Raw genomic sequence first — 105,149 nt, 5'->3', positions numbered from 1 at the left:
AATGTAATCGCTGAGAAGTGGCTTAGCTTTATTCAAGCCTAGATAGTGCGTGAACCATCCAGATGACTTTTGTTATGAATACGGTGAAATTACTTTTAAGGCTCAAAGGTGGAAAATTACTCCCTTTTTCAGACATAAGCTTTTTTTTGACTGCCTGTTGGGTGGCCAAGATAAAGGATGGGCTCCCCATGGGTTGTGAGGCACCATTGTAGGGCTTCTTACTGGTTGGACTAAGGGAAAACATCATAAGGAATTTGCCATTCCCATGATTTGGCGGATCCTTCTTCAGACTGTTATTTTTGTTGAAAAAATGAAACGAATTACAATATAAGTCAAAACACACAGTAAAATATCCAGACAACTTTGAATCAGCGATACTAATGTTCCCTCACTCTGAAAATGTACAAGAGCCGGAACCAATGGAGTATGTTAATCTTAGCGAAGATTCAGAAAATAATCAAGAACGTGATAAGGAAGGATTCGGAAACTCGGAGGACCCAAATTTTGGAGCGAGTACATCTGATGGACCTCATTTTATAGCACAAGAGAATTTAAATGATCAATTGCACGGTTTAAATTTTATCAAAAAAGTTGGGTGAAATATAAGGACAACGATTGGTCCTAAGATTGGTTGGAAATTGCTGGATCCACATAAGAAACTTTTAATGTCTCGATCTCGCCATGACGAATTAGAATTGATTTTATCTCTAGAAAACCATTTGATTTTTGCAATGATGTTCTCTCCGTTATGGATACTCTTAATTTTGTATTCAACACAGATGATTACGTTTGTTCATTTACTCCTCCTAGGTTATATTAAAGACTAATCTCTTACATAATGGCAATGAGCTCCCATTGATACTGTTAACTCATTAAACTGAAATGAAAGAATGTTACGAGAGTGAGCAGTTAATTTTAGAAAAAAATCACTACCAAAAATATAAATGGAAAATTTGAGGCCACTTAAAAGTAATTGCAATTTGACTAGGCTTACAGCTTGGTTATACAAAATGTTGTTGCTTCATCTGCGAGTGGGATATAAGAGAAAGAAAAGAATTATTACTTGAAAGAAAAATTGTCCGGAACACAAAGAACTCGTTTCTGGATCCAAAAATTTCCTTTGTCAGCCTTTGGTCGATCCAAAAAATATTCTTTTACCACCTCTGCATATGAAATAAGGACTTTTTCAATTTTGTGAAAGCAATGGACAAAAATAGTGCTGATTTTTCTTATTTGGAACAAAAAGTCCTTCAATAAAGTGAGGCAAAGTTCAAAGAAGGAATTTGTATTGGGCCACAGATTAGGGAAGCGCTGAAGGATTAGGAATTTCAACAGCAACTGAAGTCAACGGAAAAAAGCGCGTGGAACGCATTCAGAAATGTATCTGGACATTCTTTAGGAAATATCATGGCTGAAAATTATCATGATATGGTGGCTAATATAATTAATTGTACCAAAAATGAGCTGCAATATGATTAAAAAAATATATTTTCTCGACTCACACCTTGCCTTTTTCCACCAAAACTCAGCGCTGTTAGAGATGAACACAGTGAGCGTTTCAACCAAGACGTTTTACATTTGGAAAAATAGTACCTAGGAAATTTCAGCAAGATCTTAGCATATTACTGATGGATACTTAATAGGGACTTACCAGATGCTAAATATTCGAGAAAATCCTATGAAAGTGCCATTTTTTCACATTTTTTAAAAATCACGATTTATTTGCTTAAATATCCTTGAACCCTTATTTAATTCGGTTGTACTAAAGAAACTAGACGTGATAGAAAACATCTGAGCCCAGATTTGGAATCAGGACGAAGAGCACCTCTATGATGACCCAGCAAAATTTCTACGGCAGAAAAAAAAAGTTTTTGTTGACTAGTGAATTTTATTGCGAGTGCCAGTGTAGATGCGAAGAAGGAACGGAAAGTAGGGTTAGAGGGATGTAGCGGGCAAAAGGTAGGCACAATTCCTAAGGATATCGAATGCGCCAACACTCTAGAGAGGAGTACGAAATACGTTCAAACCTCGGTCTGAGGCAGGCAAATTCACTGCTACGACCTTGGTGGCTGAAAAAAGACCGTATTTGAATTTCCCTCGTCTCATTCCAAGGATTATATACCGTTAGAAAGGGAATCCATTCTCCTGCGAAGCGATGGTGGCGGCGCAAACTCTGTTAGGATACTTTTTTCCCCCATAGTACATTCCAAGGTTCTAATTTAATATTAAATATAGAGATCAGGAAAAGGAAATTTTAAAAAGATCCAAAATAATGCACAAACATAAAAAAATGGATGCAGAGAGTAAATCATCAAATAAAATATTTTTACAGCGTGAATAAATCCGTAAAAGTCGTAAGGGATACTTAGTAAACTCTATTATCGATTGATTGTGATATTCATTGGAAATTCTTGCCTCTCCCAGGTGTCTCGATGGATGTCGACAAGTCTTGAAGGAGCGAGACTTCTCGAATCCCGTCGAGACTCTCAACCCAGGCTAGACTATCGCCGCGCCAAGAATATCGTCCCGACAATGCCGAGAAATGAAAGTCTCGTCCAGACCGTCGAACCGAGACTCTCGCACAGCACTACTCTTACGCCAAAAGTGTTCTTGCAAAACTTGGAAGGAGGTTTGCCGTTCCTCTAATGTGTACGAATATATCTACAGAGAATTCTCGAATCGGCCCCTTAGTGTGCTGTGTCACCCACCCTGCATTTCAGCGGGTTTCCTAGAGTCGACAATCGTAACGCTGACGACAGAGCAACCCGAATTCCATGGCAAAATATATTGTAATCAGTACTGCTATTCGAAATTTACATGCATGGTGATATGATTGTTCGATTTCATTTATTATCAATAACGTTTCTCGTGAGATTAAATACTTCATGTAAAATATTGGGAATAAATGGATCACTCTGATCTCATTGCCGCGCTGTGGATATTTTTTTGAATCCGAATAAAAAGTGACCAATTTACCAGCAGAAATTAAGCGTCTACGAGACGGACTAGGGACTCCGCTATGTGATCGATTCCCTTGGCGTTTTCCTTTCGCGTGGACTGTGGCAACAATCAACACATTAAGGTGGCGATGGCTGATGCAGAAACAGCTAGAAATTCTCTTTTATTCAATTAATTATTTATCCATTTATCAATCTACTGGGGCTTGAAATCCGTTAGGCCGGCTGAAGTGCGTGGTAGCCCGGGCGACGTAACTAGCTGGTCGAGCGAAAGCCAAAACAGCAAAAAATTTGTTTTCCGATTTTATAAATTTAATGTTTTGTATATAACTTTCTGATTACTCTTTTTAACGAAAAAAGTACACTATAATTTATGAAAAAAGGTGATGATTTACATACTTTTGAAAAACTCGAAAACTCACTATTTCAAAGTTTTTTTTTTTAATTCTCGAGGGAGGCTCCCGTGACTTTTTTTGGAAGACATTCTATTCCAAACAGGCAACACAACAGCAGTTTTCCAGGGTAAATATTTTGCCTTGAGCCTTCTCTGTCGATAAATAATTATAAACTTACAGACATTTAGTATTATAAGTTTAATAGCGAAACGGAGTGAGAAAATATTTCTAGTTCCAATTTTTCATGTGGAAGTAATATTTATTTTTCATCACCTGTGAAGGAATGTATAATGTATGGGAGAGACGTTTATAGCTATCATTTCAAAGATATCTTTTCCTCTCAACCCTTGAGGTGACGTCACGCTCGTTAGCCCACAGCGAACGGAGTGTTGTCCGAAGTCTTGAGGAAATAATTTCCCGAGGCGCTGCAAGAAAGAAAAAGGCGGCATCTAATTTCATGTTGCGTAATTTGCAATTTTTTTGCTCACATTTATAGCCATAACCCCATTGTAAATGATTAAATGTACAACTTCCACTATTTCAACCATCACACCTTTTACCATGGCTGCAGTACCATCATCCCTTATGGATGGATCATCGGGATGGATATCTTTCTTTTCCACATAAATTAATACAGCCTCGGGTTATTCTGCATGGTGAAATAAATATACGATAACTTCTTCTATTCCACATGCCTTCATTAGGCACAACCTCGACCGGTTTCAACACTTTCACAGGATTATTTCCCCCTTCCCATGACTCGGAAGTATTGAAACTGGTGGAGGTTGTACCAAATGAAGCTGTGCGGAATAAAAAAATTTCAACATATTTATGAAAGTATGAGCACGTTCCGCTTGCGAGTTAGCTCACAAAAAATGAAGATATATTCTACATTAGTTCAATAAAAGTATTTAACCTAATCTCCTCCAATTCCTTTCAAATTGTGTATTTAGTGACTCATTATAGCAAAGAAAAGTGCCAATTGGTCGATGTCCAACTATCCGTAAAATTTAACCATCAAACGGCTGTAAAGAGAAAGATTTTAAGATCAACGGTAGAACTTTGTGGTTATAGCCATACTTGAGAACAACTGATTATAAGGCAAGGAACGGTTAAGTAGCGAAGCTGGAAATAATTTTTTTATAAGAGAGGAAATAATTCCCCGAGGGACCAAAGAATAGCTCGCAACACTGATTATCATCTTACCTTGCTACAAGCGGGGGAATTAACTTTGACGTGAATAGGAAAGTCCAAGGGAGCGGGAACTCACCTCGTTAGAGGCGGAATGCCGTGATCGTTATGAGCGATTTTTTACTGTATGTTTTACTATGCGTACTATTAAAAAGCAAATTACTAGCACAGGCAACTCGCACTCCACCCTAGCTCTCCTTGAAGCAAATTTCTGGCAGCGTTCCTAATTGAATAATGCTATAGTTCTATGTGGCTGATTTGTGTGACTTTTAGAACCCCAGGTAAATGATTCTCAGCTTTAATAATGAATATTTCATAACGAACTCATTCATTAAAAAAACATTTTGCTCTATATCCTATATATTATTTCTACTGTATAGACACCTTTTCTCAACTTAAACGCCATCAAACTCTACAAACGAAGTACCAAAATGCACAGAATTTATCAGAGGACATGCAACGGCATATTTTACTTCCTAAATATTGCTATTGTTTCCTAAAATTGGTTTTTAAAAATTAAAAAAATCGATTAAAAAAATAATCGATTCCGGCAAGATTGTGATCATCCTAAGAATACAGTTAACGCCGTCGGATCCCACCATGCCTTTTAATTTGACTCGCAGACAATTTCCCATTAAGGTTTCCTTTGCGATGACTATTAACAAGGCTCAGGGTTAGACTTTGCAAAGAGCTGACTTATTCCTGCCTGACACTGTATTCTTTCATGGCCAACTTTATGTAGCATTCTCTAGGGTAAGATCTTTTCAAATTATTTTTGTAAATATTAAGGAAAACGCTAAACAAGCATTAACAGAGGAAAGTGTAATTACTTCCAATGTTGTGTTTAAAGAGGTCCTCTTACCTCAATTTGTACATGAACATTCCAATTAAATTTGTACATAAGACCCTGCCTTTTTTTCTACATTTTAAAATTAGAAACGCGCCTATCCTTCTGTGGACCTGCATTGAAAAGAGCGGGGGAAGCCCGCTGGGAGCGGGCGCATCACGCTCGTACTCTTATTATATCAGAAGGGAGCATAAGTGGTGTCAATCATCAAAAAATGTTATTGTGGTTTGGGAAAATCATTTTTTTTATTGAAATGAGATAATGACTGATTTAATGATTGAGGCTTGCATGATTAAATCAGCGAAAGTCGCCTCCTAAGAGCAAATGAAGGTTTTGCTTAGAGCAATGAAATATATCCTTCAGCAACAATTCATTTCTGGCAAATAATGACCGAGTATTATGGAATTGGAATAGATACAATAAACGCTAATACGTACGGATTCAAATAGTGGTTCTTGAAAAATATTATCAGGGAAGAAAGAAAGACGAAGAAGGAAGAAGTATTTTACGCATTGATATCAATCGCATTCAAACACTTATTCTTTAATACCCCTGATCTGTGCTTATTTTGCGACGAAAATCTCTATGGCGAAGTATCAAGGGGCGAAACCTATCTATTGGCTTTCATTACGAGAGAAAACTCTTCCATTATATTACGTGAAAATTAAGTTTAAATTTTTAACATTTACTTCAAAATTTACATTATGTGTGTGAAGTTCAAGTATTCAGGGTCTTTTCCTTTCCTTGCCACAATTCTCAAATCGTTTCATCACTACTATTTGTAAACTTTTCCTTAGCTGCAGTCATTACCTTCATTACATACTTTTAAGTGTTTGGAATTTACCTCTAATCGCCACAGAAGTTATGGTTTTGGTAGCGGAGTGCAGAGCTCACCTCTGACTAAGCCGCAGTCGTTTTAAGTTCAAACATTCATTGACAGTTCCTTTTTCTTGGCCACGTCTCACTTCTTTACCTCTAATGCGCTCAACAAATAACAACACGTGAATGCTTCCCGTAATTGATTAGCACAATCTCTGTACTTATGTATGATGAATAACATGTACAGGGTGGGGAAAAACTGTGTCACGAAACTTTAATCCTGGATAGCTGATGCCAGTGAATTGAGACCCCAGCGGGGTCCTTAGTAGGTTGCAACGCACAGCGGGCGGGACCCAGTGATACTGATCGGCCTACGCACCCGGGGAGGGGAGTGGAATGGAAAGGAAAAAGGATGGAGGCGCCGCCACGTTAGGAGCCCGTCGACGCCTCCAGGGTAGGGATAGGAATGGAAGGGTGGGATAGGGAATACCCTCCCCGCTCTGAAAGCGACCTCCATTCGCTTTGACAGTGGATACGGGGGTCCCAGGGCGGGCCCCGCAAAGGTTACGCTCTCGAGGTCCGGGAACCAAGTCCGAGACTTATACGCTCGGCCTCTCGAGAGGGGGAGGACAGAGGAAGGAAAAAGGAATGGAGGCATCGCCGCGATGAGAGCCCGACGATACCTGCAGGGAAAGGACGGGGGAGGAAGGGCGGGGACGAGGAGTCCCGCACCGTCACAAAGGCGGGCGGGCCCTACTATCAGCGAAACCAAGCGATACGCTATTAATATTCTACCAATTCTAGTAGATTTTCCTATAAGGAAGAAAAATCTATCGATCGAATCGGTAGATCATTCGCTTTGACAATGAAAACGAAACCCTTGGGTCGGGTTCGCTGGATACACTCCTGAGGCGAGGACTATAAGCGATTAGCTTTTTTCCTCGCCCGCAGAAGGGGAAGGACAGAAAGGAACAAGTGAAGGAGGCGCCGCCGCGATAGGAGCCCGACGACGCCTCCAAGGAAAGGACGGGGAAGGAAGGACGGGACGAGGAATCCTGCACCGTCACAAAGGCGGGCAGGTCCTACTACTAACGAAACCAAGCAATACGCAATTAATATGCTACCAATTTTAGTAGATTTTCCTATAAGGAAGAAAAATCTATCGATCGAATCGGTAGATCATTCGCTTTGACAGTAGGAACAAAAATTATGAATAATGTTTACGTCGAAAACGCACAATTATTTAACTACAGAAACTTTGAGCCTAGCGATCCGATTGGCCGCAAGTTTTCCCAGTTGCCGGATGCCTTGTATGCATCGCACGCTTCTGCAGGCAAAGCATTCGAAGTCAGGAGTTGTCCACGGCATCCGGCAACAGGGCAAACTCACACCCAATTTGAGCGGTTGTGCCAAAGTTTCTGGAGTTTAAAAATGGTGCGTTTTCGACGCAAAATCATTCATAATTTTAGCTCCTGTTGGCATCAGCTAGTTAATTACCTTCGGTGCGTGTGCTGTCCCATTGGAATCTTGTGTCCCACAGGGCAGGAGCCCGTCTTGTAGTGGACGTATGTCGAGCACTTCTGCGCCAAGAAGCGATGCGAGTTGATGGACTCAGCGAAGAATTCCCAGGATCGACTGTGAGAGCACATGCCGGCCGTCACTGAGGAATAAGAGTGGACGGAAGTAAATATCAAGTACAAAAACAATAGAAAAACGCTTAAAATACAGCCAAAGAAGCACAAAAAAGTAAAAAAGAATAGATTTTAATCATTCGGAAATTTAAGCATTGGTGCAGGTTAAATCAAATGTATAAAATCTAATGTATAAAATTCTCGTGTCACGCTTGTTTGTTTCCAAACTCCTCCGAAACGGCGGCACCGATTCCTGTGGAATTTGGTGTGCATGTTCAGTAGGACTGAAATTATTTTGTAAACTATTTTTCATTCTTCTCCAGGGCCCATAAAGGACTGAGATGGGCCCTGAGTTATTTCCGTAAGAAATACATGTAAAATTCGTTTTTAATGACTTCAATTTAATTTAATGACTTTAATCGGGTGGTTTCCTATTATTTTTTATTGCCTAAATCGAAAGATTATTACTCATGGAGTACGTATTTCACGCTTTTAGATTTTTAAATGACGATATCTATTTTTCGCAATTAAATCAAAAGTGAAAAATTTCAAGCGCGCGAAACCGCGACGGGTAAGTATGAATGCCGGGAAAACTCCCGTGTGACGTCGATCTGGTTCCCGCTGCGGCAAGTGAGGTGACCTTGGGGCGAGGCTGTGAGCGCTGATACGACGCAGGATGCTAGCAGGTAGCAGAGTACCCTACTAGCAGGTAGTGCTTGGCTTAAATAAGGATTATTAATACCTTATCAAACGAAGAAAACATTCCGACCTTAGCCAGTTTTAATAGGTGGTTATTAAGATATGTTTCCCTGAGGTCTGTGCCTCATGCATGCGTTGGTAATCTCAGACGATGTAAAACTCCTATCTAGTCGTATAGAAACTAAGTCCCTGTGACGTCACGTGGAGTGGCATCGCATGGGCGCCAATCTGGCCTTTTTCAAATGAGGATAAAATTGACCATTGCCATTCGTCTAAACCGGTATTTCTAAAACCAAATAATTTGTATATTATGAATACGCTAATGGCGGGTAACGAATCGCAATCTGCCTTTCGTTTTCTTTGATGAAGGAAACTACCCTATTTAATTCCTTAATGGGGGTGTTGATGCATTGCCAAACGATTGATGTTAACAATACAGCCAATACAGTAAAAAAACTGAACCCCAAAATAATGGAAATTCACTTGATAACGGAAAACGCCCTCTTTTTACCTGACGCCATTTCTTTCATCGTCGTCATTGGTCCGGACGTAGAAATATAGTATTGTAATTATAAGATAATGTTCAATTATAAGAAAAAGTTCATCAATGCATCAGGCAATCCATCACAGCGTTATGAATTTTTGGTATAAATTTTCGCCATTTGCAAAGGCTGTTCTTTGACAAAAAGTTACAGCTTAAACCAATTTTATACGCTGTACGGTGCTTATCCAGTAATTATTTGAGGCCTTCAGGTGGGAAAAAATGGCAGATTTTTTAGGCCCAGCTAGGTTTCTGGGTTGTCCTTTGCGTCGATTCATCTTTGTGATGACTTTCGCCGGCATTTCAGCGCGCGTCTTCAGGTTTGAAATGTCGGATGCAAGTTTTTTGAAAGTCTCGTATTGGCTTAAGGCCCTTCAAACCTGAAGATGCCTGTTGTAAGGCCAGTGAAACGGTCATCACGAAGATGAATCGACGAGGGTGACAACCATGAGATCTACCTTCGTCAATTGGATAACTTCTCTCCTTACCCTTCCCTAATGGTGCAAATGATCTTAGATATCGGTCACCTCCTCCAAATACCATGCCATAGTAAGTGAAGTTTTTGTGAAAGGAGTTAAAGCCAAATTTATCCGGGTGTGAAGATAATACTACAACTGAAGCGAGAGTCGGTAATTTCTTCTCTAATTTGATTAAACGATCGCTAATAACGACTGGCATTAACCTCCTGGAACAGTGGCGTAGCCAGGATTTTGAAATAGGGAGATTTGCCGAAAAGTACTCCCTCGGAAAACTGTGGGAAATTTTTGATGCTTAAAAACGTCTTTTATACTACTTAAAAACAGTAATTTTGTACAAGGATTATTTAAATGAAGTAAAGACAGTGGTTTTAAAGGCTCAACGGGGGGTTGTGACCCGGAAACTCCTCCCCCTCCGTTGCTACCCCACTGATCCTTGTATCATCTACTCACCGAAGTCGTAAGAGCATCCAGGCTGCCGCATGTACCCTCCGTTCGGGTAGAAGTCCACATGCCCGACGGGGAAGACCATTCCGAGCCAGCCGCCGCAAGTGTGGATCACGTCAACGAAGTCGGCATCGCTCCTGTCAATGCGGTTCGAGGAGTCGAGCACTGTGAACAAGGGACCGGCTGGATCCAGACCTGCGAAAGGCGACGGTTCAGATGAAAAGATCAGTTAGAGCCGCATGTTATTCTAAAAAGGTGTTGTGCAAGCTAAGGGAGGTTTATTTGGTGCGAAGGCTTCCGCGGTGCGCTGGTAATGTAGGCTGAATTTTCCGACCTGAAGACGCCTGCTGGAATACAGGAGAAACTGTTGTCCCCAACGCAACCACGATGCGGTGAAACCCGGGAAATGCAGCCTAAATTAAGGGAGGTTTATATACCTCGCGAAAGTTAATGACATTGCACAGTAGAGCATGACTCGATTGATGGTTAATTCTTAAAAGAAGATTTACCTCCATGAATCTAGAAAAGATTAAATGGTGCACTCCAATGCTGAACCATAGGCGGTCAGTGACGCCGACATGTACAGCGTGGAGATTAGCAAAATGTTGTGGAGAGGTCTGCATGAGAATCGTTAACTTGAGCTAGTGAGCACGCATGGATATCCTCAGTTTCATAACGACGCGTGCAGACCAAAATTACTAACCTTGTAATCTTACTACCAGTACGGTGTACCAACTCTCAATTATTTTCACAATGCAATGCTTACCCTACCAATATTCAAAGTCAATGGCTGTCGCGGGAGAAAGGATAGGACCGGTGTGCTAAAGTTTACGATTCTTGCTGTCTATATGACCTAAGGCAACATGAAAGCATGCCATTTAGTATGGCCAGCATATACATCTACGTACTAATCCGCAAGCCGTCCCAAAAAGAGTGTGACTGAAGGTATCAGGACACCAGTTGGTAATAAAAAACGTTGCACGTCGGAGATAGCTGACAACTGAGTCCCACATAGCACTTATTAAAGTGTTTTATTCGAAAGGAAAACGAATACCTATTCGTTCGGCGATCTAATTTTTTTTTAAATTCTATCGTTCCTGCCAAATCCAGAAATATATTGAGGCTCTGAGTTGATGTCCTCCGTGTCACTATGATAGATATATGTTCTTAATGGTGCCTAGCAATATAAGCTTAGTACGTAGCCTTCAAGTATCTAGCAACTCCCATTAAATTCTCGTGAAAGCTGAGTAATTTCTCCGTGTCTCCTCTTAGCAATGTTTGACGAATCGCGCGGCTTTACATTTCATCAACTTTACGGAACAAGTTTTTCTGAACCCGATCCCATGTGCATGCTGGATATTCAAGGTCTGACGTGTGTGAAGTTGTACGTTCCTATGTTGCAGTTCCTAGCCGTGTTGAACATTTTTGTCTCGTCGGGGAGCGTGAAGCAGGTAGCCGTCAGATACATCCGACCCTCGGTTTTTAGAAACCAAAAAAAATCATCCTGTCACATAATCGTCTGGTGCATAATGCTGTAATCTTACACGTGAAATATAGAAAGGAAAATACTCAGATGGCCGTATAATTCTCCCACGGCTCGTCCACCTTGCAAGTCAAAATTGCAAGTGAGATGCTATGCGGAAAGGGAGAGAAATTCACCGCAGCGACCAAACACCAGCCTCTAAACCGGAAAGCCCAAATCTTACACACACACTCACTCACAACAAATATACAAAACAAGTTCCTTTGTGGGGCTGTAGGGACCTCCACTAAGGATTCTTGCTCCACAAAAAAAAAATCATTTGTCATTACACGTGAAATGTCATTTAAAATGTTTGAGACTGGCTGGCGATGCGTTCATCTTGATGGTGAGAAATTACAGGAAGTATTGTCGCTCGCTAATCGCTTTCCGGCTATTCTAACGACATGGGCACGTAGGTTGAGGTAAACAGGTGTAGAAACAGTGAATGCAAAAAGTATTCGGATATCCTTTGTTTCCAACCATTATTGCTTTTTTGGCTCCGTTGTACTTGTTTTTTTTTGGACTCAACGTGGATGTAGCACTATCATTCACAGCTTCGGCAATGGTTTACACGCTGAAAGAACGAGGAACTGGCACAAATTTGCTGGAAAATGAGTCCTATAGACGAATATGAAAGACTATCGCGCGCAAAATGTATTCGGGCACTCGATGCACGTCGATTTACCCACGTTTCTCGGAGCGAGCCGGTGTCAGCGCTGCCTAGCTGTGGGCTCACACCCTTCGTCTAGGCTATGGCGAGGCGAGGTGCATATTAGACAAAGCGGCGGCCAAATGTATAGACAGGTGTAGGACGAATGGCAACTGAGACGACTGAAGCTGAGCGACAGCTCATTATTAGACTCCATAATCAGTAAAATTCACTGAATCAAACAGGTGGACCTATCGGACGACCAAATTTAACTGTTGACGGCGTAGTAAATAAATTGGGGAAGACCTCTACTGTTCTACACAAGCCCCGAAGCGGACGTACACGGAAATTGATTGTCAATGAAAACCGATTCATTGTGAGGAATATCAAGATGGATCCTATAACCAGAGCTCCCAAGGTAAACTACAGAAGCGTGGTCTTATCTTATCTGTGAGTACCGTCCGGAATGAGTTGAAGCACAACGGATAACACGGCCGAGAAGCCAGAAGTAAGACGCGGATCAGCGTGGTCAATCGCAAGAAGCGATTAGATTTCGCACAGAACATCGATCTGAGCCTCTAAAGAGTGGGTAATGGAATTGCATAGTTTTTACTGACGAGAGCAAGTACAAAATATTCAACTCCGATGGCTGTCAAGTGGTCAGAATAGTACTGAGCTTGATCCCAAGAACTTGAAAGCAACGGTGAAACATGGGGCTGGTGCTGTGATGGTGTGGAAGTGCATTAGCTCGTCTGGAATGGGTAATTTGCCCACTGTGAAAGTATTTATGGACTAAAAGATGTACATTGAAATACTGAAGCAAATTTGCAAGTTAGAGGCTAGAAAATGGGATTGAGAAACAAATTTATATTTCAACGGGACAATGATCCCAAACAAACGGCAAAGAATATAAAGCTGTAGATTGTGTATAACACTCCCAAACAGATGAAAACCCCTTCACAATCCCCAGACCTCAAGCATAGAGTATCTGTAGAGTATCATTAAGACAAAAATAACGGAAAGGCATACATCAAATAAGAATGTCATCGAGACTGCTTGATGGAAGAATAGATCGAAATACCCTCTAGTGTCACATTCAATGCCTAATCGCCTTCAGGCAGTACTTACAGTCAAAGGGAATGCCTCAAAATATTAAGTATTGCGTACATTATGCCATGTGACTTAATATAACATAAAAATCCAGGTTTCAGAATGGTTATTATGCGACCCAGTTGAAGTTATTTATCTTTTTCGTTTTTGGTATCGAGAGTTAATTTTTTGTTGCTGTGCTGAACTGCATGCATGAATAAAGAGAGTCCATAGTACACACATTTTAATCTACAAACAAACGAACGACGCGGAAAAATGGAAGTTTTAGCTTTAAACAAGAGCTGTCCGAATACTTTTTTCTCTCACTGTATATTTAACTACTTTGCAAGCACTGGAGTAACAGCTTGATTTTATCAATTAATTGCCCATCAGTTCTTATCCAAAATTTAATTCCATTTAAAAAAAAGTAAGTATAGATGAAAATAGTGCGCATTACACCGTCGATTTCGTTGTATTTTCACTCTTGAGTCACTTCTGTGTTGAAAATAGTCGTCAGATATCATTTTCAGCTATAATCATACAAGTGAAATTTAACTTTCAATCAATATTTACCTGTGATGCGTCCGACTTTCCTCCCGACCATTGAGTAAAAGTGCTTTCCAGTGATTCCTACAACATGTGCGCCCAGGCTGTGGCCAATCAGGTGCATTTTAGATGGGTCCACTCCTCCCTCTCTCATCAAGAAAGTCGCGAAGTTAGCCACGAACTGGGCCACCTGCGAGAGTTGCATCCTGACGATGAAGTACAGCCAGTTCTGGGAGATGGCGGACCAGTCGATAGCGATCACGTTTCCCTCGTGGAAACCCAGGTACACTGGAGGACGAAAAGAGGTCGAGTTTAACCCATAGTTACGTGGAGGGGGTTATATCAACAACCCCTGGACTTGTCGCTTGGTTGCGATTTAGCTCCGTGACGCAGAACACTGATGTGGACCTAATCAATTGTTCTGCACACTTTCACTCATACACTTTGCCATTTTTGAGGGAATATTATTCCAAACTATAGGATATGAAATATTAAAACTAATCTGGTTACTACACTACCCCACTTGTGCTACAAATATGCAAACTGCAATTATTTTTTTTCGCTCAGTTGCCCATTCTTTTTGTTCTTTTGTTGGCAAAAAGCAAATAAGTTCATACCTTTCATCGAAATACGTATGTAAATTTCAAAAAGTACCTACCTGAACATGTAAAAAATACAAGCACTCCATACTTATTGAGTTCATTGGTCATGAAAGTGTGTCTCAAGGTAGGGAAGTACTATCCCAAGGACGACCAAAGCGTCGAACTATCCTATCCGGCGAGTTTTTTTCATGAAAATGGTACAAATGGCAACGCTGGATCATACAACGACGCTGGATCGTAATTCAGATCCTGATCATCTTGACAAAAAAATTCGATTTTGATACTTCCAAACTCGCCGGTTTAGATCCATGAAATAAGTAAGGCACATTGTTAATAATACTCAGGATTGCGCGGTTCAATACTTTCCGCCAAGGTCACAGAAGAAACTCTGGCAGCATAGAGGGAAAATATCGACGAAAAATCAAAATTTAGAAAATCTGAATGAGGATAATGGAATCCTTATATTTTTTTCAGTTGACCCCTTTTAGGCGATATAAATTTTCCAGCTACGTATCCAACTTTAGCGCCATTTTCATGAAAATACCGTGATTTTTACATTCTATACAATATTATTTTTTATAAAAGCTCAAAAAAGTAGTTCGTTTACGTGCTTAAATTTTGTTATATCAGTATTTTTCTGTTACTTTTACATGTACCACCACGACAGCCTCCATAAAAAACTCATTTTTAAAAGCAATTTCTATAAAGTATAGCTCAGAAAGTGTGTTTTTCGGCCGCCATTCAATTTAGTACACCTCAGGAAATTGGTAGATACAGAGGTATTTCAACAAATAGCGTAGTAAAAACTAATTAACAGGGATGATGTAACTGAAGAATAACTTTCAGCATCAAACTAACTGCTTTAAACTATAACTTTCATCAGTTACCTCTTTAGAGAAGTACATTTTGACTATAACAAGTTAATGTATTTATAACTTACTTGAACTTCAATTGGCAATTTTTTTAATGAATTTTCAATGTAGGTCTGCAGCTTTTATTTGAGTGAAGATCTTTAAAACTCACGCATTACTTTGTAAGCACTCTCTCTATCGAGACTTTTGTATCATCTGGTTAGCGGTAGACCTTAGGAAAATATTTTCTCAACCACCCGATTAAGCGAAATATAATCGGGTGTTTTCCCGGCGTAGGTGTTGGATGAAAAGTTCTCGGGCTTTCCACCGGGTAATAAAATCCTTCTCCGCCGACGTTTCGATGTCCATCAGGGGCATCATCCTCAGGGCAACTGAGTGACCTCAGGTTGATGCCCCTGATGGACATCGAAACGTCGGCGGTGAAGGATTTTATTACCCGGTGGAAAGCCCGAGAACTTTTCATCCACCCGATTAAGCGTCTGGCTCGATTGTGTGACGTTTATTACGTAAATTTGAAAGAGGTGCTAGATTTTATTATCAGAATACTGTACAATTCGCTTTTAACGAATTTCAGCGAACCATCGTTCTATTTTGCTACGAACGGGATTTAGTTATATCCATATAAATGGGCTTTGCCCTCTACATCACAGGATTGCCGGCTAATATTCTGTATATCGTCTTTAATTAAGCAAGAGTTCCGTCACATTTAACCATTGGCCTACCCTTTCCATCAAACTTTAATAAAAAAATATAAATATTTTAAATCTGCAGTAGAACTTAGTGGAGATTGCCACTCGTAAGAATAACTAATGATAAGGTAGGGAACGGTGAAGTAGCGAAGGTAGCCGTAACTTCTTTATGAAATAGGTAATAATTCGCCAAGGGACCAAAGATTAGTCGTAATAGCGGGGATATCGCATAATCCGAACACGTTACATGCGGGAAAATTAACGTAGTGCGATCATATGAAAGTCCAAGGTACCGTGAACTCACCTCGTAAAAATGCGGGATTTCGGCTCATGCGTGATCGTCATAAGCAAGCTTTACTGTACTTACTGTTTTTGATGCTCTGTACTGTTTCGGCTTGGCTGCTCTGCACGAATCCGTGAGTGACGAAGTACGTGTGGTGCGAAGCGTTGAAACGGGATCGTCTCAGCGAATCCACATCTCCCGACACAATCAACTCACCATCCAGGGGACCGTTCCTGCAACAATAGTCATTGTAACAAAATTTTTTAATTTAATTTAATTAATTTTTAATGGAAAAAATTTAAAATTCAAGGAAATGATGTAAATGAAAGACAGCTGGAAAAGAAGATAATGAATTAGATCGTTTCGACATAATTTGTACTTGTGGGCATGAAGATGGTTTTCGATAACATGGATTTGGTCGCCTTTCGGGTTGAGCAACAAGGATCTAATAAGCATTTGTGATTTTTATAGCGTAAATACGAACATGTCATCACAATTTTTGAGCTCAAGTCGTCCTTTGCATTTTTTCATTTGAATACTGCAGATCTTATAAACCAGCGCATTCTTTTATTATCACCCTGAACTTGAGACTTTTGAATCACTAGTTCACTGCCGGATCTTAGGATAAGATCGACTTCAAGAGGCTAGTCGTTTCTTGTTACATCATTTTTTAAAACGTATCATATTATTTCAAATTTTGTGGGAATAAATAGTAGACCATTGTTTGAATCGTGACTGAAAATTAATTATGAAAGCTTTTTCTTTGATGTATATTTTTAAAATTTGTGTTGCATGCAAACCTTGACCTTAGACGAAGTTTTCTCAAGATAATGGAGTTTTTTAAAATGAAAAGAATATGACCGGTCGAACGGAAGTCATGAGTGCTGAAGTGAAATAAGAATGTTTTTAAATACTCCAAAGGATGAAGTTCGCCATGAAAAAATATTTGGCTTATCCGGGATTCGAACCCGGAATCTCCGATTAACGCGACTTCCCGGATCGGGATATCCGGATTCGAATCTCGGCTAAGTCAAATATTTTTTCATTGCGAACTTCTCTATCTCTCCAACTCCAACGCAACTTCTCTATATCTCCAACCATAGACACCAAATGGGTCAGGTTATTTATGGAAGGCCGTGCCGGCATTGATAATATGGAAAGAATTGCCCCATTTCCATACTTAATCAGCAAAAACATTCTTAAAGCACTGCAGAAACAAGTGTCTTTGTACACAGTCAGGCGCCATGAAGTTCGCTTTGAAAAAATATTTGACTTATCTAGAATTCGAACCCGGAATCTCCGATTAACACGACTTCCCGAATCGGGATATCCGGATTCGAATCTCGGCCGAGTCAAATATTTTTTCATGGTGAACTTCATCCTTTGGTGTAAATAACTTTGCATCAGTGTGCGTGACTGTGTACAAAGACACTTGTTCCTGCATTGCTTTAAGAATGTTTTTGCTGATTAAGTATGGAAATGGGGCATTTCTTTCCTCATTATCAATGCCGGCACGGCCTTCCATAAATAACCTGACCAATTTGGTGTCTGTGGTTGGAGCGGTAGAGATAGAGAAGTTGCGTTGGAGTTGGAGAGATAGAGAAGTTGCGAATTTTGTGGAGGATATTGTGGGCAAGGGGAAGATAGCGGGGCAAGAACGAAAAGGGATATAGTTTCCTTATCCCATCTCTCTTAAAATTGGTTGGTGCCCAAGCAGCGGACGATATCCTTCGGATAAGTAAATGAAGTTGATGTATCCAAAATACGTTGTAATTTCACGATGAATAGTTTGAAAACGTTACAAAGATATCCAAGTTGCAATATCAATGACATTAAAACAATAGGGTAGTTTCCTTCATAAAATAAAACGAAAGGCATTGATTGCGATTCGTTACCCACCATTAGTGTATCCATAATATACTAATTATTTGGTTTTAGAAATCCCAGTTTAGACGAATGTTAATGGTCAATTATAACCTCAATTGACCAGATTGGCGCCCATGCGATGCCACTCCACGTGACGTCACAGGATCCGGGATGCTATACGAGTAGTCGGGAGTTTTTCATCGACTGAGATTACCAATGCATGCATGAGGCAGAGAGCTCAGGGACACATTGAAAATGGCTCCGAATTGGTGTGAATTTCACACCCCCAGAATACTTCATAACAGGGAAAAGTGCTGATTCCATTGCAGGCACGGTTGAGCTTATTTTGGAGAGTTTATTTTACTTCGTGTGAGTACTTTATTTGCATGAAGATTAGAAGTGATTTTTAGGCATAAGGTTTCAAATTAAAACTTAAGGCGTTCATTTCTGTGACCGAGAGTAAATCCCCATGGGCGATTTGCCTCCGAAGGGGATGTGTCTCGGACAATCGCCACAGAGTTTAAAAATTCGGGGAGGAGGGGGATTGAAGTTCCTAAAGCTACATTCCTGCACACAAGATTTAGGCAATAGGGTAGTTCCCTTCATCAAAGAAAACGAAAGGCATTGATTGCGATTCGTTACCCACCATTTAGTGTATTCATAATATACAAATTATTTGGTCTTGGGACCCCAGTTTAGGCGAATGGCAATGCTCAATTTTAACCGCATTTGAAAAAGGTCAGATTGGTGCCCATGCGATACCACTCCACGTGACGTCACAGGGACCTAGTTTCTATACGAGTAGGGAGGTGTTTTACATCGTCTGAGATTACCAATGGGGATTACCAACCACGAGGCACAGAGCTCAGGGAAACATCTCTTAGTAATCACCTATAAAAATTGCCTATGTTCGGTAAGTTTCCTTCGTTTGATAGGGTATTAATAATCCTTATTTAAGCCAAGCGCTTCCCTCCGACAGGGTACTCCGCTACCTGCTAACAGCCTGCATGGTAGTCTTGCACCAAGGTGGCCTCACACGGCGACAGACGGAACCAAAATGATGTCACACGGGGTTTTCCCAGCATTCATACTTGGCCGTCGCGTTTTCGCGCGCTTGAAATTTTTCACTTTTCATTTAATCGCGAAAAATCGATATCGTCATTTAAAACTCTCAAAGCGTGAAATACGTACTCCAGGAGTAATAATCTTTCTATTCAGGCACTAAAAAAATAATAGGAAACCACCCTATTGTTATTCCAAGCAGCATCCATAGATAGCATATGTTCTGTATAGAACTGAGGAGGGCACATGTTTTGTCTGCATGTCTGGGAATTACCAATAACCATAATAAGCACACACATTATCTGCTCATTAGATGCTGTAAAGATATCTGGGATATGTTGCAATATGGACCTCCGGACTATCGGACATCGCTGCAACGTCATTTGTCCGGCCCTTTGGATATTTCACAGATATCCATGCACCGTTAATGGGATTAAGATGGATATTACACGGATACCATATGTTAACGCCAAACATTTTGCCTGGATGTTGTAGGGATATTGATTGCTGCTTGGGTGGTATCTCTAACCACGTTTTCTTCCTGAGTGAAGATAAAGATCCCTCAACTTTGTGTCATTCAAGTGATTCATTTCCTTGGATGCGTGGTTTCCGCGATTTGGCAATTGATTCAGGCTGCAAATTTGTCGCGCAAATCCACGAACAGCATGACTGAGCAATGTGACTCCATGTAGAGCAAATGAAGGTCTAACTGGTTGACTTATGAGGCTATTGCGTCGTCATTTTGGGACTGACTGTGTCTTTGAATGACTCATTTTTAATAGCTGTAAACGGCTGGTGTCCTAACACCCCCTGCCACACGCCTTTTAGGCGGCTTGCGGGGTATTATGTAGATGTAGATGTAGATGTTGGCCGTTTGCAACTTTAAAGGCCGTTTTACACGGGGCACGGAATTGTGAAGGTTAGAACTGTATTAATTTCTACAATGGCGTGGAATTGCGCGAATGCATGAGCGAAATTACAACAGGGGCTATTTTGCCATCTCACGTCCACGCTTTCTCGCACGTGTTCTAGCGATTCACCGCTTCACACGACGCAATTTTGACTGCGGCTTCGTACACACGTCAGATTGTGCAAATACGTGCCCCGTGTAAAACGGCCTTTATGACAGCTAAAGGGACCAAATATGAAAAATAAAAATCTCTATGTCATAACCTCCTCCACTCTCTCATTGGTGCAATTCGACGGCTGGTTTGGATAGATAAGTATAAAGCCCATCCCAGTCGAAGATACTTGCATGCAAAGTAGGTTAAGAATGCCTATTCTTTACCCTGGGCCACCCTGCTCTTCGAGGATTCACGTATGAAGGTGTTCAAACGCTTAAAACGGGATTCGAACCCTGGGCTCTCCGAGCAGGAGCAATGCGTTCTATTCAATTGTATACCATACTCGCCACGTGTTGCTCAAACTTGGCTATGGACTTCATGGGCCAATTCGGATTCCTACTTTATGAACGCCGATGTTATCTCGCCAATGTCACCTACTTAGCAATAGTCTCTTACTTTGTGTACAGCTTGAAGAATACGTCGGACTGAAACACGGGCTCTTGGGTGGCGTTTCCGTAAATCTTCCCCGGCACGGGGTCTCCATTGTCATCGGGGAAATACATGATCTGCGGCAACTTTATCGAGGAATCATTAAAGTCAGCCATGTTCGCAAAGTCTTCAAACGATGGTAAGTTTGGCATAGATGGCATACTTGGCATGGAAGGCATTGTTGGCCTCGTTGGCATTGCTGGCATATTTGGCAGCCCAATCGGAATCCCTGAAAGATGAAATAGGAGAAGCAATCAGAATTTAGATAAAATGATTTATGCTTTGTTACTACCAATCTGCAGCTATGTTTCACACCGCCAGTCGCCTAAATATGCATGCTATGTGAGGTGATGGGACAGCAAGCGTCAAAAATCTAGAGAATCAATGGTGGATCTAGGTGTGGACCAAGGGGGAGGGGGGTAAGCTGAGAGTCTGGATGTTTCCTTCCATATGAAAGGGGGTTCGAGAATTTTGGAAATTTGGCATTTTCGAGGCTCAAAAACAGCTGTTTTTAGGCTGATTATTCGGCACAAAAATTTACAAATATGCTCCTTAAATGCTCCCTATGCACTTTAAAACTAATTTGTAATTCAATTCGTTACAGTTGGTAAATTTACCGGAAAATACGACTAAATATTTTTGTGCAAACAATAAGTGGTAGCCTCCAAAAATTCCGATTTTATCTGGTGTGTGTTTAAACCCAATGGGGAGCTATAGATTCACCACTGAAGAGAATAACAGTGAAATATTTCCATGTAAACGTAATTTCAGGTAAATTATCCATTGCATATGGTATTGATGAAGTAGTGTTCAAATGTGATTTTTGAACCCTCACACTTTTCTTTGCAACTCTAGTGATAAAATTAATTCCATTCCGAAAAGAAGTCAAATTATATTATTATTTGTTCATGAACTAACACTCAATGTTTTGAATTGTATTTATTAACAACTAGATGACCCGGAGAATTTCGTATCACCTTAGTATCTATCTGAAAATACCAAAATCAATTACAGTTAGTCCTTCTTGCCAAAATTTGAACGGCTAAACCAATTTGGCTACTTTTGGTTATAAAATATGTGTTAGCAATCATTTGATGTCCAATCTTTCAACCAAGTCACGGATTATCGAATCATTGTGTTACAGATAACTATCTCAAAAAATAAGTATCTACCCATTAATTTTTTTCGGTGAGTATAGTTTGTGGCCTCTCTTTTTTACATGTGGTTATTTAATAAACTTCTTTACAATTTAAATGAATATAATATCTTCATCTACATTGAAAACAATACATTTGCAATAGAGTTCATCAATTTAATGATTTCTTATAAACTATATTTTTCATTTCTGTCGGTGTTTAAATTTACAGATATGACGAAGTCAATTGACGCAACTGTCACATTTTTTACTGTTAGCCATTAAGGGTTTAGAATCATTTCCCATTCCAGAAACTAATGGATTTGATGGATCTGATAGTGGCTCCAAATGCGGAAATTTTACTTTCCCACCAGCATAACATAATCCATTAAATTCACCGCTGCATCGTAATGCCTTACAATATCGACAAATGCTTTTCATTTCCCCAACTGCTGCTGATTAATCGGATCAGTAATCAACAACCCGATCGTAGTTGAATTATACCAGTTCTAGGATCACAGGAGCACTGCGTTTTAACCGATAAATTTTATTGTGTCGTGCTCGCAATTGTTGTGTTTGATGATCACGAACTCTTTGCATTCTAAGCCTATGTTCTTCATTTTCAGTCACTCTATAATGCAATTCTGCCATACCAACAGGACTATTACTCTTATTATATGCCCCTCGCTGGTCATCAGGGGTAGCACGCAAGGAAACTCTTTTGTTTGAATGCGACGATCTAAGTTAGGTCGTCTTCTCCTTGGCACTGTAAATAAACGAGGAAAATAAAATTCTTGCGCACTTAGCGGTTGTGTTACTGTGTCAAGTTACGTAATCAAATAACTGTCTTAACATTAAATATACAAAGATAAAAAGGCTAATAACTAAATAAGGCGAAATAAAGTGAAGAAAGTTGTCGCACAGTATCTTTGTGAATAAATAATGTTATGTAAAGATTTCCACGGCTTAAGCATAGGATTTATTTTTTTCATAAACTTACGGAGAGATGTCAAACTACATTAACAATACTGACGGTCTACAAACGGTCTACGGACATACAAAAATGTGTGTTTCTATTTCTTCTCAATGGTATATATTTCAACTACATCTGACCGTTATCACTAATTTAAATGTGTAAAAGAAAACGGTCTGCAGGCATTAATACGGAACTTTACATGTATTTCTCAGGGAAATGAGTCAGGGCCCATTTCAAGGCATAATGGACCGTGCGACCTAATATTCTCTCCGTTTAAACCATTCTTGAACTTTCACAAATATTCACAACAAAAATTTGCCAAATCAGTCCAGCCGTTCTCGAATTTTATCGAGAATAACGCTCAGCAATTCATTTTTATTATACAGAAGATAGATAGGTCGATAGAGGAATATTGTATGTATAGATTTTCAAGAAAAATTACATAAAACTAGTGTTATTTCCTAACTTTAGGTATAGGAATAGTTTTACGCCCTCATTATCAGTTAATATTTTAGTTTATATTTCAATGTTTATGGATGCATAATTACGGAATGCTTAGGTCAAATGCTTAGTCGGAACCATTGTACACTATTCCCGTTCTGCCCCAATGCAGTGGAGTGCACTTATTTTCTAAGTATACCATTAACACTAGAATGCCGAAGGGTGTCATTTTGACACCCTACGCGAACATTTTTTTCATAGCTGGCCTTTAAAGGTTGTACAATGACATATTTCAAGACATTTTATCATTTTTAAGGCTCAATAAGGCGACTGTGTTAGGGATACCCCCCTCTCTTTTTTCCGGCCTAAAAAAATCAAATTTACCTTGAATGCCGGAGGGTGTCATTTTCACACCCAGTATATTTTATCATTTCTTCGTTCGGTTTTAGGTGCTTCGTGGGATGCAGCTTCGTTATTAGTAGCCAAATTAGTGTTTTAGAACAGTACACCTTCGTGATTGTTTATGTTTCACATAATTTCAATAAATATCAGCTGTTCATCATTTTTTCGAAAATTTATTAGCTCGTGAGATAAGCATATTCCGCTCTATTTGCGAATGATTTTCCTTGAAAGCAGCCAAATTTTACCGCGACGACACTTTTTTACTGCACTACACACGACGACGTACAAAAAAAATAAGCGTAAAAAGACTAGCGACTAAGAAAAAAATAATCTGCAACATAACACAGAACATTGGTGTCAAAATGGCACACTCCCGGCATTCTTGAGGTGTGCCCATTTCCCGGCATTCTAGTGTTAATCCCTTGAGCTAAAATGGCGAGTCTAACTCGTCATCAATTTCCGATGCTGAATCGCGCAATGTCGAGTATAGCTCGTCCTCACAATTTGGCCCTATTTAGGGGAAAATATTAATATTTAGAAAGTTTAACAATGAAAAAACATCCGTAACGTACATAAAGAACTCATATTTCATGAAATATGACGCATAGGAAGGAATAAAATGATTTATACGAGTAATGATAGCTGTGTTCTCAATTTATTTAACTAGATAGCTTACATTATGAATTATTAATTACTTTTCTATCGCTGTTCTCTGTTGATTACAAACTGAAAAATATCATTTCATTACCAACCATTCAATCAAAAAAGAACCACAGAAAAATAAATAGAGGGAAAGATCTCTATATTTAGAAAATTAATTGAAGTAAATGGGGTAAAAATAAAATTTAGATAGCTCCCCCCAGTAAATGAATGTGATAGCGCGGAATGGGTTGAATGTGATTCTAAGCAAAATGCGTCACATATTGGATAGATGCATAGCATGATTCCTCCTCGAAACAGCTGCGCTTTGCTCCAAGATAACGAAATTTCACGCGTGGATATCTCTCTTCCTTGTGGTTATCATCGCTTACGCATCCTGTTCCGCACTCGCCACGATTTTTAATAAACATATTTTTCATCATTATTTTTCTTATCTACTCCTTCGATTGCTAGAATGGCGGGATGCTATCCCCACAAAGTTAAGTGGCAGCTGAAGGTCGGGCATAGAAGTAGTTGATTGCAAAAAAATTGCAAACGTAAGAAAACGAGAGCTACGGCTTCTGCGCGTGCGATCAAAATAAAAATGGACAAACGGATCACGTGATCTCCAACCCCTCAAGTCCTCCTTATAAGTACGTGTGTGGAACAATCACCAATTTACTAATTCCGGCGATTTTTCTTTAAGGACACGATATAATTGTATTAAATAACATTTATGTCAATGACTCCAAAATATTCATGGATGGCAGTGAAAAAAAAGCACATTCCACCTCATCATGTGATTGTTTCGGATTAACTCTACAATAGACAATAAAAAATGAGAACCGGAGCTCAACAGCAATTTAGACTGCATTGTCGCTTTAAGGAGTTATAATAAAATTAACATATTAAAAATAAAATAAAAATAGCGTTTTTATGGCGAAGACAAAAGAATAAAATAAATTTTCTCTGAGCGTTATCCTGAGAGTCTCAAAATGAATTGCTTCAAATGCAACGAAAAACGTAGGGCGCATGCTCTACTATAACACTCAATTCATACGTATCTAACATTATTACATAATGAAACTACGAAATACAGTGAACTAGAGTTAAATACATTTTAAGTATACATAATAATAGGGTGGTTTCCTATTATTTTTTCATTGCCTATTTCGGAAGATTATTACTCCTGGAGTACGTATTCCACGCTTTTAGATTTTTAAATGACGATATCTATTTTTCGCGATTAAATGAAAAGTGAAAATTTCCAAGCGCGCGAAAACGCGACGGGTAAGGAAATCTCTCCGTGTGACGTATTTCTGGTTCCCCCTCCCGTCTTGTGAGGTGACCTTGATCGAGGCTCTGAGCGCTGATACGACGCAGGCTGCTAGAGGGTAGCTGAGTGCCTTGCTGGCTGGTAGAGCTTGGCTTAAAAAAGGTTTATTAATACCTTATTAAACGGGGAAAACTCCGACCTTAGCCAGTTTTAATAAGTGATTATTAAGACATGTTTCCCTGAGCTCTGCGCCTCATGCATGCATTGGTAATCTCAGACGATGCATAACTCCTATCTTCTCGTATAGAAACTAGGTCCCTGTGACGTCACGTGGAATGGCATCGCATGGGCGCCAATCCGGACTTTTTCAAATGCGGTTAAAATTGACCATTGCCATTCGTCTAAACCGGTATTTCTAAAACCAAATAATTGTAACATTATGAATACAGTAATGGTGGGTAACAAATCGCAATCAATGCCTTTCGGTTTATTTGATGAAGGAAACTACCCTATTGTCATCATGTTCGGCTCTCCCCAAGATATAATAAATATATTTTTATTACTATTCATCTTCTTCTAAGTAATCAACCCTTGGGTTGGTTTGCAGCAGTCATCCATCTCTGTCTGTCCTCCGCCAGCCTCTTCAGCTCCAGGTAGCTGTTGCAGCCCATGTCCTTCATTACTTGGGTAATATAGCTCAACCTCGGCCTTCCTCTGCCGCTCTTCCCCTCCACAGTGCCCTCTAAAACTGTTTTTACCAATCCATCATGTCTCAGTAAATGACTAACCCATTTATTTCTCCTTGCAGTTAAAATATTCCACAGGTCTGCTTTCAATCCCAGTCTGTCCAGTATTTCTTCATTCGTAACCCGGTCTACCCATGAAACTTTTAACATTCTACGGTAGCACCATAGTTCAAAAGCATCAATTCTTTTTTTTCTCTGCTGCTCCTATCGTCCAAGTTTCACTACCATAAAGCATTATGCTCCACACAAAAGTTTTGAGTAGATTCATCCTAATCTTGATACTCATGTTTTTTGAAACGTATATCTTTCTCTTCTTGTTGAAAGCTATTTTTGCCTATTGTATTCTACTGCTTATTTCCCTTTTGCTTCTGGCATCCGTGGTGATCTTGCTTCCTAAATACGTGAATTCTTCTACATTGTTCAGCTGTGTGTTATCCAAGGTTATATGTGCTGGTATTCCTGTTTTGCTTACTACGAGTGTCTTGGTTTTGGTCCTGCTTAACTTTAGATTGTATCTAGCCAGCGTGACTTCCATCTCCCTAAGCACTTCTTGTAGTTGGTCTTCACTTTCTGCCGAGACTGCTAAGTCGTCCGCAAAACATAGCTTATATATCCTCTGCCCATGGACCTTAATTCCTGCTTCCGGTAAGTTGCTCCCTGCCTCGTCCAGTGCTCTTTGTAGGTATAAGTTAAATAGCGCAGGTGACAATGAACATCCCTGTCTCACTCCTTTTATAATTTTGGCCTGCTGTTCATATTGTCCAAATCTCAGCACTGCAATTTCTTCTTTATAGAGACCCTAGATAATTCTTCTATCTTTGTAAGTTATCTTAGCTTCTTTCATTATGGTAAAGAGCTGCTTCCAATCAACACTATCAAAAGCTTTTTCAAGATCAACAAAAGCTATGTAGGTGTTCTTTTCTTTACTCAATCTTTTTTCTAGTATGATTCTAATGGCAAGTACTGCATCTCTAGTCCCTCGTCCTTTTCTAAATCCAAATTGGTCTTCGCTGAGGAGAGTTTCAACCTTATCTTCAATCCGGCTTAGTACAATGTTAGTCAGTATTTTAGAGGCATGTGTGACAAGGCTCAACGTGCGGTATTGTTCACATCTGTTGGCTGATGTTTTCTTTGGGATTGGTATCATTATACACTTTTGGTAGTCTGAGGGAATGTCACCTGTTTCGTAAATCTCACACACTAGTTGATATAGTGCATTATGTATTTCTTCTCCAGTCATCTTCAATAATTCTGCTGGTATGTCATATATGCCAGGTGCTTTATTATTCTTGAGTTTTGATAGTGCTTTGTCATATTCTCCCCTCAGTATGCTGTCTCCTTCTTCTTCTTGATTGACTTCACCTTCGTTCTCAATCACTGTGCTTGTACTAATTGTCATATATCCATCATATAACTCCTCGATGCATTGTTTCCACATTTTTCCCAATTCATCTTGTTCATAAATCATTTTGCCATTTTCGTTCCGTAGTCCATTGCTTCTAGTTTTATGATTTCCAAAGAATTGCTTCACTATTCCATAAGCCGAATCCATTTCATTACGTTTCATATGTTCTTCGACTTCTTGGCATTTTCCTTCCCACTATTCATAAGATACACATTTTCCTTATTTACTCCTGCGATAAGCCATTGCTAGCGTGATGAAATGCTATCCCCATAAAGTTAAGCGGCAGCTCAAGGGCGGGCATAGAAGTAGCTAATTGCATAAACGCCAGTGACGGCTTCTTGGCGTGCAATCAGAATTGAAACAGATCACATGCTTGATCTCCAAGCTCTCCACCTCGGACCTCTATCTGTCTGGAAAAATCACCTATTTCCAAATTCTGGCGAATATTTACATATTGCACTGTGACTCTAAAATTTCATTTCCAATAAATTCAAAAGTCATGCAAGAATGAGATAAAAAAACATTTTTATGTATTTTCTTCCTCGAAATATTTGCTCTCTCTCTCTATAATATACAAAACTGGGGGATTCAAGGCCACAGTTTTCCGACTACTTCTCAGCCACTGCGCTCTCGACCATAATAATTTGTCTTCCTTTTTCAAGCGAGTTTAGGACAGCATTGTCCTCTTTTACTTGCCCGGTCAAATTAGCCCAAAAAATAGGGGTCCCCTTGCATAAATTGCCAACAAGCTGAAAATTCTCATGAACCTCAAGGATACCACTCTAATGAAATCCTGAAAAGTCCCCATCGATCCCGTGTGTGCAAAATTTTTTATTCAAGGTCAAATGTAAAAAAAATGAGTTTTTTTGCATTTTTTGGCCAAACGGTTAGTTTTATGATAAAAATTGCTCAAATAAAAATTGTAGATCAGAAATTTATCTACAAAATTGTCATTTCTATTTTTTCTCTAAGATTTACCATATCTGAGAAAAAACCTTTTAAATAATAATTAATAATGTTACAATAATGCTCGGAGAACGCAACAATATAGTCAAGCATATTACGGAGAGTACAGCTCCAGCCTACATTCGAAAGTCTTTTTCTCAGAAACGGTAAATCTTAGAGAAAAATAGAAATGACAATTTCGTAGATAATTTTCTGATCTACAATTTTGATTTGAGCAATTTTTATCATAAAACTAACCGTTTGGCCAAAAAATGCAAAAAACTCATTTTTGTGACCTTTGACCTTGAATAAAATTTTTTGCACACACAGGATCGGTGGGGACTTTTCAGGATTTCATTAGAGTGGTATCCTTAAAGTTCATGCAAATTTTCAGCTTGTTGGCAATTTATGCAAGGGTCAATGTCTATTTTGACCGGGCTATACAGTTAACTTGATTGACAATCACAAACATCCATGCCCTGCATGGACCATATTTACACTGAGGCATAGACATTGAAGTTGGGTGCTTTCTTTTCAGGGAATATTTTCCTAAAATTAAAGTGGAACGCAATAAAAACGAAGAAATTGATTAATTAAGACGTGGAAAATATAAAATAGATCGACGAAATTGAAATTTTTTCCATTAACTTAATCTCGTTCAAATATTAAATCTCCGTGGAAAATCAACTGTTGTTTCGAGGGAGAATCTACGTATGAAAATTTCTGAACTTGAAAAAGAGATAAATGAGCTATTAGTAAATTCCCGTATAAAATTGTATAAAGTCAGAAGTCTTCACAATTAAATAGAAATAGTCAAAACCAGTCCCTTGATCAAATGTATACTTTAATACTTCCATTTAATATCCTCAGCCTGAAGCGAACATTCCACAATAACAAAATCTGTAGACCATAAAAACAAAGTAAATAGATAAAAATACTTTGTTTCCAGCTCAGTTCCTTTGCGAATTATTGGATATTGCTTCCTATGTATCGTGCTTAAATTTAGAAAAAAACTAAGTAATTGAAGAATTGTAAGGTATCATGCGTGTTTCTATTGGGATTTATATGTATCAACTATGTTTACTTCCTAAACATATAAACCTTGGAAACTGAAAATAATTTATTTTTCCTTTAATGACACAATATAACAGTATAAAATATAAATGACTCCAAAATGTTCATCGATGGCTGCGAAAAAAATACATGGCATTTTATTATGTCATTTTTTCAGATTTACTCCGCAATAAACGTTTTTAAAATCAAAATTAGAGCCAAACATCGTTTTTGACTATATTTTCGCTTTAAAGAGAATAAAACAAAAGAGTATACTATTTTGGTGCGGATATATGGACTCGGATTTTGAAAACAAAAAAGTGTGATGGTGTAGATTCACATTTGAGATTTTGAAATGGCGTTTTTTAGGAAGGCTAATCGACATTTTCTTTAATGGAAATTAAATAACAATAGGAAATTAAAGTTTCAAGTTTCTCCCGGCGAATTGCTAACGTAAACGGTTTTCGGGTTTCCGTCCGGGTTAGATTTCTCCATCTCCATCCTTGCTGACGTTTCGACGAATGACTTATTATCACCGACATCAGAAATGCAGCCACCAATATGAACCGACGCGACGGGAAGAAGCAAAAACGAATCCACCATTAGGAATTGACCTCACCTGTGAGAGACACTGTAAAGTTCCATGAATACGCGAGTTCATTCAAGCACAAGCTGTGCGCCTTCAAACTCCCACGCAGTTCGCTTGCAATACACGTATGGGATTACATTATAAACTTTTCGAAAGCTACAGACTTCCAAAATAAATATTATTTCAGTAACTCCGACCTCTTATTTGATTTCTATCGTTATTATTTTTGTATTACTGCTATGAATGTGTTTCATTTTTGTCCTTCTAGCCGCTAAAGAGGCGTCGGACATAACCAGAAGTAGCACTACGGGCTTTGGGAGCATGAGATGCATCTGCGAACTGACCTTGGTGGAAATCCGTGCAGACGTATGGAAATTCATAACGGATAGACGAGCAGACATTCTCTTGTTCGCTACCCGTCTACGAGACCGCTGAATCGAAACCCTGCCAGATTCTCATGAGGATTCACGTGTGAGTACGATTATGGAGGTCCGAGACTTAAGTACCCTGTACCTCAGCAGGGTGAGGGAACGGGATGGAAAGCAATGAAAGAAGAGCCGAAATCATAAGTCCTAATTCACCACTCGGGTAGTAGTTCGTTGTGTACGGCCCTTAATAGCTTCATATTTTGATAGAAGTAGGGATGAGTCGATTCCATTTTTTCAGTTTCGAATCTATTCCGATTATTTAAAATCGATTCCCGATTCTAGATTCCGATTTCATCGATTATTATTCATTAATACAGGCGGAGTGTTGATTTATTATTATAATTGCTGTCATTAAAGCTTATGAATTGAATGGAAAAAAATAACGAAGACAATTAGGTGGCGCACAAGCATATCTTTTTAAAAGCGAATTAGAATGATAGTTATACATCCTCATTTTTAGCAAAATAACGAACACTACAGACATAAGTACGCTACTATAGACATAAGTTGTTCATTCTCGTGTCAGCGGCCTCGGTGGCGATGGGGATCAGTCCTTTCCTGCCAAAGAAGAGGTAGCGAGTTCGAGTCCCGATTTGGAAGGAATATCCAGGGTGAGGTTGTGCGTGAAAGTTTAATTTCTTAAATTTTTTGAACACCCCGATGTAAACTAGCCAGTATGATCTGTATTCGGTGGCATGGGAATAAAATAAAAAATAAAATAAAAGATATCTTAATATTGTAAGTACAATACACAACGGCTCAGGTGTGTGGCGGCTTTCATGCCCCCAGCTAATAGTCTATTTGCAAAATATTTATCTTCCTGAAATCGATGGAATCGGAATCGAACGTAGGCGATCGATTCTCGATTCCATATCGGAGAATCGGCGGAATCGAAAATCGACATATGAAATCGACTCATCACCAAAAAGAACCTTGGTTCGATTACCGGTTCACGGGGATTTCTCCCCCTTGGCGATTAATGCGAATACCACCGCTGACATCATGGCAGGATTAAAATATTCCATACATTTTGCACCGTATCACGAAAATTTAAACGATGTCTACCGGAATCGATGGAATCTGAGTCGACTTTAGACGATCGATTCTCGATACCGTGCACGAGAGTCAGCTGAATCAAGGCCGTAGCCAGGGACGGGATCAAGGGGGATTGATCCCCCCCGAAACGAAAAATAAAATAGATATTACCTTCTTTATGCTCGCTTGGTGCTCACACGACGATCTTATACTGCGGCGCAGTGACATCTAGTAGTGAGTGGTGATAGTACATACGGTCGTGTTCGAATTGAATTAAGGAATTGTCGATAGGCTTAGAGATTCCAAATATTCACAAACTTCTAAAGATCTTCGCAACACTGCCTATTTCCACATGTACTCCTGAGAGGACTTTCTCTTCTCTAAAACGCCTCAAAACTTATTTAAGAAACTCTATGGGCCAAGAAAGACTAAGCGGTTTGGCTTTGATGTCAATCCACCGCAGAATTGACATCGACACCGAGGAGTTAATTAATTTGTTCACTACAAAGAAAGCTAGAAGGCTAAAGTTAATTTTATAATAATATATGTATTTTCCTTTAAGGGTTTATAATAAATGTGTATGTTTAACTGTATACGTTATTTTATTTATCTTATAAAAATAATTTTATGTTTGTCTACTATTCCATAAACCCCCCCCCCCCCCGAAAATAGTTTCTGGCTACGGCCTTGACCGGAATCGAGAATCGACATTTGGAATCGACTCATCCCTAAGATAGAGGCATATACTTCAGTAGAGAACCCTTACCGATTGCGGCGCTTGCCACAGCCACGAGGGAGGCGACGAAGTAACACTTCAATAGGAGAGCCATGTCTGAGCGTCCGTTGTCTGCAGGGTCGGCCGGAACACTGGGGGCGAACCGTGTTGGAGTGGGCTGCTTATTGGTTGCTGGCGATCGCTGGGGTCGTGACCTCGGCGGTACACGACGACCTTTAACCCGGCCGCAGATGAGGAAGGCGCGTGGCGGGTTAGAAGCATGCTGCCCAAGCGTTTAAACACTTCTATCTTATCCATAAGGTCGAGAAGAGAAAATTTATTGCTGCTATTCTGGATGGAATCGCACAGTGCTATTCGCCGATATTACACCAGAGGGTGTAATAGTATTGCGTATTACACCCCTGTTGCAATACGGTTTTCTGAACGGGCATAATCCATGTTTCAATTACACCGGAAGGCGTAATTCTCAAAATCTCTGTAGCGTCGGTGCAATTCAGTATTCTGATCGGCGAATCGCACTCAGTAGGGGTGGAATAATAATACACCGTCTCCCGAATCGGATTATTCGGCATTACACCCCGTAAAACGTGCGCATTGAGGTGTTGCATTGTTTTTCTGAGGTTAAATTATCCTAATCACGTATTGAAAAATGGAATAATAGCTAAAAATAAAATTACATCACTTTTTCAAATTAAATAATCGTAGCTTACGTGATAAATATTTAACTATGTAAGCGATTTGTGTAGCAATTAACTTTTGAGCTTAATATGTGGAGCTCAAGCTTCCTTCATCGATAGTACGTGAAAAACAATTAATGCCTAGAGTTACTACGAATAGAAAAAAATTTCCGCAATGCATTTATATTTACTATGCATAATTTTATTGCAATACTTGACGTGCGACGAAAACATCCTCATTGTGGGCTATCAGGCCAATTCTTGAATTTCTTCAAGCTTGTGTTAACCTACTGACTCGCCAAATAAAAACATAGCTTTTCATGAAAACGAATAATACCAGATATTTTGATCAGCCGTTCGTTTGCTTGATTGGTTAATATATAAATATGAATGCTCCGAGTCAAAATTCTTCTCTCAAAATTATTCGCTTCCTTCTACAGTTAAAACTGGAATTTTATTAAAGTATAACACGGGCAGTGGACTCGGATTGCTCTCTTGAAAACAAAGGATTACTCCGAACATTAATAAAGTTCCCGAACAAATATGATTCACCACAGACGTTTAATGCAATATCCATGAACAACATAATGCAGTATTGATCATGTGGACTTCATCATAAATTGTTGCCTCTGTAAGCAAAAAAGTTTTCCACACATTTATGGTCCAGTTTATCGGCAGTTTTTTTTATTCTCAAACCACGAATACAGCGAACAACCATGCCCTGGGCAGGGGAAATCTACCCAGGTGGGACTCGAACCCGCGACCTTCTGTTTCGCAGGCGAGGACGTTACCCCGCCACCGAGGCCGGCATAATTTGAGGGTCTATCAAAATTTACAGTGAGCATATTAAAAATCAGTTGATACGAAAACAATAATAAGAAGTGACACAACAGCACTTTCCATATTATGCACTAGTGTTAGATTCACTTGTTCACAGCCGTTCCATCCATCCTTAAATTCACCATCACCTCCCTCTGCTGGTTCCATATATGCAGCTGAAATATTGAGATTATTCCAACATAAAACATGACAGCACAGCTGTGACGTCGTGTCGTAACCTACTTCGTTTCCTAAACAAAGAATAAACACTGAAATTTAGGGAATCATATAAGATAAAGCTAGCATTAGAAACGAAAGCTTATAGTTTATCCAGTAAAGCTATTCCGTCACGAGCAATACAATAAAAGTTGATATATATCTAATTTGGCAAACAAAAAATAAACAGACTTCGAAGCCCAGCACAATTGCGAAAAACTTCAAATGCATTTAGCTTTCAATGATTACTTCGCATTGTATATACCTTGCGTAGGTAAAATGAACTGATACAGATAACATGTTCTTTATTTATTCCCAATAAATCATTATTATTACTACATTATGAAACAATGACCTAACCCAACTGTACGCAGCCATTGTGGAATCTATCCAAACCAGCAACAACAACAAAAAGCCGATTTCCTGAATGAGGTTATCAAAGCGTATTACATATATGTATCCAAGGTTTTAATAATTTTTAAAATGTAAATAGGGTAAAATAAATATTTACAAGTCAATATTCCGTAGAAAACAGAAATATGTATAAAATCTCCTCTCCCTCATTGATTACGAAAACTGTTCAGAAAGTTTTTCATACGGAAAGAGGCGGAACTTTCAAATAGCTCGCCTAGGAAATAGCACGGTAGTATTGCGAAGAAAATTATTTCACCCCTTCATTCAGAATACGGGGTCAGTGTAATTACCCGTGGAATAGCTTCCGCTATTTATTTATCCCCTATTTCAGAATAGCAGCCTATGTGGGGGAAATCCCTGAGCCATCACATTTGTCTTCCATACATTAAGGATGTCGATTTTGTTTTCGGTCAAGACTGAATCACACGATCATTTTTTCTCGTCCCCCTTATTGTCTATCCGAACACGGAAGGCGGGTTAGGCAACGCTCGAGAGCCCAACACAAAACGCGTACCCACCGACCGCCAAAAAATTGCCGGAGTCTGTCGACTGGTCTGGTTCTATAATGAGTCACGAATCGCTTCACTCTGAAAACTTCACTCTGAAAAATAGTGGCATGTAAATAAGCGTAATTTGAATTTTTTGTTACAGGTTAGATTTCTACGACTGATTTAATTAAAAAAGAGTAAAAACACGACGGAATTATATCAATCAGTTATGTAGCACTTGGCCGTAGCAAAAAAAAGTGTAATCATCTTTTTTTAAGGTGTCACACCAAGTGTTACAAAATTAATTGACGTAACTTCGTCGTGCTTGTAATATTTTTACATGAAATCAAAACTGTCATGACAAATAAAAATTACGCTTACTTTGATGTGACAATTTAACAGGGTGGAGTGCAATTCGTGACTCATTATAACGCATGCGGTCGACCAGACCCCGGCTATTGTTTGGCGGACGGCATGTATGCTGGCCCCTCGAGCGGTGCTTTAATCTCTCACCTGCCTTCCGTGTTTGGACAGACTATAGTGCTCACTCGAGCGATCGCTTTTCGGGAGCGGAAAAGCGACTACAATATTTTGAATCACATGGTCACATTTTTCCGTCACTCTTTACATCACTCCTTACCTCAATTTTCGCCGTTTCCACAGCCATGGCCCATTCAGGACCATCCCCACAGCTACTCGTTTATTTTTACAATGGATGTTACGATTGTATGACGAAAAGAGGAGAACGATGTCTTGTGTTTTTCTCACATGTTTTGGCATAAGATAACAAAACTTCAGAATTGAAACCTACTATCTATCAGCCCGGTAGTATTTTCTATAGCTATTACCCAGTTTTATGCATTCGTGGGCATGGGATTGGGCTATGCCCACGCAAATATTTTTGCCAAAGATGAGACGGCAGTGGAGAATGGGAACGAGCCAGATGAATTTCCTTTATATGGCCGCAAATAATATTTTACGATGGTTTACCGCATGCATTGAACATGATTTAATACGACAGCAAATATTACCAAAGAGTATGAACAATGTTCTTTAGTGTCTTTTGATTTAGATTTTAAATTCAAAATTTTGTCAAAGTTTCGGTACATTTATGTACGTTCATAAGTGCGTTATTTTGCTTTGAAGTGGATTTTTTATATTTTTCAATTTATTTTTCTTTATGGATATTGACCACTTTGTAGTAGAAATAATAAATATAAATAAAAAAATTAATTGCACCAAAGCCCTGATGAAGGTATATAACTTTACTATAACTTTGTCAAAAATTTGCACTTTTATTCTTCAAAACCTTCACCCCATTACACTTACCAACATTAAAAATAGAGGTAAAGGGAAAGGAAAAAATAAATTCATGAACAATATTGTACATAATGACATCAATTTATTTTATTTCAAAATAAATTAATCAGCAAGTTATAGTACGCTTGTCTCCCTAATATGTCTCCTATAAAGTCTACAAGAAAAATATTGAACTCATTGAAGCAGTCACACTATTTGGATGAAAGCTAGCTTTTTCACGAGAAATAGGCTATTAGCCAGCTCCAATACAAAATGCAACATAACTTTCGCCACCGGGAAAGAGAAATCATAAAAAAATGTTATGCTAAAATTGTCATTCTTGTTGAACTATGTTGTTGGCACTCGGATATTGTCACAGTTTTTAGTTACTTTTATTCTTTAATTGCCTTAGGCTTTAATTATTTCGTTAACCGTCTTCCGTAAAAACAGTGATTTGTGTCTTTCGTTTGATTCGACAAATCTTGCTTTACTTTTCGAATAACAAACTACGGCTGCATTAGAATTTAATAACAGAAGATAATTTTTAATTTTGCAGGACTGTTCAAATATAATCCAGCTACTTTGTCATTGAGAAATCGTGCAAAATTAAAGTAAACCTAAAATTCACCGTAAATTAGGTTTTCCTCCTCGTAACTGTTTCCGTCACATGACGGAATGGTTACACGGCTGGTAGATGCATCGGAGGTAAATTCTAAATGAGCCTTAGTGTTCGCACTCGCCAAAATGGCTTCGTTATTGGTAGATTTGTCGAATCCTTTTTCCTCCAGTTCAACTATTTCATGGCTCACATCTCGTTCAGGTGCTTTCTCAACGCATGCTTCCTTCGTGCCTGCGTCAACGGTGTCCACTCCTCGATTGTCTGCTGTCTGAGTGTCTGAGGATCCCAGGCTATGATTCTTGCATCTACATTTCTTGATAACCACGGCTATTACTGCTATGAGTAGAATTATCACACCACAGGCGATCCCAATGTCCTCTCCAGCTACGGGAAAAGGGACATAGTATAGTGATTTTGAGATTGAGTACCTGGGGTGGAAAACCTTTAGTATTTGTCTTAAATCAAATATGAAAATTTCACCTCTTTATTTTTTCATTTTATGTTTTAAATCTATATTGAGAAGATTATCTATATTGCTTGCTTTACATCATTTTTGAAATTTCTTAGAGTTCATTTTTTGTTTAAAATGCATGTTTTTGTGAATATAGGTCTACCAATATCTAGACCCAAAACTATAAATATGAACGCACAATGCGTTAACGAGCAAAAAATCAGGAAACGAGAATAAATGCTTGGAAAGTAACTAGATGTAATCGTCCTCGTAAGCCTTAAGTTTTAATGCAATAATTATGGATACATGTTTGTGGTGCATAGGGGAAGTAGGGGACATTAATTATGATGGAGTTAAACAGATAATTATAATTTAAAATATATTTAATTTTCAACATGTTCATATCGTATTTTTTGTTAACGCATAAACAACAATCATCTTAATTAGAGCAACAAACAGTTTTTTTGAATCTCGCATTCACATATTAAATATAATCTATCAGGGGCATTTTTAATATTAGAAGTAGTCACATAACGGCTTTCTGGGGTTAACGTCCTTCATTATATTCGCGTTGGTTGGAATATTTGGATGGGCTATTATTGCACCAAATTTATCCTCTAAGTATTTTCTTTTGAAAATATTTCTTACCTCGGGAGTACTGGGACGTGACCGCCTCTTGTGTCGATTCTTCTGTCGTCGGATGACAGTAAAAAAATATATATTCATTAAATTTTATTTCAAGAATTATGGCTATTTTTGTGTTACCTTTGGTAAGTAAGGAACAATAATTAGGATGAATTTTAAAATGATAATAATAGTATTTAATTTTTAACATGTTCATATCATATTTTTGGAAACGCATAAGCAACAATATTTATTAGAGCAACAAACAGTTTTTTTTGAATCTCGCATTCACAAGTTAAATATAAAATCTATCAGGGGGATTTTTAGTGCTAGAAGTAGTCACATAACTGCTTTAGAGGTCAACGGCCTACATTATATTCTCGTTAGTTTGAGTATACGGGTGGACTAACATTGTACCAAATCTCTTTTTTATGTATTTTGTTTTGAAAATATTTCTTACCTCGGGTGGACTGGGACGTGACTGCCTCTTGCGTCGATTCTTTAGTTGATATCGTCGGTTGAAAACCATGAATCCCTTCTACATTCTCCCCATTGGTATTTGGTGAAGATTTATTCCCAGAAAGATCTAGTGTACAAGCAAGTTTCAGGAAAGAGACACATGGTTACATCAAATGCATGATCATTAATTACTTAAAAGCCAAAAAAGGTGATACGCTAAGATGAATCTACGCGATGGACTTCGGTGAAAGATAACGAACGAAAAATGTATAAAAGATTTTTCGCAATACTATTGCAAATAATGCCACTGCTGGTTAAATTCAGGTTGATTTAGAGACTCTACATAGGTAGTTCGTTCCCGTGCATGTCTTTAGAAAACTCGACATGAAATACCCCAAGATTTTCTAAACATATTGCATGCAGGATTATTTACTTCAGTGATTCCATTGATTCCCACTGGTGGCGCTCTAGTGGCACTCTAGTCGCAAAGGTGCTGGTCAATACAAGTAATACCCCGAGATAGATGCGCTAGGCATTTATTTCGGATTTAATCGTTTGATTTAGATATGTTCGTAGATAGCTGGAATTGGCTTAATTTTTAGAAATAAATGATTACCTAATTTCGCCGCTCAGAGTGCCTTCCAGGGCTGGATATGCATACTACCCACTATAGAGCCAGAATTTACGGCGAACGGCGGGAATCAATGGAGTCACGGAAGAGGAGAATAGTGGGGCCTTACGTAGCAAAAGCCTTTATCAGTGCTTCCTTACCTCCTGATGCTGGGATCACAAATATCTTTTCAATCAGCCAGTGCGATGGACTGATGCTCATATTTATCTCCGACCGCTCTGTGAGAGGCGACGGGAGACTATAGATGACGCGAAGTGCCTCACCTTCCTTCGGCTCAAGTACCTTATGAATGGAAAGCCTATCCTCGCCCAGCTTCATGTCTGCGAAAGAGATTGCAAAATGCAAGGCAAGTGTTTTACATAACCATTGTCCCCTACGCTGAAAATACTTCAAAGTATATTTTTTATTCTAGCTAAATGTTTCATGCTGTTGGACAACGCCACATTGTAGCACAACGCCACATTGTAACACGATGCCACTAAACACAAAATAGAAACTATTGAATCTAAATATGCTATTATAATGGATGAGTTGAATATACCACTGAACGGTCACGTCTTGGTCACGCTATCAGCCTTTAACAAATGAAAACGTCAAGCGCAATTCATAAGTGAATATTGTAGACGTAGTTAGGCTGAAGCAAGTGAAATGGCCGCAGCGAGAGCGAGCATCGAAGGGATATAGAGATGGAAAGTTTCAGCCATATTTAGCCCATAAAATGGATTCCAGAAATGATGGTGATTTAAAAAGTTAGTAACAGCATGCGAATATATATTTTAAGAATTAAATTTTTTACGCTTAATTTTTTATGCCTCGCAACTTTCAAGAAAAGCTACTATTGGGATCTTTTGGAGAAAATAAAATTCTTAGCCCACAGACGTATCAGTGTTCAGTGATTCCATTTTTTATTTAATAGTTATGTCACAGTGTAAATTTATGAATTCAATTATATCTCATGTTTTTATTCATAACGAGTATTTGATGGGTGTTTATTTATAATTGCAACTTATTTAAATGGACTTTTTGCTGTAGGACCATAGTAGAATTGTTTGTAATAGGTTTCATTGTCATACACATATATCCGGGGTCATAAAACTACATCATTTCTATGACAGAATATTGATGGCTATTGAATTATTACTATATGTTGTAATTAGTCTGAAAGGTAGGAAAATATTTTCTTATCATCAGCATTTAATATTCACATTCCTCTAAAAAGATAATTAATGACAGAGTAACCTTTCATCACACAGATGTTGACGATCCATTTACGATATGTGATTTTTGTTTTTGAAGCGTGACATATCTGAGATCATGCGATGTGAATATTCTCGAACGAGTGTTAATTTGAGCAAGGGGTAACGCATCCTTATATAATGAAGAATGTGACTTAATGTGCTGTCGAAAAATGGTCGTGTTATACAACAATTGCCATGAGAAAAACTTCCCCTGGACCGGGAATCGAACCACGGACCTTTGGCTTTCCGGGCCACTGCGCAGACCACTACGCTATCCCGGATCTTTAATGCTCATGGCAATTATACCGAGGCTCATGGCACTAGGTGTTAGTCCCTCAATGGTCGTGTTAGTTGACAAAACTGTATGAATTTTGGGATCAAGAGCACATGCCTTAAGTATGTTCTCCACCAAATGGAACATTGATGAAGAATTGGCCATGCGAAATATAGTTCTATTTCGTCTTTGCGGCTTTCGTCACTCGATTTTACCAAATTATGCTGCTATAAAGTACCAATGGGGAATTTGTATGGGTCGTCGATTTCTATAAAAAAAACATTCTGAACGGGAAAAACGGATAAATTAGCTCGCAAAACTACCTAAAGTTTCGCCATTCATCATCAAAATAACTAAAAAAATTGACTTTAAAATCGAACAAACTTTCTCACGGCCGACCACTGCGCGAAGACACCCGAGCTCTATCGAAGCGAAGCGTGATGTCACAGGTGCCTAAACTGCTGTCGGGCGTCGGGAAACGCACTGAGCACATAGTGTAAACATTGTTTTGATGGAAGATTTAGCCGATCATCGTCAGTTGTTTATGTGCCGTTATTCTTGGGCAAGTTTTTTTATTGCTATTGTGCCAAAGTTATTACTTGGGATATTAAAAATGCGACACCGCAATGATTAAATACAAGCCCTTTCACTATGTTTCAGATATCAGAAAATGGATGATAGCGTTGCCGCTCGTTCGAGCAGTACACCTGAAATTGATGCCGCTACTCATTTAGAATTAGTTATGAAAAAATATTGCTATACGTCAGCGGAACATCGAGACGTAAAAGAAACTTACAACATCGGAGGATAAGATCGTAAGCTTACGAGCCGTGCTGTTGAATTTGGCAGCGCCGCATTAGCGTAGAAGGTATTTCTATCCGTGCTGTAGTGGTCCGATTCTCTTCCCGCTGAAAATCCATCACGAATACTTATCTGGAGAGCATTAATCATAGTTAAAAGCTCTTAACTCCTGTGAAACACAGATAATTTGTTGATCTGCATTCTTTTCATGCAAAAAACGGGGTTTGGAAAGCTAATGCCAATTCAGGGAGCACAAGAAAAGCACTTTCTATAATAATGAAAAATAACTTTCAGGCAGAATTCTATGGAAATTAATGGACAGTCATAGAAACAAAGTCTTATTGTTATAAGACATGTGAACTGTGAATGAGTTTCACCATTTCATTGGTTTCACGAATATGAATTTATAGCAAAACAGTCTCCACACAATTCACATGCGATATCGCGAATGGGTTCCGCTGCCAACACACTGCCAACACTAGCTACAACGCAGTTCAACAATATAGGTAATTCCACAAACGATATGCTAGCACACACCATAAAAATGAAGTGGGAAACAAGAAAATACAATTATCAAACACTGGAAGTCACTACCATTCTTATATCATCACGTAAAACTTACAATCACAGAGTTCGTTGTGATGAAAACTACTATTTATTCACCGTTTCAAAGCCTTAAATTAGCATACGCATGTGGCACAGGTCGCTTTTCTCACTAATATTCGTTGATAAACTAGAAAAAAAAACTTCACACACATTTTGATCTTGATAGCTTAATCGTGAAATGTTATTCTACGGTGAACAATGGAGGTGAATACGCTACTGATGATTTTTCAATTGCTGTCACACATTTATCGAAAGCGTAATCGCCCCTTTTAAATTCAACCACGATTGAAAATTGATAATTACCACTCTTAGCCGATATTTTTCAACATTGCCAAACTCTGTGCATTGCAGCCACTGGTACAGTGATTATTATCAGTAGATAAACGGGAGTTATTACGTTGAAAATAACACTATTTTGGTACAAAAGATGTCCTTAGAAATCTCCAAGTAGCGAGCAAAAGTTGCATTGACTGGAATTCACCTTATAATACAAGCACACGCAGTCCTTAACGACGAATTTACTGGTACCTACGAGCAATGGATGAAGTTATTGTATATAAAAGCATAGTTGACACTAGAAAACATAAAAATTGTTCTTATTACATAAATGATTGAGGTGCCGTCGATAAAATCAACTTAAAATTAATATATCCCCCTCCAACGGCAGTGGCTTAGACTCATGCAAAGATTTTATTAAGGCATTTAAATTTTTTGTATTAACTGCTCCAGTTTTATATTTTATGCCCTTACCCAGGTATTAATATTATAAATAATACAAAATAAGAATGCTTCCGAGCCTATATCGTCGGATATTTATCTTTAAATAGAAAATAATGAAACACGTCAACATACGAGGCTCTCACAACAGCTGGCAACTCAAACAAACAATCACAACAATTGCTTCGATGATGTTTCGGCACAAATTACGTCATCGGGGCAGTGGCTCGAGAAGGTGAGGGTGTTTTTCGCGCGCTTTAAAATTCGTTATTTTTGTCATTGAATAACTCGCGAAGGAAAACTCAGAGTTTCATGAAGTTTTCTTTGTTAAATTCAAAAAATAATTTTCTATCCGCCTGTTAAATTAAAAAAATCATGCAATTTACCCATTAATGTAAATGAATCCTGAGTCCCCCTTAAAAAACTGGAATAAGTATCAATCAATTGATTCAAATAATCCTTACCAAGTGTATCGTTGAATGTAATTTTAATGTATTTTACTCGTGATCTGATCGACAAACGTATTTCAATATAGTGATATGCAACCGAGAAACGTCTTCCTGCGTGAATAAAATCCTTGAAAGAATAGTAATTCCAACCGAAACGCTCCAAAATTTTCCAATAAATAAATATGTCCTCTTCTTTAACGTCAATAGTAGAACCTGGAACGTAAGAATAGAAATTAGTAAGAGAGAATCACAATTATGAGTACCAATTAGCTATTCTGTCCTCTTAACAACCAATTTTAGTGGTGCTATGCGGAAACCGACTACATAGAAGGTAGAAAGTGTTCCCCATATAACCTGAACGCGACAAATGCATGATTTATGTGAAAACAGCCATTCGCTAAAGTGTATACTTTACGGAACATTACTTGCATGACTTTTAGTTTTCTAAATAATGTAATTCTCACTGGATGAAATTTATGAATATTATGAGAGCTATAACAACAATCTCTTAATGAGCCCAACTAAAATGATGAACACATGTACCAAAGCTGTCATGATTACTTATACCAAGCTTATTTTCACTGATAGCCGTAAATATTCATACCCATTTGCCTCCTTTTGAACTTCACGACCAACGTCAAAAAATTAAACACAAGGGCAAAGCGATGAAGCCAATGACTGTGACACTGCGCACTCTTGTTATTTCTCGCCAATTACATAGTTAACCTACCTTAAAATCTAATTTCCTTCGCTGCCATGGATTCGCGCAGGATGCACTCAATTGTCGGAGGCCTTTCGGCGTCATGACACCTTTGCATATTTTATGTGCCATTTTAAATGCTTTCCTGATACCTTAAGTAGATTAATTTAGGGGCAGAATCCATTAGCATCATCTCCACACTTCAACGAGGAAGCTCAGATATATCGCGGCTAACCTTCATACCCATAAGTCAACATACCCAAGGATACATTCAATTGAATGTTCCAGTGGGGTTCCTAATATAAGAAAAGGAGCTGTCATGAATATTTCGCAATATTTTCTTCTTTTGATAGCTCAAGACCAGTAATATTTATTCCGTGATTTAGTTTTTGGAAGTAGCATCTTTTATGTCAGAATTAAATCATAGGCTCTTGTGACAACGATCCTAGGCATTAGAAGGGGAATTCCGGGAAGATTTTCTCTACGTGAGGTCATTTGTTGTACGTATTTAAAAGAAATAATTAGTATCACGTGGCAGAATTATCTAATTCAATTTTCAAAGTTTTGAAGATTAATTAAACATTTTTATTTTTTTTCAAGACAATATAACTTGTAATGTAAAATTGAAAATTGGTAGTATGAAGTTAAAATAAATAAAAAGTACTAATTCGACAAATATAGAATTTTGAAAACTATATCATCCAACTACTCAACAGTAATAATGATAAGTATCCTTAAAATATCAAAGTACCAATTTTTGTCCAGTTTTAACTGTTAAATTGATGGGTTGTCTAGTCTAAAGGAATCCTAATTGCGGACAACGCGTAGAAATATTTTCTCATTTTTCACTTATTTTGCGAAGAAATAACTGAAATCTTACCATCTGTCTGATTTTGTTTAAGTTTTTAGCAAATATTTTGGAGATAATGGGAAGTAACTGGATAGGTATTCCTAGAGAGTCATTTTTCCAGTTTTTATTTCCTTTCATATTTAAATCTGCCACCTTGGCCGAATTGGAATGATATTTTTTCCATGACATCCGCGTATTAAGCAATTAATTGGCTAAATTTGACCGAAGTGTGTAAATGATCCAATGATGAGGGAATCGAAATGAAATATTTTCTTCATTTTTCAATTTTTTGTGAAGAAAAAACTAACACCTTACCACCTGTCTGATTTTTTAGTTAGAAGTTTTTAGCGAAATATTTTGGAGATAATGGGAAGTAACTAGATAGATATTCCTAGAGAGTCATATTTCCCATAAGATTTGAATCTGACACCTTGGCCGAATTGGAATATCTTTTTTCCATGACCTCCATTTATTCAACAAAAATTGGCAAAATTTAACTGAAGTGTTTAAATGATGCAAGTGTCGTTTTTACCAACATTTTAGCGCTTGGAGGAAATATATACAACAGAGGAAAATGTTATTGTGTTTGGAAAAATATCAACGATGGAATCTCACTATTAGCCAGTAATTATATGGTTTTTGGAGACACTCCCAGGCAAAAAATATGCCCTAGTAATCTATTACATTAAATAAAATCCGAGGATTCAAATGATACATTCCTTTACTGACAAGGTTAACTTACCGTTTTCCAGGTTTATTCCAACTCCTTTCAATGGAAATTGCCATATAGGCGTTCGTGGCTCAAGGGTTACAATCAGATAGTTATTAATTGTAATGCCACTCTTACATTCAATTGTTAATGCTGGAGTCAATGACTGATTATTTGCCGTCCATGTAACACCATATATATCGGTGCTTCCATCATTTAATTTGACAGCTTTAAAATCTGTGGATAGAAAATGATAATGATGAAGCAATTGAGTACCTTGATCACGGTGAATATCTATTCAATAAATGTCGTTAAAATTATGAGTATGAGTTAAAAAATGAGTATGCAAATTCTGAAAGCGATGCAATGTGGTTCTTCTCATTACTCAGTTATCTAATCCTACTTACTAAGCATTTAAAGTTACTATCGACTAATTATGTGGATTCTATGCAAAATCATAGTTATTGATGGTTGACTTTTCGGGAACAGTTTTAATATTTTGCTGTTTTAAAATGTCCTGTTTTTCAAATTTGTGTGTTTTTAAACATGAATGTCCACCTTTAAAATCTCAGGATAATCCTACAAGTTTTTCTGATAGTATGTACTCCATTCCTCCGATATATCTAGTATGATAAAAGAGGTGATGCACTTTGTGATACAGGTGAGGGTTGTTCCATAAGACCAGAAATTTATGAAAAAAATACCCTTAAAGGAGCATATCTCTAGTAGAATGGAAAATAACCTTTCTTTGATTCCAAACACCAATAGTATTAGCTTATCATGCTCTTCACAGATAATATTAAAGATACTTCTCTGGCGATTTTATGGGTGTAATAACAATTAAATGGAACCATTCGATGCTGGTAAAGATTCTGGTAAAGAACTCAAAGGAAGAGGTCACTCACACAAACTCCACATTAGTTGCACTTCAACTCCATCGATTGAAGTCGGTCGTTCGAGTCTCAAGGTCAATAAAGTGATCTGTGATGATTCTTTTCTACTTGCAGAAACTCCCCCGTCGTGTGACCAATATTGAATGTATTTATCCTCTGGATCTGATAGGAATAGATTCACTTGAAAGTTTTTCAAGAGATCGGTAACTGAAAATGATTGCAATAAGAGCAATTAATTTTTTGATGTGTACTCGCAAAAAAAGTGAAGTCACGTTTTGAGCTTTTTATTATTTCATCAAAACCTTTCTTGAAAAATGTCTTCATTTCAAAATTATTACCTAATACTTAAGCCATAGTCCAATATGATAAAAATTAAATGATGATTATTATTAGTAGCATAATGGAATGTAATATGAAGGATTATTTCAGATTCATGGCACCAAAATCAATATGTTCACCACAACGTATCAGTGTTAAGAATGGATTAAGGGCTCAAGGGGAGCCCTTCAGGGACACAACACACTGGGGCCGGGAACCAAGCCAGATAGGCCCGATCACCCGGGGAGGGGCTGGAGAGGAAGGAAAAAGGAAAGAGGCGCCGCCGCGATAGGAGCCCGTCGACGACTCTGGGGTAGGATAGGTTCGGAATGGATGGGACGGGGCGAAACACCTCAACGCTATAGAAGCGAAGAGGGCCCAACAAAATAGCGAAGCCAGGCAAAGCCATTACCATTCTAAGGAATTTGGAGGATTATTCTATGAGGAAGAAAAATCCATCGATCAAATCGCTAGATCACCGTGAGGAATGCAATAACATGAGATATCTGTTTGACCAGATTGGGACGATTTTTAGTTTCCTCAATGACCGCGAAAGTGTTATTTTGAGACACCAGGTGTAGTGATATGTCGGTCCTCCAGAGGGTAAATGAGGGCTTTTGGTCGAGGCCAAAGAATTGTGCTGAAATGTATGGGGCTTTTAGGAATTCATACATCACAAAATTAAATATGCATACTGTTCGGGCCGAAACAGACTTATGTTTCTTCTATTTTTTGAAACTTGAAGTTCCCTCCTTTCTTCTTTTTTTCCCGCCTACCTTGGTATTCGTTTCTTTTGTTTCTCTTCGCCTATAGATGGCTCTAGAAGTCCAGAAAGCCCAGAATTCGGTCATTGCTTGCACCAGCGCAATTGTTCGCCTGTATCAAGACGAAGAGGAAGGTTTCGTCCTTTATCTGGCCGAAGCTCGGGCGAAGAACTACATGTCGACGGTAAGACTGACAACATACGGGGTGCAGAGTTTGGCGAAAGCCAAGGTAAGGCGGGATTCCCTTCCTTATTTTCTTTTCCAACCCTTTCATGTCTTCCTTTATATTTTCATTCCTTTTCAATATATCAAGATTTGGTTTCCTGTCCGTCATTCTTCCTTTTCTTTACTATTTTATTTCGTTGTAAACGTAAGGCTTTGTTCCGGCTCTGCATTACACTCATTTAGGGTTGGACGCAACGGCCCCGTGACGCGACACATACAGTAGTCGCATGTTATTGCAGGCTCGAAAAATAAGAGTCCCTACATTTAAAAATAGACATCCTTATGTATTGAGGGGTATTCCTAGATTTCCTTTATTTATTTCTGTAGCATTTTATCGCGTTGCATATGGACTTCCACTGCCATGAACTGCACCAGAGTGCCTCCAAATTTCAAATTAGAAAAATCATTACATTCAACTGCAGGAATCAATTTATCGACAACTCAAGCAATTTCGATGTGGCAATACAATACAGTAGTGGATACAGAAAAAACTCAAGGGGGGGAGGGCGCAAATGATATCTTGAGTTAATTTTACTTTTATTCCAATTATAAAAAATTAAGTCTAATGCAGAGTTAAGACAATTTTAATAAAATTTATTACACACATATAAGAGAGAATTCCATCTTATGATATAAAATGTTTTATAATTGTGGTTCTGCAATGTTTGGCAATACTGGCGGCCCCGCAATGGTAGGGGGCGCGCGCCTCCTGCGCCCCCAATCTGTATCCACCACTGATACAATATGTAGGGGGTAAGTTCTATTCGTTTTGTTAGAATTCTATAGTAGTGAGTGGCCAAAATAGCTTGGGAAGGAAAATTATTAGACGTAAAAAGAAAAGGACGCCCACGCCTGAATTGACAAGGAGGGTGGCAGCAAACCTGTCTACTTTGATGGTTCACAGCAAAGGTCTTTAACCCACGGTCCCCTGGCCGCATGCGATCGCCCGGCCAATTTCTTGCTTCCCCAAGAGGCTAAAGAAAATATTCTATTGCGCCACACAATATAAACTATGCATTGACAAACTCGTAAAAAATAAACAATGTCAAAAATCGCATTAATCGATTGAACTTTCAATTTGCTCTTTAAATTAAATTTGAAATTACTTAGAAAACTTTGAAAGAAATGTATTTTTTATTTGAATTATGTTATTTGAAGGTGACGTGGTGCATTAAGGCCCTCCGGACGATATGAAAGCGATTTTTGGCCCTTAAATTAAAGAAATTGAAGACCCCTGGTTTAGAAGATGAAGGAAGAAGGCCATCAAGAAGAAAGAAGATGATGTATATCCGTTATTTACATAATATAATCTAAAATTCAAGAGTAGCAAGATATGTGCAAAAAATCCAAAGAGGTAAAATCATTCGCCTTGACCGGGATTTGAACCCGGATCCCTCGATTCGAATCCCGGTCAAGGCGAATGATTTTTCCTCTGTGGATTTAACGCACAATTTTGCATTGCGGGTGACTCCGTAAAAGTTATCACCGCGGCTAGTCCCGGTATACCTAAATTAAGTAGCAAGATACTTGACTTCTCTGTAACCTAACATTAGGGAAACCGAAAAACTTAAATTAGGAAGATATGCAGATTTTGAAAAGCATTTAATAATAAGTAGCATAGGAATATAAATATTATCCAGTGCACGATCAAATTTTACTTTGCATAAAATAATGGTATACTATTTCAACGCGACATTTCTAATTGAATGTGAGTATCTCAAATGAAGGGGCTACTTACCTTCCGCTTTAAAATCTTCAGCGTTTTTTTCCGTAGTGCAGTCCCATAGAGCTGACTCGCTGCTGTTTCCGGATTGATAACCATTCAACCATAAACTTTTATTGTCTGAAGATGAGACACAACGTTTAATTTAAAAAATTAAAATATGCCTATAATAAAGTATAACATAAATATTGGAAAAACCATTACTGCGATAAAATGTCATCTGCCTTTATGCAAATATTATTATAATATATATTATTATATATATTATTTATAAATTTTATATATATTATATGCAATATTATTATGCGTTGCAATAGATTAAGATGCAATTGCATTAAATTGCCTTTATTCAACCTGGAACTATTTGACTCCCCCATTAAAAGCCTTGATGCCTAAATTCAGGTAGCTGATTTTTGGATTACATTATTTTTTTTTATATAGCATTCGTTATTACAAGTGAATACATCCAATCCAATCCTCTTATCCAATAATGACCCCAAAAAGGACCAAGTCTCACATATTAAGAAATTTAATTGCAGTGGTATAATGCCGTAATTAATTTATCTTTCTCTGTTTCGAATTTACTGTTCATATGCTGTGAGTGTACATATGCGCCTGTTTGCTAACAACTATCGCGCTTCGCCGTGTCAAGCGCTCTATTTTTGCTAGCATTGAGTTCAACACCAATAGGGTAGTTCTCTTCATCATAATAACCGAAAGGCATTGATTGCGATTCGTAACCCACCATTAGTGTATTCATAATATATAAAGTAGGTACATGGTTTTAGAAATCCCAGTTCAGACGAATGGAAATGGTCAATTCAAACTCATTTCAAAAAGAACAGATTAGCGCCCATGCGATGCCACTCCACGTGACGTCACTGGAACTTGGATGCTATACTCGCAAATTGGAGTTTTACATCGTTGGAGATTACCAATTCATGCATGAGGCACAGAGCTCAGGGAAACATCTCTTAATAATCACCTATTAAAAGTGCCTATGATCGGAAAGTCTCCTTCATTTGATAGGGTATTGATAACCCTCATTTAAGCCAAGCGCTCTGCTAGCAGGGTACTCTACGCTACTACCGTGCTCGGCAGCAATCAGCCTGCATCGTAGCGGCGTTCATAGCCTCGCTCCCAGATGGTCTCACACAGCAGCTACCAGACGTCATGCGGGCTTTTCCCAGCATGCACACCTAGCCGTCTCGATTTCACGCGCTTGTAATTTTTCACTTTTCATTTCATCGTGAAAAATAGATATCGTAATTCAAAAATCTAAAAGCGTGAAATACGTACTCCAGGTGTACTAATCTTTCAATTAAATTGCAATTAAAAAAATTGGAAACAAACATATTGTACAATTTACGTGCAATGAATAAAATGTATGAAAATTAACGACATATTAAAATTAAAATACATGTATATGCATACACTTACCTCCGAATCCTAATGAATTTATGATCCACCAATATGAATTGTAGTCTCGTTTAATACACATTGAAACACTTTCTCTTCCAGATGCATAATATGGAAGCAAAGACAAATTTTTCCCTCTCAAAATGTGAGGGGGACCATGCATCCCGTCATGCACAGTGACTGATGCCATGCCAATCTTCTTTAATGCATTCAGATCTGTAAATCAATAATCCAATGAATGGTAGCCGTAGCCATATTGTCCAGAAATATTTCATTCAAACTAAAGTCCCAGATAAAAAAGGAAAACATATTTTCCAGTGCTTAACTTCCGTATTACTCACCCTTAAAATACGCTGAAGAACACATTAATTAGATTTTATACGCATTTATTTATATTTAGGATATTCAGGAGAGAGCATAGTAGTTAGTAGTACAAGCGAAGAAACTTAGGGATATCGCTTTAAGTTTAATAGATATCGTAAGAAGGTTTTTAAAAGTTCCGTACTAAGATCAAGTTGAGGATATTATATACCACTTAACTTCTACCTAAAATCCATAACCCTTTAAAAATTGTGTGACGAATGCTTATCTTATCAAAATGGAATGATGATACCTCCATTTTGATGGGATCCGAGAAATTGCGCTTTCGGCCATTTCCGGAATGACTTCCATATCGCTCTAGTTTGTCATTCAGAGGAAATCATGAAAATTACCACTTCTTTGCTAGCTTCTTTAAGTCTTATATGTATATTCAGTTTGAAATGTTTTTTGGGTATAATATCACTTTTTAAGCACCATATTCATACTTGCATTTCGCTAATTTCGCTTTTAAAATATCCATTCTAGAAACCTCCGACAAGTTTATTTCGTGATTGCAAAGTTTTCGACTTTCTGCCATAAGAAATCGAAATACTTCAACTGCAAATATATATCCTATAATGTCTATTTCATGCGTCAATTAATCATGCGAAGTTCCGGAATGAATGAGAGCTTCCGATTTTCCTAAGATAATGTGGTCCAATACGCAAAATAAATATAATCCATACCCAACAAGGTCCGAAAACTTATAAACTAAGTGGACACGAATGAGGTCAGTTCTTGTGTTTTATCGATTGACCAATTGAAAGCTTAATTTTGTACAAGAAGTGAACAGAAAAATTGATGTCAAGTATTAAAAGACGTAGCCAAAGTTTTCACCTTAAGAAACCTTTATACCTAGAACAACGTTTTTCTTCATTCCCTTTGTAGAAAATTTTACATGATGAATACATATTACGGTTATACAACCAAGTGAGGTGTGATGTCCTATAATGCAATAAAGACAATGTGATGAGTTACGATAAAATCAATAAAATAAATCCTGTCATTTTTGAGAAATAAAATGCAATTTTACACTTTATGTCAATTTCTGAAAAAGTATATGATTAACGGATATTTAAAAATAAAACTTTGTTGCCAGGCACAAGAAACGTTTTTTCATTACATTTTACTGGCATATAATAATTTTCAATTTTCATTCAAAAATCAATATAAAATATTATATCCTTCTTTCGCATGAGTATCCGGCTCCCTGCATTTCTATAAGTAGAGGTTACCCCTCAATCAACGTCAAAATTTTAATACATACAAAAATGATTTCATTGCTTTTATCACTGTCCTAAGAGTTACCTAATTTAGCCAAATTCAAGATATTTGGTGCTAGTAACATGGGCTGTGACTCACATCATCACACTTAATTCCTTCAAATGTAAACGACTCACCTTGTCCGTTGATAGTCAATAGAGCAGCCACCGCATAAATGCACGCCAAGACACACCTGGTCATGATATGATCGAAGAAATTCATTCTTGGTCCGTGTTTAGTTAATATGTTTCTCAGCTCGCAGATTTCTTGAACTCAAGTCAATACTGCTTCTTCCTTTGGAGAATTCACGCCCGTAAATGAGCCGATATTCAATCTACTTCCGCCTTTATATTGATAATAAACTGCATCCGTCGTTACTTTCCTTTCACATTTTAGCGATAACAAGTTAGTTTCGAGCTCTAAGGTTATTTCCTTCCTTGTGCCCAAACATATTAAAGCCGCTTATTTTATATATTTCAAAATCATCACTACAACACATTGGAATGGAGTGGCAAAGATGGATAGGTATCGCAAGCTTGTAATGAATAAATAGATTAGGGATTAATCATTTTATTGTTATTAAATTATGCAAGTAATAATTTTTTTGCGCTCAATAAGTATAAGAGCATTGTATGAATTTTTATATGTATTACAATTTTTATGTTGATCGCGGGAAACCTCTAGTTATCGAAAAGTAGGAAGCCGGATATCCATGCGAATGAAGGAAATATTGGTTGATATGGATACTTAAAATGAAAATACAAAAAATAAATTCTACAAGTAAATATGTATTTAAATTCATATTTACTTGCAGAAATTTTTTTATGCATGGCAACAAAAGTATTATTAAAAAACGTTTTTTATACCTGGCAACAATTTTTTTTTCAAATTTCCGTGTAATGGATCTTTTTTTTTTGATGTTGACGTTCGGATTAAAATTGCATTTATTTCTCAACAAGACGGAATTCATTCTACTTATTTTATCGACGCTCATTATCTTTTATACGACATCACACCTTAATTGGTGGTATAACCGTAATATGCATGCACCTATTATAATTCCGAGTTCACTCATTTTATCAGGTGTACAGATATTATGTTTGTTCTCATTATCATTGCATATATGGCTTGATTTTTATAGCAATCGTCAGCAATATGATTGGCTTAATGACCAATGTTTCGCCAACCATTCTTAGTCAAATTTCTATGATTTTTTGTTCAGTCAAATATATTCGGTCTCCCTGGTGACAGTAAATGAGTACTCCATTGAAACTTTTGCGGTATATAAAGATTGAATTTTTTGTTGATATCATTAGAACGCTTCATGCTAATTATTCGCTAGGAAAGTATTGCATAACATTTCATCGTGAAGTATTTTAACGAGTAGTCTAAATCCAGCACCTCACATGAACTCAAACATGTAGTACTTCCCCTATGTAAAAGACCCATTCATCGCATGGTCAGCTGGGTCTTCGTAGTTTCTACGTTTTTCAAGTATTCTTCCAGTAGATTTGCAGCAAGTATTTTTTAGATCATCCTGGCCTGCTCCAGTTCGTTTTATACACTACTACCATTCTCTTCCTTCCTCTCCCTTGCTTTCCAAACATTCTTTCCTCTAACACGGTTTTTATTATCCCTCAACTCTCAGTATTTGCTCAGTCTGAACTTCCTCTCAACTAGAAAAAAAAAATCCCATTTGGAAACTTCATGTCTTCGCCTATCTTGCTCATCACTTCTTCAAAAGTTCTATCCATAATGTTCTGAGTGACATTGACCATTAGCCCACGCTTGAGGAACTGTGGGCATATACACAGGGCCCAATTCCACTTCAACGGAGATATCTTCCATCAGCCCCATGAAACGGATAACAGTATTGGTCCAACGGAAGTTGATCACAATGGCCCTACAAATTGGGTTTCCAATTGCTCCATGTTTAAGAGGTAGGGGAGACCGGGGCACAGTGGGACAATTTTAGCATTTCATATTTATTTCCCACAGATCTATTGGTAAATGAAAAATTTTGGTACCAATGCTTGGAGAATATATTCTTAACCTTATGAAAAAATCCGCAAGTAACACAATTAACTTAAAATAGTTGAAATACTTAAGTTTCTTCTTTGATGAAAAGTGTCCCACTCTGCCCCAACATGGGGCAGAGTGGTATGGTGCACGGGGCAGAGTGGGACCGGCTTGCATTAGTCAATAAAATGCAAATTTTAAATTAATTGAGGGTGCAAATGAATTTACTTACGTCAATAGGTGAAATATATATGCTAGCGAACATATAAATCAAGAAAATTATTATTCAAGATGCATGTGCGGATGAAAAATATTTAGTCATGTTACTATAAATTTCAAATCTCCGCTTACAATGTTTTTCATCAAACTTTAATTATTTTAATGGTTTAAGTACTTTCAACTGTCCTTTATGCTAAATTTAGAGACTTTATTCTAAAATTGTAGCTATTTCTTCCATTTCCAATCCCCTTGTGTAGTCCTTTCATATGAAAATCTCTAATTTTCTTGACATTTTAATCTCTCATTTTCTAACATTTTCTTATAAGTAGGCTGTTTTATTTCCGCCCTTCTTCTTATATTTTTTATTCTGGATGGAATCGCACTGTGCTATTCGCCGATATTACACCAGTAGGTATTACATACCTGTTGCAATACGGTTTTCTGAACGGGCGTAATCTAGTAGCGCCGACTCCATAGGGCTTGAAGGGGCCCGAGCTCCCTCAGAAATTCCTTATGGGTGTGAGGAAAAAAATGTGTCAGGCTTGGCAATTTTCCCCGGAGTGTCCAGATATCGAGATTCGAGTTATGAGGGTTCTAATGTTGATCATACGACTCTTCTAAAATGCTTAAAAAATTTCCCGGGGCAAGATCCCCGATTTTGGTCCCCCTAATATTTTTTGTAAGTTAGCATCCGTGGCGTAATCCGTGTTTCAATTATATCGTAAGACGTAATTCTCAAACTCTCTGTAGCGTCGGTGCAATTCAGTATTCTGAACGGTGAATCGCACCCGGTAGGGGTGGAATAATAATACACCGTCTCCCGAATCGGGGTAGATGGTATTACACCCCGTAAAACGTTTGCATTGCGATGTTGAATTGTTTTTCTGAGGTTAAAGTAACCTAATCACGCATTGAAAAATGGAATAATAGCAAAAAACTAAATTACATCACTTGTTCAAATTAAATAATCGTAGCTTACGTGATAAATATTTAACTATGTAAGCGATTTGTGTAGCAATTAGCTTTTGAGCTTAATATGTGGAGCACAAGCTTCCTTCATCGTTAGTACGTAAAAAAACAATTAATGCAAATAGTTACTACGAACAGAAAAAAATTCCGCAATGCATTTATATTTACTATGCATAATTTTATTGCAATACTTGACGTGCGACGAAAAAATCCTCATTGTTGGCTATCAGGTCAATTGTTGAAATTATTCAAGCTTGTGTTAAGCCACTGGCTCACCAAATAAAAACATAGCTTTTAATGAAAACGAATAATACCATATATTTTGATCAGCCGTTCATTTGCTTGATTGGACAGTATATAAATATGCATGCTTCGAGTCGAAATTCTTCTCTCAAAATTATTCGCTACCTTCTACAGTTAAAATTGGAATTTTATTAAAGTATAACACGGGCAATCGACTTAGATTGCTTGCTTGAAAACAAAGGATTACTTCGAACATCAATAAAGTTTCCGAACAAATATGATGCACCACAGACGTTGAATGAAATATTCATGACAACATAGTACAATATTTATTATGTGGATTTCATTATAAATTGTTGTCTCCGTAAGAAAGAAAGTTTTTGACACAATTAAGATTCAGTTTATCGGCACAGTTGAGGGTCTATCAAAATTTTCAGTTAGAATATTAAGCATCAGCTGAAGACAATAATAAGAAATGACACAACAGCTCTTTCCACACGATTCTCTAGTGTTAGATTCACTTGTTCACAGCCGTTCCATTCATCCTTAAATCCACCATCACCTCCCTCTGCTGGTTTCACGTCTGCAGCTGAAATATCGAGATAATTCCATCATAATACATGAAAGCACAGCTATGACGTCGCGTTGTAACCTACTTCATTTCCTACACAAAGAATTAACACTGAAACGTTGGGAATCATATAAGATAAAGCGAAAAGATTCTAGTTTATCCATTGAAGCAATATCGTCACGAGAAATACGATAAAAGTTGATACATATTTATTTTGACATGCAAAACATAAAAAGACTTCGAAGCCTAACACAATTTCGAAGAACTTCAAACATATTTACCTTTCAATGATTACTTAGCATTGCATATACCTTGCGTAGGACAAAAAACTGATATTAGTAACATGCTCATTATTTATTCCCAATATATCATTATTATTACTATGAAACAACTACCTAACCCACCTCTACGCAGCCATTGTGAAATCTATCCAAACCAGCAACAACAACAAACAGCTGATTTCCTGAATGAGATTTTCAAAGTGTATTACATGTATCCAAAGTTTTAATAATAAAAAAATGTAAATAGAGTAAAATAAATATTTACAAGTCAATATTCCGTAGAAAACAGAAATATGTATAAAATCTCCTCTCCCTCATTGATTACGAAAACTGTTCAGAAAGTTTTTCATACGGGAAGAGGCGGAACTTCCAAATAGCTCGCCTAGGAGATATCACGGTGCTATCCCGAAGAAAATTATTTCACCCCTTCATTCAGAATACGGGGTCAATGTAATTACCCGTGGAAAAGCTTCCGCTATTTATTTATCCCCGTTTTCAGAATAGCAGCCTATGTGGGGGAAATCCCTGAGCCATCACATTTGTCTTCCATTCCTTAAGGATGTCAATTTTGTTTTCGGTCGAGACTGAATCACACGATCATTTTTTCTCGTCCCTCTTATAGCCTATCCAAACACGGAAGGCGGGTTAGAGATTAAGGCAACGCTCGAGAGCCCAACAAAAACGCGTACCCATCGACCGCCAAAAAATTGCCGGAGTCTGTCAACTGGTCTGGTTCTATAATGAGTCACGAATCGCACTTCACTCTGAAAAATAGTGGCGTGTAAATAAGCGTAATTTGAATTTTTTGTTACAGGTTACATTTCTGCGACTGATTTCATAAAAAAAGAGTAAAAACACAACGGAAATATATCAATCAGTTATGTAGCACTTGGCAGTAGCAAAAAAGTGTAATCATCTTTTTTTAAGGTGTCACACCAAGCGTTACAAAATTAATTGACATAACTTCGTCGTGCTTGTAATATTTTTACATGAAATGAAAACTGTAATAAAAATACAAATTACGCTTATTTTGATGTGACAATTTTTCAGGGTGGATTGCAATTCGTGATTCATTATGACGCATGCGGTCGACCAGACCCCGGCTATTGTTTGGCGGACGGCAGGTATGCTGGCCTCTCGAGCGGTGCTTTAATCTCTCACCTGCCTTCCGTGTTTGGACAGACTATAGTGCTCACTCGAGCGATCGCTTTTCGGGATCGGAAAAGTGACTACAATCTTTTGAATCACATGGTCACATTTTTCCGTCACTCTTTACATCACTCCTAACGTCAATTTTCGCCGTTTCCACAGACATGGCCCATTCAGGACCATCCCCACAGCTACCCGTCCATTTTTACAAGGGATGTTACGATTGTATGACGGAAAGAGGAGAACGATGTCTTGTGTTTTTCTCACATGTTTTGGCATAAGATAACAAACCTTCAGATTTGAAACCTACTATCTATCAGCCCGGTAGTATTTTCTATAGCTATTACCCAGTTTTATGCATTCGTGGGCATGGGATTGGGTTATGCCCACGAAAATATTTTTGCCGAAGATGAGACGGCAGTGGAGAATGGGAACGAGCCAGATGAATTTCCTTTATATGGCCGCAAATAATATTTTGCGATGGTTTACCGCATGCATTGAGCAAGATTTAATACGACAGCAAATATTACCAAAGAGTATGAACAATGTTCTTTAGTGTCTTTTGATTTAGATTTTAAATTCAAATTTTTGTCAAAGTTTCGGCACATTTATGTACGTTCATAAGTGCGTTATTTTGCTTTGAAGTGGATTTTTTATATTTTTCAATTTATTTTCATTTGTGGATATTGACCACTTTGTGGTAGAAATAATAAATATAAATAAAAAAATTAATAGCAGCTAAGCCTCATTGTCATGGTATATAACTTTACTGAAACTGTCAAAAATTTGCACTTTTATTCTTCAAGACCTTCACCCCATTACACTAACCAACATTAAAAATAGAGGTGAAAGGAAAGGAAAAAATAAAGTCATGAACAATATTGTACATAATAACATCAATTTCTTTTATTTCAAAATAAATTAATCAGCAAGTTATAGTACGCTTGTCTCCCTAAAATGTCTCCTATAAAGTCTACAAGAAAAATATTGATCTCATTAAAGCAGTCACACAATTTGGATGAAAGCTAGCTTTTTCACGAGAAATAGGCTATTAGCCAGCTCCAATACAAAATGAAACATAACCATCGTCACCGGGAAAGAGTAATCATAAAAAAATGTTATGCAAAATTGTCATTCTTGTTGACATGTGTTGTGGGCACTCGGATATTGTCACAGTTTTTAGGTACTTTATTCTTCAGGTGCCTTAGGGTTTAATTATTTCCTTAACCGTAAAAATAGTGATTTTTGTCTTTCGTTTGATTCGACAAATCTTGCTTTACTTTTCGATTAACTAACTACGGCTGCATTAGAATTTAATAACAGGAGATAATTTTTAATTTTGCAGGTCTATTAAAATATAATCCAGCTACATTGTCATTGAGAAGTCGTGCAAAATTAAAGTAAACCTAAAATTCACCGTAAATTAGGTTTTCTTCCTCGTAACTGTATACTTCACATGACGGAATGGTTACACGGCTGGTAGATGCATCGGAGGTAAATTCTAAATGAGCCTTAGTGCTCGCACTCGCCAAAATGGCTTCGTTATTGGTAGATTTGTCGAATCCTTTTTCCTCCAGTTCAACTATTTCATGGCTCCCATCTCGTTCAGGTGCTTTCTTAACGCATGCTTCCTTCGTGCCAGGGTCAACGGTGTCCACTCTTCGATTGTCTGCTGTCTGAGTGTCTGAGGATCCCAGGCTAGGATTCTTGCATCTACATTTCTTGATGACCACGGCTATTACTGCTATGAGTAGAATTATCACACCACAGGCGATCCCAATGTCCTCTCCAGCTACGAGAAAAGGGGCATAGTATAGTGATTTTGAGATTGAGTACCTGGGGTGGAAAACCTTTAGTATTTGTCTTAAATCAAATATAAAAATTTCACCTCTTTGTTTTTTCATTTTATGTTTTAAATCTATATTGAGAAGACAATCTATATTTGAAATCATTTTTGAAATTTTTTTAGAATTCATTTTTTGTTTGAAATGCATATTTTTGAGAATATTGGTCTACCAATATCTAGACCCAAAACTGTCGATATGAACGCAGAATGCGTTAACGAGCAAAAAATCAGGAAACGAGAACAAATGCCTGAAAAGTAACTAGATGTAATCGTCCTCGTAAGCCTTAAGTTTTAATTCAATAATTATGGATACATGTTTGTGGTGCATAGAGGAAGTAGGGGACATTAATTATGATGGAGTTTAACAGATAATTATAATAAAAAAATATTAAAATTTCAACATCTTCATATCATATTTTTTGTTAACGAATAAACAACAATCATCTTAATTAGAGCAACAAACAGTTTTTTTGAATCTCGAATTCACATATTAAATGTAATCTATCAGAGGCATTTTTAATATTAGAAGTAGTCACATAACGGCTGTCTGGGTTTAACGTCCTTCATTATATTCGCGTTAGTTGGAATATTTGGATGTGCTATTATTGCATCAAATTTATCCTCTAAGTGTTTTCTTTTGAAAATATTCCTTACTTCGGGAGTACTGGGATGTGACCGCCTCTTGTGTCGACTCCTCTGTCGTCGGATGAGAATAAAAAAAGATATTTTCATTAACTTTTATTCCAAGAATTATGGCTATTTTTGTGGTACCTTTGGGAAGTAAGGAACAATAATTAGGATGGATTTTAAAATTATAATAATAATATTTAATTTTCAACATTTTCATATCATATTTTTTGAAACTCATAAGCAACAATCTTTATTAAAGCAATAAACAGTTTTTTTTTAAATCTCCCATTCAAAAGTTAAATGTAATCTATCAGGGGGATTTTTAGTGCTAGAAGTAGTCAAATAACTGCTTTAGAGGTCAACGGCCTACATTATATTCGCGTTAGTTTGAGTATACGGGTGGACTAACATTGAACCAAATTTCTTTTTTATGTATTTTGTTTTGAAAATATTTCTTACCTCGGGTGGACTGGGACGTGACTGTCTCTTGTGTCGATTCTTCAGTTGATATCGTCGGTTGAAAACCGTGGATCCCTTCTACATTCTCCCCATTGGTGACTGAGGTATTTGGTGAAGATTTATTCTCAGAAAGATCTAATGTACAAGCAAGTTTCAGGAAAGAGACATATGGTTATATCAAATGTATGATCATTAATTACTTAAGAGCCAAAAAAAGGTGAAACGCTAAGATAAATCTACGCGATAGACTATGGTGAAAGATAACGAACGAAAAATGTATAAAAGACTTTCCGCAAAATCATTGCAAATAATGCCACTGCTTGCTAAATTCAGGTCGATTTAGGGACACTACACGGCTAGTTCATTCCCGTGCATGTCTTCAGAAAAATCGATATGAAATACCCCAAGATTTTATAAACATATTGCATGCAGGATTATTTACTTCAGTGATTCCATTGATTCCCACTGGTGCCGCTCTAGTCGCGCTCTAGTCGCAAAGGTGCTGGTCAATACAAGTAATACCCCGAGATAGATGCGCTAGGCATTTATTTCGGATTTAATCGTCTGATTTTGGTAATATGATCGTAGATAGCTGGAATTGGCTTAATTTTTAGAAATAAATGATTACCTAATTTCGCCGCTCAGAGTGCCTTCGAGGGCTGATAAGTATATGGATATGCATACTACCCACTATAGAGCCAGGATTTACGGCGAACGGCGGGAATCAATGGAGTCACGGAAGAGGAGAATAGTGGGGCCTTACGAAGCAAAAGCCTTTATCAGTGCTTCCTTACCTCCTGATGCTGGGATCACGGATATCTTTTCAATGAGCCAGTGCGATGGACTGATGCTCATATTTATCTCCGACCGCTCTGTGAGAGGCGACGGGAGACTATAGATGACGCGAAGGGCCTCACCTTCCTTCGGCTTAAGTACCTTATGAATGTAAAGCCTCTCCTCGCCCAGCTTCATGTCTGCGAAAGAGATTGAAAAATGCAAGGCAAGTGTTTTAAATAACCATTGTACCCTACGCTGAAAATACTTCAAAGTATATTTTTTCCTTTAGCTCAATGTTTCATGCTGTAGAACAACGCCATATCGTAACACAACGCCACATTGTAACACGACGCCACTAAACCCAAAATAGAAACTATTGAATCTAAATATGCTATTATAATTGATGAATTGAATATACCACTGAACGGTCACGTCCTTGTCACGCTATCAGCCTTTAACAAATGAAAACGTTAAGCGCAATTCAGAAGTGAATATTGTAGACGTAGTTAGGATGAAGCAAGTGAAATGGCTGCAGCGAGAGCTAACATCGAAGGGATATAGAGATGGAAAGTTTCAGCCATATTGAACCCATAAAATGGATTCCATAAATAATGGTGATTAAAAAGTTAGTACCAGCATGCGAATATATATATTTTAAGATTTAAATTTTTTACGTTTCATTTATTAATGTAGTTCCAATTAATTTGTGGTAACTCAATAATTGCAAAAATTGATATGATTATATTTATATAATATTAAATATACATTAGACTTTCGTCGATTCATATGTTATTATGCATTTCAGTAGATGCATTAATTTATTTTCGTTACATTAATTCAAGGAACTCATCCAACCATGGCCTACCCTGATCGATTTAAGTTACTAAACAGAGACGTCTCCAAGCAGGTCGAATATAGTTCAACGGCGTATGGTTTTCGCATAGGGATGTTTGCGCATTTGTTAAACATAACACTCAAAAGGTTAAAATGAGACTCTGAAAACACTTTTGTGAAACAGAAAAATCATTCTTAGTTAATTGTGGAGCTCTTTTAAATGTTATTTTATCTTTTAAATGGTGTAATTTGTTCTCCGCGCTTATCAATACCAAACGGTGACCGCGATATTTATTATTCAAATTCCTATGAAAATCTAGATAAATTCATTTCGTTGTACCGATAACGTGAACAGGTCAGGTAGTTATCAATGGCTTAAAATATATTAGATTGAATTTTGCAAGATATTATCGGATTTCTTATTTGTTGTCGAAGGTTTCTTTACGTTGACAATATTTATCTTTCTTTTGTCATGGTCCAAATTCATGCTGATAATTTTTCATGGTTGTATTTCTAAAAATAAAAGGTAACCTGAAAGCAGATGAATATTTGTAAAATAGCATACGAAAGCAGATAAGAAAGATAACGGCAAATCACAAATACTAACAAGTTTTGCACGAGCCAAAAGCAAAACGATCAGACGAGCGAATATCAATTGAGAAACGTAATATTTTTTTGCCTCGCAACTTTCAAGCAAAGCTACTTCTGGGATTTTTTGGAGAAAATAAAATACTTAGCCCACAGACTTCTTTGTGTTCAGTGATTCAAACTCACAGTGTAAATTTATGAATTCAATTATCTCATGTTTTTATTCACAACGAGTATTTGATGGGTGTTTATTTGTAATTGAAACTTAGTCAAATGGACTCATTGCTTAAGACCAGAGTAGAATTGTTTGCAATAGGTTTCAATATCATACACATATATCCGCGCTCATTTAACTACATCATTTCTGCAACAGAATATTGATGGGTATTGAATTATTACTATATGTTGTAATTAGTCTAAAAGGTAGGAAAATATTTTCTTGCCATCAGCATTTAATATTAATATTCCTTTAAATACGAAATTAATAACACAGTAACCTTTCACTACACAGATGTTGACGGTTGATTTACAATATGTGAATTATGTTTTTGATGCGTGACTTATCTGGGATCATGCGATATGAATATTCTCGAACGAGTGTTAATTTGAGGGTTAACGCATCCTTCTATAATGAAGAAAGTGACTTAATGTGCTGTCGAAAAATGGTCGTATTAATTGACAAAACTGTATGAATTTTGTGATCAAGAGCACTAACCTAAAGTATTCTCCACCAAATGGAACATTGAGTAAGAATAGGCCAATACGAAATAAAGTTCTATTTCGATTTTGCGGCTATCGTCACTCGATATTACCAAATTATGTTGCTATTAAGTACCAATGGGGAACTTGTATGGGCCGTCGATTTCTATAAAAAAAACCATCTTGAACAGGAAAAACGGATAAATTAGCTCGCAAAACTACCTTAAGTTTGTCCATTCATCATCAAAATAAATAAAAAAATTTACTTTTAAATCGAATAAAATTTCTCCCGGCCGACCACTGCGAGAAGACACCCGAGCTCTATCAAAGGGAAGCGTGATGTCACAGGTGCCTAAACTGCTGTCGGGAGTCGGGAAATGCACTGACACTGCACTGCACTCCATCAAAACATTGTTTTGATGGAGGATTTAGTCGATCACCGTCAGTTTTTTTTGTGCTGTTATTCTTGTGTAAGTCATTCTATTGCTATTGTTCCATGATTATTACTTGGGATATTAAAAATTGGACACCGAAATAATTAAATACAAGCGCTTTCCCTCGTATGTTTCAGATATCAGAAAATGGATGATAGCGTTGCCGCTCGTTCGAACAGTACACCTGAAATCGATGCCGCTACTCTTTACTAGTTATGAAAAAATATTGCTATACATCGGCGGAGCATCGAGACGTAAAAGAAAGTAGTAATATCGGATGATAACGATCGTAAGCTTACGAGCCGTGATGTTGAATTTGGCAGCGCCGCATTAGTGGAGAAGGTATTCCTATCCGTGCTACAGTGGTCCGATTCTCTTCCCGCTGAAAATCCATCACGAATACTTAGCTGGAGAGCCTTGATCACAGTTAAAAGCTCCTAACTCCTGAGAAACACAGACAATTTGTTGATCTGCATTCTTTTTATGGAAAAAGCGGGGTTTGGAAAGCTAACACCAATTCAGAGAGGACAAGAAAAGTACTTTCAATAATAATGAAAAATAACTTTTAGGGAGAATTCTATGGAAAGTAATGGACAGGCATAGAAGCAAAAGACATGCACTTATTGTTAAAAGACATATGTGACAGAGTTTCACCATTTCAATGGTTTCACGAATACGAATTCTCAGCAAAACAGTCTCCACACAATTCACATGCGAGATCGCGAATGGGTTCCGCTGGAACACACACACTCTGGCTACAACGCAGTTCAACAATATAGGTAATTCCACAAACGATATGCTAGCACACACCATAAAATAGTAGTGGGAAATAGGCAAATACCATTATCAAAAACTGGAAGTCACTACCATTCTTATATCATCACGTACAACTTACAATCTAGGAGCTCGTTGTGATGACAACTAATATTTATTCAGTGTTTTAAGGTCCTAAATTAGCATACACATGTGGCACAGGTCGCTTTTCTCACGACTATTCGTTGATATAATTGAAAAAAACTTCACACACATTTTGGTCTTGATATATAGCTGAATCATGAAATGTCATTTTACGGTGAACACGCTACTGACGATTTTTAAATTACTGTCACACATTTATCGATAGCGTAATCGCCCCTTTTAAATTCAACCACGATTGAAAATTGATAAATACCACTCTTTGCCGATATTTTTCAACATTGCCAAACTCTGTGCATTACAGCCGCTGACACTGTGATTATTATCACTAGGTAAACGGAAGTTGTCACGTTGAAAATAACACTATTTTGGCACAAAAGATGTCCTTAGAGATCTCCAAGTAGCGAGCAAAACTTACATTGACTGGAATTCACCTTATAATACAAGCACAAGCAGTCCTAAATGATTAATTTTCCGGTACCTACGAGAAATGGGTGTAGTTATTGTATATAAAAGCTAGAAACTAGAAAACATCAAAATAGTTCTAATTACATAATGATTGAGGTGCCGTCGATAAAATCAACTTAAAGTTAATGTATCCCCCTCCAACGGCAGTAGCTTCGACTCATACAAAGATTTTATTAAGGCATTTAAATTTTTTGTACTAACTGCTCCACTTTCATATTTTATGCGTTTGCTCAGATATTAATATTATAAATAACATAAATAAGAAAAGGCTTCCGAGCCTCTATCATCGGATATTTTGCTTTAAATTGAAAATAATCCACACGTCACCAACGAAGCTCTCACAACTGCTAGCAACTCAAACAAACAAACACAACGATTGCTTCGTGTGATTTTTCAGCACCTATGACGTCATCGAGGCTTCGTCGGCAGTGGCTTAGGGGTAAGGGAGATTTTAACGCGCTTTAAAATTCATTATATTTATCATTGAATATTTCGCGAAGGAAAACTCAGATTGACATGCGGTTTTCTTTGTTGAAATCAGAAAATAATTTTCTGTCCGCCTGTGAAATAAAAAAATTCATGCAAGTTCCCCATTCATGTAAATGAATACTAAGCCCTCCATAAAAAGACTGGAATAAGCATCAATCACTTGATTCTAATGAACCTTACCAAGAGTATCGTTGAAAGTAATTTTAATGTATTTCACTCGTGAGCTGGTTTTTATATTCAAACGCATATTAATTAAGTCACGTTCAACTGAGAAACATCTTGCTGCGTGAATAAAATCCTTGAAAGAATGGTGATTCCAACCGAAACCCTCTTTTTCCCAGTAAATTAAAATTTCCTCTTCTTTAACGTCAATAGTAGAACCTGGAATAAGAAGAATAGAAATTAGGAAGAGAGAATCACAATTATGAGTACCAATTAGCCATTCTGTCCTTTTAACAACCATTTTTAGTGGTGCTATGCGGCAACCGACTACATAGAAGGTAGAAAGTGTTCCCCATATTACCTGAACGCGAAAAATGCATGATTTATGTGAAAACAACCACACAATAAAGTGTATACTTTACGGAACATTACTTGGATGTCTTTCAGTTTTCTAAATAATATAATGCTCACTGGATGACATTTATGAATCTTATAAGCACATACAATCTCTTAATGAGCCTTACTGAAATGATGAAAACATGTACCAAAGCTGTCATGATTACTTGTACCAAACTTATTTTCACTGACACCCATAAATATTAATACCCATAATCGCCTCCTTTTGAACTTCATGGCCAGCGTCAAAAATTGAACACAAGGGCGAAGCGATGAAGCTAATGACTGTGACACTGCGCACTCTTGTTATTTCCCGCCAATTCCATAGTTAACCTACCTTAAAATCTAATTTCCTTCGCTGCCATGGATTCGAGCAGGATGGATTCAATTGTTGGAGGCCTTTCGGCGTCATGACATCCTTGCGTATTTTATGCACCATTTTAAATGCTTCCTGATACCATAAGTAGATTAATTTAGGGATAGAATGCATTAGCATCATCTCCACACTTCAACGAGGAAGCTCAGATATATCGCGGCTAACCTTCATACCCATAAGTCAACATACCCAAGGATACATTCAATTGAATGTTCCAGTGGGGTTCCTAATATAAGAAAAGGAGCTGTCATGAATATTTCACAACATTTTCTCCTTTTGATAGTTTAAGACCAGTAATATTTATTCCGTGATTTAGTTTTTGGAAGTAGCATCATTTATGTCAAAATTAAATCATAGGCTCTTGTGACAACGATCCTTGACATTTAATGGGGAGTTCCGGGAAGATTTTCTCTCCGTGAGGTCATTTGTTTTACGCTTTTAAAAGAAATAATTAGTATTATGTGGCAGAATTATCTAATTCATTTTTCAAAGTTTTGGAGAGTAATTAAATATTTATCTTGTTTTTTCAAGACAATGTAACTTGTAATGTAAAATTGAAAGTTGTAGAATAAAGTCAAAATAAATAAAAAGTAGTAATTCGACAAATATAAAATTTTGAAAACTATTTTATCCAAATACTCAACGGTAATAATTATAAGTATCCTAAAATATCAAAGTACCAACTTTTTCCAGTTTTAACTGTTACATTGATGGGTTGTCGTGTCTGACGGAATCGCAATAGAATATTTTCTTCATTTTTCAATTTTTTGTGAAAACTGAAACCTTACCATCTGCCTGAAGTTTTTAGCAAAATATTTTGGAGATAATGGGAAGTAATTTTATAGGTATTCCTAGAGAGTCATTCCTAGAGAGTCATATTTCCTTTAAGATTTTAATCTGACACCTCGGCCGAATTGGAATAATCTTTTTTCCATGACCTCCACTTACTCAACAAAAATTGGCAAAATTTAACTGAAGTGTTTAAATGATGCAAGTGTCGTTTTTACCAACATTTTAGCGCTTGGAGGAAATATATGTATACAACAGCGGATAATATTATTGTGTTTGGAAAAATATCAACTATGGAATCTCACTATTAGCTAGTAATTATTTGGCTTTTTTGAGACACTCCCAGTCAAAAGGTATGCCCTCTTAATCTATTATATTAAATAAAATCCGAGGATTCATATGATATATTCTTTTACTGGCAAGGTTAACTTACCGTTTTCCAGGTTTATTACCACTCCTTTCAATGGAAATTGCCATATAGGCGTTCGTTGCTCAAGGGTTACACTCAGATAGTAATTAATTGTAATGCCACTCTTAAATTCAATTGTTAATGCTGGAGTCGATGACTGATTATTTTCCGTCCATGTAACACCATATATATTGGCCCTTCCATTATTTAGCTTGACAGCTTTAAAATCTGTGGATAGAAAGTGATAATGATGAAGCAATTGAGTACCTTAATCACGTTGAATATCTATTCAGCAAATGTCGTTATAATTATCAGCAATGAGTATACACATTCTGAAACTAATGCAATGTGGTTCTTCTCATTACTCAGTTATCTAATCCTACTTACTAAGCATTTAAAGTTACTATCGTTCACTTTTAAGGATTCTATGCAAAATCAAAATTATTGATGGTTGACAATTTGGAAACAGTTTTAATATTTTGATGTTTTAAAAATGTCCTGTTTTTCAAATTTTTGTTTTTAAATATGAATGTCCACCTTGAAAATCTCAGAATAATCTTATAAGTTTTTCTGATAGTATGTACTCCATTCCTCCGATATATCTAGTATGATAAAAGAGCTGATGGATTTTGTGATACAGGTGAGGGTTATTCCATAAGAACAGAAATTTGGGAAAAAGTACCCTCAAATGAGCAGATTTATAGTAAAATGGAAAATCACCTTTCTTTGATTCCAAATACCAATAGTATTATGTTATCAAGCTCTTCACAGATAATATTAAACAAATTTCTCTGCCGATTTTATGGGTGCAAAAATAATTAAATGGCACCATTCGATGCTGCGAAAGATTCTGATAAAGAACTCAAAGGAAGAGGTCACTCACACAAACTCCACATCAATTGCACTTCAACTCCCTCGATTGATGTCGGTCGATCCGGTCTCAAGGTCAATAAAGTGATCTGTGATGACTCTCTTCTATTTGCCGAAACTCCTTCCCCGTTGTGTGACCAATAACGAATGTATTTATACTTTGGATCTAATAGGAAAAGAGTCACTCGAAAGTTTTTCAAGAGACCGAGAGCTGAAAATGATTACAATTAGAGTAATTAACTTGTTGATGTGTACTCGGAAGAAAAGTAAAATCACATTTTGAGCTTTTTATTATTTCATCAAAGCATTTCTTGAAAAATTTCTTCATTTCAAAAATTTTTACCTAATACTTAAGCCATGGTCCAATATGATTAAAATTAAATGTTGATTATCATTAGTAGCCTAATGCAATGTAATATGAAGGATTATTTCAGATTCATGGCACCAAGCCCAATATGTTCACCACAATGTATCACTGTGAGGAATGGGTTGAGGGCTCAAGGGGAGCCCTTCAGGGATATAACACACCGGGGCAGGGAACCAAGCCATAGACTTATACGCCTGATCACCCAGGGAGGGGCTGGAGAGGAAGGAAAAAGGAAAGAGGCGCCGCCGCGATAAGAGCCCGTCGACACCTTTGGGGTGGGATAGGTTCGGAAGGGATGGGACGGGATAAAACACCTCAACGCTATAGAAGCGAAGAGGGCCCTACTAAATAGCGAAACCAGACAAAGCCATTAATGTGCCAGCAATTTTAGAGGATTATTCTGTGAGGAAGAAAAATCCATCGATCAAATCGCTGGATCATCGTGAGGAATGCAATATTATGAGATATTGTTTGACCAAATTGGGACGATTTTTATTTTCCTCAATGACCGCGAAAGTGTTATTATGAGAGGCCAGGTGTAGTGAATTAACGGTCTTCCAGAGGGTAAATGAGGGCTTTTGGTCGAGGCCGAAGAATTGTGCTGAAATTGTTCGGGCCGGAACAGCCTTACGTTTTCTCTATTTTTTAAAGTTGAATTTCCTTCCTTTCTTCTTTTTTTCCCGCCTTCCTTGGTATTCGTTTCTTTTGTCCCTCTTCGCCTTTAGATGGCTCTAGAAGCCCAAAAAACCCAGAATTCGGTCATGCCTTGCACCAGCGCAATTGTTCGCCTGTATTAAGGCGAAGAGGAAGGTTTTGTTTATTATCCTGCCGAAGCTAGGGCGAGGAACTACATGTCGACGGTAAGACTGACAACACACGGGGTGGAGAGTTTGGCGAAGGCAAAGGTAAGGCAGGATTCCCTTCCTTATTTTCTTTTCCACCCCTTCATGTCTTCCTTTATATTTTCATGCCTTTTTAATATATCCATATTTTGTTTCCTGTCCCTCATTCTTCCTTTTTCCTATTATTTTATTTCGTTGTAAACGTAAGGCTTTGTTCCGGCCCTGCATTACACTCGTTTAGGGCGGGACGCAACGGCCCCGTGACGCGACACATACAGTAGTCGCATGTTTTTGCAGGCTCCAAAAATAGGAGTCCCTACATTTAAAAATAGACATTCTTATGTATTGAGGAAAGGGGTATTCCTAGATTTCCTTTACCTATTTCTTTAGCATTTTATCGCGTTATATATAGACTTCCACTGTCATGAACTGCACCAGAGTGCCTCCAACTTTCAAATTAGAAAAATTATTACATTCAACTGCAGGAAACAATTTATCGACTACTCAAGCAATTTCGATGTGGCAATACAATACAGTAGTGGATACAGAAAAAACTCAAGGGGGGAAGGGCGCAAATGATATCTTGAGTTAATTTTACTTTTATTCCAATTATAAAAAATAAAGTCTAATGCAGAGTTAAGACAATTTTAATAAAATTTATTACACACATATAAGAGAGAATTCCATCTTATGATATAAAATGTTTTATAATTGTGGTTCTGTAATGTTTGGCAATACTGGCGGCCCCGCAATGGCAGGGGGCGCGCGCCTACTGCGCCCCCAATCTGTATCCGCCACTAATACAATATGTTGGGGGTAAGTTCTATTCGTTTGATTAGAATTGTAGAGTAGTGAGTGACCAAAATAGCTTGGGAAGAAAAAATATTAGACGTAAAAAGAAAAGGACGCCCACGCCTGAATTGACAAGGAGGGAGGCAGCAAACCTGTCTACTTTGATGGTTCAGAGCAAAGGTCTTTAACCCACGGTCCCCTGGCCGCATGCGACCGTCCGGCCAATTTCTTGCGTCCCCAAGAGGCTAAAGAAAATATTCTATTGCGCCACACAATATAAACTATAAATTGACAAACTCGTAAAAAATAAACATGTCCAAAATCGCATTAATCGATTGAACTTTCAATTTGCTCTTGAAATTAATTTGAAATTACTTAGAACACTTTGAAAGACATGTATTTTTTATTTGAATTATGTTATTTTAAGGTGACGTGGTGCATTAAGGCCCTCCGGACGATATGAAAGCGATTTTTGGCCCTTGAATTAAAGAAATTGAAGACCCCTGGTTTAGAATATGGAGGAAGAAGCCCACAAGAAAGAAGAAGATGATGTGTATTTGTTATTTACATAATATCATCTAAAATTCAAGAGTAGCAAGATATGTGCAAAAAATTGACCGGGATTCGAACCCAGATCCCTTGATTCGAATAGTCAAAGCGAATGATTTTTCCTCTCTGGATTTAACGCACAATTTGTGAATAACGGGTGACTCCGTAAAAGTTATCACCGCGGCAGGTCCCGGTATAGCTAAATTAAGTAGCAAGATACTTGACTTCTCTGTAACCTAACATTAGGGAAACCGAAAAACTTAAATTAGGAAGATATGCAGATTTTGAAAAGCATTTAATAAAAAGTAGCATAGGAATATAAATATTATCCAGTGCACGATCAAATTTTACTTTGCATAAAATAATGGTATACTATTTCAACGCGACATTTCTAATTGAATGTAAGTATCTCAAATGAAGGGGCTACTTACCTTTCGCTTTAAAATCTTCAGCGTTTTTTTCCGTAGTGCAGTCCCATAGAGCTTGCTCGCTGCTGTTTCCGGATTGATGACCATTCAACCGTAACATACCATAGTCTGAAGATGAGACACAACTTTAAAATTTGAAAAATGAAAATATGCCTATAATAAAGTATAACATAAATATTGGAAAAACCATTACTACGATATAATGTCATCTGTCTTTTTGCAAATATTATTATTATATATATTATTTTATGTATATTATTTATAAATTTTATATATATTATTTGCAATATTATTATGCGTTACAATAGATTTCAGATAAAATTGCATTAAATTGACTTTATTCAACCTGGAACCATTTGACTCCCCCATTAAAAGCCTTGGATGCCTAAATTCAGATAACTGATTTTTGGATTACATTATTTTGTTTATAGTAGCATTCGTTATTACAAATGAATACATCTCTTATCCAATAATGACCCCAAAAAGGACCAAGTCTCACATATTAAGGAATTTAATTGCAGTGGTTTAATGCCAAAATTAATTTATCTTTCTCTGTTTCGAATTTACTGTTCATATGCCGTGAGTGTACATATGCACCTGTTTGCTAACAACTATCGCGCTTCGCCGTGTCAAGCGCTCCATTTTTGCTAGCATTAAGTTCAACACCAATAGGGTAATTCCCTTCATCAAAATAAACGAAAGGCATTGATTGCGATTCGTTATCCACCATTAGCGTAATCATAATATACAAAGTATTTGATTTTAGAAACCCCAGTTTGGACGAATATTAATGGTCAATTTAACCTCAATTGAAAAAGACCACATTGGCGCCCATGCAATGCCACTCCACGTGACGTCACTGGAACATGGATGCTATACTACACACTGGAACACTGGAACATGGATGCTGGTCTCACACAGCAGCTGTCAGACGTCACGCGGACTTTTTCCAGCATGCACACCTAGCCGTCTCGATTTCGCGCGCTTGAAATTTTTCACTTTTCATTTCATCGTGAATAATAGATGTCGTCATTTAAAAATCTAAAAGCGTGAAATACGTACTCCAGGAGTACTAATCTGTTGATTTAGGCAATTAAAAAAATTGGAAACAAGCCTTTTGTAAAATTTACGTGCAATGAATAAAATATATGAAAAATAGCGACATATTAAAATTAAAATACATGTATATGCATACACTTACTTCCGAATCCAAATGAATTTATGATCCTCCAATATGAATTGTAGTCTCCTTTAATACACATTGAGACACTTTCTCTTCCAGATGCATAATATGGAAGCAAAGACAAATTTTTCCCACTCAAAATGTGTGGGGGACCATGCATCCCGTCATGCACAGTAACTGATGCCATGCCAATCTTCTTTAATGCATTCAGATCTGTAAATCAATAATCCAATGAATGGTTGCCGTAGCCATATTGTCCAGAAATATTTCATTCAAATAAAAGTCCCAGATAAAAAAAGGGAAACATATTTTCCAGTGCCTAACTTCACTATTACTTACCCTTAAAATATGCTGAATAACACATTGCAACAGATTTTATACGCATTTATTATTAATTTAGGATATTCAGGAGAGTGCTTAGTAGTTAGTGGTACAAGCCGAGAAACTCAAGGATATCGCTTTAAGTTTATTAGATATCGTAAGAAGGTTTTTAAAAGTTCCGTACAAAGATCAAGTTGATGATATTATATACCACTTAGCTTCTACCTAAAATCAATAACCCTTTAAAAATTGTGTGACGAATCCTTATCTTATCAAAATGGAATGATGATACCTCCATTTTGATGGGATCTGAGAAATTGCGCTTTCGGCCATTTCCGGAATGACTTCCGTATCGCTCTAGTTTCTCATTCAGAGGAAATCATGATAATTATTACTTCTTTGCTAGCTTCTTCCTCGTCTTATATATTCAGTTTGAAAAGTTTTTTGGGTATAATATCACTTTTGAAGTACCATATTCATACTTGCATTTCGCTAATTTCGCTTTTAAAATTTCCATACTAGAAACCTCCGACAAGTTTATTTCGTGATTGCAAAGTTTTCGACTTTCAGCCATAAGAAATCGAAATACTTCAACTGCAAATATATATCCTACAATGTCTATTCCATGCGTCAATCAATCATGCGAAGTTCCGGAATGAATGAGAGCTTCCGATTTTCCTAAGTTGATGCGGTCCAATACCCAAAATAAATATAATCCAAACCCAACAAGTTCCGAAAACTTATATGCTAAGTGGACACGAATGAGGTCAGTTCTTGTTTTATCGATTGACCAATTGAAAGCTTAATTTTGTACAAGAAGTGAACAGAAAAATTGATGTCAAGTATTAAAAGACGTAGCCAAAGTTTTCACCTTAAGAAACCTTTATACCTAGAACAACGTTTTTTTCATTACCTTTGTAGAAAATTTTACATGATGCATACATATTACGGTTATACAACCAAGTAAGGCGTGATGTCGTATAATACAATAAAGAAAATGTGATGAGTTACGATAAAATCAATAAAATAAATCCTGTCATTTTTGAGAAATAAAATGCAACTTAACACTTTACGTCAATTTCTGAAAAAGTATATGGTTAACGGATATTTAAAAATAAACTTTTGTTGCCAGGCACAAGAAACGTTTTTCCATTACATTTTTACTGGCATAAAATAATTTTCTATTTTAATTCAAAAATCAATATCAAATAATATTTCCTTCTTTCGCATGAGTATCCGGCTCCCTGCATTTCTATAAGGAGAGGTTTCCCCTCAATCAACGTCAAAATTTTAATACATAAAAAAATGATTTCATTGCTTTTATCACTGTCCTAAGAGTTACCTAATTTAGCCAAATTCAAGATATTTGGTGCTAGTAACATGGGCTGTGACTCACATCATCACACTTAATTCCTTCAAATGTAAACGACTCACCTTGTCCGTTGATAGTCAATAGAGCAGCCACCGCATAAATGCACGCCAAGACACACCTGGTCATGATATGATCGAAGAAATTCATTCTTGGTCCGTGTTTAGTTAATATGTTTCTCAGCTCGCAGATTTCTTGAGCTCAAGTCAATACTGCTTCTTCCTTTGGACATCCACGCCCGTAAATGAGCCGATATTCAATCTAATTCCGCCTATATATTGATAATGAACTGCATCCGTCGTTACTTTCCTGTCACATTTTAGCGAAAACAAGTTAATTTCGAGCTCTCAGGCTATTTCCTTCCTCGAGTGCAAATATATTAAAGCCGCTTATGTTATATATTTCAAAATCATCACACAACACATTTGAATGGAGTGGCAAAGATGGATAGGTATCGCAAGCCAGTAATGAATAAATAGATTAGGGATTAATCATTTTATTGTTATTAAATTATGTAAGCATTAATTATATTTTTTGCCATCAATTAGTATAAGAGCAATGTATGAATTTTTATATGTATTAAAATTTTTATGTTGACCGCGGGAAACCTCTAGTTATCGAAAAGTAGGAAGCCGGATATCCATGCGAAAGAAGGAAATATTGGTTGATATTCATTCTTTAAATGAAAAAGCAAAAATATTTTCTGCAAGTAAATAAGCATTTAAAAGAAAGTTTTGCAAAAAAATGCTTGACAACAATTTTTTATTAAATTTCCGTTTAGTAGGTGCTTTTTTCAGATATTAACGTAAAGGTTAAAATTACATTTTATTTCTCAAAAAGACGAATTTATTCTACTCATTCTATCGGAGCTCATTATCTTTTATACGAAATCTCACCTTAATTGGTTGAATACCCGTAATATGCATGCACCTATTACAATTCCGAGTTCACTCACCAAAAAAAAACTGAAAATCCAAAAAATAAATTCTACAAGTAAATATGTATTTAAATTCATATTTACTTGCAGAATTTTTTTATGCCTGGCAACAAAAGTATTATTAAAAATCGTTTTTTATACCTGGCAACAATTTTTTTTTAAATTTCCGTGTAATAGATCTTTTTTTTTTAGATGTTGACGTTCGGATTCAAATTGCATTTATTTCTCAAAAGACGGAATTTATTCTACTTCTTTTATCGGCGCTCATTATCTTTTATACGACATCACACCTTTATTGGTTGTATAACCGTAATATGCATGCACCTATTACAATTCCGAGTTCAGTCAGTTTATCAGGTGTCCAGATAATATGTTGGTTCTCATTACCATTGCATGTATGGCTTGATTTTTATAGCAATCTTCAGCAATATGATTGGCTAATGACCATTGTTTCGCTAACCATTCTTAGTCAAATTTCAATGATTTTTTGTTCATTCAAATATACTCGGTCTCCCTGATCTCCCTGATAAATGAGTAGTCCATTGAAACTTTTGCGATATTTAAAGATTGGATTTTTTGTTGATATCATTAGAACGCTTCATGCTAATTATTCGCTAGGAAAGTATTGCATAACATTTCATCGTGAAGTATTTTAACGAGTAGTCTAAATCCAGCACATCACATGAACCCAAACATGTAGAACTTCCACTATTTAAAATACCCATTCCTCACATGGTCAGCTGGGCCTTCGTAATTTCTCCTTTTTTCAAGTATTCTTCCAGTAGATTTGCAGCAAGTATTTTTTTTAGATCATCCTGGCCTGCTCCTGTTCGATTTATCCATTACTATCATTCTCTTCCTCCCTCTCCCTTGCTTTCCAAACATTCTTTCCTCTAACTCGGTGTTTATTATCCCTCAACTCTCAGTATTTGCTCAATCTGAACTTCCGCTCAACTAGAAAAAAAAACTCATCTGGAATCTTCATCTCTTCCTCTACCGGGCTCATCACTTCTACAAAGGTTCTATCAATAACGATCTAAGTGACATTGACCATTAGCCCATGCCTGAGGAACTGTGGGCATATGCACAGGGCCCAATTCCACTTCAACGGAGATATCTTCCAACAGCCCCATGAAACGGATAACAGTATTGGTCAAACGGTAGTTGATCACAATGGCCCTACAAAAGGGATTCCAATTGCTCCATGATTAGGAGGTAGGGGAGACGGGGCACAGTGGGACAGTTTTAGCATTTCATTTTTATTTCCTACAGAATTTTTGGTAATTGAAAAATTGTGGTACCATTGCTTGGAGAATAAATTCTAAAACTTATGAAAAAATCCGCAAGGAATACAATTAACTTAATATAGTTGAAATACTTGAGTTTCTTCTTTGATATGAAGTGTCCCCTACTGCCCCAGGATGGGGCAGAGGGGGACGGTGCACGGGGAATAGTGGGACAGGCTTGCATTAGTCAATGAAATACAAAATTTTGAATTTACTGAGGGTAAAAATGAATTTATTTACGTTAATAGGTGAAATATATGTGCCAGAAAACATATAAATCAAGAAAATAATTATTCTAGATACATGTGCGGATGAAAAATATTTAGCCATGTTATTATAAATTTTAAATCACTGCTCGCAATGTTTTTCATCAAAATTTAATTGTTTTAAAAGTTTAAGTAGTTTCAACTCTCCTTTATGTTAAATTTAGTTTCTTTATTCTAAAATTGTAGCAATTTCATCCATTTCCAATCCCATTTTGTAGTCCTTTCATAAAAAAATCTCAAAATTTCTTGATATTTTAATCTTTTATTTTTCAACATTTTCTCATAAGCAGGCTGTTTTTTTCGCCCTTTCCTTTGATGATATTAATTTTCCAGTCTCTTTTTAACTAGTGCATCCGTTGGGGTCTCCTGTCTTTTCTTCTTTCTAGTATTTTTAGATATTAGCCTGATAGACTTTGGACGTATTCCCTCAAGGGCGGCCACTTTGCCTTCGAAAACGAAGTTTCACCCCGGGATGTCCTGGGCTTCCAAGATTCTCCTCGGGATCTAAATAAAATTATAAGGGTGCTACAAACTGATCTTCGACATTGGCCAGCTTGTGTAAGGTGCTTGTCATTAAAAATACTTGGGTTACTAGGGCATACCCCGGTTGAACTAAACGTAGAAATAATATTATTAAATTAAAATTCTTTTTTATATACTGTACCCACTAGCTCTGCCAAGTTTCAAATTGTTATTTTCTCTCCTGAGTGGTTTCTGGGACATTCGCAGTCATTTTAATATTATTTCAAAGGGTCATATACAATCTAATGGTTGCGGTATATGACTCCAGTGAGGTGGCAAAGTAAACATTACCACCCCATTCATTTTTACTAACTCAATAGCATCAACAGAAATATGCGATTCATGGTTGTGTAAAATTAGCAATGTAGTATTATTTTAGAACATCTTGCATGACCGATGAAATACTTTAAAACCAGTAAAAAATAAATTGATTGTCGTCCTTTTAGATGGGTTTGCGCCACCTAATGATCTCATAAGTTAAGCAGTATTTTTGGGAGGAATTTCACTCTAGATAACACAAAAAATGGAGGGATTGTAATAACCTTAGCATTTATAATATAGCACATTGTCATCCAGCAGCCGCTTTCAAATGATGTAACTTCACCTACTTGTTTTTCACCTTTGGGGGCAATCATTTTTCCTTGGAGTTGAGCGGTAGTGGAACCACTTTCATCATGATTTTATACACTTCCAACGGAAAATACGTGTTTCACATAAAGACCTGATAGATCGGAAAAAAATGCACTCACAATCGTCCTGTAGGACCATCGCCCAGTCGCCCATGGCTCTTGCCAGTGAGGTTTCGTCTAGTTTCCAAAGGCTAATCTAAGGATTCCGCTTCATAAGACCATAAAACAAATAATCATCAGCGGTTTCTTTCTGATCGCAGGATGGCGGGTATTTCTTTCCATTTCTCTGAGCAAACTCATACGCTAACTTTTTCGTGTGCAGGGGAGAAGGTCTGTGGTGCAGTTGTGCTGCAGTTGTTATTCACAGTTTCCTATGGTGGTAAATAATTTTATAAGCTATGAATATAAAAAATTCAATTTATAAATAATTTAAATTAAATAGATAATACGTAACAAAACTCTTGCCTCAAATTTCTCTTTAAAAATCAATATTAAATTGCCTGATATTCTTCCTTTCACGAATATTACTGAATGTTCCCTGAGCATGCCTATAGAAAGGAGAAGTATCGCAGCAACTAATATTTAAGCGACCCTCTTCTCACTACCTAAAGCTCGCTTATGGCCAAGGCTGAACTTCTCCATATTAAGATCACATCTATATAACGGTGGGATTCAAGAAATGTAGACAAATTGTCGCATACGATCGGGGATCACAATAATTATTCACTTCGGCTTTACTTTTCTTACGTGCATTGCTGTTGCTATTCTGTACTTTTTTCGTCACATTATTGCATTGAAATATACTGCTTCAAATCCTTAGGCATAAATATGGAGCCAAAACGCTATAAAGTCACCATGAAATGAAATTAGAGTGCATTTAGGTTACGGAGATTGATAATTCAAAGCACCAGTTGCCGTCCAGCAGTGCCCCAATCCGAGTTGTCACACTGTGGCCCAATTTGAGGTGTCCCAATGTGCTCCGCATGTTTTGAAGCCTTATTTTTGTCAGCAAAAATTTAAAACATGTTACTTTCGGGAAATATGTTTTTAAAAATATTAAACAGTCTCTAAACAATGTATTCGACTAGTCATTTTTTATGAAGCTAATAATAATTAGGAAAATTGCATAAATATTCACAACATGAAAGTTACGAAAATTATAGCAAAAAACATATTTAATAACATTTATGCGAAGCTACGTAACATTATGAAATAAGATTTTTGTGCATTATTTATCGTGATGTGACTTCTTTAACTTTATTACAATTGCTCTTTGACGGATTAAATTGTTTAAATAAATCAATTGTCCCACTGTACCCCGTGTCCCACTGTACCCCAATCTCCCCTAATAGGAATTCTTTGGCTACCACCACGAGTGCTGCAATTGACCTTATGGAAATTCTTCTTCAATGCCATTTATTTGCTAGCTTTAATTTATTAGCTATATTTACTATTTAACATTTCCTATTTAACAAAATATTTCAGCTTCATTTCTTTGGTATTTATTACTTCTTATAGTCAGGGGCCATCTGGGGTGAATAGGGCCCCCGCCAGGTGCTCATGATGGGACCCTCCCACAGGAAAGGTTAGGAAATTCCCTGCCTGGAAATGGATTTTGACGCTATTCTGGCTCTTAAAAACGTGACGAAAGTTGCAATTTCGTCAAAAATAACTGTAAAAAATGATATTTACAAAGCTTATGAAACTTTTTCAATAAAGAATTAATTTATTCCTCTGGCTCTTTATTTAATTATTTATGGCCTTAATACACTAAGGTCAGAGTAAATAAGTCAAATTGATAAAAAAATTAATCTCTTATTACAGCAAATAAAACATTAATGCAAAAAATAAGGCTTTGCTATTAGCACAATGACAATGTCTGATCTTAGGAAAATTCAATTGGAAGGCAACAGTTTTCGTCTCTTGGCACCATAACTCGTAATTGAAAAGAGTAAGTATGATTAGAACCTACGTACATGCCTTCGACAAAATCAATGAATATGACTAAAGAGATTCACATTCCAGCCACTGCAATGATGTCCACAAGGAAGACATTTGTACATCCACTGGAAGTCTAGAAGACATCGAATGAAAATCCATGGATATTAGCCGGGATATCCAATGGACATCATTGCAGTGGCTGGAATGTGAATCTCAAAAATGGTTGACAATTGAGTCAGGAACGTAAGCGATAGCTTTGGCAAATCTGGGACTAAGGTCATGATTCTTAAATTTAAGAGTATTGTTGATGAATTTCGTATAAATTGGGTTAGCACTGCTTGAAATCCTGCAATTCTTGGGAAGAATCCATTTTTACAGTATATTTACCCGAAGATAGGTAGGGTATGAACTTGTCGCTATTATCTTTGATCACTGTGTATTTCTTCGATGACGACAAAGAACTCTTTAGATTGAAGAATATTGTAGACAATCGCTGGGACAGCATCGTCCGAGCGCTTTTCTTTAAGGCGATGAGTAGCAAAAACTGCGACGTCCCTTGCAATACCACCGTGGAGGCGACAAATAGTCTGAAATATCGGTACGCCGTCGGTTTCCACGTGAGCGGCTGGAGGGGCAGAGCAATCACCCAGTAGAATCCAAGGGAAAACAACAAGATGAACGCTGAGCAGAATCGGCGGAGGAGTTTTGGTTTCGTGGATACAACTGGAATGGGGCTTTTGTAGCAGAAGATGGTCCAAATGATGAATGCAAAAGCTATGATTGTCGTCAACATGGCAGCAGCCGTGGGTGTCAGCACGCCGAAATAAAAGGCATTTCCATCGGGGAAGCAGAAGGCTGTGCCGGGGCGATGGATATAGAGGCGTGTGTCAATGCCCATACTGACAGCAACAGGGATCACTGGAAGGCCCCAGCCAATGACGGACGAACGGAGGAGGAGCTGGGTCATTCTTGTCTGAAACAGAACATTGAGGAAGATGAAAAAATATATAAATCTACATCTACATGTCAATCTCACAGAAAGGTCACTCCCCTTAAACGTGCAGAATAAAGAAAAAATTAGGCAGTCTGAATCAGGTAAATGAATCATGCTTTGGCTGGGATTGGCCTGGGAACAATATGATACTTAATCACGTATATTATCATTCTGGCATATTAAACTATCTTACGGTATCCTTGCTTTAAATTAATTAATGTATCCTTACAATTATTCTACTCCACCATCTAATATCGATCCATCATCTTAAATTATTGCTATAAATTCTCAGGCAGATAACTCCCAAAATGTACTCACAATCAAAGGTACATATATCCCAATTGTAGAAATAATCAGTGAATTTGACAAATATTCTGCAAGTGCTGTTGTAGGTGCAATTGCCTCTTGTCATCAAGGTTATCTACATCTACATAATACCCCACAAGCCACTTAAAAGGCATATGGGTGGGGTGTTAGGACACCAGCGGTTAACACATAAAAACAAAGTGCTCATCCTTCACGGTTTGGGAGAATAACGAATTCAAATATCTATCCGTTCCGCAAAAATCTCTCTTAATTTATCGCTTCTATCGGACCTGGAAATATAGTGTAGCTCAAAAATCATGCTCTCCGTGTCGCTCTTAAAGATATCCATTCTCAATTATTCAAGGAATCTAAGCCTAGTGCGCAGCCTCCGTGTCTCCAGCGGCTCCCAGCCTAATGCACTTAATATGGCGGCTGCTGCCATGTTATTCTCTTCATCGGGGCCAAGCCAATGTTAGGCATTGCTAATGCATTGTATTATCCTCCCGAATGAATATGACAGGGGCGGCTCAAGAGGCCCGCTCCCCCACTTAATGGTGTAAATACTGCACCCATAGTCACCTCCAGGGCGTTTGGCAATGATTGAATAATAGTTGCCTAAATTTATATATGTTTAAGTGCCAACGCATTATGCATTCCCATATGTTGGAGGAACCTTTTACAGCAATGACCCGAAAAATGCTCTCCAGCTATTATTAGCATTAGTACCCCCCACATTGCAAGTACTCTATATTATAGTTTTCCTATTTCTTTCCTAGAATACTTCTCATATATTTTGTGCACTATATTTAAACTGCATGATATTTATTTTGATTTATTGAGGCAGCTCATCAGTTCTATCCTGAATCTTCCTCATAGTAACGCAGCCTTATGGTTTTACTGGTCTCTGATGTGATAATTTTTATTAAAATGGTGCAGAATTAATTGAGAATTATATATTTCCCTTGAGTAGCATGTTATCAGCAACCGGTTTTATTTTATGAAGAGTGTAACAATTGAAAAAGCAGTCGGTTGGCCACAGAAATGGTGATAAAAATATTGAAATGGGCTCTTAGAACCGGTTTACTTACTTCCTCCACCTTTGATTTGTTTTACTAAAATTCTTTAGAAAGATCTCCAAAAGTTGGCATCGTATTGTTGTAAGATACACAAAATATCCTATTGAAAAATGTGCCCAAGTGCATTTAACTCAGACCCCATTTCAATTGCCGTCAATACATGCAAAAGTCGCCGTTTCGTCTGTAATAAATACCTACAATCTTGAACATAGAAATGGATCAAATGGATCTTGAGGCTCCTGCAGTTAAAAATATATATGCTTAATGTAATGTCAATGTTAGATTTGCATGATTGCTATTCAGGAGTCAATATAGGCCGTATCAAACTTCCACGTGGTTTGTGCCACGTTCTGTAAACGGTTGTACCTTATCCAATCATCTAATGTATAAGTGACATACCCGTAGCACGTTGTTCGGATGGACTTGCGAGGCCAAGAAGACTGAGACCACCGCGACCCAGCAGAATGAGGCGACCATGAAGTAGTGCTGAAAACCTCCGAAGACGATGCAGGACATTGATTGGCCGCATTCGTGGATGGCCTTCCTTCGAATCTCTTCGACGACACATATCATCAGCGAGAGGGCCACTGAGGCGCTGAGGTTCAGGTTGATCTTCACATACATGGATTCACACCAATGCGGGCACAGTGCAGCATAGAGGAACGTTGCCAGAAGGCAAAGCAAGGAGATTGAAGAGCAGACGATGTGGACCGTTGAGATCTGGGCATCGTCTATTTCCCACTCGCCATTCTTAGGCGGTAGGGACACAAGCAAAGCAAAGTCGGTCAGGTGGTCGCAGATACATCCGAACATGTCTGGTGGTACCAGGTGGGTGTCGCACACAGGCCTGCATCCCTCATCCGTCCAATGACGAGCGCTCTCCTTCCAGAACACGCATTTGCTATTTTCTGCCCTTTTGAACGGACCTGAAAGCGAAAAGGGAATCCCCGGTATAGATGTGCAATGAGAAGTCAAGAGTGGAAGCATTCGAAATGTGGTGCTACCGAAGAATGATGAAGATAAAATGAATTGACCATGTAAGTAACGAGGTAGTCCTGAGAGGAGTGGTAGAAAAGAGAAGCCTCCTAAAAACCTTAAGCAGCAGACGGGACAACTTAGTAGACCACATGACCTGATGGAGACAATTGTTGGGGGGCAGGTTGAACGAAAGAAGGGCAAGGGACGGCCCTGTAAGTGTTTCATAGGACAGGTTATATGGGATGTATAAGAGAAGAGTACATTTCTACGAAAAGGTTAGTGGGTAGGAGAGAGAAATGGAGAGCTGCATCAAAGCAATCTTAGGATTGTTACCTTATGATGATGATGATGAGATGTGGAATAATTTCATAGATTAAATATCATCTCATTAGGTAGGGATTCGAAGCCATATCTTCCGAATGTGTTCCAAGTGCTCTATCACGTAATCTCCTATTAAGCCATGCACATAGGCAGGGGGAGGCTTTCGGTGCATCACACCACCAACCCCGGAATTTTTTCCCTTTTGGCGGCTGCCCTCCATACATCCCTATAAGAGACAACTAGCCTATTGGTAACATCCTTCTCCCCTCAATAAAACGTTATTGGATAAGATGAATGCCTCACCTCCACACTATCTACCGATTCGATCGATAGATTTTTCTTCTTTATAGGAAATTCTACTAGAATTGGTAGAATATTAATAGCGTATTGCTTGGTTTCGCTAATAGTAGGGCCAGCCCGCCTTTGTGACGGTGCGAGACTCCTCGTCCCCGCCCTTCCTCCCTCGTCCTTTCCCTGGAGGTATCGTCGGGCTCTCATCGCGGCGATGTCTCCAATCCTTTTTCCTTTCTGTCCTCCCCCCTTCTGAGCGCAGAGTTAGAAAGCTCGCGCTTATAGACCCTGCCCTAGGAGTGTAACTCGCGAGCCCGCCCCAAGGATTTCGTTCCACTTGCCTCAACTCCACAATTTTCTCCAAGATAGATAATTTTGTTTCTACAGCAAGAGCCCTAAATGTTTTCCTAAAATGAAATATTTTTCTTTTTCGGATTAGAAGTCATGGTATCTCAGGCTATTAATGGTACGGCATAGAGCGTTACCGCAAACAGGAAGAAAATCAGATGGAAGGAAGTGCCGGCGATATGAGCCACTGAGAAAATGGATGAGAATGACTAGTATCCTAGATACCAGCGATGGCAGCTTATGCGGTAGAGCGCCTTGCGGCACGTCAATTCGGGGTTCCAGGTTTAGAATCCCCTTCTACATAAAATAAAGTTTCTTTTGTGGAATGTTCGCATGCAATGTGGACTTGCAGATGACTCTGTTAACCTTTTTCCGCCCACCGTAGCCATATGGCTATAATGTCCTACAATTCTGAGCATATGAGGCTCTTGTGTAAAACGCGCATTGCTTTTTGTTGTCGAGTCATGACAAATATATTGGCAAAGCTTGCAACAACTTATCCACTTATTATTTGATTTTTGAAGCCGGTCGAAATGAGCCCACTGGCGGAAACAGGCGGGTGCGACACGTAAATGAAATATGGACGCGGACGCTTAGGAAGGATGGCGGGAGAAGACTGGAGACGTTCGAGATGTGAGTGTGAGGATGAACGGAGAATGTGAAGTGGACTGAGAGGAGGAATAACCGTTTAGGAAGAATAATTAGACGGTTTTCCAATTCGCAATTATTCACCCTTCGTACACTTTTCAATCGTCAACTTACGGATGCGACGACAGCAAGGGAGGATTCAATTGGGAAAACTCAAAAATCTTGAACTGGAGCTGTAAGTAATTTTGTGTTAATTTTGTGTAGTAGGAGCGTCCAATCAGTGCCAGAAAAGTCAAAATACTAAGCAGCCTAAATTACAAACGTGAACAAACCGAAAGGCATGGTGAAATTGATTTTTAAATCAACCAACAGATGTCCTAACACTACCCTGCGGTTTCACATTTCGTTATTGTCAATAGTTCGCATTATTTCCGTTCACACTTTACGGCGCCAGTAGAGCATTAGTAAGAGAGCAGGGTGCAAGGGAGAAAGTGAACGAGGGAATGAGTGCACACTACGTGGATTGGAAGTGCTGAACGCGGTGGGTTAAGAGAGACAGCATTTAGATGAGATACGAAGGAGACAGGAAGCATGAATGGAGCGAGTACTTAGCGGGTAGGGGATGTTGAAAACGGTGTTGGAGTGTAGAACGTTAGGTAAACGAGGGAGAGGACGTAGGAGACTTTGAAGGACATTTAGATGGAATAAAAGGGAGTGAGCCATATTGGCTGTTGATAAGGGAGGGTAAGACTGCAAGCATGCATTTTAAGAACGTAATGGAAACATACCTTAATCGGTCAAATACATTAAAAAAGACAAACAGCCTGGGGAGGGGCAAATCCTCAAATATCATAACTCTTATTCAAATGAACCTCCCTATCTTCCTCTTCTCCCAGCTGCATCAGTCAGGGGCGCAGATAGGAATTAAGGCTAGGCGAGTGAGGTTGGGCGCAAAACACTGGGGGGTCTAAGGATGTGGAATTCCCGCCAGGGTAAGCGGGAGGTGCGGGTACCATCCTCTGGAAAATTTTTTCATACAAATGGTTCAAAATGGTGAGTTTTGCGTCCTTCTGAGGAATATTTTATTTATATTTACACTATTGCGTAAGTAATATTAATCTAATTAAGTGAAATGGATTAAACTTAAAAATTGATCTCAGCTCTGGGGGGGGGGGGGGGGGTTTAATCCCCGAAACGCCCCCCCCTCGCCGTGCAACTGGCAGCAGTGTGTAATTACATTCATACTCACCTTTTGAAAAAAGTAGAAGTAATGTTGTTGGTGATTTGTTATTTGTTCCATCCATTTTATGTGCGCGGAAGACGACTGTTGAGGAAACTTGGGCGACATTTTCATAAGACTCGAATGGTTTCACAGGATATAAACTGTTTTTATTGTACAAAATGACTGTAATGCCAGTGTAAAAGTCTGGGTTCTCCAGGAGCATGACGACCATTGACGCGTTGTCATTCTCGTTATCTTTATTCCAGAATATAGGTGTCATATTTACCATAATTGACCCATTGCCGTTCATCTGTTGGTAGCCTAAAAAAATGACGCATGTTAATTTAAAATATAAAGTTTTATTTCATTTAATATCATGTGAATATCAATTTGTGGTAAACCATTCTCGATTACACAGACCAACAAAAAAATATTATTTGAAGATGTTTTTTATTATTTTAAAAGCTGATCTTTATAGATTTTTATGTGCCGAATCCACACCTGGCCTTACCTTTTTTGTATCACCCATACTTTCCAAGCAATATGCAAGCTTTTTTCCTTGAAGTTTCCTTCATATGTAGATTTTTCTGCGAATAATCGCTTGTTGCAATTCTCGGTGAAGTAGCAACAACGATCCCCCATTATCTTCGTTCATTAGACCTACTTTTTTGATTTTATTTTATCTAAAAAAAGCTGTTAAATTCTAAAAAAATTACTTGATTTCATAAATTTAACAGTAAAATTTGAATGAATGGTGAGTGATACAACTTTGAAAGCATCACATTTGGATTCAGCAGTATTAAAAAACATAAGAATAAGGTTTTATCACTAAAAAAGTTTTTTTCGTCGTTGGCCTGTGTTATTCATGCATTCACATGTGCTTGTGAATGTGTCATGTAGTTAGACTCTGTTACGTATACGATTAATCTTATGGAAAACTGGATTAACATCTTAGCTAGTCTTCACTCTTTACGCTGATTCATACCCTTGAATCCTCTGACTCCTGCTTCAGGAAGCGCTGAGAATCCAGACACATGCTCGAGAGAAACAGGCTCAACATCTTTCGTCGCAGCAGCCACCATCAGCTTCTCAGTCGCCAGACGAAAGTCATTTGAAGTCCCTGATGCGTTGTCTGACGCCATGATTTCGATGGGATTTGTGTCCAAAACAGTGTTAGCAAGTGTTAGAGCAGAAATAATATCTTGGCGAGAAAACTTTGAAGCATCACTTATATTTTCTGCTACCCTAGTTAATGTTTCCGTGATGATACTGATCTGGAAATCAACAGAGTTGGGCGCGATCAGAAGATAATATCGAAATCAGGCCTAATGGAGGAATGAAATCGCCAATAAATTAAATTATGCAATGAAGGAATTCCCTAAACGAGTGTCTTGTTTTTCGAAAGGCTTGGATTTCAATTTTTGGATTTGATACATATAATATGAAATGAAAATTTAGATATAACCGGCTTCCATTAAGTATTCCAATGATTATAAACTTTAGGAGCAGAGATAAGAAAAAATGGACAAAATCCTTATTGTCTGTCTTACTTGTACCATGACCTGAAGAATATAATGACATCATTCAGTATTATGGCACGACGCTTACTCCAGATATCTCACCTCAATTGCTGATAAATTAGAATATTTTTCCACTTCCTTCGCGAACTTCTCGAAGGAATCACCTTGCTCCACGTGAAGACTCAAATTTGATAATCGCTCCCAGCGTTGCGGAGGTTTACGACATAGTACACGAGAGTCATTTGGTGATGGCAAAGGCTCCCAATAAACGCCCTGGAAAAGAAGGATTAATTACTACCTGGGTAGGATAGGCACCTATAGAAGCATAAGTAAAGTCTATATATTTTTAAGAAAAGGTATTTTCAAATCTGATTATAGGATAAATGAATAGTTGGCAGAAGTTGCGTGACCTTTACAGGATGTCATTTTTAATGGCATCCAATAGACATCCAAAGGATGTCAACAAGAGACTTGTGGATGTCTGGCTGTCAAATGGACGTCCATAGGACACCTTGAAATGGCTGGAAAAAGTCTATATTTTTAAAATAGGTAGGTTTAAATCTGAGCAAACCTAGTATAAATGAAGAGTAGTCAGATGTTATCTCAACTTTTTGGGATTAGATGTAATTTTTTAGCAAATGACAGTATGTAACACAGCATGGAAATATAAATAAATTAGTGCCAAAAAGATATGTAAAAACTGCAAGACGGTGAAAAATAATACAACCGGATCTCCATTGCAATATAGAGAAAAATAATATCATTTTTAAGTGTAAGTGAGTGTTATTTGCTCAATATCATCTGAGTGACCTAATCTAACGACTTAATCGTGGGAGAAATGCCCAAAATTACCGAGTGACATTCGGCTGCTTAAACCTCTTCAGACCTGAAATTTTATTATATTATTAGTATTTTCCGCAGAAAAATTGCGTTTTCCTCATTTCTCTTCAGACATTGTGCTGAAAAATATTAACCTAATTAAAAAAATTGTAATTGTTGTGATATTTACCACTTATATTGACCATGATACCTAAAAATAATGCAACTATAGCGAGGTTTCCTACTATTTTTTATTGCCTGAATCAAAAGATCATTACTCCTAGAGTATTTATTTCACACTTTTATATTTTTAAACGACGGTATCTATTTTTAGCGATTAAATGAAAAGCGAAAATTTTCAAGCGTGCAAAAACGCGACCTCTAAGAATGAATGCTGGGAAAACTCCATGTGACGTCGTCCTGGTTCCCGCTGCCTCAAGTGAGGCGACCTTGGGGCGATGCTTTGAGCGCTGATACGACGCAGAATGCTAGCAGGTAGCATAGTACCATGCTAGCTGGTAGCGCTTGGCTTAAATAAGGATTATTAATACCTTATCAAACGAAGAAAACTTTCCGACCTTAGCCAGTTTTAATAGGTGATTATTAAGACGTGTTTCTCTGAGCTCTGTGCCTCATGCATGCATTGGTAACCTCAGGCTATGTAAAACTCCTATCCTCTCGTGTAGAAACTTGGTCCCTGTGACGTCACGTGGAGAGGCTTCGCATGCGGGCCAATCTTGCCTTTTTCAAATAAGGATAAAATTGGCCATTGCCATTCGTCTAAACCGGTTTTTCTAAACCCAGATAATTTGTGTATTATGAATACACTAATGTTAGGAAACGAATCGCCATCAATGCCTTTCGATTTCTTTGATGAAGGAAACGACCCTATTACGAGAAAAGGGTTGCATACAAAAATAAAAGATGCATAAATAAGTGGTATTGATTATATATATAGGGTCCTGTTGTTGTAATTACATAAAAAAATAGTTGGAAAGTAGTATCAATGAATGGTAATCCCCTTTCCTAATGCCACTAATTGTAGAATAACACCAAAACTAGTCTTTTGTCATCGACCTCGCCTGAGAGAGTGCAGAATGTATAGAATACGACACAGTCGGCGCTCAGCACTTGGGGACAATCTCAAATGAAGAAATGATAACATACCAGATGTATCATATATGATATACTGGTACTGAAGATATTCAGGCGCAACGAGTGAATCCTCGGGGTGGCAGCGGAAGAGTAGCAAGCAATTACCCCCTACTGACTCGGTTGCTCAAGTGACCTGTCGACCACAAATGAACTTTTGATTGGCATGAAGTCACACAAAGTCCTTCCTCGATCATAATTTATTTTGACTTTTGAAAACCTACGTGCGTTAGAACTCGGGAGATTTGGTGAAATTGATGTCTTGAACTGGTCCTGACTAATAAATGCCAGGAACCACGGACAAAAACAGGGGTGCGGGATGGGATGAAGAAAAATGGGGTGACGGGTCTCAACCGTTACAAAGTATGAATACTAAAGATCAACTCTGCTCATTCACTAATATGGTCAATAGCTATACGGTTGGAATGTCTTAAAAGCTTCTACCCGTGACAACACACATAGGTACAAACACGTACCTATGATCAAAAATAGAGGGGGACAAGCCGTACTCGTTCAAGTTTTAGCACAGTAAAGGTTATAGATCCAAAATTTTAAGAAAATTATAACAGCGCTTTAATAGTTTTTAACATTGTTTGCTCGGAAAAAATATTTTTATTTTAATCACATATTTTATGCCATTATGACTTCGTGCTACCGTCTCTTCTTCCGTGGCGCACGCTTCGTGCAGTGTCTTACTTGATGAAACACCTATTTATGCCATTTGGGAGTATGTTTTTAAGGATGGGCGTTTTGAAAATATCCGTCTCAGTGTTTGACCTAGAACCGTCTTAGTGTTTTATTTACAACGGCGTCAGTATTTTATTTACCGCCAATCCCTAATATCGACAGAAAATTCGAGTAATCGATGTACTAGAAAGCAGTAACCAGTCGACAACAAGGATATTATTATTCTGAGTGGACTCCTGTGGCGGATCTAGGGTAGGGATAAAGTGATATGAAGATATGAAGCCTTGAGGATAACCTCTAAGCAGTAGCAGACCTCCGGGAGGTTACAAATAATTTGAGAAATACTTAACTGTTGCCTGATTTTCCTAAGAATAAAGTTTTAAAAACAAATATTAATGTACATATTTAGTAAATTTACCTCATGGTAAGTTTCTTTTATGCATTACAATTTCATCCCTTATTTTAAAAGGTTTTAATTTAATTATTAAAATTTTCAAAGAAGAAATGCTTTTTTCAGTCTTTTAGCTTTCGAGGGTTGGAGCCTCCGTAGCCCCTATCTTTCTCCGCCAGTGGTAACGTCTTGTCACGGGAAACGGTCTGTGAATTTTAGTTTTCCTTTTTGGGACTCGTATTTTAATATTTTTTAAGTATAAGAAAGCGTATTGTATTTCATGCTTACCTCGAAGAAATCACCCTGGCAACTACGAAGTGGTCCAATGGTGTCGTCGCTATTCGGACAAGACTCTTCGGGAAGCGTGCGGCCTCCCTGGGGAGTCTTTGGCCACGTTAACCAGTGTCCTCTCTCCGGATGGCAATACCTGGTGCTCCTCAAGTTCACGGCACCTGGCTTGCGCTTCTCCAAGTAGTCTCTCATGTTGCGAATGCGCTCATTCCAGTCCAACTCCTCGCCCTGAAACTCGTCATTGAGACCGCGGAAAGACACACGGGCGCGGATTGTGTTTTCCTCCAAGCTTTCCAATATGTAGTACGCCGTGTTCTCTTGTTGATTTTGAGTCGTATACGTATCGAGTAGCTCTGTCACTTCATGGTATTGGGAGAAGCTGAAAGTAAAGAGAACACTCACGGCATCCTACAATTGCAATAATTTCATGGATGGCCGTGAGAGTATATGTGAGTAGGGCTGCGAGAACGTTTTACACAAAAAGCCCATTTCGAAATATTTCATTTTGGATTTGGGAAAAAAATCTCTCTTAGTGAGAAAGAGGGGGAGTTTTTTTTCGCGTGATCTACCTTTTTGGAAGCCGTGCTGACATCCATGGAGGATGTTACGACAGTCGAAGAAAGTCATGATATTGCTAACAACGACATACTCGAGTATCTTGCCTATAATCGATGTTGATGAAATTGGACAATAGTTGCCTGGGTCATGTCTGCTTCCCTTTTTAAATATGGGTGTAACGCTTGCAATTGTCCAGTCTCTCGGTAATTTTCCTTCTTAAAGTGATTTCATGAATACCATCTCAGAGTAAGGCTCGATCTGTGAAGCTAACCCCTAAAGGGCACGGGCGGGTAATGGGTGCATGGGATATCTAATTTAAATTCAGTATCATCTGTGTTGTATAAGCAAATTATCTTTCGATGAAAGAATATAGCAATGTATATAATTAATCCTGATGTTTGTAATTATAAAATGTTAGCTTTGTCAATATTTTCGGTGACAAGTTTACCATCTTTATCAAATAACGTATTGTGGTTGAGGGATTTTCCTGAAGCTCTCTCGCATACGACCAAAACGATTTCAAATTTTCTTCGAGTAATCCACCGAGTACCTTTCTTATTGAAATTTCGCAGTGCTGTCCGAATTGATTTCTTAGGTATTGAGCGTGTACAGCATATCTTTCTTCAGATTCAAGTTCCTTCCAGTTATTATCTAACGTAATGGACAAGATGTATAGCTTTCTCTGTCTACTATGGTCTCTTATGCCATCGTTGTTGTATCAACTTGGTTCTTTATTATCACATTTCAGTTCTTGCGGAATATGCTCTTTGATTCCTTGGCGCAGGATTTCTAAGGAGTGTTTACATGTTACATGTGTTTTTAACCTCTGTTATAGCTACGAAATTTGCGTAGGAGTCTTTAAGCATCTCGCCAAATTTAATGATGTTGCATTTATAAAATAAATAAATATTGTGTTTTGGTTTTGTAGCTGTCACTGCATCAATTTTTAACGCTTTCAATCCCCACGTAGGCTTGTCAGCTGATTGGATTAGAGTGATTTGCATGTACTTTGGGTAATATCTCGCTGATTTCACTATTCCTTGAGTTCGGTTTTACAGTGTAAGTATACCAATTTGTAGATGTAAGATTAAAATCTTCCCCTAATAACTTTTACACTTTTATTGTTTCCCAGAGTCTGTCGCGGATGTTTAATTTTCTAGTTGGCAAATAACAAGAAGTTCGGAGTTAGGAAGCCTATAAAAAGAGCAAACATGAATTCCCCTATTTGTTTCGTTGTTTTACTGTACACCACACACTTTCTATTTCGCTGTCAATTATTTCATGGTGTCAATTGATCAATCATTTCGCTGTGTAATTTTGATTTAGCAGTAAGCATATTGTAGACTCCGAAATCTTGATCCACGAGGACAAGGAAGGTAACTTTCTTTCGGAGTTTACAAAGTTTAATGGGGGTTTTAAAAATTTAAAGGGACCTAATAGAATAATAATAAATTAATTAATTAAATTGTAATCTCGTAAACACATAGGCATAAAGTGTCAATGAAAATGAAAACTTGAAAAGGAAGACAAAAATCTTAGCTTAGTACATTTCCGTAACAAAAATATAGAAAAAATTGGTGCTGAATTTGAGTTAAGAAGGGTATGAAAGGTATGGAATTACAAAATTAACATACCGTGAACCGGAACAGCATCGTTGCATGTAACTCAATGAGTTCATGACAACAAGTTAGTAGTCCTTCTATATCGTCTATTTCAATGGGGCACCCTATTTTTGCCTCTCCTGTTAAGTTGGTAGGTTGCCCCTCCCTTTTATGTAATAATACCATACAGTCCCTCCAGTGGGGATAATAAGAATGTCTGTAATTCATGGAAAAATCCTTGTGGAGCTGTGCAGTAACATTGCATTGGATGGGCCAATACGAGTTGAGGTCAAGTAAACAACGTTCTTCTTTCAAACAATACTCTCCGTTAGGATGGATGTAATAATTCAGCATAGCGCCAGTGTCTTCTTTAACTGGAACTAGCTCGATTCTAGTAAGGGTCCCATAAGCAGTATCTCCTGAAAAGAGAATAGAAAAATAAAGCTCAGCTTACGCAAATTGAAACAACTCAATTTCCTCGCATTCAAATTTTCCACGTTACAACGAGTCATTGATGAGGTATTTTTACCGATAATTACTGTAGTAGTTGACATTCGCATATTAACGTACACTACTTTGTTCCTCAATAACTACCTTCTGCTGGAGTTCTTAGGAGTCTATTTTTAGGAGAGCATCAGCACACGTAAGCATAAATAACGTCAACTGGAAACCATTTGTAGGCGGCAAATGTACTATTTTTTTGGAATAATAATAATAGTAATAATAATAATAATAACAATAATGATAATAATTACAATAATTATTATTATTATAAATGAATAAAGAAACAATAACTTCAGGAACAAGTTAAATGGACAAAATTTAAGGAAATAACAATATAAATTTTCAATAACACTGAACAAGTGAGACTTTAACGCTGTAAATATGTATTATAATTCCATTTTCAAAACATCCATAAATGAAAATGAAAATTTAATTGTTATTAACAATAACAACAGCAATAGTTATTGTTGCATTAGCAATTGCAACAATGATATATTAATGGTTGAGAATGTATTATTATATATTATAGGTTGAGAAGGCATTCACAAAATACCGTTCCTACACTCAATACGACAAACCAAATGAAAGTATAATAGATATTATTTACACCCTCAGGCAAAAACTTGCAGCCACAAAAATTAGACTCAACAGATATAATAATAGGGAAGTGCACTAATTTTTTTTTATTGCTGAATTTGAAAGTTTAGCCTAAAAAAGAAACATTAGTATAGTCACTTTTATTTTCTGCATCTGGGGTATGCACTTTAAAACGTTTTGAAAGTCGGAAAATTTCATGTTGCGCTGAAACACAGTGCCTCCATCTTGATTGAGATGTGACGTCACAAGGCAGTAGTCACCAGTGGAGTATCGCTGAATTCCGTCGCCTTCTTTAGCGCGGCGAGAGTTTCCGGGAATCGGTGGAGTTTGCTTCCTAAAAATGTCGTCTAGTACCGAAAACATGAATTCAAAATAGAATTATAAATGATTTTTTGTTCCAAATTTCATCTCGACGTCGAAACAAAAGCCTGGAGAAGATATTCATTCCCGTGCCTTAAGCACAAGCTATACGGAATAAATGGTTCAAGGCTGCTCCTGACTCTTACCTATCGATGATATTCTGTTTTGAAGATCATTTGAAGGTATTGTAAGATCAAATTGATATTTATATTATAATAATTTACTCAATAGGTACCTCAGTCACATCAGAAAGTGTGTTGAGTCAACATATAGCATCTTCCGCGTAGACCTACGTAATTTATAAACTGAAAGTAGTTTGGTTAAAGAATTATGGCGCGACTGTTTTTTTACACGACCGGGCAAAATGCGTACTTTCCCCATGATATGTGCATATATGATAACAAACGATTTTTGTTAAAGTTAATCTTTATTTGTTGAAATTAGTACATTTATAGGTGATACAGATATTAAGGTACACGGCAGGTCGCGCGGCGTAATTTGTACTCCACTGATGACGGGTTCATCTTGCTGATCCAAAATATTAGCTACAATACCTCGAACTTTGAAAACTCGCAATATAGGCAGTCAAAGTACATTGTAAGAATACACGAGACCATTATAGCCCAGAATGTACGTACAATGTCGATATCCTTGGTTTTCAAAGATTGACGTATTTTATACGCCAGCGCGCCCGGTTCAGGGTTATCAACTTTTATTTCATCCTATTTGTTAGTTGAAATTATATTTCAGAATGGTTCTTTTAGCACTGCTACTGAGGTAAACTGGTAGGTACTGAGTACAAGGTACTGAGGTATGTACTGAGTAAGTAAACTCCCTTTGGAGTAATGTGAATTACAAGTGTTCGAGATATATGGCATTTTATATTAGCTTTGTGTTCTTATTAATTATGCCTGTACGCATATTGTTGCTTGCCGCGAGCCTTTAATGGTATGTGCTCTTACAAGAGTGGTTTTCATTTTTAATGTGGAAGTTGGTCAGTATAAGCAAAGAAAAAATTAACATTTTAGCGCACACCAACCCTTGTAGTCATCGTATCTCTGCGTTTGTAATGACACTGCTAAAATACCTAAACGCCATAATGATGATAAAAAAATTGGCTTATGTCAATGATTGCTGCAATTATAATTAATGATAAACTTGATGCCGTATGATCACAATGAAGACAACAAAAATTAATGACATGACGCAGTCTTGAACCACGGTCCTTCGGGTAAGACCTATCCTATGAATCGTGCACGCTACCACTACCCCAACCGACCCATTTGGAAATAATGGACATTTTGGATTTATATACATAACTTGTAAAAAGTAACGCATGAAAATTAATTAATTACAGCCTAACTAACGCCCTAATTGAAAAAGATGGAGCAAGGTACGCTGTCTCCCCTTGTTAGCCTTAACGTCTCGCATTTCTATGGAGCGTTGAACCTGTCCTCCTTATTCAGTAACCATAAATACATCAAAGTTTGGTATACCATTTATAAATCGTTGGAATTTTCCTTCTCCCAACCAAGATTATAATTTCTTGAACACATCCTGGACAGCGAACCATTGCAACCACCAGCCAGCTCGGAAATAAGGCTAACATCCCATGATTCTAGTTGCGAAGGGCGAACGTTCCGGCCGGCGTGAATACATACGCAACGAATAAGTCTTGCAGCAAACGTCTGAAATAGGTTTATTAGTTTGACTCGGTTCTTACAAAAAAATTTTTGGCATGATAAACGGCATTGTATCAAAATATACCCAGCGAAAAATAAATGCCATCATGCATTTATTAAAGATTCAATGTGCTATTCGTACTACTCTTTCTTAACTTGAAGTTGACACGTAAATGAATATTAATATATTACGCAATGATGAAGTCGTTCACTCAAAAGAGAAGCAGCCACATATATATTCTGAAGATATTTTATGACAGCAAAAAACGGATACCCTCAAATTCTGTAATTTTTCTATGCAATAATAGTGGTAGAACTAAACGGTGTAGAAGCTGCCTTCTGCTACTGCCTTGTGACGTCACGGCCAATATTCAACATGGACACCCGTTTTCGCGGCCTTTGAATTTTTCCATATTTCAGACGGTCATCTCGAATAAAGTATTCACTATTAGGATTTAAACTGTGGTTTTACGACATTATGTTATTCTGAACTTTAATTTAAGAAATGTGTTTGGTGCATTTGAAACACTAGTGCACTTCCCTATTGCTCAAGAAGAAAACAACAGAATTCACAATTTGAAAAGAATCAACGAAATTTTTACATAACATTGGGAAATAACAAACAGAAGAAATCCATTTCTTGTGAAAATAAAAACCTGAGTAGTTTTAACTCTCATGAAATGGAGAAATTTTGGTCAAATATATGGTCGAATGATACATCCCATAATGGAAATGTGACATGGATGAAAAATGAAAGAGCAGCAGCGGAAAACATAGAAACTAATGCTTCCCCCCATTATTACAATTGAAATTCTGGAAAAAATTCTCAGCCGAACCCATAATTGGAAAAGCCCAGGAAGTGATAATATACACAACTTTTGGTACAAAAAAATCACCAGCTGCCATAAGCTTCTACTAAAATGTATAAACGAATTTTTGAAGTTTCCAGAAAATATTCCAGCTTTTTTTAGTGGAAGGTGAAACATATTTTTTGCCAAAAGAAGTTGCATGTAACGATCCATCAAAATATAGACCGATACCTTGTCTACAAACATTTTATAAAATTTTCACCTCCTGCATAACAGAAGTAATCAACAACCATATAGATGATAACCACATTTTTACGGAAGAACATAAGGGGTGTCCTCTCTAAAAGTACTGGAGAACCAAGGTAATGCCTTTTGGTCCTTGGTTCAATGAAAGGAAAATCCTGATGATCACCTCCTCGTGGTAGAGAGGGGGCAACGTTATTAAAAACGGCTAACGACACAGGGACCGAGTATCTCCCGGGATAAGGAGACCCCCCCCCTGTCAAAGCCAACAACCTCTGTAGAGGATGGATGAGCGGACAGGGGTTAGGGCACCCTCTTGCCCTTGGAATGGGAAATCATTCCAAAAGGCGGATGAACTCACAAGGTCAACGGCATAGGATGCGGAAGGCAAGGGGAAACCACCGCATTAAAGACCCTTACGGTATCCCTAGTCCCACTGGTCTACAATGAAAGCATGGTGATTCCTGAGAATAAGAAATATTCCGGAGTAATATGCCGACATTCGGATCTCCGGGTGGGCACTATCCCAGGAGAACTGTGTGGTTTGAAAGAGAAGAGAAAGAAGAAGGGAAAGGTAACATCAGCATTGAGAATAGGAACATGGAATGTCAGAACAATGAATAGGAAAGGGAAGTTGGAAAATGTGAAGAAAGAAATGGTGAGACACAACATCAGTATTCTAGGATTAAGTGAAGTAAGATGGGAAGGAGAAGGAGAATTTGATTCAGGAGATTATAAGATTATTTATAAGGGAGGGGAATCTAAGGAAAATGGGGTCGGGTTGATATACAGAAAGAATTTGGAGAGAAATATAACTAAAGTTATGCCAGTAAGCGATAGAGTAGTGGCTATCAAGATACTGAGTAAGCCAGTAGATACATTAATTATCCAAGTGTACTTGCCAACATCAGATGCAGAAGAAGAAGAGATTGAACGGATATATGAGCAAATAGAGGAAGTATATGAAGAAAATGGAAAAGGCAAAGTAAGAACTATAATGATGGGAGATTGGAACAGTGTAGTGGGGAATGGAAGAAGGACGAATGTAGTTGGAGATTATGGTCTTGGAAGTAGAAATGAAAGAGGAGAAAAATTGATAAATTTTTGTGAGCGCTTGGAGTTATGGATTGCAAATACTTGGTTTAAAAATCATAAAAGAAGGTTGTACACGTGGAAAGCACCTGGAGATATTTCAAGATATCAGATAGATTTTATTATTGTCAATCAAAGGTTTAAGAATAGTGTTAAAATGGCAAAAACCTACCCAGGAGCAGATGCTGACTCTGACCACAATCTTCTAGTTACTGATATAAGAACACGATTGAAGCTTGTTAAGAAAGGGAGGTTGATAAGGAAATGGGATGTAATAAAGCTGAAAAATGAGAAGAATGAAGCATATAATAAAAATGTTGAGAAAAAATTGGAAGATGTAAGACAAAGTAATGAGGTATCAGAGGAATGGAATAACATTAGGGATGTAATATGGGAAGTCTTAGAAGAGGAAGTTGGTGTTGTACAAAAGGAAAGAAATAGGAAGGAATGGATCACTCAGAGCATGATAGATAAAATGGAGGAAAGGAGAAAGAGGAAAAATGTTCACACTGAAGAAGGAAAAGGGCAATATAGGAAACTTAACAATGAACTACGAAGATTAACTGATAAGGCAAGAGAGGAGTGGATGGAGAGAGAATGCGAAAAGATGGAAGTCCTAGAAGAACAAGGGAGATTGGAAGAAATGTATAAAACAGCTAAAAAGTTCACAAAAAGAGAGCCAAAGAAAATAAGTAAACAAGGAATGTTAAATAAATACGGAAAGATAACAACAGGTGTTGAGGAAAACAAAAACATATGGAAAGAATATGTGAAAGAACTATATGATAGTAAAGATGATCATTCTGAGATGGAGCTGGAAGAGGAATGGGAATGTGAAGAGGTGAATAGAGGACCAAACATACTGAGAAGAGAAGTGGAAAAGGCAATCAAGGATCTCAAGGAAAGGAAAGCAATGGGATGCGATAGAATACCATCAGAAGCATTAAAGAACCTAGGTAACAGTGCAATGAGTCGACTAACAAATTTAATCAATAGGATATATGATACCGGGAGCTGGCCTGATGATCTACTTAAAACTATTCTAATACCAATACCAAAGAAATGTAATGCCAAAGAATGTAAAGACTATAGGACAATTAGTCTTATATGCCATGTTACCAAAGTAATTACAAGGATTATATTAAAAAGAATCGAAGGAAGAATTAAAGAAAATATGGGAGAAGATCAATTTGGATTTAGAAAGGGTAAAGGGACTCGTGATGCAATAGGATGCTTGAGGATGATAGGAGAAAGAATGATGGAAGTGAATAGAGATTTGTACATTTGCTTTATTGATTGGGAAAAGGCATTTGATAAGGTTAATTGGAATGTGTTATTGAAAATTTTGAAAGACATTGGCATTGATTGGAAAGATAGGAGATTAATAAAGGAGATGTATTGTAGGCAGGTAGTAGTTATAAAAATTGGAGATGATGAAACAGAAGAAATTGGCATAGGAAGAGGAGTGAGGCAAGGGTGCTGCCTTTCTCCAGAGCTCTTCAATGTTTATGCAGAAAAAATGATGGAGAAAGCTTTAGAAAAAGCTAGAGGAGTTGTAATAGGAGGAGAAAGAATAAAAACAATTAAATATGCAGATGATCAGGCAGTGCTGGCAGAAAGTGAAGAAGATTTACAACAAGTGATGGATGATATAATGGATGTGGGGAGGGAATTTGGAATGAACTTAAACATAAATAAAACCAAGGTGATGAGAATCAGCAGAAAAGAAGGTTGTGTTTGTATATCCTTAGAAGGAAATATCATACTGCAAGTACAGACTTTCCAATATTTGGGAAGTCTGGTAAGATGGAATGGAAGTTGTACTGAGGAAATAAGAAGAAGGATATCAATAGGTAAAGGAGCGTATGGAAAGGTAAAAGCATTGTTAACAGCAAAAAGAATTCCAATAGAGATGAGGAAGAGGTTTATGAAATGTTTTGTGTGGAGTGTAGTGTTGTACGGATGTGAATCATGGACTGTTAAAAAGAAGGAGGAGAGATATTTAGAAAGTTTTGAAATGTGGGTATGGAGACGAATGTTGAAAGTGAAGTGGACTGACAGAGTGAAGAATGAGGAAGTTCTAAGAAGAATAGGCGAGGAAAGAAAATTAATACATATGATTCATAAGAGGAAGGCAAGTTGGTTAGGGCATATATTAAGAAGGAATTGTTTGGAACGGAGAATAATAGAAGGGAAGATAGAAGGAAAGAGAGGAAGAGGAAGAAGGAGGATGGGAATGTTGGATGATATAAGAAGAGGAAGAAAATACAAAGACCTAAAGGAGGATGCTCAGGATAGAGAAAGATGGAGAGAAGTCCAGTGGAAACCTGTCTAAGGACAGTAATCACTGATGATGATGATGATAAGGGGTGTCGCAGAGGAAACAAAGGTTGCAAGGAATAGTTGATAATTGAATAAATAATTCTTAAACAAATAAAAGAAAAGAAGAGGAACCTACGCAGTTGCTACATAGATTACAAAAAAAACTTTAGACTCTGTTCCCCATTCCTGGCTTATAGAAGTACTAAACATCTATAAAATTCACACAGAAGTTATTAAAAGTCTCCATATCGTGATGAAAAAAATGGAGCACTATCTTGCACGTAAAAACTGACGAGAGTCTCTTACAGACAAATCATATCAAAATCAAACGGGGAATATTTCAAAGTGACTCTTTGAGTGCGTTATGGTTCTGCCTTGCGCTAAACCCTTTATCAAACCTCGTGAATAATAATCTTTATGCAGTCAAAATAAAAGGAAAAGAACCAAGATGTCATACTCTATCACATCTTTTCTATATGGACAATCTCAAGCTGTATGCAGGATCAAATAATAATAATCTAAATCAATTAGTCCGGTTAACTGAAATATTTTCTAAGCATATTAACATGGATTTGGGAATAGATAAATGTAAAACTATCACAACAGTCCTAGGTAGAGTACAAAGGAATGATATTCCACTGCAGGATGGGCAAATAATAGAGGCCATGGTTGAGGGAGATACTTATAAATACATAAATACCTGGGATTCCAACGAGCAAGACGACTAGACCACTCTACGATAAAGCAAAAACTTTCGACAGAATTCCAAAATAGAGTCAAGAAACTTGTTCGCACGGAATTAAACAGCAAAAACCTCTCTAATTCGTTTAATACCTTTGCCACCCCTCTCCTGACATACTCCTTTGGTGTAATCAAATGGTCACAAACAGATCTAGACGACCTACAAAGAAAAATTCTGTCCCAATTGACAGAGAAAAACATGCTCCATAAAAACTCGAATATAGAGAGGAGTACGTTGCCCAGAAAATTTGGTGGAAGGGGTATCGTAGACATCAAGAATCAGCACAACTCACAACTTTCTCAGCTACGGAAATACTTTTCCAGCAAGAAATGCACCTCGGATCTACTGAGATCTATCTGCGACGCAAACAATAAATACACAACGTTACACCCATCTGACGAAAGTACGCAAATTAGTGAAGCCACTGGTGCTATAGACAGTAAAATGTCAATGTGGAAAGCTAAATCCCTTCACGGAAGGCACACTCATTCCCTGGAGGCCCCTGAAATCGATAAAGATGCATCGCACGCATGGCTCAGGCATGGGCAACTCTTCCCATAGACAGAAGTATTTATGATCGCAATACGAGACCAGGTGGTGAAAACAAAACATTATGAAAAATATATTATTAAGCTCACCCAAATTTATTGGATGAGAGATGCAGAAAATGTGATAATGCCTCTGATACGATACAGCACATCACAAGTGGATGCACTAACTTATCCCAAAAAGACTATCTGCACCGTCACAATCAAATATGCAACATCATCCAACAGGAATTAGCTCTGAAGTATAAACTCATAGATGTTGGAGTATAAGCACACACCTAAAACCATCCTTGAAAACGATCACTGCAAGATTTATTATGAACGTTCAATTATTACCGATAAAACAGTCCATAGCAATAGACCTGATCTAGTAGTGCAAGATAAAACTCACAATGAAACGTGCTTGATAGACATGGCCGTACCTGATTCGCATGATATAACGACAGCCTACACCAACAAAATGGGAAAGTATGAAGAACTTAAAGATGAACTTAAGAGATTGTGGAAATCAGATAAAGTACACATAATACTAATCATTTTCTCTGCCACAGGAGTAGTGCCTTATTCAATCCGTCAGGGTCTTCAAACTATTGGTCTACCGAAAAACTTGTTTATTACAATACAAAAAGCAGTAATTTTAAATACTTGCCGGATTTTCAGAAAATATTTCAACACAGAGTAAAAAGACGAGAGTGCTTGGTGATACCTGTACCTCGCATAAAACTAGCAAAAAGGCTGTGAAAATATATTTTTAAAAATAATAATAATAAAAGTAGGACTAGTCATAATAATAGGCAGACCATATTGATTCGTCTCCAACCGTTCCATGCATGTCATTCATTTAGTTCAATGAACACATATATGGAGGGAAAATTTTATGTATTATTTATATTTTTTTGCAAGTGTGTTTATTGTATTGGGGAAAGGTTTTCGGATGAAAAAATAAAACAAAGAGGTGATATTTCGCAATCGTCCGACCACACCTTGGTTTTGCACTGAGCTTATGGGATATCGTGCCGGAAGATTTGATCTGTGAACTGGATGAAGTACAAAGTAAATTGCGCGGTTCGTCAAAAACCACTAAGGGTTTACAGTCCCCGTTATCCAGATGTTAAGAGAATCTGGGCTGGGAGTTGAAATTAAAGACACCCAGTTAAGGCTGGGAGACGCTGGAGACTCGGAGGCTGCGCGCTAGGATTAGATTGCTTGAACAATTGAGAATGGATATATTTAAGAGCGACACGTGAACATAATACTCGAGCCCCACCATATTTCCAGGACCGACAGAAGCGATAAATTATGAGAGATATTTTGCCGAACGGATAGATGTGGGAAATCATTCTGCTAGTCGAAATTTTATTTCATCATTTTCTTTTTATGTGTAAACGGCTGATGACCTAGCATCCCCTGCCACACGTCTTTTTAGGCGGCTTTCGGGGTTCCCAAGGAATTGTGGCAAAAATAGTATCCATCGTATAGTGCTCCCATAAATATTGTATGCAGGATTATCCACTCTCGTGACTACAATGATTCCCACATGTTGCCGTAAACAGTGGCGCTGTATTCGCTAGGATTGTTATCAATACACGTATACCCCAAAGGTATACGCTAGACAGAATTTAATCGTTTTTAATCATTACATATTTGCATTTAGCTCGCATTAGATTAACTGTTAGAATTCAACGATTTAATTCGTTAGCTTAGCCTACCTTTTGAGGGCTTATAAATATACGGACATGCATAGGTACTGTCGACTGGAGATCCAGAATTTACGGCTAACGGCGGGAATCAATGAAGTCGTGGAAGACGAGAATACTGGGGCCACCTATGGTAAATGAAACTCTATGATTGCTCCCTTACCTCCCGATGCTGGGATCACGGATATCTTTTCAATATACCAATGCGATGGACTGATGCTCATATTTATCTCCGACCGCTCTGTAAGAGGTGACGGCAGAGTGTAGATGACGCGAAGTTCCTCACCTTCCTTCGGCTCAAGTGCTTTATGCATGGACAGCTTCCTATCGCCCAACTTCATTTCTGTGAAAGAGATTGTAAAATACAAAGCACCTGTTTTAAATAACCATTGTCTCCCACGCTAAAAATACTTCAGCGTATATTTTTCATTCTAACTAAATGTTAAATGCAATTGAACAAAGCCATAGTTTTGCGTTATCCCAAAATAGAAACATAGGAATATAAAATGCTATTCTGATTGATGAGTTGAATATAGCACTCAATAATGCTTGGACTCGCTTTCAACCCTTTAAAATTGAAAGTGTTAAGGGCAATTCATAAAGTGAGTACTGTGGACGTATTAAAGCAGAAGCGAGTGAAATTGCCGCAGCGAGAACGAACATCGAATCGAAACCAAGATTGAATGTTTCAGGTGTTTTTAAGCCGTCAAATGGAATCAATAGATGATGGTTATTAAAACGTTAGTATCAGCATGCGAATATATATTTTAAGATTTAACTTTTTTATGCTTAATTTTTAATGTAGCTTCAATTAATGTTTGCCAACTCATTTATTGAA

General features: G+C 37.6%; 3 protein-coding genes across 3 annotated transcripts; all 3 read right to left on the bottom strand.

Annotated features, from left to right (window-relative positions):
* Nucleotides 1-3,590: 3,590 nt before the first annotated feature.
* On the bottom strand, nucleotides 3,591-32,798 carry LOC124163768 (phospholipase A1-like). The gene is made up of 7 exons (XM_046540852.1): nucleotides 32,573-32,798; nucleotides 20,704-20,965; nucleotides 16,340-16,488; nucleotides 13,837-14,097; nucleotides 10,010-10,198; nucleotides 7,707-7,869; nucleotides 3,591-3,777 (listed from the first exon to the last, which is right to left on the bottom strand). Exons 1-7 carry the CDS (start codon nucleotides 32,634-32,636, stop codon nucleotides 3,720-3,722), a joined length of 1,146 nt encoding a protein of 381 aa, XP_046396808.1. The 5' UTR covers nucleotides 32,637-32,798; the 3' UTR covers nucleotides 3,591-3,719.
* Nucleotides 32,799-36,538: 3,740 nt separating this feature from the next.
* On the bottom strand, nucleotides 36,539-61,879 carry LOC124163753. Its single transcript, XM_046540833.1, has 4 exons — nucleotides 61,729-61,879; nucleotides 60,935-61,069; nucleotides 38,174-38,215; nucleotides 36,539-37,458 (listed from the first exon to the last, which is right to left on the bottom strand). The coding sequence occupies exons 1-4, from the start codon at nucleotides 61,787-61,789 to the stop codon at nucleotides 37,073-37,075; spliced, it is 624 nt and encodes a 207-aa protein (XP_046396789.1). The 5' UTR covers nucleotides 61,790-61,879; the 3' UTR covers nucleotides 36,539-37,072.
* Nucleotides 61,880-80,370: 18,491 nt separating this feature from the next.
* On the bottom strand, nucleotides 80,371-104,649 carry LOC124164316 (adhesion G protein-coupled receptor L4-like). The gene is made up of 8 exons (XM_046541576.1): nucleotides 104,475-104,649; nucleotides 93,749-94,134; nucleotides 91,554-91,964; nucleotides 88,319-88,489; nucleotides 87,682-87,970; nucleotides 86,724-87,017; nucleotides 83,348-83,874; nucleotides 80,371-81,545 (listed from the first exon to the last, which is right to left on the bottom strand). Exons 1-8 carry the CDS (start codon nucleotides 104,623-104,625, stop codon nucleotides 80,901-80,903), a joined length of 2,874 nt encoding a protein of 957 aa, XP_046397532.1. The 5' UTR covers nucleotides 104,626-104,649; the 3' UTR covers nucleotides 80,371-80,900.
* Nucleotides 104,650-105,149: the final 500 nt, after the last annotated feature.

The sequence above is a fragment of the Ischnura elegans genome, chromosome 8 (genome assembly GCF_921293095.1).
Source record: "Ischnura elegans chromosome 8, ioIscEleg1.1, whole genome shotgun sequence".
NCBI lineage: Eukaryota > Metazoa > Arthropoda > Insecta > Odonata > Coenagrionidae > Ischnura > Ischnura elegans.
Note: the sequence above shows the minus strand (reverse complement) of the source record. Positions and strands in the feature narration are given on the sequence as shown.

Excerpts from the sequence above, each read along its gene's own strand:
- LOC124163768 (XM_046540852.1), bottom strand. The coding sequence starts at position 32,636 with ATGGCTCTCCTATTGAAGTGTTACTTCGTCGCCTCCCTCGTGGCTGTG. Across the intron at positions 20,966-32,572 it reads TGTGGCAAGCGCCGCAATCG|GGATTCCGATTGGGCTGCCA; the intron begins GTAAGGGTTCTC and ends TTCATCTTTCAG. Across the intron at positions 14,098-16,339 it reads AGTACAGAGCATCAAAAACA|TGTACCTGGGTTTCCACGAG; the intron begins GTAAGTACAGTA and ends TTCGTCCTCCAG.
- LOC124163753 (XM_046540833.1), bottom strand. The coding sequence starts at position 61,789 with ATGAGCATCAGTCCATCGCACTGGCTCATTGAAAAGATATCCGTGATC. Across the intron at positions 38,216-60,934 it reads CACGTCCCAGTCCACCCGAG|AAGAATCGACACAAGAGGCG; the intron begins GTAAGAAATATT and ends ATCCGACGACAG. Across the intron at positions 37,459-38,173 it reads CACGTCCCAGTACTCCCGAG|CTGGAGAGGACATTGGGATC; the intron begins GTAAGAAATATT and ends CTTTTCCCGTAG.
- LOC124164316 (XM_046541576.1), bottom strand. The coding sequence starts at position 104,625 with ATGCATAAAGCACTTGAGCCGAAGGAAGGTGAGGAACTTCGCGTCATC. Across the intron at positions 87,971-88,318 it reads CTAATTTATCAGCAATTGAG|ATCAGTATCATCACGGAAAC; the intron begins GTGAGATATCTG and ends GTTGATTTCCAG. Across the intron at positions 87,018-87,681 it reads AGGAGTCAGAGGATTCAAGG|GCTACCAACAGATGAACGGC; the intron begins GTATGAATCAGC and ends TCATTTTTTTAG.